Source organism: Canis lupus, chromosome 11, assembly GCF_011100685.1.
Source record: "Canis lupus familiaris isolate Mischka breed German Shepherd chromosome 11, alternate assembly UU_Cfam_GSD_1.0, whole genome shotgun sequence".
Lineage (NCBI taxonomy): Eukaryota > Metazoa > Chordata > Mammalia > Carnivora > Canidae > Canis > Canis lupus.
Window position 1 is genome coordinate 34,509,004 of NC_049232.1, and position 120,517 is coordinate 34,629,520.

Below are 120,517 nucleotides of genomic sequence, written 5' to 3' on the forward strand. Positions count from 1 at the left end.
GCTCTCCCAAAAGATTTACGCTAGCTTTCCTTTTAAATAGCAAACTCATCTAATTCATTTAAAATATGATTTTGTTTTGCAAAATTGATTTACAAGTAACTTTTCAGGAACCCATCTATTGACAAAGGAGAGGTATATCTGTTATGCAAAGCACCATACTTAAGTATGTTAAGGAATAATCCCAGTCCATTATTTCTTAGCATATCTACTGGGTATTTGTGTTTGTTTTATAGCTTTTTTCCCTCTTTGATTTACGTTTACGAGACAATCGAGGAGAGATGATATGAAATGGTTTTTACTTTTATGAGCCAAAGGAACCGCACCAGCCACAAGTAACAGAACACAGCCACAACTGAATTATGTAGGTCTCTTTTGGCGGAATGAAAATTAAAAGAGTATATTGTCCCTACTTTAACTTCTTATGGTGAAGTCATGCCCTAAGGATGTCCACTGGACAATTCCATTATAAATATGAAGTTGTGGTTGCACCTACTGTTGCTCATGTTACCAACAGAATCTGAAACCAATTTAAATGTATTAAACTTCAGTTCAGTTTGGGGGGTTTCATTTGTGGTTATATGCCAACCACCAATATGACCCCAATTAATTAGCCGAATATTGAAGAATGGCCTAATTCACTTCTTTCACGACTTCATGATAATATATCATAAGAGTGTTGAGTTAAAATTTAGATGTGCCCACTCTTCTTAAAATAAAATGAAGATCAAGGTCATATCATATTTGCCTCAGATTACCTACACCTATGCACAAACATGTTGAATTGATTCAGTAAATATAATCCCTTCACTACTGTTGTCCTAAGTCGCCTATTACACACACACACACACACACACACACACACACACCCCAACCTGTATTTCTCAGATGGTACAAACTGGCAGCACATGAGCCAAACCCAGCCCACAAATGAGCCTTGTTTGGTTCATATATTCGAGATCACACCGTTACAAGAGTGTTCGAATTAACATTTGAAAATTGGGAGATGTCACCTAGAAATTCACATTTCTAGCTCTTTAAAAAAAATCTGGCAACACTTGGCAGGAATTCCACACAGCAACAATCGGCTGGAGCTGACATGCAAAATCCTCTATGGGCCCTCTTGGCTTTGCCACAGTCCCCACCATCTTTCATTACATTGCACCCAGTCCGTGTCACACATTTTGCTTCCCTGCCCCTATAGACATTTGGATGTGCAACTCGTGCCCTCCAGTGTTTCCCTCCTCTATGCCCTCTGAAAGCACCTTCTCTTTGAATGTACTAAAAGCTAGACTGCTTCAATCAGAAAACCTCAGGAAACCCGAATCCTATTTTTATTTTTATACTTCTAGAAATTCAAAACGTCATTCCTATATATAACTGGAAGCCTTAAAACACAGGTGTGTGCCACTTTAAAAACACAGACTTTAATCATAAACATATTTGGGCATTTTTGCTTCGATTTAGGTCGTTTCCATCTACCTAATTTGATTTTATTCCAATTGATCAAAAAAGTAACATAATTGTTTAAAATCATTCTCTTTTGGAAACTAACATTGTGGTAGAAAAAGAAACATTGCACAAATAGCTTACCATCTAGTTGAAGAGCGTTGTGCTTTTTAGTGTGTAACAGAAGGCTAAAAAATAGATTGAAAGTATGTAAGAGAACGCCTGTATTAACAATAGTGCTGGTTATGTTTGGGAAATGAAGGCTATTATTTTTAGGAAAAAAAATCAATGTAATCAAATGTTGGGTACAGCCAGTGATGCTAAGGTGCTATAGCTATAGACTCATAGCTATAAAACACTTTGACTATTGAAATTCCTGAACCAAAAATAATAACTTTGTTATTGTGCCTCTGAAATGTATAATCCCCAATCTCATCTTTTCCCATTGAACCAATTGTTCTATGCTGCCTGCTTTCCAGAGAGTTCTCCTATTGTTCCTTGACAAAGCATTACTGTATTGGAGAATATGGTTTGCATCACAAAAATATTATTTTTACTCCAGTTAGGGGTTGTGATATTTTTTACATGGAGATTTCCTTGGTATATTCAAAGTATACCTCATTGAGAAAAAATTATTTTTATGTAACTTTTCAGGTTGTTATGTACTTAGTAAAGTACAGCTGAATGACATAGTGCTTTCTGAGGAGTTCCAAGTCCCCTGGAAACCATCTCCTTTGTTTTCACCAGACATGTGATGAAATGCACTATTATTATCCTATTTTGAATGAAAGAAGTAAGATTCTAAGTCATTTGCTGAGTTCATATGGTTAAATTAGTGAAAGAAAGATTCTCCGGATTGATGACGAAGAATATATCTAGTTCTCGATCTTGATTACCTCCAGATCTAAAACTTTCTGTAAACCATTTTAACATTAATTTGTCCACCAGAAGGGCTATGGTTGTTGATCCCATAGACTATGGTAAAAACACAGGCTTTGAAGATGGATTTGCCTGGAAAGGAATCCAGCTGTGTGATTTAAATCTCCTCAAATCTCAGTATTCTCATCTATAAAGTGGGTGTGATAAACCTTCCTCATTAGTTTTGCCAGGACCTAAATATAAACATATACTTGTTAAATCTCTTTGTTATAGCAGACTAATCTTACCTTAAGTCAGTAGAGTAATTACATACTTATTCAGTAGGTAGTTACCCTAACTAACTCACTAATTTTCAAATGTAAGCATGCATCAGAAACATCTGAAGGGCTTATTAAAATGCAGATTACTAGGTCCCATCCTCAGAGTCTCTGATTCAGTAGTCTTGAAATGAGGCCTGAGAATCTGAATTTCTAACAAGTTCCCAGGTAATGCTGATGCATCCAGGATGCACACTTTGAGACGTACTGCTTTAATACTGTAACTAAATCACTAAATATAATGCCTGGCACAGCTGGCCCTCAAAACAAAATCATCATTATTTCATTATTTATTGAAATCCTATGGGCAATTACAAAATTACTTACAGGTTTTCAGAAGGAATTCTAATAAAAGTAAGGATAAAATAGCAATATCAGATGTACTTTAATTCCTAGTTTATTCAGCAAAACATCGATTTGGCCAAGTAAGAAGTAATTACATGTTCAAAGCAACAGGCCGACTTCACCATTGTTTTCAATTTCTGTTTCTATAGGTAATTCAGTGAGTTCTCAACTCTGGCAATTCAAAGGAACTCATAAAAGATAGGTCCACCTACTTTACTAAAGAGAATCCCTTGACAGAGGTGACTCTTGATTGCTTTTATACCATATGAGTGCGTGAATAACTCTGGCACTCGGAAATGATCATATTCTCCCTTCATTAAAAAGCATTTTAAAAAACCTGCACGTCTAAAGTTAAAGCATGACTAATGCATTGGAGAAATTGTTCAACAACAGTTCATCCTGGTAAAAATATGACTTCTGTAGCTATGCCAAGGTTAGTGTCGGGTTAGGTTATCTGCAATTCAAGTGCCAGATGTGCGTGTGCATGTGTGGGTGCCTGCATGTGGGCATGCACCAACATGAACTGCCCCCTGGAGAGTTAGGGACCCTCCCAGGCAGGACTCTACAGAAAGTTCCAGAAATGGAGAGCTACGTTCAGTTCTCTGGGTAATTTGGGGGTAATTCTGGGCCCTCTGCATTCTCTCCCTGTCTTCTCTTGACACTCTTTGCTGCGTTAGCTACTGTTTTTCTCCAACCCCCTAGGTTTTCAATAAGTTTCCTGTTGTGCGTTGGGATAGCAGCATTCACAGAAAGTGGCTTTGCCTAGGTGATCTGAGCCAGCTCCCTCCCACCTTTTCTTCCCTTTCTTTTCTTTTTAATAATTTAGAGACGAGTAACGAAGTGCTTACGGTGCAAAAATGTACTCCAGAAGACTCCAGACCATTTGCTGACATTTTGCACTTTAATCCCAGCTTCAGTTTCATAACTGGTGCTCAAAGCAGAAGCATGCAGAGGTGTGTGCTTGAAAAGACATTGAGAGCCTTTCGCTTAGAGACTTCAAAAACATTAACCAACAGATGCAAAATGCCCTAAAATTCGTACGGAGAACTAGTACAGTGTGCTCTTCAAAGAACTTGGGGAATTAAAGGCAAGATTGGTTCAAAAAGTACTGGTGACGGTAACCAAGACTGAAATCAGAATTTTTACAGGAGCCTCTTCTTTCTAAGAAAACCTTGAGATTTCTAGTTCTTTCCCCAGCTTCCAGACAGGACTCTATTAGAAAGTACCACTTTTGAAAAATACCTGCTTTGGCCTCTGTGTCAAATTATGTGATCAATGGTGCTTAAGCAAAATGATAAGGATCTTAGCTGGCACATATGCACTATTTTAAGAGCTTTACCTGTGCTAATTCCATAAAATCTCACAGCAAACCTGTGACTTAAGTTCTGTTATCATCCCCACTTTCCAGCTGAGGAAGCAGAAACTCAGAAAGGTTAAGTAACTTGCCCGAGATCACACAGCATGGGAACCAGGATTTGAATACAAGTATCATAGGTTGAGAGACTCTCACAGTGGAAGCCTCTGAAGACAGGAGGGTGAGAACCCCTCCCCCCAAAACCTCCCCAAACTGCATCCTGGGGAAAACAATAATGACATACGCCTAAAATAAGCATAAAGCCCTGTCGTATCCTTTAGTTTGACTGGTGATCAAATTCCTGTCTAGTCTCCCGAGGCGGTTCCTGAGAAGCAGCAATGCCAACCACCCAGAATGGGCTGTGCTTCTTCCAGGAGGCTGGTCAGCCACTGTACCTCACCATCTTAGGGCCTAACTTGAGGCAAGGACCAGAGGCCACCATGCCTCGGGGCCACTGCCCTCACACCCCTGCCCTCTGGATCTCACGACTCCCTGAGGTCCAGGAACACAGAAGAGAAAGCCACCAAGAAGGGGAAAACTTCGAACTTTAGGTCCCTCCAACCCAAACTGCGCGCCCCTAGTAGGACAGCTTCCCTGTAGGGCCTAGAAATTCCACGTAGACGCTTTCAAACACCCGAACATTCCTCCCGGAGTTCAGAAGAACCAGAAAGGTGTTGTTTGGGGAACACAAGGCAAGGGAGAGCGGTGCTGAGGTCCTCGGTGCGTGCCCCCGAGATCATGGGCACAGCTCGGGGTACCAGGGAGCTCGGCGTCCACCTGTGGCACGTGAATCATTCCTGAAGCCACCTGCACCCCTCACGTCCTCCAGACACGTCGGCGGGGCCTAGGCCGGCGGCCCGGGAGGAGCTCCGAGGTTAGACTTCTCCGCGCCTTGCTTTCTCGCGGCCGCCGGCAGCCCTAACTCCCGGGCCTACTCCCCCCAAGGGTGCCACGCAAACTTCGGAGACGTGGAAAATGTGGGAACCAAAGTCTCTGCAAAGCCCCGAGCCTCCGCAAAGCGCTCTTGGCCGCCGCGGGCTGCCCAGGCCGCGCTCCCGCCTCTCCGCTCTTCCCCCAGCACTTTCACACTTTTTTTTCTGGAGTCAACCCAAGCTCGGCAGAATTTCCAGATCCGGGGAAGTGCAGCATGCGAGCAGCCCATTTCCTGACAATGCCGCAAAGCTTCGGGGAACACATTTTGTTATTTCCACGTTTATGAGTCGAGCCGGGCCCGGAGCCTGACTCCTGACCGCGTGACCCCACCTGGGAGCCCCGCAGGGCGGGGGCGGGGCGGGGCGGGGCGGGGCGGGGCGGGGCGGCCAGGGCCGGAGCATGCGCAGAGAGGTTAGCGCAGAGAGGCTGTCCCAGGGCTGCCCCGACGGCCGCGCGGGCGTCCCGGGGCGGGGGCGGGGCCCCAACGGGGCCCCAACGGGGCCTGAGGCGTGAAGGTGGTTTTCTGAGCCCTATTCGGGTCGCGTCCCGCGATAACGTTCTGGCACTGGTGCAAAGAAAGCAAAGTTTTGAGAAACGTGGTTCTAACTGAATGGCACGTTCTCTAAATGAACTCTTTCTTTCTTCAAGCAACCTGGAAAACGAGGCAAAGAAACGCCCCGGTATTCCAACGCTAATAAAACGGCTCGGCACTCACATCCCCATCGTGCCCGGCACCGAGAACGGCGCAAATGCAAATGTAATCAGGGAACAAATTATTTCTGAACAAACGCAAGGCGTCAGACGTTGTGTTAGCTACCAGCCATGCAAGGACAGATAAGACATGGCTCCAGCCCTCTGAGGAATTTTTAATCTGGTTTTAGAGAAATCAGAGAAGGAGGAAAGTTGGCCGTGTTGACGGATGGTATTTAAGAATCGGGAGTTCTTTGATCTACTCTTTTTTTTTTTTTTTTTTTTTTCTGGTTTCTGGAGAAATATTGTTGACTGGTTGAAGTGGCTTGTCAAGGAGAGAAAATGTCTTTCTGTTGACAAGATAATTAAGAAGGAAGGAGCCCCCTCCAGTTCTAAACTGTAACAAAAAAACCTTTGAACAGAAGGGGACAAATGTTAAAAGGTGAGTCAAAAGCAAAACTGGAACTGGCAAGGGTACTAGTTTCTGTTGAACTTGGCTGTGACTGTATGGCGGGTGTTGTCAGTATGGCTGATGCTGCCATATCCGTGGAGGGTGGTACTTATTATCTGTATGTGCGTGTGATGTCAAGTAGGGCTTTACCTATTGCCCTGAGATTGCTGAGCACCTGGGAGTAAAATTCCATACATTCTAGGAATTATGGGCCATTTACTTCCTCATGACTTACTGAGAAGCACCAGAGCAGAGCCAGCTCTACAGACAATACCTCTTTCTCCTTCTACTACAGTCCCTATGAAAAGAAAACTGAGAGGGGAGAGGAAGTGGCATCTGGGGGAGGGCAGCATTGATGAGCACAGATTAGTTCCTCCCTTTTCATTGCAAAAGGGTTGTACAGTGCTTCTTCCTCATGGGAGAAGGATCCCTTGCAGGAAGCTGTTAGGCAGTGCATTGTTGGGGCAAAATCTGATATGATGTGGGAGGAAGAGAAGCTGGAATCACAGCTGGAAAGCTTCTGAAGGTCCTCTAAAGAGCTCAACCCACCAGAGCAGGAACATTTGGATATCTGCAACACAGAGAAATCATTGATGGGTGCCACAATCTACAGGTCTCACCAGAGAGATGTCTGCCTTCCCCTCCCACCTCCCCACTCTGACAATAGATGGGCAGGACAGAGAAGAGGGATAGGTAGGGTGATCTTATAATTTGTTATGCAAGCCAAGACAAATCTGAGAATTAAGTAAGTTGCTATTTACTACCCTAGAACAACAGGTACAAGCTGGAAATACTCCCAAAACTGAGATGTTTGATCACCATGATGGGAGCAAGGGGTATATAAAGAGCAACCTTGGTGTCCCTCCATCTCCTGCCATTCCTGCTACAACTTCATCCACTTCACTATAAGTGGGCTTCATCTGTTCTGGGGGGACAGGAGAGTAACAGTTTCGAAACAAGTTTGAGACTGAAGTTTACCAGTTTAGAGACCTGAGCCTCAGGTATCAGAATGAGATTTTTGCTAATGATGAAAGTGGCTGAAACTAATAGGATCTGTCCAAGATGGTGCTCAGGACCTACCACCCATGGGGAAAGGGGATTTTCAACACAAAACCATTGGAAAACGGGAAAAAAAATCACTTTTAGGTTTATACCAAGAAGCTGGGACTTCAGTAAATCAGTTTCAAGTATATAGCAAAGCACAGAAAGTACTTATTGGCCAAAGAGGACAGTAAATCTAGTGTAAAGGTATATAAATGTACACAGATAAATACAAGGACACCATTTAATGAGAAGCAAACAGCAACATGTGCAAATGTATTCCTTGAAAAATGAACAAGGCATAAATACACAAAACACAGTATAAGTATCTAAGCCAGCACATGCCGTTCAAACTCTGGCCTTCTCTGTTTCTCACTGAGGATCTTCACGAGAAAGATTTAACACACTGAGTTTCCATTTCCACATCTGTAAAATGAAAATCATAAAATTGCCTCCAAGAGTTGTGAAGTTATATAAAAGCATTTAGAAAGATGCTTGACAGCAAGGGCTAATTGTGGTGTATTCAACAGAGGCTAGTCTTTGGCTTCCTTTTTCCTACTTTACCATAATAATACCCCAACGTTCTTTGGAGAGAAAATGGAATAATTACTTTAAGGTATCTAGCACAGCACCCAGCACAACAACTATAGATTCCCTTCCTACCCAGATTGCTGAGCTACCATGCAGCTGGACTCTTGACGGCATCAAACTATGTGCCATTTCATGTACTCCTACATGGTCTAAGACCTTTGAACAAAAATCACGAACATGTGTGCGGGCTTTGGAATGGAAGGAAGAGAAAGTTTCAGGCCCTCAGAAATTATTCCTCCTTAATGCTCACATACTGCCATCAACCCAAAAAAGAAAACAGGTGAAAAGGATTCATTCTGAGGAAGAAAAAGAATCAGCTCTGTAGGACTCAAGGAAAAGGAAATTAATATATGCTTTCTTCTCCCAACAAAATCCCACACACAGGCAAAACTGGTTCAATTAGAATCAGTTTGAGTATATGAAGGGAAAGTAAGATCAAACAAAAAGGCAAAGGTACAACATTCACTAGAGAACTGTGTAGAGAAGAGATAAATCTTTCTTGGTATTGGAGATGAGTGTGGGGATGTCTGGATGAATGATACATGAATGAATCTGAACTCTTTTTGCTCTTGCGTTTACTTGGGCATCCTTTGTACGTTCCCCAGTAGAATATATTTGATATTGAGCAGTAGTCATTCATCTAGTCATCCAATAACATCTACTGAACAACTACAGTGTGCCAGACATTGTGCCAGACATTGTGCCAGTTATTACACAGACTTGGCACATTCCAATACAGATATGACTCTGTAGGGCAGAAGAGAGGAAATGGTTCTGTCAAGGTAGGACTCAAAGTAGAAGCAACTCCTAAAGGAAAGATCAATTAAAAGGCAACAGAGCTTAGACTCATTTCTAAACATTTTATCAGAAAATGGCACTGCCTGATTCACATGTTCATTTTTATTTTAAGGATATTATGAGTATTACCTAGTTAAAGTATAGTACTGTATAAAACATTTTGATGACCCAAACTAGGCAACATCATTTGCCTCTATATGCGTTTATGTATCTGTGGTAGGAGTGGGGAATAGTGATAGGTCATCATAAGATGCTTCAGAGAATCCCACCTGAGTCTTAAGTAATTCTTGTTCAGATGGAGAGATTGATAAAAGTAGAGAGGTCTTTTAGTCATCAAAACTGAACTTGAGGGCAGCCCAGGTGAGCTCAGCGGGTTAGCGCCGCCTTCAGCCCAGGGTGTGATCCTGGAGTCCTGGACCGAATCCCAAGTCCGGTTCCCTGCATGGAGCCTGCTTCTCCCTCTGCTTGTGTCTCTGCCTCTCTCTCTCTCTCTCTCTCTCTCTCTCTCTGTCTCTCATAAATAAATAAATAAAATCTTAAAAAAAAAAACAACTGGGGATCCCTGGATGGCTCAGCGGTTTAGTGCCTGCCTTCGGCCCAGGGCATGGTCCTGGAGTCCCAGGATCGAGTCCCTCATCAGGCTCCCTGCATGGAGCCTGCTTCTCCTTCTACCTGTGTCTCTGCTTCTCTGTGTGTGTCTTTCATGAATAAATAAATAAAATCTTTTAAAAAAAATGAACTGGAGATCGATGGAACAGGATAGAGAGCCCAGAAATAAACCCACACTTATATGGCCCATTCATCTGCGATAAAGGAGGCAAGAATATACAGTGAGGAAGAAACAGTCTCTTCAATAAATGGTGCTGGGAAAACTGGACAGCTCCATGCAAAAGAATTAAACTGGACCATAAAAATACACAATGTACACCACACACAAAAATAAACCCAAATGGATTAAAGACCAAAATGTGAGACATGAAATCATAAAAGTCCTAGAAGAGTGGCACCTGGATAGCTCAGTTGGTTAAACATCTGCCTTTAGCTCAGGTCATGATCCCAGGGGCCTGAGATAGAGCCCTCTGTTGGGTTCCCTGCTCAGTGGGGAATCTGCTTCTCCCTCTCCTTCTGCCTTTACCCACACTCATGCTCTCTCACTTTCAAATAAACAAATAAAATCTTTAAAAAAAAAAAAAAAAAAACAGAAGAAAACAGGCAGTAATATCTTGGACATTGGCCTTAGCAACATATTTATGGATATGTCACCTGAGGCAAGGAAAACAAAAACAAAAATAAACTTTTGAGACCACATCAAAATAAAAAGCTTCTGCAAAGCAAGGGAAATCATCAACAAAACAAAAAGGCAACTTAATAAATGGGAGAATATATTTGCAAATGATATATCCAACAAATGTTAATATCCAAAATATATAAAGAACTTCTACAACTCAATGCCAAAGAATCAAACAAACATAAAAACCCAAATAATCCAATTTAAAAATTGGGCAAATACCCTGAATAGATGTATTTTTCAAAGAAAACATGCAGACGGCCAATAGACACATGAAAAGATGTTCAACATCACTAACCACCAGGGAAATGCACATCCAAAACACAATGCTATAACACCTCACATATATAAAAGTGGCTTGTATCAAAAAGAAATAACAAGTGTTTCTGAGGATGTGGAAAAGAAGAATTTTAGTGCACTGTTGGTAGAAATGTAAATTGCTACAACCACTGTGGAAAACAATATGGAGTTTCCTCAAAAAATTAAAAATGGAAATACTATAGTGATCCGTTTCTGGGTATTTACCCAAAGAAAATGAAAACATTAATTTGAAAAGATATATGAACCCCTGTATTCATTATTTATAATAGCCAAGATATGAAAGCAACCTAAGTATCCATCAATAAATGAAAGGATAGAAAAGATGTGGTTTATATATATGTATGTATGTATATGTTTGTATAGACAGCTAGACCAAGGTATTTGTCTTTCTTGGTCTGACTTATTTCACTCAGTGTAATATCCTCTAGGTCCGTCCATGCTGTTGTGAATAGCAAGATCTCACTCTTTTTATGGCTGAGTAATATTCCATTGTGTGGGGCAGCCCCGGTGGCACAGCGGTTTGGTGCTGCTTGCAGCCCGGGGTGTGATCCTGGAGACCCAGGATCAAGTCCCATGTCGGGCTCCCTGCGTGGAGCCTGCTTCTCCCTCTGCCTCTCTCTCTCTCTCTGTCTCTCTGTCTATGAATAAATAAATAAAATCTTAAAAAAAAATTCCATTGTGTGTGTATCACATATATATGTGTATATATGTATATATAGTGTATATATAGTAATAATATATGCATACTGTATATACAGTATATATACTATACACATATTATCTGTGGTAAATATGTTATATGTTATCATGAATAGCAAGATCTCATTCTTTTTTATGTTGGAGTAATATTCCAGTTTGTCTGTGTCTGTGTGTACATACTACATATGTATGTGTATATATATATTTATATATGTATATATAGTGTATATATGTGGTATGTGGTTTAATTTAGATAATAATATACACATACCATATACACATATATACATATATATGTGTATGTGTAAGTATGTGTATATATATGTGGTGTGTGTGTGTGTGTGTGTGTGTGTGTGTACACAATGGAATATTACTTGGCCATGAGGGAGAATGAGATTTGACATTTGGGACAACATGGATGGGCCTAGAAGATATTACAGTAAGTGAAATAAGTCAGGCAAAGAAAGACAAATGCTACATGATTTCACTTATATGTGGAATCAAAAAAAAAAAAATGAGCAAACAAGAAACAGAAACAGACTCATAAATACAGAGAACAAACTAGCAGTTTCCAGAGGACAGTAGGATAAGGGACTGAGTAAAATAAACGAAGAGGACTAAGAGATACAAACTTCCAATTTTAGGATAAATAAGTCAGGAAAATGAAAAGTACAGCATAGGGGGTGCCTGGGTGGCTTAGCCCATTAAGCAGCTGCCTTTGACTCAGGTCATGATCTCATCAGGGTCCTGGGATAGAGCTACATCACATTGGGCTCCTTGCTGAGTGGGAAGTCTCCTCCTCCCTCCCCCTCTGCTCCTACCCCCTACTGTGCACTGTCTCTCAAATAAATTTTAAAAATCTTTAAAAAAAAGAGAAAAAAGCACAGCGTAGGAAATATAATCAATATTATTTAACAACTTTGTGTGGTGACAGGTGGCAACTATACTTATAGTGGTGAGCATTACGAAATGTATAGAAATGTTAAATCATTATGTTGGGCACCTGAAACTAATATAACATTGCATATTAAGTATACTTTAATCATAATTTTTTTAAAAGAGGAACTTGGGATTACTACTGGCATTTAGCAGGCCAGGGCCAAGAAGGTCAAAAGTCATGCAAATCACAGAACTGTCTCAAAGAAAGGAAGGTTGAGGGAGAAAAAGAAGACCTCTTAAATACTTATTTTAATACCAACCATATACCAGATGCTACAGTTGGAACTCAATGTATATATTCTAATTGATTCTTTTTTTTTTTTAATTTATTCTTTAAAACAAGCTATGGACTCTTCTATCAGATATAGCAACAACTCCCCCACCAACAGTCCTCAGAGTCTAAATCAAGGCCCATACCAGATTCTTTCCAATGGACTAGGCATGTGTCTCAAATTGGTGCCTAAAATTGACTGAGAAAGGACTTCACAGGCCATTTAGACTTTTTTTTAAGTATGTAAGGGGAATCATCTGCTTTCACCATCATTTCAAAATTTCATAAAACAAGAAACACTGAAACATCAAACGAACAACATAATCTCAGACTAAACGATGTCAGTATTGGATGTTTAGTGCTATGAAAAGCTCACCAGGTTATTCGTTTTTCTCGCTACAACCCAACACACTGACAAGCTCATCATGGTCCGTGTTCCATCTGCGGATCAGCATTCAGTCGGTGACCGCTGACCTAAACATCTTGGGCAATTTGATCTTGGCAAGACTACTTCTTAAAGAATGAGGTAAGAAGTCAAAGACTAATTCATAGTTCAGAGAATGCAGAAAGGTCCCAAACCAGTGACCCTGAGGGAGTGGGTGGGAATAACAAAAGGCAGAAAGCAAGTAGCCATCTTTGAAAAAAAGGATAGCTAGGGTTCCCTGGAGCTTTCGTCTACTTTTTAATAGGATTATTAGAATTAGAAACTTATCCTCTGGAAAATTCACGCCTTAGGAGTACTGTTTTCTTCTTTCTCCACTTTGTCAAAAGCTTAAAGGCTTTTCTCTGACTGGCCCTCTTTTGTGATTTCCATTGGGCTTTCCTTCTTTCTTTCCGCTCTTTTGTTCTTCTCTCCTCCCCTCCACATAATAGCAATGTTTTCTTGGTCATCTTGTAGTAGTCTCTGGCACACCAGTGGCTTCTTAGAACTAAGTGCAGGTTAGTGAAAACAGCCAGTCAAGGCTGCCTACCGGCAGCAGCAGTAGAATATACTAGCAGCAGGACATAGAGGCCGTGGGTTTCAGGGTAAGTAGGGGGTAAGTGGGGGAATCCTGATTTTGAATCGCAGCCAGAGCACCTTGAGGTGGCCATTACCTTACCTCGTTGTGCCTCAGCTTCCTTATCTGCAAGATGTGTTTAGCATCTTCTGACTCACTGGGATGAAGATGAACTAACTGTATAGATCTTGCCTAGGTTGCTTTTAAGAAATACTTGTTTCTTCATCTCCCCTCTCCCTCCCTTTAGGATTTGTCGAGGGTACTCTGCTATTTGCCTATCTGGGAGGTCTTTCCAAGGTTTTAATTTTTTCATGTCCTGTCACTATATGCTCACTGGGACAGAAGATAGGCAGATAGGCTACAGTCTAGACAATCAACCAAGAATTACTGGTTTGCATAAATCATTTTTCAAGCACAGCTACCAACTCACAGCCTGCTTCTTCGTGCTTTTCAGATAGTTTCCCAGGTGAAAGAACCTCAGCTTTGCCTCAGCATCCTAAATAAACAATTTTTAAGGGCTCATCTAACCAGAAAAAAAGACCAAACTGAGGAGAATTCAATATGATTTTATCTGGATTGATATGATTTGGGACTTTTCTGTTTGTTGGGATTGGATGCTGCTTTTGTTTTTTGTGTTTTGGGTCTTTTGGTGAGTTTTTTGGTTTGTCTTTTGGGGGGGATATTGGATAAAAACCTATTTAAAAGAAGAACTCATTAATTCAGTGTAAAGGAACTAATTCTTTTCTTTCTGCTTGTATTTTTTCCTAATGAGGAACAGTGTATCGATACCCACCTTGGCAGCAAGCCAGACTGTTTGGGTTTAAATGACAGCTCTGCTACTGACTATGTGACTGTTAAAACTATTCGATTACCCTGTGCCTCGATTTTCTCACCTGTATAATAGGATAATAATATTCACCTAGGAAGTCATTGTCAGGAATCAAAATTCAATATGAGGGAAGTATTTATTTATTTTTTTTTAAAGATTTTATTTATTTATTCATGAGAAACACAGGGAGAGAAAGAGGCAGAGGCACAGCAGAGGGAGAAGCAGGCTCCATGCAGGGAGCCCATCGTGGGACTCAATCCCGGGTCTCCAGGATCACACCCGGGGCTGCAGGCGGCGCTAAACCGCTGCGCCACCAGAGCTGCCCCCTGAGGGAAGTATTTAGGACATTGTTAGGCACCTGGTATGCACTCAGAGATTATGACTATTATTAGGTAGTAGCTTTTCAGCAATTGGTGAGCATCTACCAAGTATTAGGCACAGCCTTTGAGACTATGTAAGATTAAAAAGTTTGATTGCCCATCTCTGCTTTCAGAGATATTATATTTAGGGAATAAGGGAACTGTTGGAGACTGTTTCTTAGCTTACAAAGCACTTCCCACAGTCAAGTGGTACAATTATTATTATCCTCATTATTTTGCACATGAATAATGGCAGGCTTACCATTAAGTGTCTTGTCCAATGTTACTTAACTAGAAAACATCAAACCAACTTTCTTTCTAGGATCTGGAACTCCAAAAATTCATGCTGTTTCACTGCCAACACATGTGGCTCACAAAATGTCTCAGAAAATATCTCACTTTCCTTTACCTTTTTAAGAATTTAGTTGGTGCCCAATAATCCAAGCAAAGCCATAACTGTTATGCAGAGAGGATTTTTATCCCTAGTTGTCTGGGGCCCAGTAGCCCAGGACATTCTTCCATTTCAGGGAGGAGTCCCTGGCAACGGAGACATTGCCTTGTCTGGAACCACTGTGAAAAGCCCTCCTTGCCCACATGAGTCTGAAACTGCAATCAGCTCTCTAAAGGAGCATTAAAAGCTTTGGATCGATATTGAGATTGAATAATTGAGCTTTTAAATGGTTCCTGTCTATGGGAACAAATGTATTTATTGATGATAGCAGAAGAAAACACCATGACAAAAGAGGCAAGAAACATGTGCTATTTCTTTTAGTATCTCCAACTAATGCCTTCACCATCATAACAACCCTAGTGACTAGCACAGTGCCTGGTACATAGTAGGTGCTCAATAAATATTTGTTGGATGAATGACTGACTCTACCCTATACAAACTATGGAAAATGTCCTGAAAGTCAGTTTTTGATGTTTATTAAAATGAGAAACATGGTCAGCTTCCAAGAATACTTTGTAGCATTGGGGTGCCTGGTTGGTGCAGTCAGTTGAGTGGACAACTTTTGGTTCCAGCTCAGGTCATGATCTAAGGGTCCTGGGACTGAGCTCTGTGTTTGGCTCCATGCTCAGGGCAGAGTCTGCTTGGAACTCTTTCTCCCTCTAACTCTGCTGCTCTCCACTGCTCATGCTCTCTCTCTCTCAAATAAAATAAATAAAATCTTTTTAAAAATACTTTATAGAATTGCAATGGTTAATGCTAATCTTCTTTCCTTTTTTTTTAAACTGTGAAGAAGGAAGTAGCATGGCACAACTTAAAGCACTGGAGGAAGTATTGGCAAGCCTGGGTTTCAATCCAAACCTTATGACTGGGTTGTTTTGTGACATGGAATGCATTAACACATCCTCTTCAGATCTTGGTTTTCTATTTTGTCAAGTGCAAGGACTGGACTAGGTTAGTTCAGCTCTCACTGTGTGTGCATTTAAGTATAACTCTTATATTTACATGTCCTGAAAATTAGGATGAAAAAAATGTCTGATGAAGGTGAGATAGGCAAATATTGCCCTATGCACCTCTGCCCCTCATAGGTGACCTCTCTCTGGAGCTTGCTCTATCCTGACTGAGGCCTTTGCCCATTAAAATCTGCCCTCAAAAAAGGTGTTCATTTTGGGGCACCTGGGTGACTCAGTCGGTTAAGCATTCAACTCTTAATTTTGGCTCAGGTCATGATCTCAGGGTTGCGGGATTGAGCCCCTCATCGGGCTCCATGATCAGCACAGAGTCTGCTTGTGCTTTTCCTTCTGCTCTTCCCCTGGTTGCTCCCTCTCTCTGTCTCTCTCAAATAAAAAATAATAAAATCTTTTTTAAAAGTTTTAGTTTTATATTAGTTATCAATTGTAGCATAACAAATTACCCCAAAAATTAATGGCTCAAAACAACAAATACTTAGAGTCTCATAATTTCTGTAGATCTAGAATCTGGGCATCAGCTTAGCTGAGTGCCTCTGGCTCAGGGTGTCTCATGAGATTGCAGTCAAGCTGTTGGCTACGGCCACAGTCACATCAAACTCAATGGAGACTGAAGAATCTGCTTCCAAACTCACTCATTTGGCTGTTTCCAGGCTTCACTTCTTGCTCTGTGGACCTCTGCCTAGGCTGAGTGTCCTCATGACATAGCAGCTGGTGGTTCAAAAAGGGAGAGCCAGAGACTATCCAAGACAGAAGCCATGGTCATTTGATAACCTTGAAAATGACATACCATCACTTCTGCCACATTCTAAGTGTTAGAATCAAGTCAACAAGTACAGCTCACATTCTAGGGCTGGGGATTACACAAAAGTGTAAATACCAGGAGGCAAAACCATTGGTGGCCATCTTAGAGACTGCCTAGCATAGCTATCATTTACACAGTAGTGTAAAATTTAGATGTTTGTGTTAATCAGGGCATCATAATCTGTTCAGGCTGCTATAACAAAATACCACACGCTAGGTAACTTATAAACAGCAGAGATTTATTTCTCAAGGTTCTGAAGGCTAGAAGTTCAAGGTCAGGGTGCCAGCATTGTTAGGCAAGAGCCCCTCGGTTGCAGACTTTCCATTGCATCCTCACATAGTAGAAGGGCAAGGGAGCTCTCTCAGGCCTCTTTAATAAGGGTATTATTCTCATTCATCAACGGCTTCCAAATGGCCCCACCTCCTACTACTAATACCCTGATATTAGGATTTCAATATATGAATTTAGGGGGAACACAAATATTCAGACCATAGCACAGGCAATACTTATTTTAATTGTGGGATACCAGCCTCTGTCCACTCTACAAGGAATTTAAGCATATTTTTTGAATGCAGGGCACAAGTTAGGGAATAATGTGGAAATGGGGACAGAGAGATATGGTTCCCATTAAAAGTGAAACCATAGCCATATTTATGAGTCCTACCATATGCTAATCACCATGATGGGCACCAAGCAGATATGATTATATAAAATTTAGTCACCTTCCTAAGGTACAATGTATTTGCTCTTGGCTTCCTCCTCCACACCTCCACAACCCCACAGAGAGAATTAACTGACAAAAATTTCTCATCCTATTTGAAGACTAGAAGCAGAATATTATAATGAATGGAACACAGATCTCATGCACCATCTCAGTCATGAGTACATTTAAACTCTATAAGATTCTTCATCTGAATAAAAACAATGATACAGTGGTATCATGTCATGAATAAATAAATAAAATCTTTTTTAAAAAAATAAATAAAGCACCAGGGTTGTCTGTCCAGCTCAGTCAGTGGAGCATGCCACTTTTGATCTCGGGGTTGTGAGTTTGACTCCCTCACCCCTATTCAGTATAGACATTACTTAAAAATAAAATCTTTTTTTAATTTTATTTTTTTAAAGATTTTATTTATTTCATGAGAGACACAGAGAGAGAGGCAGAGACACAAGCAGAGGGAGAAGCAGGCTCCATGCAGGGAACCCAACACGAGACTCAATCCTGGGACTCCAGGATCACGCCCTGGGCCATAGCCAGATGCTAAACTGCTAAGCCACCCAGGGATCCCCCCAAATAAAATCTTTTTAAATAATTAAGGCACCACTCACATTCAAGAATATATTATAATTATACAATTTTTTTTGGTCACAGTGAGAAAAGCAACTCTTGACAGCTCCCCATTTTTCAACAGATGTGTGCCAACTTAGTCCTTGGACATCTACAGAAACATGTCATTCTTACTGAAATGTGTGAGACCATCAACAGGGCTCCACTAGTCAGGATCGCCTAACTTGTACTGTGGTAACAACCCCCAAATCAGTATGGTTTAAAACCAGAAAGCATTATTCTCCTCTCACACTCTATGTTCCTCCCGGGCTGACTGATGTTCTGCTCTGCGTCATATCAATTGGATGGGTCTTGGACTAATGAAGCAGCTATAGATCTGTGCAGCAGAGAGAGGGAAGAACAGAAACACTGGTTCTTCAGTGGCCCAAAGTGACACATACCATTTCCCCTTTCACTGTATTGTCCAAGATGAGTCCTGTGATGGTCAAGACTGGCTTCAGAAACTAGAGAACTGATTGATCTTCCCCTGTGCCCAGGAAGGGAGGTTCATCGTGAGCATCAGGAAGGAGCATTGTCTTCCACACTGCCTTCTGAGAAAATAGAGAGCTGGTCTTTTCAAGCTGCAAGAGACAATTAACCTGTGACAGAGTTCTAATTTGTAAGCAAAGCCTCTTATTTATGAATCATCTAAGATTACTTTTTCTGCAAAATGAGTGATTATACCAAACTATTTTTTATTTACAAAAACACAGGCTTTATTAGGCAATCTTACCATCAACACTTCCTGTAATAAGTCTCCATCTCCTGTTTTCACAGAGACGTGGTACTATGTGCGCATGTGTGCATGCCTGTGTATTTTCCTGGGATGCTGGGAAATGGAAAGACGTGACTGGCTTAATGTCAAGTCTAGTCAATGCTTATAAGTTTCTGTTTGCAAGGTTAATGACGTAGCACCTTCTAATTTAGCAGCACTGGAACTTGTTATAAGTGTTAGTTCAGTCACATCTAGTTCATATCGGCCTTCAAATCACAAACTACTCACACTCCCTCCCCAAGCTTCCTCCCTTTTGGATTTTTACCACCATGCTCATCTATGTGAACACCAAGCGGAGCCTCCATTAGTTCTGGCTTCTAGGCCCAGTTCCGCTATTCACTGACTGCACTGCTTTGGGAGAGCTCTTCTACCTCTCCAGGGCTGGTCTCTAAAATGAAGGAGCTGGCTGGCCGAATTCCTCCCAGCTACAACTGCTTCTGGTTCTAAGTCAGTGGTGCAGCCAGAGAGAGAGCCTCTGTACGTTTCCTCCTTTCCACGAGTTGATCAGCAACCAGAGGAGCTCTCTCAGTAAAGGCAGGGCCTCCTAACATACAACAGAATGCCTTTGAAGATGACTCATGTTTCAGCACCTCTCAATCTATTATTTCCTGGGCTCCCTTCTTGTCAGCTTTGTGGTCCAGAACCTCGACAGTCAAGTATAATTTACAGGCATGGTACTTTTAATACCTTGCTCCCGACTCCAAAAAGAAAATACACAGAAGTTGAAAACTATTCTTCCGATTATACCAGCAGCACAGTCTTAAAAGAGGTTTTGCTGTAGTGGTGATATTGCTGATCTTATTTATTTATTTTTTTTTATTTTTTTTTTTTAAATTTTTATTTATTTATGATAGTCACAGAGAGAGAGAGAGAGAGAGAGAGGCAGAGACACAGGCAGAGGGAGAAGCAGGCTCCATGCACCGGGAGCCTGACGTGGGATTCGATCCCGGGTCTCCAGGATCGCGCCCTGGGCCAAAGGCAGGCGCGAAACCGCTGCGCCACCCAGGGATCCCGATATTGCTGATCTTAAACACAGGTTAGGAAAGTCATTATTATGACTTTTAATTGTTTGTTCTTCTAAATACTTTTTCCAGCCACATGTGGCATATTGATGGATTCAAACATTTTGGAGCATTTTTCTACAAGAATACAGTCTTATTCATAGGGTTTTGTTGATGTGAGTTCATGGGAGAAATTATTTTTATAGAAGAAAATGTTTTTGGGGTGCTCAGTGATAAATAGCTTTCAAAAAATGGCTTCAGGGACAAGTTCATGTTTTGTTTGGAAATGTCCTTAATACTTTGAAAATGGTTGCTCTCAGATGCAGTCTTGCCTGAATTAAGTCTAAATATTTTGGAATCGTGTCCATTTTGATCAGAGCCCTAGTAGACCAAATATTCTTTTTTTAAAAAAGATTTTATTTATTTATTCATGACAGACACACAGAGAGAGAGAAGAGAGACAGACACAGGCAGAAGGAGAAGCAGGCTCCATGCAGGGATTCCGACATGGGACTCGATCCCGGGTGTCCAGGATCATACCCTGGGCCAAAGGCAGCGCTAAACCGTTGGGCCACTGGGGTTGCCCTAGACCAAATATTCTTGAACAAGTCACATTGACTCTAGGAGCCTCAGTTTCTTTGTCAACAAAACAGAAAGAATACCTACCTAACAAATGTTTGCAAATAGTAAAGAAATGAGCATAAGTAAAGCCCAGAGTATAGAGATCATACATGACAGATGACCAACATCTTCATTCACACAAAACTGTCAGAATAAGATGTGTAGCATGAGGTGAGGTTTGCGATGTTGCACCTGCAACCTATCCCAAGCATGAATCACAAAATTAAGTCAGACATTTAGAGAGCAGGAAAGAAAAAAATGTCCTTTGATTTAGGCAACTAATATCTTATGAGTTAAGACAATTGTGATTTTGTCACAATTTAACTAGAGGGTTTGAGCTCCCTATTGATCACTGTGTGAGTAATATTCATTTCTGTTTTACTTTTATTCTCTGACTTATTGGTTCCATAGTGTACACATTGCTATAGCATATGGCTAGACTGGAGACAGAAGGGATGTGAGGCATCTATATTTTCAATGTTCCTCAACCTTTGCTGGCCAGCACGAAAAAGAATGCACACATACCTCTTTTTATACATTTTATAAAAAGCTTGAGCAGTTTATTCTCAAGGAGCAAACATTTCACAACATCATTCAAATGATAACTCTGAGAAATGTCCTTCCAATATATCTGAATTAGACCATACATCACAGTGAACTTTCAGTGTTTTTAAACAGAAATCCCAAGACATTGAAAAGTCTTCACACTAGTGACGTTCTGTCTATATTTCAATTTAGGATCCAAAAGATATTCTTTCCTAATCTCCATTGGTCAATTTTGAAATTCATTTTTATTTTTGTACCACACCTTCAGTTCTTTCCTTACATACGTTTTTAACTTTTCCCACCATTTTCTGGGGCAAGGAACTGAACCTACCTCTCCTGATTTTTTGTCTATTGAAAAAGCTCAACTCAGAGCTTAATTTCCAGCTCTCTCTTCATTCTCATCCTAAAATTTCTTACTTCAATACAGTCATCCCTCCTGCTTGCATTCTTTTTGTTTCTCTTCCCAAATTCAGTTTTGTTATCTCAGGCTCCAGCCACAGAATCTTTGTGCCAGAAGAGATCTCGCCTATTTTATAGCTTTCTCTCTAGGCATGGGGAAACCAACGCCCTGAGAAATGACATGAACTGTACTTTCTAGTTCCCCATCTTTTGTAGTAGGAACCAAGCTTGACCCCTCTTCTTTCTGGCAACATGGAAAAAGTCGGGGAAAAAATCACTTGCTTTAACTAGAGCAGTTAATTTGGGGGTCTTTAAATTATTTCCTCAGGCATGAAATTTGGGTGTTTGAGTTGGTGGGCAGTATTGGGGGGGATCAGGGAAAATTAGATATTATGGGATATAAATTCATTTGCAAGTTAAAGATCTACAGTTTGTATCTAATGTCATCATTGAATCCATCTAACAGGAAGGGGAGATATCAGACAGGCTTCTTTCCTTCTCTCCAAGTGCCACCTTCCAGCTGTGGTCTTGTGGTAACGTGGCTGGTACAATTAGAAACCAAAATTAGAAACCAAGCAACCACAAGAGGAAAAGCCTCTGAAACAACTCTAGGCCTTGACCCAGAATTTCTAGCCAAGGACACTGCAGGAGACTGTGCTTTGCTGCACATATGGTCTCCAGCCTGCAGCTGACTCTCTGAACAGTGGGCAATCTCCGCATACCTCACATGCATACCTGGAAACCTTCATGCTCATTTAACTGAGACTTTTCAACAAATCTCAGAGAAAAAGAAAACTAGATAACCAGTTACTTAACTAAGGGCCATAACTCAACTCATCTTTGGGTGTCATCAACAATTCTACCACTCGATACTCTGTAAGAGAAATACTCGAGTGTTTTTCATCAGAACCACTGATACGAGCTTCCCTGACATTGAGCTATGGCCTTTATTGTTATTTTAAAGAAAAATTATTGTCAAACATATGAATTTTGAGACATCTGTTTTTGTTCTGAATTCCTTTTTCCCAACCAAGTTTCACCAGTGAGAAGTCCTGTCAAAGACCCAGGAATTTGAAAATATTCACAAACTCGTACCCCAAAAATAAACGAGTTGTCAAAGTCACAGATTTGGGGGTGGAAAAGAGGAAATTGCCAACCAGTCCCACTAGTGATCTGGCCTTAGGATAGTCAAAGGTGAAAAAGGATCCAGGTGTCCTTTCTTTTTCTCTTTTTCTCTTTCTGCCCAGGTGTGCAGTGACAGAAGGATAAATTCTAAGAATCTCTACCGGTTTAAAATTATTTCATTATGACTCTAGGTTGTCTGAGATATACACCATTATCATCTCCCAGGGAGTCACAGTGATCAGAGGAACATTTCAGAACCCCGGAGTTCTGAACTCCAGCCTCTCACCCACCAATGACACTCAGCTGAGTCAATAATACTTGCTTTCTAAAATAATATGGGAATGTGATATTACTCCTTTATTCACACAGCCTTTTGAGCTGCTCTGTTTATGTGAATTAAAAAAACAACAACAACATTGTGTTGGTGAATTATGTTACAATTAGTGAAATTTCAGGAAGGAAAGCATTCAGGGCTCCGATTTTATAGCCATGTCACACCCAGGCTATTCTTGTTAGCGTCTGATTTATCAACAATCTGCTAGAGGATGATATTTTTCTTCTGTATTTTTAGGAGAACTGGGGGGAAAACTAAAACAGTTATTACATGGCCAGAGACTGATTTATATTTTTATTATATTGCTTCCCATTGTGGTCAAATAATCTTGAGTAAAAAGAGGGGGGGAGATGGGTAATGGTAATGGTACAACCTCGCTATAAAATGTAGAGCCTTTTCTTTACACAGTTTCTCAATATGAAGTTCCACGGGGCATTTAATATTGTGACTGGACTTTCAAGTCAGCTGAAATCACAATTGCCATGCTATTACAAAAGGTACATCGTGTGAGTTGCAAACCACAACATAATGACAGAACAGAGGGCCACGGATACCTGGGGGGACAGAGACCTATGAAATCCTTGTGTTTTTTTCATTAGGGCTAACAAGCAAAATAAGCACCACCCCTGGCGCCCATGGTTTTGACTCAAACACTGGTAACATGTGGGTTCGAAGGATACCACTGAAATCCAGCTCGGGCCTGTTGTTAATCATGTGTCTCTGCTGGTGTTTTGGAAGCATAGAGCTCCATGACCAGGGACAAGCTTAACTAAACCTACACTGTGGTTTGGAAGAACATGCCTTCCAGGATCCTAATGAACTTATAGAAGCCAGGGCTGGGTTGAGAGTGTCATTCGGTATCCTTGTAAGGATAGGAGGCAAAGGCTATTTTAAGAACAATATGGTTTTGGGGGATCTCTGTGAAGTTTATGAGTAGTCGGAGAAGAGAACATAAAACTGGCTCTCCACATGTAATTAAAATACAGGGTAACTAAATTCATGTGTAAGTAATAGGAGAGCAGAGTGGAGCCAGGGGATCATAATAAGCATCCTGGTTGAAGTGAAAAGCAATTTGTGGTAGGGCTTTCAAATTCCTCCGTTAGTGGACAGATTTGGAAGGCTCACCGATAGTCTTCCTGGCTGGCTAGGTTTACTTTCATAGCCCTTTCATTAAAAAAAAAAAAAAAAAAAAAAGTCTCTAAAAATAGCAGTTGGATTTGGGTTTGTTTTTTGTTTTTTGTTGTTGTTGTTGTTGTTGTTGTTGTTGTTCTGCAGGAGAAATCACAGCTTTACGAATGAGTCGGGTTTTTGGGAGCATACAGCAGAGTTCGCCAGTCATCAGCATTGCTCCCCTCTGTCCACGGTGGGGCAGGGAAGTTACCAGGCCTTCAACTGCACCAACTCCCACGTGTCCACCGGGCCTAGCAAGTTCCACAGCCTATTCTAAATTCAGATGTATGAAATGAAGACAATGGAGTGGGGAGGGGACTTTACAAAAAGAAAAGAAAGAAAAAAAAAAAGAAAAGAAAAAAGAAAAGAAAAGAAAAGAAAAGAAAAGAAAAGAAAAGAAAAGAAAAAGAAAAAAAAGATGTCACTCATACTCCTAAAGTTTGCAGTCGTGTGGACCAATTATCCATAAGATGAATTGAATTATTCCCTTTGTCCTGGGGCAGTGTGGTGTCAGGAACCACCCACTCCTTCCATCCAGACATTAGCAGTTGGGCTGGCACCATCGTGAGCAGTGTGATGTGCTACTGCCAAGTGGTAGGATGCCTACATGGGCAAGACTTGCTCCACACAGAGGTGTTTGCCCATTGTTTCTAAAAAGTCCTCTTAAAACAGACCCCAAAAAGCCACAGACCAAATTTATAAAGCACCAGGGCTTGGGTGTGGAGGGGTGGTGGACAGTAGGATGCGAACAGATTATGAAAGAACCGAAGATCCTCCACATGGTTTTATACTCTAAATGATCTGTAAAAAAGAATAATCATGCAAAAAAAATCCAAGTCAGGGGCCGTGGCCTCCAGAATATCAATGTCTAAACCATACATGCATATTTGAAGAGAACAATCTCCCTTCTTCTCAAATGAACCATTAGCTAAGACCATAAACTGTACCAAATAGCAAAACGTAAGAGTGCAAAGGGTCTTAGGCTTTATCCTGACTTAACCGCATCATTTCCCCTCCTGGGGAAAAACATCTAAAGACACAGAGCAGACAACTTTCAAAACTACAGACCAATCCTCTGTGCTGGAAGTAAGAGTATCATGATTAAAAGAAGAGCGGGAGTTCTGGATCAGAAAGATCTGGTGTCAGACTCCAGATCTGTCACTTCCTGTCACCTAACCTCTTACAGTCTCCATCCCTGTACCTGTTGGGTCAGGATAACAAGATCGAAGTCAGCAAGGGCTGCTCAGCCATAAATGTGGTACCAGCCCCTGTCAAACAGCATTAATAGTAACTAATGTGTTTGAATTGGGTAAAATGAGAGGATTCAAGGGAAAAAAATAATAACTTTTAGTGGATTGGCAGAAAACGAAAAAAAATCAAATATGCTGCTGTTGAAATTTCCCCCCAGAGCCCTGGGGTTTCTCAAGCCTGGTCTTCCAAGACCACAGGGGCAAAGAGAAGCCGGGAGGGCGGGCTTCCAGGACCTCCCACCCCACACCTACTCCCTCCAGGGCCAGAGAGACTTTGCAGCTTTCCCTTTTACATACTGGGCTTCTGGCTTACACCCTCCTGGAGAAGATACAGAGCTAGAAGCACATCATCCTCCCCCGCTCTGCGCCCATTGTTTCTGGAGGGTACAGCACACACATGGCTGTGTGGGCAGCCTCAGACAAGCCAAGTGCCACTGTGGCATCTCACTCTACGATGAAAGGTTTGGCCCAACCACCCCTAGCTTCCCTCTCGAGTCTAACAGCCTCACCTCTTCCCCGATTGCAGAGCCCCCTGCATAATGGGAACAAGTGTTTCCCAATGGGAGAAGCTATTGTGTGCCCCCCAACAACCCCTCCCCCCCCCCCCCCCCCCCCCCAGTTAATGGAAGACACTTAGGCACAGTTGCCCATCACTCAGTCCTCCAAGCCCTGTGAAGTTTCTCACGCAGCCTCTCCTTCCCCCGAGGGCTGTGAAGACAGGGAGGGAGGGAGGCAAGTGTCTCTCCTCGTTCTAACCCACGCAAGGGCCCCAATGCCATCCTGGCAAGGCCGGCAGAGGTGCGGCTCCCTCCGAGTGTGGGGGAGGCAAAGCGGCTTTGAGCCATCCTGGGGACAGTTGCCATGAAGCGCCAGCTGCCCGTGTTTGTTGAACTCAGACTTGAATAATATTGTGCACTTTATCTTTATAGCCTCTTTTATGCTAACAGGCCTAGGGGTAGCAAAAAAGGGCAATGTACTGTGGTCTGCTAAAAGCCTTGCCGTTTGATTGCTTCATAATTCCTCCATTCATCTAATTTGGAGTGCGCATTCGAGCAACAAACCTGTCTGTCACCCTTAACAAGCTCTTTGGGACAGAGTGGAACAATCTCCCATAATGTAAACAGCCTTCTCCTTCGGCAGAGAAAGAAAGCACACAACACGTTTTTAACACTCACAGATGTAATTGCTTTGGATTTTCCACTCGAGGTATTGGATTCCGCAATTCCCTGGACTCCTCATCAACGGGCATCTTTTAAAACATGCTTTCCCCTCTTTTTCTTCAGAGCCGTCTTGTGCATATTTTCTTAACACCTTCTCCAAACAAGCCACCACACCAGAGGAGGCAGGAGATGGGACCCTCTGTGAGATTTGGACTTTGCTTCTTGGAAAAGGAGCCACTGTACTAAGGAGTAAGACTAGTGTGGTTTTGACCTTGGCTCTTCCACTGGGAGGTTATGTGACCTTGGCGAGTTAATCATCCTCTTCCATCTAAGTTTTGTCATTTGTAAAATGGGGTCCCAATATGAACCGCTAGACATTGTGGAGATTGAAAAACATATGTCTGCTCACCCATCCACCTACCACCACTCCTCTTTCTATCCAGCCATTCTTCATAAACATGAAAACACAGACACACCCAGGGGAAAAAGAGAGTGAGGGAGAGGAAGAGGGAATGAGAGGAATTTCCTATCGAGTAAATATGGACTTTATTTCAGTTCTTCAACCGCTTCCCAGAAGATCAAGACCCTTCCTCTGTAATGGAATGCCCTAATTTGCACGATGTGATAGCTGACACAATCGAGGAAAGAAAGGATACAGAGTAGACCATGCACCATTTCAATCAACCTGTGTAAATGGTCAAATGTCTATAAGAACAGAATGGCTTAAAATGAAGACAATTCTCAAGAAGAGATCTATCAAGTCACATGGGGGAAATTCAAAGAATGCCAAATCGAACACAACAATGCTAATTATGTCCTACAGTTGAAAGGCAATTTGATCAATTGGTTTCACTGCTTTGACAAGATCGACCATTTGTTTTGATGTCTTAAAAAAGCAAATGCTGTATTGCCAATATCATGAGGGTCATAGGACCATTTCTTGACAGCCACCAAAAGTGAGTAAACAAGGGATGTGCCTCCTTTTTGAATGAGTGAGTGAAGAAGTTGATGACAGATTAACACCAAAAACATAGGATCCTGAAGAGCTTCTTTACTTTATGGAAACAGTCGAGGGTGGTGAAATAATGAGTGACATAATGAAATCTGAAATAGATAAATAACTGTAGAAGGACAGAGAATGACCAAAGGATCATTAAGAAACTTCATGCATTCTACTTGCCTAAGCCTAGAGCTACATATTTGGTGGTATTGGTGGGGGTGGCTAAGAAGCTAACAGAGGTAAAAGGGGGTTTGCTTGTTTGGGTGTTTTGTTTTGTTCTGGTTTAGACCTGTTTGAGACCACAATTGTAAAAGTGTGTCTATCACACTTACCAAACCAAGTCATTCTGGAGGGCTAGGATCTACTATAGTGTCCTGGGGTCCAGAGCCAGGCCCAGCTTACAGGAAGCATTTAATAATGATGATGCCAAAGACTATGATGACAGCAATAGGAAGAATAATAGTTACTACAACTGAAATAACAGTATTTAATATTTATTCAGCTCTTATGTGTTCCAGACACATTTCTAAGAATTAGATGTAATATATATGCTTATACACACAAACACACACACACACACACACACACACACACACACTTGGATTTAATACTTACAGGCTCCCTCAGTAGAAACAGTACTAGTTTTCTGACATCTGCAGAATTTAATTTAATACCTTTTTGTTCCTGAGAATAGCTAATTCCTCATCAGTCCATTCTTCTACTACCAAGAGCCATGGCTATCTGAGATCATAGCAAGTCTCCCATGGCAGAGACAAAGGACCCCAGCAGCAAAAAGGCAGCAGTGCCAGAAGGGATGAGGTCAACCTTCACTGCCCTGAAGACTGAAAAGCCAAAATCTTAATGGGGGCTGTCCCTGAACAGAGGGATTACAAGTAAATTTTACCTTTTCTTTTGTGTGTGATATTCTAAATAGCAAACAATGAATGTGTATCACTTCTAAAACACATCAAGAAAAACATTGAAGAACCATTTTCTAAGAAAGAAAGATGTTGTAGTCCATGACATGAATTTGATTCAACAGTAAAATATATGATGCCAGGACATATTGCAATCAGTGTCACAAAGGAAAGACAGGAAGTAATGTCATTACAAATGCTAGCCGGGACTTACTTGATTTTTCTGTCCAGTTTGAGGCCTGACTTCTCTGAGACCTGAAAATGGCAATAAAAATGATTTTGGGGAAGAAAAACAGGACCTCTCCAGGAAGGTTAAGAAAGCTGGGATGAAGGAAAATAAGAGAGACAACTTATCAACTGAATTCAAGTGTATGAAAATTGTCATAAAAATGACATTGGCCAGCTGTTCACCATCCCCATTTGGGACAGCACAAGGAAAAATATCTCACGTTGCAGTGAGAGTTGGTGTTCAACAAGATGACCTTCTTGAAGATAAATGTGATAGACACCGAATGTTCTTAGCTCTCTATCCCTGGAAATACTTAAAACTAATATAAACAGGCAATTCTCTTGGTCTGCATGTGATAGTTTTGCATGGAGCCTGACATGCTACAATCTTGCAATTCTAACCTAGCTCTGATGGACTTAATCTACCGCATTTGCATTGGAGCTAGGATGGGAGAGCTTCATGTGGTGCTGTAAGCAAAACAAAATTTCTCCCTGATGTGCTTAAGAGTTAACTCAATTGTAACCACATTACCGTCTCACTTATGAAACAGTTGAACCAAACAATCTCCTCCAAAATGTTCCCTCTGAAAGCAACTTTGCAATAGAAACTATTTTAGAATAATATTGGACCTCTGCTCATGATTTCTCTCTTGCTAAACTGTATTGAAAACTGGAATTATAATTGGACATGGTGGAGTCATTCAACTGGAACCCATTAAATTGATGTTGCCAAAACCATGGTATTCTGGTTTCCTTTTTAGGGGTAAATTAAAAGAATATCCATGTTCCTGCACAAATAAACTCAATAGATCTAGTTTCCCATGTTTCATGTTTATTTAGTATTTAATCAACAAATGTTCATTAAACATATTACAACAGGCCAAATATTTATATGATATTTTACAATATTTAAAGAATGTCCCTGTGTATAATCTTATCAGATCCTTACAACAGTATTGCTAAGCAAGCCCAGAATATTATCTTTTTAATGATTCTGAAAGTAAGGTTCAGAAAAGTTAAATGACTTACTTATGTCTACCCAGCTCATAAGTATTTAAGACTGAAACTGGGGCCGTAAGACTAATTCACATCTATATGTATTTCACCATTCTGTCCTACATTCTCCATCCTTTAAGGGTTTTACGAAATATTTTGCAACATATAGTTGGAAAGGTGAAGAGTATTAAGATTAAATAACTCCATAAAGCAATGCAATGTCACAGGACCCCATACAATCAAATGACTAAAGAGTGGTGTAAATCACAAAGGCTGCTAGGAATTTAGAAAGCTAAGAAATCATGGAGGCCAGAAGTGTCAAGAGGTGATGAAGGAAATGAGACTCAATATCCTGAAATATGGATAAAGTTTTGTAGACTAAGAAATGAAGTGGGGGGTGGGGAGGATGTTTCATGTAAAGAAAATGGCAGAAACACTCAGCGGGAACATCATTGGGGTTTCAGAGGACCATGAGGAGATTAGCAGGAGTGTAGTGTTCACATGGTCACTGGTACCCGGGAGAATTTTGAATGGAGGAAGAATTCATATGGACTGAATGTCTTACTTGAGCCACATTATTTTCAATTTTTTTACATAAGCTCCATGTCCAGCACAGAGCCCAATGCAGGTCCTGAACTCATGACGCTGAGATTGACCCTCAGGTCAATCAAGACCTAAGCTGAGGATCAACAGTCAAGCACCTTACCCAACTGAGCCATCCAGGTGCCTTGAGGCACTTTAAAAGGCACTTACACCTCAAAGTACCCTAGAGATGATTATGATTATATTGCCTATTTTCTGAATGGGGAAACTGAGGTTTCAACCATGTGAAATGGTTTGTTAAAGATCACAGGGATGTTATGGTCAATTGCAAAAGAAAATGACCACAAATTCCTGCTATCCTGGAAAGCATTCCCCATTTCAGTATGTCTTTGCCTCTCTTTCCAAAAAGAAATGTGGTCTATTTCTTCATCCTCTGAATCAGGACTGGATTTGTGACAGAAATATGGCAAAAGTGATATTACATGACTCCCAAGGCTAGGTCTTAAGAGACCTTGCCACTTTGGTTTTTGTCCATAGAAACGTTACCCTAAGAGGACAATATAAGGTAGCTGGCCTAGCCTCCTGGAGGATGAGATGCCACATGGAGCAGAGCTGAGGCATCATAGCCTATATAGACAGTACATCTTCCCAGATATAAGTGGGCACATCTGGGACTTTCCAGTCCAGCCATCCCTCCAGCTGAATGCACTGTACAGGTGAGCCTAGGTGAATCTAGCAGAGGAACCACTCACCCAACATGCAAGACCATGAGAAGTAATAATTATTGGATTTGGGTTTTTTTTTGTTTTAGGGGTGGTTTCTAAGCCAAATTCTTCCTGTCATACAATGCTACTTCCTGAAATTTCAGGCTAGTGAGATTGGACTTTATCCAGTTATTAATTAAGAATTATTGAAGCACTTGAGCTCTGGAATGAAATGAAGAGAGTATTCTCTAAAAAAAAAAAAAAAAAAAAAAAAAAAATAGGTTGGCATTCTAAACTTCCGGAGAAGAAAGTAGAGGCACTTCATAAGTGATTGTAATAATCTAAGGTCTCATTCATAAGTACTATAGAGGTAGTTTGGACTGAGAATGCTAATTGCCTACCTCATTTTCCATTCTCTCCTTTCTTAATAGAAACCCCCAAATGTTCTGATGCCATGGCCATCCATTTCTAAACCTCCCTTGTGTATAGTTATGTACATCAGACTAAGTTCTGATCGTTCAACTACAGCAGAAGTGTTACATGGGAGCTTCCTTTGCTCCCCTTTTCCTTGCTTTTTCATAGTACTGTCAGCCTAAAGCACAGATATGCAGACTCACACTCAGCCACCACCTTGGATCATGAAGACAAGGGCCATGCATTGGATATAGTAGAGCTGAGAGAGACCTGCAGCCCCATGGTGCCACAATCCCACCCTTCCTACCACTGCTTAATTCTTATGTCAGAAAAAGTGCCCTATTATCTCAGTTAAACTATCATTCCTTTGGAGTTTTGTCACATGCAAGTCAGCAGCTATCCTAAGAAATTAGTACAGGGAAGATGTAGGGAAGGAAGCACTAGAGAACCCTGATGTCTCCCAAAGTAGAGGAGACCAAGATGATGTCCATAAACTTAAAAAGTTTTGAGTTTGGGTGATGAAAGCCACTACGGCATTTTCTCTCTTTTATCTATTCAGTTCGTACTCCACAATCAACACACCAGGGAGTTATTTGATCGAGGGGATTCGGGCAGTCAGCCTTCTCATTCTGTGGTCTGAGTCCCATAAGGACAAGTTTAGAATCGTTGCCATTCACAAATGAGCAACGTAGGAAAAGTTCATGGTATGCATAGGATGGTCATAAGAGAAGGCTGGCCAAGGTCAACATTCCAGTTCCTCTCTTACCAGAAATAGAGTTGCTCTCATCTCAGATACACTATAAACCTATACTGTTGCATTAAAAAAAAATGTTATTTAGGGTAGAAAGAAATGGGGCTGAAGGTGACTGGGACACATCAGTCAACAAAAGAAACAAAGGATCCGCCTTCATGGAGCTTACATTCTGGAAGAGAAAGGCCAACAAAGAACAATACATGTGATCAGAAAAGTCAATGATACTGTACATTAGTGATACATACTCTGTAAAAGAGGGGGAAAGGAGCAGGTGGGATCAGCAGTGTCCTCAATGGGACTGGGCAGGGGAGCAATATTCATTCAGCAGGACCCATACTTTGCTAGAAGGCACATTTTCTAGAGTATATGGAACTTTCTGGAAAAGAAGTTTGTAAACATCCCAAAAAAATTGTGTATTAACTCTTGATTAATTTGTAGGAACAATAATCAATGCCTTTACTCTCTTTGGGTCAAAGAGATGACCTGAGCAGTTGATCTAAACGTGTAAGAACTTCCTAGTTTAGAAAAATAAAAAGCACAATAGAATTAACATTACCAAAGATACTGCTTAATAATTAATATCATATAATAACTACAATCATTTAAATATAGCTCAATTTTTTGAGCTCCTACTGTGCTAATTGCTTAACAGAGATGAACTCTCAGGGGAGATGGTACTGGGGTAGCAAGACACTGAAGCGGTCTTTAAGAACAGAATCAGAAATGTGTTCTTAACTTCCACAAAAATGTGTGTGTGACTTCGTGTGTGCGTGTGTGTGTGTGTGTGTGTGTGTGTGTATACCAGCCCTGTAAATACTGGGGTATGCTTGCCTTGGGCACCTGAAGAGCTTGGTAAATATTTAGATGTCAGCTGGTTAAAATTGCATTAACTGAAACCTTTTTGAATAGGCTCTGGGATGGGGGATGGGTTATGGTATAAATTTATTGGCTGCTATTTAAATGAAAAGAATTACAATGCACCATAATGTTCATTCTAATCAAGTGATGCTCAAAGATTGAATTTCAGATTGTAAATGTGGTGTGCACATTTGTCTCTGAATGGGACTTTGCGTCCCAGCTGTTGAAACATTTGTGGGAAGGTGAAAGTTTTGTGGACTAATAGATTCCTGCGGCAGGGCATAAACTCCGTGCAACAAAAGCTGTTTTCACTGAAAAGACAAATCATCTCATTCTTCGTATGCATACAATCATTCTGGGTCCACTCAGGCAGAACTTATTGTCCCAAGATGGGTCTTGGACAGTGGAGAAGATATATCTAGGAAGGAAGAGCAGTTTCTCCTTCTGGAACAGGGGGTCACTCAGAAAAGGAGAATCTTGGGCAACCCTCAAGATATTAGCCGAGAGAACATCAAGTCTTTTTCAGCAGTTACTTAGTCATCCTGAGATACTCTTTTTATTTGTGGCAGAAGGAAGCAAAGACAGACAAATGAGGTCGTTGACAAAGTACTTCCTTATCTCTTCGGAAACAATGCTGAGTTAACTCCACCCCAAATCTTTGTAAAATAAAGCCAAACCAAAGCTTTAAGTAGCTCATCAAAAAGTCCACAAATTCGTTAGTGCTGGATTTAGGATTTGGGCCCAGGGCATCCGATTCCAAAGCCAGTGTGTTGGGCCAGCAGCCTTACCAACACAGACACACACATAGGCTCACACACATACACACGTACATGCACACATTATGGAACTGACTGACCACATTACTATTTTTCCCCTTTCAACATCTAAGCCTCCTGCCCTGCAATGGATAACTTTTGGACTGTTGTTTAGACAAACAGCCTCTGTTCCCTCTTTCTTTAGCAAGGGTACCCAGATCTTTCTCCTAGAAACCCCCTTCTCCTGGATGAACTTCAGGCTCCTTGTACTCCAGCCTTGAGAACATGATCACTTCAGCCTTGGTCTCACCACTCCTCTGGCCACAGAGCTGGTCCATGGCCGTGCATGTGAACCAGTCTAAACTGGGCCTGGGGAGACATTTTCTGGAGCTACTAGGGGAACACCAGTTTCTCCTTCCATGCAGACATGACATTGGAAGCAACTAATTTGGTCACCAGGCCAACATGGAGTGTTTGAGAAAGAAGGCAGACTTAGAAAAAAGTTGAGATGTGCCAAAGATGGAAATGGGCCAGGTCTTGAGGATCTTTGAGTCACTCGGTTCCATCATGACCAAAGCCAGCCCTGTCCCCACACTTTGATGTGAACTTATAAGACACCTTGTTACACAAGCCAACTGAGACTGGGTTTTCCACTGCTTCCAAGAGTGAAAGCTCCAAGGATTGCAGTTCTCCCTTCCAGGAGGGACGGAATAGGAGAGGGACAGGCCCACTTTAGCCAACAGAGCAGGGCTCAGAATCTTTAAAAAAAAAGGGGGGCAGTGGTGGATAGGACAGAAACTGTGCATTCAAGGGCCAAGAAAGCTGCAAATAAGTCATTCTTGAACCTGCCTCCCCCCAGCTGTAGGGTGAGATGTGAGCTCAGTCCTCTCTACACCATCCCTGTCTTTAGGTTCCTGGAGTTTCAGCAAAAGGCAGGGAGCTCAAATATTCTTATTGAGAAGATAAGTTGCATAATCAAGTGGCAAAAGTTTTGTTTGGCCGTGCGGCACTTGTCTCTTTTCCCTTCTCTTCTCTCTGTCTCTGTCTCTCTCTCTCTCTCTCTCTCTCTCTCTCTCTGTCTCTGTCTCCTGCACACACACACACACACACACACACACACACACACACAACCATGCAAACCCCAGCCCCCACTATAAAGGAACTTGGAGAGGAGACACCACACCTTTTCCTGTTTCTCTCCTCTATCTCCAAACGGTGCAGAAAAAAACATCCCGGCATCGCGACGGCTGTAACACAATCCAGGCTCAATGCCGAAATTGCAAAACTGAGGCTGAAATCGACACCACATCCTTAACTCAATCTCCCTGAATCTCTTTTAAAACAAAATAAGAAAGGCAAGGACAAAGACAAATCGGACTGGGGGGAACGGTCGCCTAAGTCAACCATCGAGTTTGGTCGGTCTGTCTTTTGTCAGCGCGGGCCCAGCCTCTGCTGCACCGGCCGTGCACTTTCGTTGAGAATTATCACTGGCTGCAAAAACAAGGCATATCTTTTCGTGGCAGCAATAACACACACACACACACACACACACACACACACACGCACACATGCACACGCTACTGCTTTCTGGCTTGTCCTATCGCTCTGTCGCAGACAGCCACGGAAAGGTTGGGAGGTCTGAGTGACTTAAAGGGGAAATGGTGTATTTCCTAAATTGAGGGCAGCGTGCTGCGTCTTCTCCCTTCACCGTTAGTCCCCAAGGCCTTGAACACAATCCGAGGCAAACAAAAGCCAGGGAAGCCGGGACAACTGCCCTGCAAGGGTTAAAACCAGATCAAAATCAAATGCCACGCTTCACCACGTCTTCTGCATGACTGATACTGCAATCGATCTGCAGCGGTTCATTTTCTCCCTGGAATCTCTGCCCACTGAGAACAAACCCAAACACAGGTGGGACCAATAGGAAGCAGACGAAGGGCTTTAAGAGTTCTGCACCAACCTGTGTCAGAGAGCTCTCACTTAGCAGATGGGGCAATTAATAAAGGAGTCAAGCGGTATGACTCTGTCAAGGTGCCTTTAAGTGCTAACAATCCTCTTTTGTCTTCCTCCTGTCGAGTACAGATGGATTCTGCTTCAGCATAAGAAGTGTATTGTGCCCCGGGTTGACTCTCGGACGGTGTCCCAGTAATAACAGAGGGCCAGGTGTCCTCTGTCTCCCGTGTTAAAGACAAACATGATACTGATTCGTTCCCCCTGCTAGCATTTTAAGTGCTGACGTGACCACTAATCGGGGGGAAATTCAACTTTCTAAGTAAATTGGCCTTTCAAAAGTAACTGAAAAGGAAGGACTTGCCATCAAAGCATTGCCACCTCGCGCACGCACCTTACTACCCATTGACGCTAATCACAAGTGTGTAACTCTGGCCCTTCAGACGACAGCTAGGGTTTATTAAATCAGTGAAGACTGAGCCTCTAGCAGGTGCTACTTTACTTTTTAAGATGTAGAAATTGAAGTGTCACAGTCACAAGTGGTCACCGGAGGTCATGTGGTTCTTTTTGCCAATGTGAGTCCTGGCGTTCTAGTGAATTTTCAACATAGCTGGTTGCCTTCCCCCTCAGTCCCTCACTCTTGTCATTGGCTCCTGAAGCCACTGCTATTGTAGATGATAACCACTGTTCTTCCTTTGTGAACCAGGCCCAGAAATGTGTCTGTCGCTCCCAACGCAGTCGCATGAAACTGAGAATGTGCTCTGCTGTCCAAACTAAATGCCAACCCAGAGAGATCTGGCTTGCTTCTAGGTGAAATGCCTATCTCTCATAATTCTTGTCCTATAGACATCAGAATACCATGAGGAAAAGAGCACATTAGATGTTCCATTAGGTACTCCTTATCTCTAAACCTTTGTGACATATGAGATAGACTCCAGGTGGCCATTGGCTGTCCATGGGCCTTCTCTTGGTTCATCATTCAGAGAAACAGGCATCTGGAACAGGCAGATAAAAATAAAACTCATCTCCTCAGACAGCAGAGTAGAGATCTTAGAACACTCAGTAGGCTATTGCTTGTTGTTGCTCCTCTTTTGATGTTAGGGGGTGGGCTTCCCATGTGGGCTGAGGGTCAAGCAATGATTTACTTAGCTAAAATTAAAAACAAAAATTTAATTAAATTCAACAAACATTTCTTGAGCTCCAACTCTGGTTCCAATCTTCAGTTTTAATGTCTATTCAAATGGAAGTCCATTTCTAAATGGAAAGGAACCATCCGGTTTACTTTGTCTAACAACCTAATTTAGAGTTGAATGCCAGAGAAACCAAACAATTTGGGAAAAATCATAAATCTAGAGGCAGAGCCAGGGCAAGGCCATGCTCAGACCTCTTGACCGGACCTAAAAGACTCTAGCTTTCTCTGTTTCACACTACCTCATCTCCATCTCTTAGACATTCTACTTTTTTTAAAATGCACTAAGTCTCATCCTTCATGAGACTTACCCTCCCCCTGACCCTGTGCTTTGGAGGAATAGGAAGTAGGAAACTGCTCTGTTACTTCTTCTTTCCAAGAAAAGTTGAGAACAACTCATTCACAGTTGTTCTGACAGAGCAATATCCATTTTTTACCTCAGATAAGGAGTAGTAGGGAACAGAAACATCAACTATACTCAGACAAGAGATCACAACTGCTATAAAAGGTACCATGACAAAACAGCATTTCCACATGAAGATGAATATAGTTGTTTGGCATACCTCACAATAAAATTCTCTCTGGCAGATTATTTGCTATCCAACTCCTTCCATATGTAATGGCCCTCCATAGTTTTCAGAAGAAAGTTCTAAAACCTCACCTTAGCACTCTATTTATACATGAAATAATTTCTGCTTCCCGCCCTTGCCTCCATACCTATACGGAAAGCTTTGCCCCTAAAACTTGTTCTTTCTTTCTTCTATAGCATTGAGGGGAGGCTTTTAGTTAGAAACCTTACATTTTCCTGCATCCCTGATAGCTAGGTATGACCCATGACTAAGTCTTCCTGATGCAAGAAGAAAGGGTATGTGAAGCCCAGGTTTGAGCTTTAAAGCAACACACATGTGTTCTCCCACACTCCTTTTCCCATCCCTGTGGCCTGGAACATAGGCTTCAACCAACTAAATGAAGCAACAGTCAAAGGAGTGATGAAACAATGAATAGAAGGAAACTGAGTCCTTGTATAATCACACGAAGCAGAGTTGCTTGCCACGCAAGACCATCCAGACTCTTACATTGGAGAGATATAACATTCTTCCTTACTGAAGCTATTTTATGTTTAGCTTTCTTTGATAGAATAGCATAACCTTTACCCTAACACATACCCATTCGTCATAGGTTGGGTTTCCTATGAATCAGATTCTGAGCCTCTGATATCTATCTATCTCTCTATCCATCCTCTGATATCTATCCATCCATCCATCCACAGGAGGTTTATTGGGAAGGACACTCAATATTAAGATGGGTAAAGGCAGCAGGATTTTGCAGAGGAAAATTTGAACTATATGCAGTGGTAACAGAAGCCATAGGAACTTGTAGAGGAAGCCCTGAATTTGAAGTGGTTCTTCTTGTTGAGGCAAAAAGATAAGACATTTAGACCTCCGTATTGACCAATCATTACCTACAAGTTGCTCCTGGGGAAGAAAAGGAAACATGAGTGAGCGTCCTGTCTTTGGCTAAGGAAAATACCTAATTCTGGGTTCAGTCAGCAGCCTAGAGCCACCAACATGTCCAGGAATTGAGGATGAGCACCTAAGCCTTGGAGACAGATCTGGGAAACACATCACAGCAGCAGCCACTTCAGTTCACCCCCAGCTTCTCTCAGACCCTCTTGCTTCTATAATAACTTCTTAGAACAGCAAATCCTAGATTCTGGTTGGTCTCTTCCCTTGAGGAAACTTACCCCAAAAAATACACAAACTTCAGCCCCAACTACTGCATCTAGTTTTTAGCATCCCCTCTTCTGTCATCTTTTCTAAATCCCCTCATTCTCAGGTAACACCTCTGCTGATCTAGATTGCTTAATGATTCAGAACTTCATCCCTAAAAGGTATGAGTTTCTGGTTTGCAGGCTTTTGTTGGGCTTTTGCCATAGCACTTGTCCCTTGGGCAAGGGAGTACTATGAGATATTCCATGGGTCACCTGGTAAAACATATGGTTCCCTGCATTTCTAACATAACAATGTCCCTGCCTCCACCTGATAATCAGGGTCAACTACTCCTGGCAGGATGGTGATTCCATTCTTTTGTCTGTCACTTGACACAAGGAACCCTGGTGATCAAATGATAACAATAGACTAAAGTTTAATTGGACATTTGCTGTGTCTCCTGTTGGAAGTGTTTCTCCCTTGAAAACCAGGAATCCTCAATACACAGATCCATGTTATACAGAGAAAAAGTGCAAATCTCCCAAGAGGGTCCCTAGAAGTGATGAGAAAAGAATCCACCCCTACTTCCACTCATATATTCCTAGATTCATGTATTCTTCCTGTTGTAATTTTATTTATTGTAATTGATTACAACAGGAAGAATACATGAATTTTATTTATTGTAATTGACTACAACAGGAAGAATACATGAATCTAGGAATTTGATCATCATGGATACAGAGTGGATAGCACATCCTAAAGGATGAGGCTCTAGTCTTACTGGGTATCATCTCTAAACTACTGCTTTACTTGAGGTAGACCAATGCATGATTCTGTCAAGCTGGAAGTTTCTGGGTATGGTGAGTGACAGAACCAGTGTATTCCATGGTCATATCCTACCACACATCCCTTCGCTGAAAGGTGCTCCTTGGTCTTACATGATATTGTATGAGATTCCTTGTTGGTGTCTGTATATCGTAATGATGACTAAGTCAAACTCACATATAAATATGTGACAATTCCAGTCAAGGTAAATGACGTCCCTTCAGGATAGTAGGATTCCAATGCAACAAACTTGCTACCACACATACCTGCTGTCCCGGAAGGACTCTGTTATGTCAGCAGCTGAGCATTGCTCTATGTTGCTGACACAGTAGAATTTAACCAGCAATAGCTAGGTCAGCCTTGGTGAGTTGGGGTCCATGCAATTAGGTCCATGAAAAGCCTCGTCCATTCTAATATAATTATTTATTAACACATCTACTGTGTTGAGAGAGTTAATATCAGCTGGTGAAGCCCTTCTTTCTAGTTACTTCTTTACAGCTTCTTCCTGGTGGATGCTTTCTGGAGGCTTTAACATGTGCCACAAGGGTATTTATTCTTTGTACTCCATCCCATAGGTCTGTACACAGGCCTTTTCACCAGATCATCTGCACTACATTTTCTAACATTTCTCTTTTCATGCCCTTTACCAACCAACCAACCAACCAACCAACCCATTCACTACTACCCATGAGCTTGTATATATTTTTATTTCATGCTACCACTATTCCCACAGAAAATAGGTGACCAGGTACACCATTAGAAGCTCTGCTTTTTGGAAGGGGAAGGGTTTCTTCTCACTATGGCCCCATTAAGTTCCCTCCTGAATGGGGCTATAATGCAGCCACAGTAATTTGCATTCCCATGTTGAGCTGACCCAAACATAAGCCAAGATTGAGTTTTTCCTCCTCTTTAGGTTCCTGCTGTATACTCAGCATTTCTCTCAGGGCTCCAGGTCCAAAATCTGTCTCAGGTCTGGAGGCGAGGCAAGGTAGTTGGCTGCACTCAACCTTCTGATCATCCATCTTTGATTTCTTTTGACTGTGTAGATTAAGCAATACTCTTGTTGGGCTTTCCATCTGTTTTGGCCCTTGGGCCACTATATTCTATCAACCATCTCCATAGCTTCCTGACCAAGCTGACATTCCAATCTTATGACTCATTATAGAAATATCACTGCCCCCAATATCAAATGTCATCCTTGACCTCTATTACTTGGAATTCTACTATGCTCAGTGCTATCAGTTAACCCGGTTTTCTAACAATATCCCCTGAGTTTCTCAGTGATGCTGGAGCCTGTCTCACCAGCATATTCCTCATCAGATAAGTAAATGGGGTTTCTACCAGGCCCTCCTGGTAACTATAGTTAGCTGACACGTTCTCCAGCCTTACATTTCCACTCAAACATACCCACTTCTCTGAACTTTTTGATCGCTTCTTGTTCCATTTCCCAGAAGACACCAGCTGTGAGAAGTGTGCTAAGCAAGATTAGATAGAGAAATTGAACTACAGTGCAGTTGTAGCAGAGGCTTCAGAAGATCTTATTGGGAGCTTTTGAAATGAGTTAAATATTCAGAGTTTGTCTACCATGAAGTAAGGAGAACTAGTCTATATACCATGATATCTTGGGTACATACTGTCTTAGGGGAAGGGATATAAACTTGGACAAAGCAGCTCCCGCTGGTTGAGGGCAATTCCCAAAAAGGTTCAGCTGAGAGCTTAGAGCCATCACCCCTTCCAGCACCCAGCAGAACATATGTTTAAATCCTGAAGGGGGGAGGGTATGAGCTGTATATAGCAGCACCGACTATACCAATATTCACTACACTGTACTCAAAGCTTGTCTCTAGCATCATGCCAAAACCATTTGCTCCTGACTTTGCCCATGTTGCTTTCCCATCTCAGCTCCTTCCATATAGCTATCTCCTACTTAGCCTTCAAAATCACTCAAGTATCTTCTGTCTTCTCTGACCTCCCTTGGGCTACTCTGCTTCATGGCTTCTCCCTTTGTGCTCCCATTGTCACTTTTATCATAATTTCACCATATTATATTGGGGTAATGACTCAAACCCACATTAAATTGCAAACTCCTTGAGGGAAGGGACAATGTCTTATTTTCCCTTATACCCCGATGCTGACATGCTGCCGACATGTAATAGGCACTCATCCAATGTGATTTATTAAAAGTGGGAATGAGTAAATGAATGAGTTAATAACTTAATGAATGTTCACATACGTTCTCACTTTATTTCCAAAAAGAATTTGAGGCAGCCAAGTTCCAAAAACCCAACATACTGCAGCTGATGGAGTAGTAGCTTGAAATATGCAAAATCTGGCAGAAATGCATGTCTCACTCTATGGAATGGTGCACTATTGGGGTATAAATATGAGTCTTGGAAAAACCCCCATTTCAATGCTACGGATACCCAGATTGGTGACAGCAGGGTGTCTTCTCACAAGGACAAGAGTTCCCAGCCAATAGCACTTTCAAGAATGTGCAAGCAAAGAGTTAACAGTCTCACAGCTGCCTTTCACTGGAGGTGTTAATGAGGTGACAGGGGGGAAAGATTTTAAAATGAAATTGCCTTCACTCATTCCAGTTAAATTCCAGTACATTGGAAAGACTTGAACCTCTCTCCACATAGCCTCTCTCCCTGCCCCCATTCTAACGGGGTCTGACCTTAGCTCTGTGGTTGCATGCCTTGAAACAGTCCACTAAGAACTTGGAACTGCCCACTTGGTTTCCAAACCTCGGGTTGCCTTGGGGAAGTTACCAAAATTTGGTTACCAGAGATACTTACTTGGGTTAGGAAAATGATTCAAAAAATAATGTGTGGTGAGACAGAGCCGGGATGTCATCTGTGCAAGCAATCAGAAACTTGGGCATGAAGTCATTCCAATGTACTTTCTGATGTTTATTTAGAAATTCTCTGTTTCTGTGGCATGAATCAGAAGTAAAGGACAATATTTGAGAAGGCAAGGATCCCTACAATACTGTCCTGACAGAGTCTTTGAAAAAGGTCCCCAACGTGGCCAAAAGACAAGAGGGAGTCATGCCAGCTTCTCACAGTACCCCCACCACCAAAAAGTCAGAGATAAAAAGATGCTGTAGTGGGACACATTGCAGGGCATACCGATGATTTAAATTTCTGAGGAGACTATTTCTTCAAGGAAGACGAGGGTGAACACCAATATGACAGAGAGAAGGCCATGGTCTAGGGTGTCTGAAAAATACGTTCATTTGAAATGAGCCAACAATTCACCACAGCGAGTCTCAAGTTTCGTATCTGTAAGTAGAACTAATGATCCCACCCCAGCAAGTCACTGCAAAGCTTAAATGTGAGAAGCTACAGGAAATATTTGACATAAAGTATAAGATGATGATGTGTATTATTATTATTTAAGAGGAGGAGCATTTGCCTAGGTATTCTCTATTCATACATTTTCTTTTCACAGAATGCACATCCCATTTGTGTGCATATAATAGGAAATTACTCACTATACTCTGAGTAGAAGAGGCTACTTGATTTTCTCAGGACTAGCTAAAAGCAAATGTGACAAGAAATCCTAGGTGTTCAACCAAGATGCTTCATTCTATTTAGAAATTACTTAATCTCTCTGAGCCTTAGTTTCCTTATCAATAAAATGGAGCTCATAAGATACAGCTCATAGAGTTTCTGTGCCATTCAGATGAGTTAGCAAATATAAAGCAACTAATGCAGTACCTGGATCATAGTAAAGAGTTTTATTGTGACTATACTGGCTTTTTAAATCACTCCCTAGTAATCTCAATGGTCTTTATGTCAGGATACTACTGAAGAAGTCCCTGCTTAGGAGAAAAGAAAAAAAAAAAAAAAGATTACTCCAATCAGTTATTTGACTCCTTTGACTCATTTGCTAATTATTTGTTCCAATAACAAATAGCCTTCAATCTGACCCTATTTTCTAATGAACAGATTCACATTTCTTGAACAATGTATATTCCTGCTTTTTACCATATCATAATAAATGAAATTTTCTCATGGTCATCAAAAATGCTCTAGAGGTTAGGAATAGACCAGGGCAACCGCTATGTAAATAACCTTTAAGCACACTTTACACAGTGAATAGAGATTGCTAAGAGGGAAGATAACAGGCCTCTAGGCCAGCCATTTACTTTTCCACTTACACAAAACAAACAGACCAAAAAAAAAAAAAAAAAAAATCCAAGAAAAGTTTAGGCTAGCAAGGAAGAACACTATTTTTTTTTTAATTGTATTTATTTATTGATCAGAGACACACGAGAGACAAACAGGCAGACAGGCAGAGAGGCAAATTGAGACGCAGGCTCCAAGCAGGGCCCAACGTGGGACTGGATCCCGGGGTCTCCAGGACCACGCCCTGGGCTGAAGGCGGCGGCGCTAAGCCGCTGAGCCACCCGGGCTGCCCCAGAACACTATTTTTTTTAAGAATTGATAAATCAGAAAAAGTTTTGTCACATTTCAGCTGAATATTTAGAAGCAGCTCTGTATCTGCTGTTAGATTTTCCTGTGAACCTAAAACTGTTCTAAAAAATTAAGTCTTTTACAAAATAGGAGGAGGAAAACCAGGTCCGTTTAGGCATATTTCATAAGGAAATATAACTTCAAATTTGCCTTAATTTTTAAAAAATGTTTGCAGTATATTTATACTTTACAAAGTTTTTTATTCTTTATTTTGAAATATTACATAAATGCAATTAATGATAAAGAGTACTCTCAAAAATAATAAGAGCATTTGAGAAGGTTAGCATACTAACATTTTATTTTGTCCTCCTAACAATCTTGTGAAAAGGGTAAGGTGAGCTTATCATTCCCCCATCTTTATGCAGCTGGGACCAGGGAGACTAATAATGAGACCAAGATGATAGTAAATTACCAGAGGATTCGGAATTCCCTTCCAAATCTCCTTACAAAGGAGATTTCTCCTTAACAAATCTCCTGACAGAAGGAATATAATCGCCTACAGAGTAGTTGGAAGGGCTGAAGAAACAAAATAAGAGGGGAGCAACACGAGTAGAAAGTGGTGAGTATTCTTGTGGTTAACATTGTTGGAAGGAGAAAAGAAGAATGGAATGAAAGAGAACGAGATGTTCTTAGAGTCTGGTGAGAGATCTTGGTGCCAATTCACCATCCAAATATATGGTTTCTTAAGGAAACTCAATATCCACATCTTGTGACATTTCACCCGGCCTTGTTATTGATTTCCGTGTGTTAGAATAAAAATACAAAAAAAAAAAAAAAAAAAAGGAAAGGAAAAAAAAACACAATAACATAGCAACAGCATGTATTCAAGCTTTAAAGGCATTCTTTAGAAATAAGACCATCCTTGGCCATTTGCTCCTCTGAGCGACCTGTGACAGACCCTAGTGGGGAAGGAGGACCCGGACCCATCAAAGTACTTTGGGAAAGGGGATCTCTGGATGTCCCTTGTTTTGAGGGTCTTCCAGACATGGAAACAATGCACTGTTGGAGGGCTGAAGATTCTTAGTGAACCATAAAGCTGAGGCACAAACACACACAAGTGTTAACCATATACTCAAGCACAGCCGCAAAAATAAAAATTGTAGCCATAGTGTCAAACAATGGGGTTTTGAAGAATTATAATTGATATTTATTGAACTTACTATGTATCAAACCCTTTACTAAGTGCTTTTACATAGAATCTCATGCAATACTCACCAAAACCATGTGTGGTAGTTACTTTTACTATTTCTATTTGCTAAAAATGAGGAAATTGAAGCTAAGAGATTACGTGCATTCCCCAAGGTCACACAACTAACGAATGGAGCTGTGATATGAACCCAGACTGTTTAATAGTAAAAATATGTTCATAACAAGTGCTATTTTCTTCTGTGTCATTGGAAGGATGACTTTTTTTCCGGTTCCTGTTCTAAACCCCTCTGTCCTTCTGAACATACAAAATTCCTCTATTGTTTCACAATTGAAAGTCAAAGGGTATAAGCCACAATTTGCTTCCTGATTACATTATATTCATATACATCCTGTCAATTACAGTTCTTTACACCAAGCAGTGAGTTGCTCTCTTTGTGTATACAGTGTATGGTTTTTCACAAAAAGTACATGGCATCTAGCCGTAACAATTGACTTGTGTAGCAACTAACACTTCGTGTCATTCGTTTTGTTGATGGTTTTTATTTGTCCTGGAAATAAAGCATCCTTACAATGCTGACCTTGAAGTTTGAGTCAGGAAATTAGAAATATCATGTACAAAGGCACCTACTGTCAACTCAGGACTTTATAAAAATACTCTAACATAACCAATCTGGCTCCTCAGGCCAGGCCAGGCCAGCTGCCCTCCCCTCCACAGGCCAACCCACTGCCACCCACCCACCAGGGCACCTGACGTGGGTCTGCTTCCACCCACTGCACACAGGCTCCAAACCCAGGCACCGGGACAAGCCTAGGCTTTCCAGGCCCTATCTGTCCAATGTGCCCCACTCTACAGCCTCCTTTGCAGGTCAGCCTACATAAGAAAAGTATCTTATGCCCCCATTTTATCACGAAGGAATCCTCTATTATGGATCACTGTTACCAGACCCTAAGTGCAGCAGCCACATGAGTGCCTGGAAAACCATCCTGTGGCACTGAGCCTCTGTTCTGTGATAACTTCCCCCAATTTCACTGTCACTTCTGCTTTCAGGTGCCTAAGGAGCTGTTTATGAGAAATTGCCTCTGCAGGCACTGCCATGCAGGTTTTTTGGAAGCAAAATAGCAAAGAGAGTTGAAAATTGTAAAAAAATTAAATTAAAAAATAAAAAAGACAAATATAAAACTAGTGAAAGGATAAAATGACCTGTAAAGCTGAAATTCTAGGCTTCAATTGATTTCAACCAGTCTCACATGGGTTTGTTTTGTTTTGTTTTGGTTTGTTTTTTGGGGGTTTAGGTTTCTTTTTTTTTTTTTTTTTTTTTTTTGGTTTTGCTCTCTCCAGGTATGTCTGTTTGTAGAGTACACCTGAAGTGTAATCCGTTTCCTAATCTTCTGCTAATGCAAGACAATTCCTAATTCCAACCCACCACCATTACAGTGGCCTTTAATATCGTATTATGCCAATGAATCTGTCAGTTACAAATTGTTACATTCTCCAGACACAAATGATGGGCATAAATTTGGAGAAATCCTATCAGGAAAGAAAAGAGAAATTTAGTAATGGGAACATGCCATCTTCCATTTGATATACGGGAGATTTGCCAAAACAAGATAAGTAAGCTCACCAGAATTTCGACACCTTCTAGGTGTCAAGGATTTTCACCTTTCTTACTAATGTGCAAGTCCTCCTCTTTCACCTCCTAAACTCTCGCCAGTGCTGAGACCTACACTGCAGCCACTGGGAAGCTATTATCCTGCCCTGGAAATCACCCTCCTCATAGTGAAGCGTTTGGCACAGCCTTGGATCCGGGAGCACGGAAGGGCTCTGAAAACGTAATATTTTAATCATTGCTTTTTTAAACATATGCTTATATTGCATTTTCCAGCTAAGGAGTGGTCTCAGCTATCATCTTATCCCACTTACAAAGGAAAGTTCTCAGGCCAACTTGGCAGCTTTGAGCGATTTGGTCGATCTGGAAATCTTTCAGCTCTCTAGTTAACATTCTTCGTGTCCCAATCCAGGTGCCAAAACTTTCGCTGAGCGATAGAACTGCCGCTTAACTGCCTCTCTCACCTGCTCCTGTCATGGAGTTATAACTACTACTATGTTTAGAGCTACTGCAGGAAAAGGATTGTCAAGCCATATGTTGCAAAGTGACTGCTATGTGTCCCTTAGCTGCTTCAGTTGGTGCAACCGTGCTATTTCTCACCCAGCGGCAGTGTTGAGCCCCTTAGATGAAGCAGATAAACCAGGAATTAGCTCAGGACTAAGAGCACAGCCAGGTAATCCATGTACCAAGGGCGACCACACACTTGCTTTGCCTGGAACATCCCAGTAGACACCGATTGTCCATGTATAATTAGCCATTGTGCCCACTTCCACTCTCAAATTCATACGAGTTTGGATAACTATATGGTCACCCTGCTGATGCCTCTAAAAGATCAAGGGACTAGGATGAAATATCTTCAGATGAACACCTACACTGGTGACCACAGTTTGCCTTGCCACCCCCTTGGCAGTTGCCAACAATTCCACCGTTAAAGCATCAAACCAAAATGTACCATAGCTCTAGCATTTATCACACAGTCTGACACAAAGGATATAAATCTTATGATTTTGTGAGATGGAAAAAGGCAAATCACAAGGCATATTGCTCATTCACACGATCCATCTATATCTATTGTATCCCTACCATTCACAGACACTGTACTAGGAACCAGGAATCTACATTGAAGCAGGTGAAGGAGACTCTGCCCTTATGGAGACTGTAGTCTCATGGGAATGGTTACTTTAAGATACACTTTGGGTGCTTTAAGTGGTATAAATATCATGTGTGACTGGGGATACAGAAGGGCCAACTAACCCAGCCTTGAGAAGCATCGGGAGACTTCCTGGAACACATGACCTAACTAAAGGGGAAGAAGTGAGATAGAGGAAGGTTCCTTTCTCCATTTTTTGTACAAAGGCACATGAAGGGAACAGGTAGTCTTCAGCACGTTTCCAGGGAATGCAGAGGGACACAGAGAAAGCTGCATGTGTCATTAGGGAGATTGGACTTGATCCTGGGGCAATGGAGAACCAGCACCAGGCCCTTCATAGAAAAGCGACTTGATCAGATTTGATTTTCGAATGATCACTCTGGTTACAACATCATAACTGTATAAAATTAGAAAGTATTTTGTGTTCTCAGAGAGGGCAGGGGACATTATTTTCGTATTTTATTTGAAGGTATTGAATCATCTATGAAGAATGGTCTCCTTGATAAAGTCAACCATGACTCAACAGTGAGGCACTCTGGCTTCAGTTAGTAGTTCCAGGGTTTAATTTTCTGGTGTCCTCAGCCAAACCACACTAGCCTTAGTTGGACCTCAATTTCCTTGTCTATAAAATATGGACTGTTGTATTCACCTTTCACAGAGAGTGATGTGAGGAACCACTAATGAAAAGCAGCCAACTTAGAAAAAAAAAGACAAGTGTTACAAAAATGCTTAATAAGTCCAAATTACAGCCAAGAAAGATGAACTATGTGTGTGTCAAATGCTCAAGTGTGCAGTGGAAAGGTTTCAACTATAAAATTTTATGATCTGGAGACCCATTTTCACTAGGACTATCTGTCCCAGCTAAATCTGAGGCTGGCGTGACAGTCCTGCTCACCAATTAAGAGATGACAATCTGAAATCACCTCTGCTCAAAGGCATGTTCCTGCATCTCGCCTTGGGCTCACTTCCACAAGAAGCCTTCCCTGAATCTGAGGACACCAGCCCACAATTTATAAAATCACATTCTGAAACTAAGCTCTGGAGGAAATTAATCTGTGGTTTAAATGTGTGGTTTTTTGTTTTTATTTTGTTCTGTTTTTTAAGAATTAGATGGGGGAAAAAAGAATTGCATGTAAAAGAGAGAGAGAGACCATTGAGTCTTCCCATCTATATTCTTCAGATATTGCAAAAGACCAAACTCTTTAGATGGAAATAAAAGAGTTATTGTTAATAATAGCCACCACTCATCGAGATCGGGCTATGTGCAAGGTGCTATTCTAAGTATTTTGCAAGCATTAGCTCATTAGTTCCTCTCCCCAGAGAGTTGTAATTATCCCTTAGTATATCTTATTTCTCAAAACTTGAGTTTGGAGAGGCTAGGTCCTGCCCATCTATAAAGCCACAGAGCTTGAATTATATCCTAGGCTGATACAAATTTAGGTTTATGCTCATTGCCTCTGAACTGCTCTATTAAAAGACCTCTTACGCTGCCATCTTCTTGCTGGACTCTTGATTTGTCACCCCCACCCAGCTCTTCTGCTCATATCATCACTGGCATGTGAAGTTGCCATTTCCAAAATGTGAATCAGTCAGGATAGGAAGGTTAATTTATTTTAGTGGATATGTGTCAGTGACACTATTTTTAAAGAGTACATCATGGCGACTTGCACATCACACAAAATCCCTTCATTGGGTCATGCCAATAAAACCCTAAAAAAGGAATGAGTGATCTGTCCCATTGAACTTGTTCCATCAAGCGCACCTGTCAGCAATTGATGGTTCGCATCACATATTCAACAATATGAGAAACATCCAGAAATTTTTCTGAAAAATGGATCCAACAGGAGGGAATAAAAATATCATTAAAATAAACCGCTTTTGGGTATGAATTGCTAAATTCTATAGTTTCTTCTTGCCATACCACACATCAAAAAAAAAATTGGTCGTGATAGTTGTATCAAATCGTACTTTTTACATCAACAGTATGCTGAGTTTTAAAACTGAGTTCCATGCAAGTTCTGCAATTATAGCTCAGAAATTCTGAGCAAAAATATGATTCAAATTCATGTTTAAATATATTTCTTAAATTATTCTAAGACAATTTTAAAACCATATGCATATTCAAATTCACACAGCACACGCACACATCTATGCTGAACTCCAGACTTGTGTATCCAGCTGCCTACTTGACATCGATCTTAACCATAACGTGTGCAAAGTCATAGTCTTTCCTACACTGTCCCCAAACTTGTTCCACCTGCAGGTTCCACAATTCATTAGGTGCAATCCATCCTTCTAGTGGCTTAGTGTCTTTCCTAACTCATCTCTTCCCTCACATTTCACATGCAAATGTACCATCACATGACCAGTTCATATCACCTCCACTGCCCTCACCCTATGTTAGTCACCAGCATCTCTCACTTAGAGCACTGCAACAGCTTCATAATTGGTCTTCTTTCATCCGACCTTTCCCTGTGACCATCTATTCTCAACCCAGCACTCAAATTGATCCCTCTAAAATTAAGTCAGATCACATCTCTGAGATTATTTCTCTCAAAATCTTCCAAAAGGGTATCATCTTATTTTGAGTAAAGCCAAAGCCCCTTTGATGATGTACAGGACTTACTGAACTCATCCTCTATGACTGTCCCCCCCGCCCCTTGTTCACTCCACTCCAGCCAGGCAAGTCCCCTTGCTGTTACTCAAACACCAGTAGGCTGCTGCCTCAGCGCCTTTACACTTGAGGTTTTCGCTTCTTGTTCCTTCCCAGAAAATAAGTCTCTTTCTCATCTGCTTTAGGTCTTTTGTGTGTGTGTGTGTGTGAGGCTTTCTCTAACCACACAATTTATTTTTATTTTATTTTTCTAATCACACAATTTAAAGTTGAAATGTCTCACGTCAACCCCAGTGCTTTGCATTTCTGTTCTCTGCATTATTTTTCTCCACAATACTTACTACTGCCTGGTAGACTATGAATTTAGTATGTATCTGTTCATTGTCTGTCTCCTTAACTAGAATGTAAATTCCATGAGAAATACATTTCTCTTGTTCTGCTGCTCTCTTACCCAAGACATTCTGTAGCATAGATATTTGTATGAAAAAAAGCAGGATAAAGAGATAATGCAACAGCAGTGGGGACATGAGCATGACTATTTCAATGGGGTGTTCAGAAAAGGCTCTTTGAGGACATAGCACTTGAACCTGACTGTTGAGAATAGGCCAGCTATGCAAAGATCAGGTAATAAAATATTCCATGTGTGGAGACTTTAATTCAGGATAGGTTTGAAAACTTTAAAGAATAAAAAGGACCATAGAGGTAAATTATGGAGAAAAAGCAGACACAATTTTTGACAGACCTGCAGCGGTTACTATTTACTGCAGAATTTTTGCTACAGATATAAGAAAAAAGTGTCCCCACATTTTCTGTCTGGTTGTAGCAGCCTAGATTCAATGGAGGACTAGAAGGGAAAAATATGATAATATCAATTCTTAAAAATAGAAAATTTTTGCAATTCATAAATAACCTTGTAAACAGTGAAGACTTGTTTTACTCCAAAAACAAAAAGAGAAAAGAATCTAAAATTTGAGTGTCAAAGTGGTAAAAAGATTAAGGAAGTTGACAGGAGCTGTATCATAGGAATGGTAAGGAAAAGATTGCATTTTATCCTTCTGGTAATAGTGAGTTTTTGAAGCATTTAAGCAGAGGAGTGATGTGATTTGATTTATATGTTTAAAGGATTGTTTTCACTCTCCAAATAATGGATATGGGCCCATAGCAAGAGTAGACTAGGAAAGGAATTAAGAAGTTATCCCCATCTAGGAGAGATATGATGGTGGAGCAGAGTCTGAAAAGTGATAGAGCAGGTACTGCTTAGATTTAAGGAATGTACTGGAGGTGAAACTGCACATAATGGATGCAAATAGTAAAGGGCTTTTATACCAGATACACAAGGATAACCTAATATTTGTAGGTATAGTCCATCATATCAACAGGCTAAAGAAGAGTATCACATAATCATATCAATAGATGCAGAAACACTATTTGACAAAAATCTAACAACTATTTGTGATGAGAATTCTCAGTATATTATAAATAGAGGGAAATTCCCTGAATTTGATAAAGAATAACCACCCCCAAAAAACCCTACAGCTAATTAACATTATACTTACTGATGAGAGACTCAAAGCTTTCCCAATAAGATCAGGACAAGGCAAAGTTGTTTCCTTTCACCAGTGTTTTTCAACATTGTACTGGAATTCCTAGGTAATGCAATAAGAAAAGAAAATATAATAAAAGGTGTGTAGATTGGGAAGGGAGAAATAAAACTATCTTTATGTACAGATGTCATGGTCATCTTTATATACAATCTGAAAAAATCAACAAAAAAGGATTCCTGGAATAAATAATTATAGCAATGTTATAGGACACAGATGCAAAAGTCAGCTTTCTTACATACCAATAGTGAACAAGTGGGACTTGAACTTTGAAATCACAATATCATTTACATTTGCACTAAAAATAAATATATACTTAGATAAAATCTAATAAAATATCTATGATAGCTATAGGAGAAAACTATAAAACATTGACCAAAACTCTGATCAAAATTCTTAACTAAATCAAAGAACTAAATAAATGGAGAGATACTCCATGTTTATAGATAGGAAGACTCAATATTGTCAACCTGTCAGTTCTTCACACTTTGATATATAGATACCATGAAGTCCATTTAAAAATTGCAGCAAGTTACTTTGTGCATATTAACAGACTAATTCCAAAGTTTATATGAAGAGACATAACTAACACAATATTGAAAAAGAACAAAGGTGGGAGACTGATCTTACCCAACTTTAAGATTTACTATAAAACTGCAATAATCAAAACCGTGTAGTATTGATGAAGGAACAGACAAATAGATCAATAGAACAGAATAGAGAGCTCAAAATAGATGTAAATAAGTCATAAGCATAAGCCACTGATCTTTGACAAAAAATCAAAGGCAATACAATAGAGAAAAGATAGTCTTTTCAACAACTGGTGCTGAAACAACTGGACATCCACATGCAAAAAAATGAATCAAAACACAGATCTTATACCCTTCATAAAATTCAAAATTGATAACACACCTAAATATAATATACTAAACTATAAACATCCCAGAAGATAACACAGGAGAAAATCTAGATGATCTTGAGTTTGGTGATGATTTTTTTAAAAGGCATGGTCCATCACAATCCCAGATTTCAAGATATACTGCAAAGCTGTAGCAATCTAAATAGTATGGAAATGGCACAAAAATAGACACATAGGTCAATGGAACAGAATAGAGACCCCAGAAATAAATCCATGCTTTTATGGCCAGTTAATTTATAACAAAGGACACAAGAATATACAATGGGGGGAAAAGAAAGTCTCTTCAATAAATGGTGCTGGAGAAACTGTATAGCTACCTGCAAAAGAATGAAACTGGACCACTTTCTTACATCACACACAAAAATACACCCAAATGGATTAAAGACCTAAATATGAGACCTGAACCAAAAAATTTCTAGAAGAAAATGTAAGCAGTAATTTCTTTGACATAAGCCTTTGCAACATTTTTCTAGATATATCTCCTCAAGCAAGGGAAATAAAAGTAAAAATAAATTATTGGGACTACACCAAAATAAAAAGATTTTGCATAGCAAATGAAACTATCAACAAAAAGGCAATCCACAGAAGGGGGGAAGACATTTTCAAATATATATTCAATAAGGGCTTAATATCCAAAATATATAAAGAACTTATATGACTCAACATCAAAAAACCCAAATAATCTGATTCAAAAATGGGCAGAGGACTTGAACATTTTTCCAAAGATGTACAGATGACCAAGAGATACATGAAAAGATGCTCATCATCACTAATCATGAGGGAAACACAAACCAAAACCATAATATCACCTCACACTTGACATAATGGTAAAATCAAAAACATGAGAAATAACAAGTATTGACAAGTGTGTGAAGAAAATCCTTGTGCACTGTTGAAGGTAATGCAAGCTGGGGTAGCCACAATAGAAAACAGTAGGGAGGTTCCTCAACCACTTAAAAATAGAAGTACCATATGATCCAGTAATTCTACTACTAGGTTATTTACCTAAAGAAAACAAAAACACTAATTTGAAAAAATATATGCACTCCTAGGTTTATTGCAACATTATTAACAATAGCTAAGATATGGAATCAACCTAAGTGTACATTGACAGATGAATGCATAAAGATATGGGATGTGTGTGTGTGTGTGTGTGTGTGTTATGGGATACTATTCAGCCATTAAAAAGGATGAGATCTTGCCATTTGCAACAACATGGATAGAAACAAAAGGCATTATGCTAAGTGAAATAAGTCAGAGAAGGACAAATGCCATGCGATCTCACTTATATGTAGAATCTGAACAACAACAAAAACGAATAAACAAGCAAACAACAAGAGGAGAAAGAAATTCATAAATATAGAAACAAACTAATGGTTGCCAGAGGGGAGGTAAGTTGGGGTATGGGAAGAATGGATGAAGGGAAGTGGGAAATACAGGCTTCTAGTTATAAAATTAATGTCATAGATATAAAAGTATTATAATAGCATTGTATGGTAACACATGGTAGCTATGCTTGTGGTGAACATAGCATAATGTATAAACTTAATAAATCACTACACTGTACACCTGAAACTAATGTAACATGGTACATAAATTATACTTCAATTAAAAAAAACTAAAATGGCACAATCCATGAAACAAAGACCCAATAAACTGGACTTCATTTAAAATTAAAAATTTCTGCTGTGGGAGACACTGTCAAGAGAATGAGACTAGGAACAAAAAACATTTGCAAAAGACATATCGAATAAAGGACTGTTATACAATACAAAGGACTCTTAAAATTCAAAAATAAGTAAACAAACCACCAGATTAAAAAATGCTTCAAAGGCCTTAACAGACCCTACAGCAAAGAAAAACTGCAGACGGCAAAATAAGCACACATGAAAAGATGCTCCACTTCATAGTCATCAGGAAAATGCAAACTAAAACAATGGTGGGCTATCATTATATACCTGTAGGATGGCCAAAATCCAGAACACTGACAATCCCAACTGCTGCGGAAGATATGGAGCTATAGGAACTCTAATTCATGGCTGGTGAAAACACAAAATAGCTCAGCCACTTTGGAAGACAGTTCGGTGGTTTCTTACAAAACTAAGTGTACTCTTAGTATGGTCCAGCAATTGTGCTCCTTGGTATTTACCCAAAGGGATTGAAACTTTTATCCACACAAAAACTGGGACACAAATATTTGTAGCAGCTTCATTCACAAGTACCAAAACTTGGAAGCAACCAAGATGTTGCTCAGTCGGTAAGTGGAGACATGAACTGTGGAAGAGGCAGAGAATGGAATATTATTCAGCACTAAAGAGAAATGATCTAAGCCATGAAAAAACATGGAGGAACCCTAAATGCACGTTATTAAGTGAAAGAAGTCACTCTGAAGAGACTACATACTATATATACAATTCCAACAAAATGACATTCTAAAAAAGTCAAAACTACAGATACAGTAAAAAAAAAAAAAATCAGTGGTTGTCAGGGGTTAGTGTGAAGGGAGGAACGAATTGGCAGAACACAGAGGATTTTTAGGGCAATGAAATTACTCTGAATGATACTGTACTGGTGGCTACATGTCATGAGAAATTTATCGAAACTCCCAGAGTGTACAACATTCTATGGACCCTAAGGAAAACTATGGGATCTGATTGATGATGATGATTCAGTGTAGATCAATTGTAACAAATATACCACTCTTGGGAGGGGGAGTGTTAATAATGGGGACACAGGGGGTATACGGGAAATGTCTGTACCTTCTTCTAAATTTTGCTGTGAACCTAAAACTGTTCTTTTAAAAAGGTGTATTTTTTAAAATGAGGGACAAAGAGAAAGTAAAGGATAAAACCTAGATTTTTTTATCTGAACAACTGGAAAAATGGTGGTGACAATTCTGTACTGGAAACAAAGGAGGAGAGGCAGGTATTTGGGACTGGGGCAAGAGTTCCATTTTGTAAATCGCTCCACAAATGTTAACCCTTTGAAGACCAAGAACATATGTCATAAACATGTGACTGCCAATTTTTCTTTTTTTTTCTAGACTTTAGAAATAAAGACTTCAGACTTTTGAGATAATATTTCTCCTTCTGTCTTTGTGCATATCCTTGCATTGTTCTAAATTCTTTGGCATATCTATGCATACAAAGAAGTACACTCTGATAGAAATCACTTAACTGTCCAAGGTATGCTCACATTTAAAAAAAAAAGTCAGTCTTGGGAAGGTAAAGGACTGTCGGAGGTGGGGTTGCAAGTTCCACACTGGTACGAGTATCTACAAGCCCTGCAGCAAACCCCAAACTAAACCTTGGAAGAGGATAGGTACATAGAAATTCCCCCAAAAAAAAAAGAAATTCCCAGACAGGTTTAAAGCCCAGATAGCAGTGACACTTGTCCTTCTGATTGAAAACCAGATTGCAGAAAGACCCAACTGTCTGTAGCATCCAGGGCAGATGGAACCAGGAAGGTAAGCTACAAATAATCTAGCAGAAGAGCACTGAAATTATGTTGAAGTGGTTACTTCAACAAAATGCTTCCCATAGGCCACAGAAAAACACAACCACAGGACAGAAGAGAGAGGGAGCAAAGGGAAGGAAAGAGGCTGAGACGACTCGGGAGCTGAGCCTAGAGCAGCCATAGTCAGGAATGGACTGGAAGTGAATGACCTGGGTGAGCAACCAAACACCAGTTAGGGAAACCAGTGGGAATGATTGATGATGGGGAACCAGTAGTTCTTCTCCCCACTCTGCCTGGGCACTATTTAAGCATTCAAGAGATACAAACACAACCCCGTGGGAGGAGAGAAGACTTTGCATTACCTGAAATTTGCATAAAGTCTCCTGGAGTAATAGGAGGCTTGAAATACAAAAATAAGTCCAATTAGAAAAAAACAAAATTACATATTTCGCACTCCTGATTATATAGAAAACCTTATACAATATTTAAATGGTATTAGAGTTTTCCAAAAGACCTGAATTGGTTTAGATTGACAAGGAATGTGAGCAGGTCCTCTGCTCAAATTCACTATTCACCTTCAAAACAAAACTTTCCTATTGCTCTTCTTTCAGTCTTATAACTCAGAATATTTGAAACATATCTTGGGAATGCAAGGTGAGTTTTTTAAGTTATAATCTGAAATTATTTACATGTGTGGATCAAGATTTCCTTCATAACGCCAACTAAAAATAAGATGTAGATGCAAACAGGAGGCTGAAAAAGGTATAGGACTGGCACTGATTTAAGTATTTATGTCCATCAAAATAAGTACACGCTGTTTGTCAATTGACTTTTTAATAATTGATGTGTATTTAAACTTATCAAATGCTTTTAATTGTAATGGCATTTGGAATATTATTTTACTTATTTTACAAATTGGAATGGTTTGAAAATGTCATTTGAAAAAGCACTGCTGCTAAAAATATTTACAAGATACTGTCCTATACGATATTAAAATAATTCGTTTTAAATACAAGATTTTGGCAAATATCACCTTTATTATGTGAATGGTTTCTATATGTCATTATACACATTAGCTTAATACTACTAATAGTAATTATTTTCTTTTTGTATTGTAAGAACACTTAACATGAGATCTACCCTCCTAACAAAAGTTAAATATACAGGACAGTATCGTTGACTCTCAGTACAATATTATACAGCAGAATTCTAGGCCTTATTCATCTTACTGAACTGAAATCTATTCCCATTGATTAATAACTTCCTAATCCCCCTCCCACCTAGCCCTTGGTGACCACCATTCCACTCTTTACTTCTATGAATTCGACGGTTTTGGTACCTCATATAAGTGGAATTATGGAATATTTGTTTTTCTGTGTCTTGCTAATGTCACTTAGCAAAATGTCCTCACACTCCATTCATGTTGCCACACTGTAAAGAATTTCCTTCTTGTTTAAAGCGGAATTGTATTTCGTTGTATGACTATACCACCCTTATCCATTCATCCATCGTGGACGTTTGGGTTATTTCCACATCTTAGCTGCTGTCAATAGTGCTGCAAGGAATATGGGAGTGCTAATATCTCTTCAAGATTCTGATTTTTAGTCTTTGAATGAATACCCAAAAGTGGGATTGCTGACTCATATGGTTATTTCTATCCTTAATTTTTTGAGGGACTTTCACAGTGAATAACTATTTCTTGATTGGTGCTCTGTGCAAGGAACAGTGCTAAGAATTTGCTTTTATTTTCATAATCTTCTTCTCAGCTCTTTGAGGCAGATCCTACTGTTACCTCCATTTTAACATTTGAGAAAACACACTTACAACTGGCCCCAGCCAGAGAGGAAAGACTATGTGGAGCTACCTGACTTCAGAGCCTGGACCCACTATAGAGTTTTTTCAATAATCTGTCAAAACTTAATTTAAGAAAGATAAATAGAAAAAAGCCAGTAAGAGAGCTCTAAACACCAAAATAAGTATACAAGACATGTGTTCCTGAGTCACTTTAGAAAACAGGGGAACTTAATTGATAACCATGTGTCATTTTAAGGACATGATTCCTCCTTCACATAGGTCTTCTGGGTTATGATGATCTGAGAGAAGCTGCTGGAAAACAAAAGCTTCCCACACCTGGATGTCAGAGGCATCTAAGTTTCTCTATGGAATAACCATAATGTGAACGCTGAAGTGGTAAAGGATTTTGAGGTACCAAAATAAATGGAGAATCCCCCTTTATGACATTAGTGAGGCTCAAAAGAGCACAGTTGGAAGAGAAACACTAGATATTGGCAAAAACTGGTCGTGCCTCAAAATTTGCCTTCTACACGTGGGGCCCACAGACCTTGGAGCGTCATATCCACAGCATACACTCTGTCAGCGTTCTCGCCAGCAGCTATGTGTCTCCAGGTATAAGCAACAGATCTCAACTTCTTTATGGCAAGGAGCGTTGGCAAACCCTGGCACATCGGGGCGCGTGGCCCAAGAATGGATAGCAGGTAACCCTGTGGCAGATGGTGCCCTCTGGATTCAGATAATCCAGAGTAAATTACTGTGAGTTTTTCTCCCCATTTGTTAACTGAACATAGCATTGTTTGTTACTATGCATATTAAATGACATACAATATGCAATTCTCTTGCTTTTCCTCTATCCCATATCAACCTCAGTATCTCTCTCTGTCTCTCTCTCTCTCTCTCTCACACACACACACACACACACAACTACAGACTCATCTACTTATCTTCCTTGATAAACTGCTTAGATATCTAATAGATATTTCAAACTCAACGTGATTCAAAGTGAACTTCTAGTCTTCTCCCCACATTGCGCTGTATCCATGAGCTTCACCATATCGGTTGATGGAAACTCATGTAGAAAATCCTGGAGTCCATTTTTAACTCTTCTTTTACTCTGACAGCTGGTGCCCTAGCCTATCAGGAAATCCTGTCAGCCTTATTAGCACATCACATCCAGAATCTGACCACTTCTCACATTCCCCTCTTTACTGTCTCACTACCACCTAAGCTGTCATGATCTCTCTCCTGGATTACTACAACAGCCTCCGAACAAGCCTTCCCTACTTCTGCTCTCCCCTCTCTGTCTATTTCAACACACCATTCAGAGTCACACTTTTGAAAACATAGATCACCCATGACCCTCCTTTGCTCAATACCTTGCAATGCTATCCCCATTTCACCCTCAGGGAATGACTGGCAAGTCTCCACATCACCTGCATGGCCCTCTTGCCTCACCTGCTGCCTGCAGCCACACTGGAAGTCCCCAGGTACACTCCCATCTTTGGCCCTTATTCTACTCATAGACTGTGTGGTCGGAAAGCTCTTCCCTCAACAATACTGAGTTAACTTCCTCAAACATCAAACATCACCTTCTCCATGAGGCCCTCCCTGATTGTCCTATCTAATCTATTAAATTTATCTGCCCTCTACACTCCTAATCTGAATTACCTTGTTCTACTTTTTTTGTTTTTGCATACTTACCCCTTTTAACTTAGGCATTTATCAAATTTTTCTTATGGCCATATTCTCCTGTGAAAAAAGTAAGTTCCTAGAGGTCAAGAGTCTAGGTCTGCATTGTTTCTAATAAATCTCAAGCATGAAGAGCAAGAGCCCAGAGTACGTACGTATTCAATAAATATTAACTGAATAATAAAACAAAATGGATAACACAGCTTGACACAGAATAAATGTTAACTTTCTCTCTCTTCATTGTCTCATGAATGTCGGGTCATTTGCTACAGGGAGCACTGAGGAATTCTTAAATCTCTCTGAGTAGCTCAAAGAGCAGAATCTAGAAGTCTCTTGATTCCTGAGGAAGACTTTGGAACAACTCAGATAACTTCAATATCTTTAAAAAACATTTAACAGAACAGCTGGGGGTGGCTCAGTGGTTGAGCGCCTGCCTTGGGATTAAGGCATGATCTTGCAGTCCTGAGATGGAGTCCTAGGATCGAGTCCCACATCAGGCTCTTGGCAGGGAGCCTGCTTCTCCTTCTGCCTGTGCCTTTCATGAATAAATAAATAAAACCTCTAAAAAACATTTTGCATTTTAGTAAAATAAAATGTTTGATAATGTGACAAGTGGTTGGGGGAAACAAGCATTCTCATGCATTTCTTGAAAGAGCAATAACTAGTTCATCTTTAAAAGGCTATTTCTGGGACACCTGGGTGGCTCAGTGGTTGGGTGTCTGCCTTTGGCTCAGGATGTGATCCCGGGGTCCTGGGATCAAGTCCCATATCAGGCTCCCTTGCGTGGAGCCTGCTTCTCACTCTGCCTATGTCACTGCCTATCTCTCTGTGTGTCTCTCATGAATAAATAAATAAAATCTTAAAAATAAATAAGTAAATCAAAGGCTATTTCTAATACTCCTCAAAATTATAAATACACAGTCTTTGATTCATCAGTTGTACATCTAGGAATTTCTCCTACACAGATAGTCACATATGTATCAAGAAGAATATATGAGAATATATTTTCCTTTCAACATTGTTTTAACAGCCAAAGACAAGAAACAATCTAAATATCCACTGGTAGGAGACTGGTTCAATAAGTTTGAGGACAATTATAATGGAATATTCTGTAGCCATGAAAGAGAACAAGGTAGATGTATGCATACACAGTCTAAGGAAAAAGCAAATCCCAAAGCACTAGGCATCACAAACTTCTATTTGTATAAAAAAAAGTAGATACCCATAGAATATCTCTGAAGAAATAACTAAAAACACAGTAATGACTGTTACATTAGGGGAAGAGAATTGGGCTCTGGTAAACAGTGCTGTAATGGAGGCCTTTGCGCTGTATACCCTTCCCCACTGTTGGAATCTTTAGCCAAATGGAAATGCCATTTATTTTAAATCAATCGAGTTTAAAATTCACCTCTCCCTTGAATACAATGGTTTTGGAGAGTTACTATTCCTCAAAGTTTCTTTAAGTCACTATTTGCTTTTTAAAATTTATCTTTTTAATTTCTCCAAAACTAGTCCTATTGTGGTTTATTGCTCTTACCATAAACTAGGTGTTATTGGAATGGAAGCAGTTTATCATTTTCTCCTTCACTCTTTTTGGTGTGCAAATATGATGATTGACACTGATGATTCCAGTACTAATAATAACCTTGACAATTAGAATCTAGTCTCCATCACATGGGACAGGTCAGGAGTCCTTTGGGGACAGAAATGCTAGCTCTGTTTCTAGTCTCTCTTCCTGCTCCTGTATGGGGTGGGGGGTGGGGATCAAAACACAGCATGTTAGGACACCATTCTTCAGAGGCATGGAAATTGCTTAGGGAGTTGAGATGTAGTGGATTCTGATCTTTATTTCCGGGCCTTTGGTGATCTCACTCAAAACTCTCCTAACTCTGCCTGGGCCCCTGTTTTCCTGTTTGCGAAGTAAAAAGTTTATACCTCCTAAGTTCACACAAACACTGTAAGGTAATGAGCATAATTGCCAAATATAATACACGCCACTGTTTCTCAATCCAACAACAAATGTGCCAAAACAGTGGCAGGAAACCATGTCTTAGAAAACAAAGCTGAAAAAAAAAACCCTTAAAGGTCAAGGATTACAGCATTGACTCCCACTCACTTTAGCCTTTGCTTTCTCAAAGGATGATGTCACTGAAAAACCGTGGACTTGGAATCTGACAAATCAGAGTATAGACCGTTCGACTGAGAGTCCCTCTCAGCCAGGGGCTGGGTATCATTTCTGTGATGCCGTCAGTGCTCCCAACAGAACCTGCAATCTGAGATCACTCAGAAGGCTCCCCGGACCACCCTCTCCATTCTCATGACTTTCATAACTACCCATTCATAGATTCTCATGCTTTTCTATCTCAGACCTCTCATTTACACCCCAAGGCAGGGGCGCCTGGGCGGCTAAGTCAGTTGAGCATCCAACTCTTGGTTTCTGCTCAAGTTATGATCTCAGGACCCTGTGCTCAGCCTGAAGTCTGCTTTTCCCTGCTTTTCCCTCTCCCTCTGCCCACCCCGCCCCCCGCCACCGCTCTCTCTCTCTCTCTCATACACACAAATAAATAAAATCTTTTTTAAAATAAATAAATAAATAAACCCCAGGCATATTTATGCAAATTAACATCCCATCCTACATAGCTAAATGATATCTTAACAATACATTCAAAGCCATTGTTATAAATGTCCCCCTTAAACCTGATCATCTTCCAAGTTCCCAGAGCAAAGAATGGCCCTCTCGTCCAGCAAGCTTTGTAGGCAGAAATTTTAGAACCATCTGTGTCACCTGCCTCTTCCTCATCCCCATGTCCAAGCCATCAGCAAGTCCTCTCGGTTGGACCACCTAACTAGCTCTTTAGCCCGTCACTGTTCTCCACTGACCTTCAGTGCCATCCCTGCGCTAGGCCAACTGTTTTCTCTATCACCAGACCTATTAGAGTAGTTTCCTGCATGGTTTATATTCTTCTCCTGCTTTCCACATTGCAACCAGAGTAATCATGTCAGGCTCATGCCTGAAAGTCCTGAAGGCAGGCACTGTTTTCAGGATAAAGACAAAGACAGGCAGAAAGACATGTATTTCTAGCTTCACATCTCATCTGTCTCTTTTCTTTCTCTTTCCTCCTCTCTCTCTCTCTCTCTCTCTCTCTCTGTCTTCCTCTTCTTCCACCCTCCCCCCAACCCATACACACACATATACAGCTACTCCAGTCACACTGGAATCTCCCCATCTTTCTTACTTGACGTACCTCGTACCTCTGTCTGCCACAAGGCCTTTGCACTTGCAGGTGCCTCTTGGGATATATTCTTTCTTCCCTCTCCATTTTGTCTCTTACTCATCCTACACATTCAGTCCAGGTATCATTTCAACGAAAAAAATCTTCCTTTCCTTCTCTGAGCTGGTTAAACATTCTATCATTCATTTTCCCTCTAACAGGGATCTCTCTATCCTAACATTTCACCGAGTTGCACTTTTACATTTATTTAAGTCATTGTGTGGTTTGTGTGTATTTTTCCACTTCCTGAAGTACCCTGAAAACAGGAACTGGGCAGGTTTTCGCTCGTCATTACACTACTGCCTGGCTCATGAAGGCACTCAGTGAACACGGGGTTGTGGGGGGATAAAAAGATAAGCAAGCTCTAACATTCACTCTGTGCGATCCCAAGCAAAAGCTCAAAACTTCTAAGTGAAGTATCTTTATCTGTAAAACTAATATCAAACATAATGGATATACCAGATTTGAGAAAGGATTACATAAAAGTGTATCATGCAATTTTGAGCCCTGTGCCTAGTAATATATATCGACTCACTTCTCCATAACCCCTCATCTAGTAGACTGCATAATTAAAATGATATTTTCAATAAACAAATAATTTATTAAAGACATGATTTGCTTAGATAATGCAGGGGTTCAAACAGTTGGAGTAAACAAAATATGAAAGACCAATTTTCAGGCTCTTTTGGAGGTTAGAAGTGGTAGAAAATACAGAGTAGAAAAATAAAATGATAATGTGAGTTACACAAGAATATCATCCAACAAATCAAACTTTTTCACAAACCCACGCAGGATTAATTGCCAAATAAGCTAAAAGTACTGTGAGTTCAGGGAAGACGGAGATCATTCAAAGTGGAGGTGGGGAGGACTTGGGTGCGGTCTCATAGAACACAGAGGAGAGGTGGGTGAACAACTGCCAGTGTGTGTGAGTAGGGGGTTGGTCAGCTCTGGTAAGAGGAGAACAAAGGGAACAAGATTACTCAAGAACAATGGGGAGACCAGGATGCCTGGGGCAGGGAGTCAGAGTAGATAAGGCTGGGAGCAGAATTAAGAACCAGGTATATGAAGTTTTGAATGCCAAGGTAGAGAATTTTGACTTTCTTCTCTGAACGGAAATAGTGAGAATATAAACTTGTACAAGTCTAGGGGCACGTGGGTAGCTCAGTAGTTGAACATCTGCCTTCGGCTCAGGTCGTGACCCCGGGGTCCCAGGATCGAGTCCTGCATCAGGTTCCTCGCAGGAAGCCTGCTTCTCCCTCTGCCTGTGTCTCTGCCTCTCTCTGTGTGTGTCTCATGAATGAATAAGTAAAATCTTTAAAATAAATAAACTGTAAAAATCTACATGTATCATAACCATTTTGAAATTAAAACAATACAATATGGCTTCCTCAATTCCATCCCTGAGCTTCTCCAAAATCGCACTTCAAAAGAAGAAAGGGAAGGAAGGAAGGAAGGAAGGAAGGAAGGAAGGAAGGAAGGAAGGAAGGAAGGAAGGAAGGAAGGAAGGAGAGAAAGAGAGAAAGAGGGAGGGAGGGAGGGAGGGAGGGAGGGAGGGAGGGAGGGAGGGAGGAGAAGGAAAGGGAACAGACATCTGGCAAACAGCCTATGCCTCATAAAGGTTTCACGTTGCGTATAAATGTGTGGTTGAATCGTATCTCCGTGACTCCCTAAAGTCTGCAGATAAAGAGCATGTTGGCTTTTAGTGTCTTGGGGGACGTCATCTGTGCTCCAGTGTCTGCCTCTGGCACTCTCTTCACTGGATCTGTCCAAATCACAAGTTACTTGCAAGGCCCACACACACAGCCAAGGGACACCAGGCCCCAGATGGGATGTTCATGTGCAGGACAACAGTCCATGAAATCTTTTGTGAATTAGCCCAAAGTATTCTGATTCATGGGCTGGGTCTGGGTGACCTATTTTGCCAGCTTCACTGCCTCCTCCGCCACGCCTGCCACCGTCCATTGACCCTCAAACCTCAGCATCCCAAGAAACACCTAAAACAAAGAACAAGTAGTCTTCTACGGAGTTAAGGGGACAAGTTCAGTGCGAAGAAAATGATGTGTGGGGTGTGTGAGTGTCTATATGTGTATGTGCATATGCATGTGTGTTCAGGTACGTATATATCATGAAGGCCATCTTCTTTGTATAGACATGGGGAATTTCCAGGTAAATGCAACTTAAAAAAAAAAAACATTAATTTCATCATCAGCCTTCAATGCTCTACTGTTCTGACTGGGTATGCGAGAATATGAACTGTGCACCTTTCTGTGTTTAATCGCTTGGCCTTTCTGAGATTCTAGCATGTGAGCAAAGTCCACAAAATCAAGCACTGTCTTATGAGACTGCCATCCATCTACTCCCTGGTGGAAGAGGAATTCCCTTCACCCCTTGCCTCCTATGAACAACAGCCATACATCTTCCCTTCAGAGGCCCCCTGGCCACCTGACCTCAGGAACTCTTTCAGATTGATTGAACTCCTTTCTCTGAAAGTGCACTTTTGACTGCCAGCACTACCCGTTAGTTCCCCTGACCAGCTCAGGTCCACCCAAAGTATAGCCCCCTAAACTTTTATTCATGGCGTTTATCATCATTCAAGATTGTATATTCTGTTTGTTGTATTTGTAATGTTTGTGTTCCTCGGTGGGCCATAGCTCCATAGGAACACTGTATCCTCAGTGTCCATCCCAACAACCAAACACTTAAGTGATACTCAATAAATCTTTATGGAAGAAAGAAGGAGAGAAGAAAGAAAGAGAAAGATAGAAAGAAAGAAAGAAAGAAAGAAAGAGAGAGAGCGATAGAGAGCGCGAACAGAAAACGCAAAACGAAATCCCCCTAACTAAATACTAACCGACCTCCGCCCACCCCCTCCGAACGACAACCACAATCCCGTACGCCCTACAGAAAGAAAGAAAGAAAGAAAGAAAGAAAGAGTTGGCCAACACTTCCTTCCTTCCCAACTGGCTCCTTTAATACGTATTCTTTCTTCTTATATCAGTTCATGAAATCCCTGGCTAAAAACTACTGGCTAAAAACAAACACCTATTCTTGGTGATTCTTAAAAATAGACAGATCTAGAACGGAGGATTAAAGCCTAATATTTACCTAAGTGGGGCATCATCAAGCTATCAAAAGCCAAGACTGAATTTAAATTTATTGTGTGTGTTACACATGGATTAGTAAGAACCAGGGATATGCAGCTTTGAAATGACATGCGCTGATTATAACAAAGGTAGACACAAGTTGCTGTGAGACTAAGGTGCCAGAAAGGTGGGGTCATACCTGGGGAGTGAGGGAAGCCAGGACACATGAGCTCTTAGAAGTCTCTGGCATTTGTTCTGGGCTTTGAAGACTGGGTGGTGGGATGAAAAATTCAGGGTAGCAGAGGCAACAACAAGGAGAGACCCGGAGATAGGAAAAGCTGATGAGCCAGACAGCCAGGAAAGGTTTGGGGGGACTGGGAAGGGAGGCATAACCCCGGACGCTGTAGGACCCTGAGCTAGAGAGATAAATTCTCTTCGTGATCCCCCAGGGAAGAAGCAGAGAAAGAAGACAGCAGGACCTGGGCAGGTTTAGGGAGGAAACACAATGAAGGACCCCGCAGGGCTGGGGATCCAAAGGACAGGCGCTTTAATACCTGTTATTCCGGGTACCTGGTGGCTCAGACAGTTACGAATCTGCCTTCAGCTCAGGTCATGATCCCAGGGTCCTGCTCGGTGGGGAACCTGCTTCTCTCTCTCTCCCCCTGCTTGTGTGCTCTCTTGCACATGCGCTCAAATGAATAAATAAGATTTAAAAAATATATACCAATTGTTCCATGGTCTGCCTTTGTCATGTTGAACAAGGTTATTCAACCTCTTGGAGCCTCAATATCATCATCTGAAACAAGTAATTTAATACCCACTTCAATATAAAGGCCCACAATAAGACCAAAAGCAAAACACTATGCCCAATCCCAGCCCATAGCTGGGCTTTAAAACACTGTGTTTTCTCTTCCTTGGGAGTTTCATTTCACTTCCTTGAACTCCCCCCCAGTCTCGGTCTAGTCAGCAGCACCAGCCTCACCCTGGTCCCCCATCGCCCCCCCCCCCCAAGGGACCAATGTCAGCTACTAGGTCATAATGGCTGTGGATGACTCTTTTGGCACTGTCTGAATCCAGCCGTCATCCCCGATCTCTGCCTACCTACATGTTTCTCTTCCTCAAATGGGAACATTATCAAAAGGTTTCAGTTCTCTGTTTGTAATTGCTGGGTTAAGGACTAGGTTCCTTTCACCTCCTGCCCAGCCCACATCCTCCCCAGCCCTCACCACAACCGACACTCAAACATCCACGCCAGCAGATGGGAAAAGGAATGTGTGACGTTCCCTGGGAGCCTGGCTATTGTTTGCGGGGAACTGGAAGCCACCAAGCTCAGTGTCCCTCCTCCCTCCTCCCCGCACACCCTGCTTCCTGTCAATCATCCTGGAACACCGAGTGCCGGGCAGACAATTTTGTCCACAGGATGTTTGTTTGCAGGCACTGCCTTCCAAGTCTCAAAGCTCAAGACTTCCGCTGCCAATCCAAACACCAAAATGGGAAAGGGGGGAAAACCCTTGGGCAGTTCTTTTAATGCCTAATACAGTCTATTTACATTCAAAAATAGCAACAGGTTATCTCAGCTTGCAGAAACTGAAGAGGTGAGGAAGCCTGTTCCTTAAAATCCGGAGCCCCTGGGAAGTTGAAATGTAGGTTTCCGAGTGTGGACACCAAACGCATGTCCTTAGAGCACCCTCAGCATACTCCATGGTCAGCTTCCATAAATGATCAACCCCTGTTTTTATGGGCACTGCTTAGAAGGTAAATGCCTTGCTACAAAGGGGCAAAGCAAAGGAATTTGGAAGACGCATGTGCGTAGAAATTCAAGGTGTTCAATCAAAGCTGTGGGATAAATTCAATAGCCCGAGGTCACTGCGTAAATTTCTGCAATCCTCCCAGAGTTTGTAGACACTGGAAGAAATGTTATGTTTGAGACTCTAATGATTACATATGAAGCAATTAAGTTTGAAAAATGACTTTAAAACACTGTGATATATGTTCTTCAGGGAGCCAGGGAACAGTTTTCTTGCATGCTTATAATGAAAGATCACCCAATCGTCTTCCTGAGTCACTCAGTAAGTAGTTTACCTGAGAGCCTTGACATGTCTATTCCTACAGCTTCTATATAATTGCTAAACAGGAATTTGAACCTCTGCATTTACCAGCTACCACTTCTAACCTTTTTATCTGTGGGGAGTTGACCTAATCTCTCTGAGGTTATTTTTGCCTATGAAAATCAGTCATTCTACAAAATTCCATTGGATGGTAGTGAAGCTTAAATGAAACCAGGTGTGAAAGGTACCTGACATGCAATAGGTGCTCCATAAATGGTGACCTAGAGGATAGAAAAGCAAGGGGGAATTTGAGAGGCATTCCCAGGAAAGGCTCCAACTACCACTTTCAGCCTCTCGACAAAGTATTAAGGATGACCTGGCAATAATCTTGGTACAGTAAAGAAAATCCCAAAGGTCTTCAGTTTTGACACAAGACAGGTAAAGATGAGAGGTGCCTGGCTCAGTCGGTTAAGCATCTGCCTTTGGCTCAGGTCATGATCTCAAGGTACTGGGATGGAGCCCCACATTGGGCTCCCTGCTCATTGGAGACTCTGCTTCTCCCTTTCCCTCTGCCCCTCCCCCTGCTCATTTTCTCACTCTCTGTCTCTCAAATAAATAAATAAAACCTTTTTTTTTTTTTAAAAGTAAAGATGATCCAAAAACGCATTATCTAAAGCCTCCTAAGTTCAAGAATTGTTTATCAAATAGGTTACAAGTTCATGAGCAGAATCCAGAACAAAAAGCAGTATGCCCCAGTCTCTCTGGACCATTAACACACACTTGTGGAGGAACGCTACCACAAATGCAAGACTTTCAGGAGAGACCAGTTTGTGCTGAGCATACTGGGTAGATTCTGAGTTAGACCAACTTGGGAGGTTTAAGATCTCCTCCGTGTTGGTACCACTTGTTCAAGTTCTGGACAGATTTCCATACAGTCCTCAGTTCCTCTAATAGAAAGTTAATTCCTAGGTTGTTACAGCAACAGGGGTAGTCTGAGAGGTTTCAAAAGAAATGTCTAGTATACCCAATGTGATTTGGGGGAAAGCTTACTAAACCAAGTCATGAAAAGCTCAAAATTAGTGGACTCCATACAAGAGAAAAAAATATATGTTGGTTCAATGATTAAAATGATGCTGATTAACATTAATTTTAGCATTTTATATATTTGAACAAAGATTTTAAAAATAACCACCAACCACCAGAGTACTGAATAATGTAAGGATGAGATTGATACAAACTCAGCCAAGAGCAATGATAATAAAATACTGTGTAGACTTTCCAAACCCCTGTGCAAACATGTAGCAAGATTGTAAAAATAGGTTCATAGTTTTTGACCTAGTAATGCCAATTACTGGAATATCTGTCCTAACGAAGCAAATAGAAATACGGCCGAAGTTCCATATGCACTTATTTATCACACTGCTATTTATAATGACAGTTCCATTAAAAATGGAAATGCCCTGAATATTCTATAATAAGGAAGTAGTCATATATATCAAGATATTGTCATAAATTATGGAGCCACCAGAAATCATGTTTTCAAAGAATCCAGTAGACACTGAAAAATAATACTGATGTAAGAAAACTTGGAAATCCAAGTACACTCTGCACATTGTCTTGAATGCACCCCTCCGTGTTTTCCAAAATTTCTTCGGTGGCTGTAGCTTCCTTTAACAGTTAGAAAACAAGTGATACACATCAATATCAACAAAAATCTCAGCACTCACTAACAGGCTACTTAAATAACCTGTAGCAATATCACCCCGGACAGTATTTTTGAGAGCAAATGACACTGTCCATTCAATTGCAGTTAATTGAAATATCAAGTTAGAGGCCGAAAGGATCTTGGTAGGGAGGAAAAAATGATTGCCTTTTAAATTTTTTTGTTGGGGGCGGGGGGGTCCATATTGCTTTATCTAAGCAAACTGAAAAGTGCCCTGAGAGCCATATGGGAGCTGTACTTCTTCACAGCTGCAACGGAAACATTTGCAGAGCAGAAAACACCCGAAATCACAATATATTCTTAGAGTAGACTGGAAAGTGCATGAAACATTTAAAGCATGGAGTTAAGATTTCATTTTTAAAGATTTCAATTGCCAGCACAGCACCATTGTATTTCCTCCAGAGCTGGGTAGATGAGGGGCAACAGGGGACGGGTGGGGGGAGGATGGAGGACAAAACAGCAGTCATTAGAGGTGAAAACAACCCCTCACAAAAGGCAACGAGAAATGAAGGGTTTTCTTTAGCCCGATTGTGTTTTGTTTCTTGCATCAGTTTTGGTGCCATAAAACGCGGCACGTTTTATACTGCGTGTGCTCTCAGAAAAGCCAAACAGAAACCAGTCATCATGGTTTCGAGAGAGAGCAGGGCCTCCCCTTTCTCATGTTTCAACGACACAGTCTCCACTTGGGCTGGGGAGCGTATCATATATCATAAATCACTCTCTGATAGATATTTGGCAGGCACTCAGCCCCCCAGGCTCTATAACAACGTACAGTATGGAAAATTTTTAAGGTGGAATCTTGATTTTGTAACTTAAAGACTTAATAGCACCTCAAAACATTTTACTACTTCCTGGTACACACGCACAAAAAGCCAAGAAAGCAGAATTCTCCATATGGTTTTGGGTTTTATAGGATATATACACAATAAGCCATACAACTGTAAACCTGGCGGCGTTCTCTTGCGGTGGTTAATACCACTCCGGTGAAAAGGAAAAAATAAAATAAAATAAAACAAAATTAGAGAGTTTGAGCCGAACTTAGCCTCCCGAAAGAGTCAAGTCACCGAGAACTTCTAGAATCTGCTTTTTAACTCTCCGTGCCCCCCAACAGTTAACCATTCGACACCTTTTTAGAAACTGGGGGAGCAGCAGGACCAGCGGGTTGGGGACAGGTTTTATTGTAAGATAATAACATGCTGTCAAAGGCACTGTCAGGGATTTCAACAGGAAGGCTTAAAAGTTGATGAGGATCGGAGAAACCCCAATAGAGCCTTTCTCCTGACTCCGGGCCCTGAGCGTGCACTCCCACCTTCTCGGATGTTGCACACCATTTCAGACTCGCATGTTCTTGTTCAGGGAGCCTCTTTCGACAAATCAGGAATTTTGGGGTTTTTTTTTCTTTTCTTTTTTTTTGAAATTGCAAACTGCGATTAACCCCTAAGCCACATCAGCACAGCAGGTACCAGGGGCCTGGCCCAGCCACTTCGGCCAAGCCTGGAGAGCCCCTCTGTGCATGGAGGGGTTAACTCCACAGCGCAGGGACGTGCTCGAATGTTCTCAGTGTTCTCTGGGTTGAGTAATTCTTAGAAGGGCTAAACAGAATCGGGGGAAATGCGGACTGTGCGGTGTGGCCTGGAGCTCTCGGCCGGCTGGGGGGAAAACAATGCATGGAAAAACAAAAGAAAGAAACTGAATAAACCCTTTCTCGAGTTTAAAATAAACGCTGCTTTTGTCAGTGGTGGCGTTCACCAATTAGCCAGAGTTCGCCAGGCTAAATATAAAACTTTCAGCGCAGTTTATTTAGTCTTTCTGTCCAATCCCAATCCATCTGAAGAAGAAAATTAAAGCAAAATGTAGACAAAGGGGTGGGGAGGAGGTACATGTGTATGCTAATTAGAAAACAACTTATACTTTGAGTAAACTGTCCGTTTCCATCCACCCTCCCCCCCGTTATGGCCAATCAGTTCATTCTGGAGATCTGCAGCTTCCCACCAGCAAGGCCTCGAGCCTGGTGCTGGTGAACTCAGTGGCTCCCTGCTCCCCCACACTCACTGGAGAACCAGCCATCAAGGTCAACACTTGACCTCCTAACCACTTCTAGAAGGAAAAAAAAAAAAAAAACATTTGGAAAGGAAGCCCTGGGGAACAGTCCTGCCCAAGCCTGACACATCCAATGTCCCTCAGCCACCTCTGTGTCCCCACCTCTTAGATTAGTGGTTCTCTGGCTGGGCTGCAAATTAGAATCCCCTGGGAAGCATTTAAAAATTTCCAAAGCCCAGGCTACATCCCAGACCAATTATATCAGAGTCTCTGTGGGTGGAACAGAGTCATCAGTATGTTTTAAAGCTTCCCAGGAGATTCCAGGTGAAGCCAGAGTGAAAACCACCATGCTGACTGTGGTTGCTGTGTCCAGTCTTGCTCTCCTCCAAGCAACGGTCTCATTTAAGATGGGAGTGAGGTTTCTAAAGTTACACACCTGGTCAGGTTTTCTCCCTAAGAGGCTTTAAGGGTTCCTTAATGCCCACAGGAAACTATCCAAATACCTTAGCAGGACAATCAAGTCTTCCTAGCCCCGGTTTCCTTCTCTAGCTGCGCTTCCTGTCAACCCCTGCCTCCTCGCTCACCAACCCCACCCAACAGAGCCACTGAACCCTCATGTACACACACATCCTAGCCTCACAACATGCCGCTTTGTCGGGCTGGAAGAGTCTCTTGCTCCCTGCCCAGGACCTTCTCAAATCTAACTTCTCATGCACCTTTGGATTCAGGTCTGGTGTTTTTCCTTAGGAAGTCCCACACTGCAGGCACCTCAGTGGTTCAGTGGTTGAGCGTCTGCCTTTGGCTCAGGGCGTGATCACAGGGTCCTAGGATCGAGTCCCACATCGGGCTCCTTGCAGGGAGCCTGCTTCTCTCTCTGCCTCTCTCTCTGGGTCTCTTAGGAATAAATAAAATCTTTAAAAAAAAAGAAAAAAAAAAAAGGAAGTCCCACACTGGGATAGCTGTTTGCCACCATTGGCATGTGCCCAAATCCTAGCTTTATCTGGAATATAGGTAAAGAACATGCCTATCACCACTAGTATTCTCTCCACACCCTGTGTTTAATTCTCGTCCTGGTAGAAAGATGGCCCATGTACTTGCTTTCTCTTCCATTGGCTTGTAAACCTTTGGAAGTAAAGTAGATCATGTACTTGGTGGGATGAGTGGTCCCACTCGGCGCTACCCAGGAAACTTCACTTTCCCATTCAATGTTACACTATCCCTAGCTGAGACTATCTCCCAGGATACTAGAATCGTTTCAATAATATCCAACCTAGTTTCCCTACGGTGCATACCAATGGCCAATGTTCAGCAGCTCCACTGAACCGATGCTGAGGCAGCTGTGAGAGGACAGCAGTTAGCTCTAGTGACAGGAGTCAAAGGGTCTCGAGGGCCACCTCCTAGGAAGGTAAAGGTCTCTGCTGCATTGGTCAAGACTCAGATAATTTTTGTGACTCCCAAGACTTCTGACCCAGCTTTTATTTGATGGATTCTCATTAAAGAAGATAGAAAAATGCCACCAGATGTCGTGGGGCATGGGAAAAGATTTAGACTATCAAATCCTTCTCTGCCTTTGTGACAGCCTGGGGTGCAGCATCGAGGGAGGAGCGCAAAGGTAAATGAAGGCTTGTCATTAATTCTGAAAGCCAGGCTGCTTGCCCCAGCACCAGGGGAAGGATGGAGAGCTCACCAAACAGGACGCCCCTGGTGACTTCCTGAAAGCATCAGGGTGGGAGATGGCTCTGCACACCAGGAAGACAGGGAGAGGCAGACACAGAGAGGAGGAAAGGAAACCAGGAGGGAAAAACGAACAGGTTCACCTACCTTCTCTCCAGGAGCCGCGCAGCACCGTCGGGCTCCATCCCAGCCAAGCCTGCAGACCGAAATGAAAGCATTTGAAGATGAGATGAGGAGAGGACAGGGTAAGAGAGGGGAGGGAGCCCACAGGTAAGGAATCTGCTCCCATCCTCTAGCGAGCGTCTTACCGTCATTTTACAGATCAGGAAAATGCAACGAGGGCAGTTCGACAGTTGCAGGAATGGGTGCATCCGCGAAAAGACGGGAATACAAAGAGGAAAGAAAAGCAGATCCAGAGGAGTGGAGAAGTGGAAGGATGTGCAGGAGTTGGGGGGCAGGCGGAAGAGACCAAGAAAGTCCTGGAAGAGCTGCAGCGTCGCAGGGAAGGCCCCTGACCTTCTGCGTCTGGCCCCTCCCGGGCGTGTGGACCCTCCTGGGCGCCGGCCCAGGCCGCCCCCCCCCCCCGCAACCCGGCCGCGTGGGATCGTTACTTTACGAAATTTCAGGAACGGCTTCGGGGTCGAATTCTGCATCAGGGGCTCCTGGCTAGCCCTTCGGTGGACCCTGGAGGGTGGACGAAGCTAGAACCTGTTCTCTTCGCCCCAGGCTCCGACCCAGAGAAAGGGCGGCCAGGCCCGGGGCCCCAGGCGGGCTCACAGAGGAGGGGTCTTTCTAAGCCCACGCCCACACCCCAATACGCACTGCTGGGCTGGCCCTGCACCCCGTTTCCTGGAAATCCAAGACCCTGTGAAATCAGCTTTGCCATCTGGACTTTTTTTTTTTAAGGTTTTATTTATTCGTGAGAGAGGCAGAGACAGAGGCAGAGGGAGAGCAGGCTCCCTGCAGGAGCCCCATGCGGGACTCGATCCCAGGACCCCGGGATCTTGCCCTGAGAGGAAGGCAGACGCTCAACCGCTGGGCCTCGCAGGTGCCCCATGACTTTGGACTTTTTTGGGGTTATGTTTGTAGGTTCTGAATTCTAATTTGAGTTTGAAGAAGAGTTTGAAGACTTTCTTGTCTTCTTTTTTTACCTGTTGACACCGAAGGGTCACAGCTTCAGGGAAAATCTGCCCGGCGGGGTGGGAAGGATGAATTCTGGCTGGAGGTGAGCAGCCCACAAATTTCTCACATTCCTCTTTTCGGTTATCAGCCCTCACTTTTCAACAGGTTCACATAATGTGCCAGCCTGACCGCACAGGGCTCCTGAACTATAGCTCTCTGCTATGGGAATGTTACTAAAACAACGAAAACAAGTCGGAACCAAGTACCCAGTTATAGCAGGCATTGTGAGGCTAATAATACCAACTGTAACAATAATAACAAATTTTATGTAGCACTCAACATTTCACAGATGGCTTCCACAAGTGTTATTTAATTTCATTGTCATTAGCAATCTTAAGTGGTAGGTGGGGCAAATATTTTTCCCCATGCCTAGATAAACAACCTGAGGTCCAGACAGGTTAAGACATTTGCCCAAGTTCACATGGTTATTCAGGGCATGAAATGGAAACATCAGCCTTCAGTTCCCTGATCTTTCCACCAAATTACAGACTTTGATACATTTATCTCTCTGTAGAGACAAAATATCTCACTGTAATTCCCCCTGAGTGGTACTATTTCTGATTCCTAGAGTTTAATAGGGGAAATACACACACACACATACACACGCACACACAAAACAGTTTCATATTTGTTTTTGTTTTGCTTCTAGAATAGAATCTGAAGAGGCTATTATCTGGTTTGCAAGACATATCTTCTTGGAGCTAAATATCAGCATTTCCTCCAAGCAGGAACATCTGAAGAGGTGAACAAACAGATATGAAGGAAAGGCCCTAAGACCTCCTCATCCCAGGAGCCCTAATATCAACTTCCTAAAATGAACTGATCCTATTTTAAACAATCCAAAGGCTACTCATCAGCCCTATTCCTTTCAAATCTTGGAGGGAGGGGAGTAAATTGTTCTTTTTCTTTTTCTTTCTTTTTTTTTTTTTTTTTTAGTGTTTATCTTTTGTTGTTTTTATTCTCATCATTGAGTATTTGGTGACCACATGTGCTTGGCTGATTTTTAAAATTGTGTTTATAATTCTTGAAAAAAGCCTGTCCCCCAGGAGTGCGTCATCTGCTACAGCAGGTGGATTTTGTTGGTGTGCATTTTGTTGATGCGTAGTGTATTTTCATTGTAATCGCTTCACTGTAAGTTCTGCTTAAAATAGCATTTCTATGTTGCAAAGAACTACCTGGGTTTCCTCCTCAAAACTGGAAAAGAGTAAATAAGCAAGGCACAGAAGTCTGCATGTCAGTGAATTATGGCAAGGACACCATTTCTTCAGTATGCCATCATTTAGTGAATCCCCATTATTTAGTGAATAACCATTTAGTTATCCAAATAAAGCCTGTATGATGAAGCCAAGCAGCCCTGAATTCCAACCCAACTATGTCACTTACTAGGTTTGCTCTTGGTTAAGTTATGGGACCTGTCTGGAACTCAGTTTCCTCATCTGGGGCATCAGCTTTGCAGAGATATCATGAAAACCGTGTAAAATAATGAATGTAAGAAATCTGGCACAGAGGAAGCACTGAATAAATATTAGCTCCTTGCCCCATTATTCATCGTAGGAATTCCACAAGGCTACACTCAATTTCTTCTTTGCTAATGTTCTATATCAAATCCCTGCTTTGAATTTTTTTATCTTAATTTATGAAAAGAAAAAAATGATAGAAAAATAAAACCAGAGGGTATTAAATACAATAAGAGAACGTAAGATGGGAACTGGGAGCAGAGAGCAGCACATGGCACATGTTTGCCCAACTTTAAGCTCATCTTAAGATTCTAGATACAGGGAGTGGATTGTTATCATCTTGGGTGCTTTTTTTTCTTTGGTCTTATAAAATGGAAGTTATAAAGCATAACTCAAATGAATGACATCAGCTGACCTCATGACTCAGAGCTCTTCATGCCCTGAGTATCTCCTTTTACACAGATCCATTATATAATTAGCACCAAATATTTAAGACAAAATGTTTCAGATTATTTTTGTCACGGCGTGTTTAAAGTAGCGAAAAATTAGAAACAACATAAATGTCCAAACATAGGAGAATGACTATATAAATTATAATGACTCATACAATGGAATATTGTGGCTGTTATGAGGCAGATCTGTATTTACTGACCCGGAAAAATGGTCATAATGGTAAATGAAAACCACAGGTTACAACCACACCCATACACATAAAATGAACACTTTTTAAATGTATTTATCAGTTTTTTTGCACAAAAGTTCTGGCAGATTATACAAATGATTTTCCTCTGGGTGATGGATTTAGGGTGAATTAACTCATTTTTTTCTGTTATTTCTTAGTATTTTCTACTTTATCAATAATAGTCATTGTTTCTGTGATTGAAAAAAGAGGGATGAGGTGCACAATTCTTTTTAAGTAATTAAATATTTGTCTATGGCTTCTCATTCCTGATGGTCATGCTTTGAGATAAGGCAGCCTGAATCATCTGAAGGACTCTATTTTGGTCACTGGCATTTCATTCTATCTCCTAAATAGACATTTGAAATTTTATATTAGATTTGTAAGAGAAAAAAAAATGATTCTTGCCAAACATGAAACATGATCAAAATTTTGAGCTTTTAGTTGTAGTTATTTGCAGTGAATCTGCTTTCTGTGAAATAATGGATATAGAAGTGCTAAGGTCATAGTGTGCTATTCACAGATATATAGTAGCTAGTGAATCAGCAAGCCTTAGCAGCATTTACATATTAAAACATAAAAATTCAAAACCAACCAAATGTGTTTAAATATAGTGCCTTAAAATGTAATCATAATTACAAGAGAAATAAAATCTATCTCTAAAGTTCAAGTTAGCCCAGGCAAAGTAATGGGTAAGGACAACCTAGCTTTCAAAGGATAGATAATCCCTATATTGTATAAATGCTTACAGAGCATATAAAAAGATGGAAAGCTTCCCAGCTCACTACAAAAATCTAGCATAACACTTATGTCAAAATGTGTAAGGGCATTTATGGGAATGTATAGAGGAAGACTTGGAAGGATATATACTTCGACTAGGTCAATCTCATTTAGGTGCATAGGGTAAAAAAATCTTAATGTATAAGAAAATCCAATCCAGCTTTGATAGCAGTATGATAGCAATCACAGTGAAATAAGATTTTCTCAGAAATACAAGGATAGTTCAACATCAGGAAGTCTATTACTATAATGCCATGAAATTGATAGATTAAAGGAGAAATTTTTAAGTTATCTAAGAAATGGATAAAAATTATTTAATTTAGGAAAATGGGATTTTTAAAATCTTTTTTTACTCTTTTTTTTAAAGATTTTATTTATTTATCCATGAGAGGCACACACACAGAGAGAGAAAGAGAGGCAAAGACACAGGTAGAGGGAGAAGCAGGCTCCATGCAGAGAACCTCAAATGGGACTGGATCCCGGGACTCCAGGATCATGCCCTGGGCCAAAGGTGGCGCTAAACCGTTGAGCCACCCAGGCTGCCCGGAATTTTTTTTAATCTCAAGAAGAAAATATACATAATTAGAACTGCATTATAGAAATGACATCACCAAGGTGGCCACATAGATCATTCCTGATTTTATTCCTCCTCACCAGAAGAACAACCAACATCTATTCAAGATTAAGACACCATTGAAAGAATCCTAGCACCTGGGGTGAGGCTAAGGCATCCCTCTGCACCTCAGAGGCAAGATAGATTGCATTAGAATGATCAGAAGAGTGGCTATACATTGACCATATTATCTTTCCCCTAGGACAATACAACACCCCAGGACAGGTCTCTCCCAAGATGCCAAATCTTCCAGTAAGGGAAAAAAGATCCCAGAGGACAATCAGCCTCTCCCAGCATTGTGGATTGTTTTGTGGGAGCCCCTTACTCTGATAGCACAATAAAGGGATTACAGGAGAATCTGCAGGGTGGAGCCACTAGGAACTGCCTGTGACAGAGAAGGGAGGAGAAGCTTGCAACAATCATCTCATGGATTTTGGCAGACCAAGTTCATACTTGCAGTACCCAAACAGTAATATCACCCTGTGGCATTACTCATCTGCAGAATCAAATCTAGGAAATCTAACCAAAGCACATGGGAGGCTGATAGCCCATCAGTCCTACGTACAGTAGCACTGGGACAGAGAGTATAGCCCAGGCTTCCCCCATCTGCAGAGCAAAACCTTAGAGTATAAGGTGGCCTCACCTGACTAAGAAATTCAGAGCACTCTCAAGCTTAATTCAGGCTCTCAAACAATGAATTATACAGACTCTTCACCCTGACCTGATGCCTTGCAAAGTCAGAGAGGCTAATTATTATCCCTGTCTATGCTAAAAAACTACCCTATCCTGACCATCCAGTAAGAATGACCAGAGAATTCAGAAAACTATAGTCTATCCTACTATCTCACTTGAGTAAGGAACAAAGCCAGTAGTCCTATTCGACTGCTCTCACCAAGCAAGCAGTACATCCCAATCCCCATCCTCAGAGTTCAAACAGGTGCCCCACCTAAAAATAGACCATAATAGCATACCCCGTCTGCTCAAAGACATTATCAGCACACACACACACAGAAACCCAAACTGAGCAGACTGGTGAAGAGCTATCTGTCAAAGCAAAACTGTTGTATGGGAAAAGAGCCCCATTACTCAAATGTGCATATACCAAAATAAGGAATCAAGGATCATAAAAAATCAGGCAAATATGACACCACCAAAGGAAACTAAGAAAACTCCAACTGATCCTAAAGAAAAGGAGGTGTATAAACTGTCAGATAAAGAATTCAGAAACTTCCCTAAAGAAGTTTAGGAACTATTAGAAAACAAAGACAGGGGCACTTGGGTGGCTTAGTGGTTGAGCTTCTGCCTTTGGCTCAGGTTGTGATCCTAGGGTCCTGAGATCAAGTCCCATATCAGGCTCCCTGCATGGAGCCTGCTTCTCCCTCTGCCTATGTCTCTGTCTCTCTCTCTGTCTCTCATAAATAAATGAATAAAATCTTAAATAAACAAACAAAACAAAGACAAGTTTGACAAGGAAATAGCAAGCATCAATCAATAAATAAATTCTAGCTTTGAAAAATATAATTACTGAACTAAAGAATCCAGTGGAGAGTTTCAAAAGTAGACTCAACCATGCCAAAGGAAAAAAAAATCAGCAACTTGGAGAATGATGCATTGGAAAATACACAGAAGAACAAAAAAAAAAAAAAAAAAAAAAAAAGAGTGATTCCTAAGGGAATCCTAGAACACAATAAAAAGAAAGACAATTTGCACTGTAAGAATTCCAGAAGAAGAAGAGGAAGGGACAGAAAGTGTATTTGAAGCAATAATGGTTGAAAACTTCCAAACCTAGAAACAGAAATGAATATCCAGATCCATGAGACCCAAAGGATTCCAAAGAAGTTGAACCTGAATAAGGTTACATCAAGACACATTATAATTAAATTGTCAAAAGTCAAAGACAAAGAATTTTAAAAGCAGCAATAGAAAAGAGAAGTTGCATACAAGGGAAACCCCATAAAACCAAGTGGATTTCTCAACAGAAATTTCCAGGCTAGGAGAGAATGGGATGAATACTCAAAATACTGAAGGAAAATAACTCTCAACCAAGAATTCTATACCTTACAAAGCTGTTCTTCAGAAACAAAGAGGGATAAAAACATTTTCAAACAAACAAGAGCTGAAGGAGTTCACTACAATAGACCTGCCTCACAAGACATGGGTAGAAGTGAAAGAACACCAATTAACATCACAAAAATTCACAAAAGTAATATAAATATTACAGATAAGGTAAATATATATTCATAGATCTGCAATATGGTAATAGTGGTGCACAACTCACAATTCTAGCTTAAAAGTGAACAAAATCTTATGCAACAAAAATTACCATAAATGCAGTAGTCTTTTATTAGTTCCAAATATTTTTTTAAAAAACATGTAAATTGTAACAGCAATCATCTAAAATGTCAGAGGGATAGGGTACCTGGGTGGCTCAGTTGTTGAGTGTCTGCCTTTGGCTCAGGGTGTGATCCTAGGGTCCTGGGATTGAGTTCTGCATCAGGCTGCCTGCAGGGAGCCTGATTCTTCCTCTGCCTATGTCTCTGACTCTCTGTGTCTCTCATAAATGAATAAATAAAATCTTTAAAAAATAAAATAAAATAATAAAATGTGAAGAGAAGAAGTATGCAAATTCTATTCAAGTTAATCTGTTATCAGATTAAAACAAAGTGTTATAGGTTTCAGATTTCTTATAGAAGCATCCTAGTAACCACAAGGGAAAATCTTATAGCAATTACACAAGAGAACACAATAAAGATATCAAAGAATACTAGTGCCAAAAGGCATAAAAAGCAAACAAACAAAAAGATTACAGGATAAGAAACAAGGAACAATGGATCCACAAAACTACCAGAAAGCAATTAACAAAAATGGCAATAGCACATACCTATCAATAATTACTTTAAACATAAATGGACAAATACTCCAATCAAGAAACAAAATAAAAATTTTATCTGAATGGATAAAAAAATAAAATAAAATAAAACAAAATTCAACAATATGCTGCCTTCAAGAGACCTTACTTTAGCCTAAAAGCCTAATAGTCTGAGAGTGAAAGGATAGGAAAAGACATTTCAAGGAAATGATAACCAAAAAAGAAAAAGAAGAAGAAAAGAAAAGAAAAGTAGGAGTAGCTATACTTACATCAGACAAAATGGACTTTAAGTTAAAAGTGGTAAAAAGACGGGCACCTGGATGGCTCAGTAAGTTGAACATCCCACTCTTGGTTTCAGCTCAGGTCATAATCTCAAGGTCATGAGATTGAGCCCCACATGGGGCTCTGCACTCAGCAAGGAGTCTGCTTGAGAGTCTCTTCCTCTGCCCCCTCCACCTCAAATACATAAATAATCTTTAAAAAAAATAAAAGAAGTAAAAGGAGACAAAGAAGACCTTTATATAATGATAAAGAGGTTAATAATTCAAAAAGATATAACAATTATAAGTATCTATGCACCAATATCAAGCATCTAATTATATAAAGCAAAAACTAACAGAGCTAAAAGAGGAAATAAACACTTATGCAATAATTAATGGGGATTTTAATACCCCACTCTCAATAAAGGATATATCATTTAGACAAGACAGAATCAATATGGAAACATTAATTTGAGCAACACTATAGAACAAATGAACCTAACAGACATGTATAAAACATTCTATCCAATAATAACAGAATACACATACTCCTCAAACACACATGGAATATCTCCTAGGATAGATTACATGCTGGGTCACAAGGTAAATTTTAGAAAATTCAAAAAAGATTGAAATCATAGTAAGTATCTTCTCTGACCACAATGACATGAAACTAGAAAACAAAAACAAGAGAAAAATAAAAATTCACAAACACATGGAAATTAAACAACACTGTCTTGAACTACCGATGGCTCAAAGAAGAAATTGAAGAGAAAATAAAAATTACTTAAGACAAATGAAGATGAGAAGACTACATACCAGAACTTAATGAAATGCAGCAAAAGCAGTACTAAGAAGGAAGTTCATAAAAAGAAGCACCCACCTTAAGAAGCAAGAAAGATCCCAAATAAACAATCTAAATTAGTATCTTAAGGCACTAGAAAAAAGAACAAGCTGAGGCCAAAGTTAACAGACAGAAAGAAATAAATGATTAGAGCAAAAATAAATGAAATAGAGAACAGAAAAATAGAAAAGATTAATGAAGCCAAGCTGGTTCTTTTAAGATAAGCAAAAATGACAAACCCTTAGTTAGACTAATCAAGAAAAACAGAGAAAGAACCCAAATCAACAAAAATTATGAATGAAAAAGGAGATATTACAGCTAATACACCACAGAAATTCAAAGAATCATAAGAGGCTACCATAAACAAATATACACCAAAAGAAATAGAATATTCTAGAAACATACAACATAATAAGAGTGGACCAAAAAGAAATAGAAAATCTGAATAGATTTATTACCAATAAGGATATTGAAAGAGTAATGAAAACTCTCCCAATGAAGAAAAGCCCATGACCAGATGGCTTCATGGGTGAATTTTACTAAATGTTTAAAGAATTAACACCAATCCTTCTCAAAGTCTTCCCAAAAAATTGAAGAAGAGAGAACTCTCAAACTCATTCTATAAGGCCAGCATTATCCAGATACCAAAACCAGAAAAGGGTGCTAGAAAATAAAACTACAGGCCAATATCCCTCATGAATATAAATGTAAAAGTTCTCAGTAAAACTCTAGCAAACTGAATCAGCAGCATATTAAAAGTATCATTTACCATGATCAACTGGGATTTATCTCTGGGATACAATGATGTTTCAAAATACACTAATTAATGTGATACACAACATTAGTAGAGTGAAAGAAAAGAATCATGCAATCATCTCAATAGATGCAGAAAAACTATTTCACAAAATTCAACATTCATTCATGATAAAATCTCTCAACAAAACAAGTATAGTGGGAACATACCTCAACCTGACAAAGGCCATATATGACAAGCACACAGCTAGCTAGCATCATATCAAATGATGAAAAGCTGAAAACTTTTCTTCTAAGATCAAGAACAAGACAAGGGTGCCCATTCTCATCATTCCTATTCAACATACTACTGGAAGTCTTAGCTAAAGAAATCAGGCAAGAAAAAAAAAAAAGATACCAGAATTGGAAAGGAAAAAGTAAAATTGAGATGCCTGGGTGGCTCAGTGGTTGAGCGTCTGCCTTAGGTTCAGGTCCTAATCCCATCCAGGATCAAGTCCCACATTGGGCTCCTTGCAGGGAGCCTGCTTCTCCCTCTGCCTATGTCTCTGCCTCTCTCTGTGTGTCTGTTATGAATAAATAAATAAAACATAAAAAAAAAGAAAAAGTAAAATTTTTCTATTGGCAGATAGCGTGATTTTATTTTATTTTATTTTTGACAGCGTGATTTTATATACTGAAAATCCTAGACTCAACCAAAAACTGTTATATCGAATCAATGAATTCAGCAAAGTTGCAGAGTACAAAATTAATATACAAAAATCTATACACTAACAATAAAATTTCTGAAAAAGAGGACAGCCCGGGTGGCTCAGAGGTTTAGCGCCGTCTTCAGCTCAGGGCGTGATCTTGGACACCCGGGATCGAGTCCCATGTCGGGCTCCCTGCATGGAGCCTGCTTCTCCCTCTGCCTGTCTCTCTCTCTCTCTCTCTCTCTCTCTACTCTCTGTGTCTCTCATGAATAAATAAACAAAAACTTTTAAAAAAATTCTGAAAAAGAAATAAAGAAATCTCATTTATGATAACATCAGAAAAGATAAAATAGGTACACCTGAGTGGCTCAGCTGTTGAGACTAGGCCTTCCGCTCAGGGCGTGACCCCCAAAATCCTGGGATCGAGTCCCACATCAGGCTCCCTGCATGGAGCCTACTTCTCCCTCTGCCTATGTCTCTGCCTCTCTCTCTCTCTCTCTCTCTCTCTCTGTCTCTCATGAATAAATAAATAAAATCTTTTTTTAAAAAAAATAATAAAATACTTAATAATAAATTTAACTAAAAAGGTGAAAGATCTCTACACTGAAAACTGGAACACGTTGATGTAAGAAATCAGAGAAAACACAAAGATAATCTCTTATGTTACTCATAAAAATGAACCCAAAATGGATTAAAGACTTAAATATAAGACCTGAAACCATGACTCCTAGAAGGAAACATAGGAACAAGCTCCCTGAATGGGTCTTAATAATGAATTTTGGATATGACACCTAAAGCATAAGCAACAAAAATAAAAAATAAGTGGGACTACATCAAGCTAAAATGATGCTATATAGCAAAAGAAACCATCAACAAACTGAAAGGACAATCTATGGAAGAGGAAAAAATATTCGCAAACCAGATGCCTAATAAGGAGTTAATATCCAAATATATAAAGAATCATGCAACTCATTAGCGAAAAAAAGAGCAGGAGAGAGAGAGAGAGATAATAATAATAATAATAATAATAATAACAACAATTTTTAAAATGGGGCAAAGACCATGAATAAACATTTCTCCAAGGAAGATATATAAAAGGGCAACAGCTACATAAAATGATGTTCAACATAACTAGCCAATAGGGAAAGGCACATTAAAACCACAATAAGATATCATCTCATACCTGTTAGAACTGCAATTTTCAAAAAAAAAAAAAAAAAAGCAGAAGATAACAAAACCTGGCATGGATGTGGAAAAAAGGGAACCCTTGTGCACGGTTGGTGGGATCATAAATTGATGTAGCTACTATGGAAAACAGTATGGAGGATTCTCAAAAAATTAAAAATAGGACTACCACATGATCCAGCAATTCTACTTCTTGGAAATATCCAAAGGTAACAAAAATACTAGTTTGAAAAGAGATTTGCATTGCCATGTTCATATCTGTGTTATATGACAGGGAAGCCAAGACAGGGAAACAACCTAGTTGTCCATTGACAGATGAATGAATTAAAAAAATTTGATATATATATATATATATATATATATATATGAATATTATTCAGCCATAAAAAATAAGAGGAAATCCTATCATTTGCAGCAACCCCTTGAAAGTTAAGTGAAATAAGTCAGAGAAAGTTATGCTGTATGGTCTCACTTGTGTATGGAATCTAACAAATAAAAAATAAAACAAACAAAACCAAAATAAAAAACACAAACTCATAGAAAAAAACATCAGCCTTGTAGTTACCACAGGCCATTACATGATGGCTATACTAGCACTGCTGTATGGTGCATAGGAAAGTTGTAAAGAGAATAAATCCTAAGAGTTCTCACCACAAGGAGAAAAAATATTTTCCTTTAATCTATTCTCTCTTTTCTTTGTATTGTATCATATGAAAAGATAGATGTTAACTGAGCCTACTGTGGTAATCATTTCACAATATATGTGAATCAAACCATCATGCTGTTCGCCTTAACATTATACAATGATCCATGTCAATTATTTCTCAATAAAACTGGGAAAAAAAGCCTTCTAATGTAAGATTGCACAATTAAATTAATGAAATGAATAGAGAGTTCTAGAGGTAGACTCATGTCAATGGAAATTTATTTATTTATTTATTTATTTATTTATTTATTTATTTATTTTTTTTTTTGGAAATTTAATATACAAAATGCTATATTCCACAACAATGGAAAGAACTAAATCATTAAACAAAATCATGTTGAAATAATTTGCTATTTACTGGCCACCTATTTAGGGAAAAAATTAAGTTATACTCTTAATTCCTATTATACTCAAAAATAAATTCCAGATGACTTAAAAAAAAGCACATACAAAAACCAAAAACTCTTAACAAAACAATAAAAGTATTAGAAAAGCACATTGGAAAACATTTTATAGGCATCATAAAGAAAAAAATAATGAAAAACCAAAACTTCTAATGAAAAATGATATTAATAAATTAAAATGTATCTAATAGACTGGAAAAATATTTGCAACATATTTAAAGGACAATGGATAAAGATCTATAAAATACAGGGATGTCACAAATCAAATCAATAAGAGATAAATTAATCCAAAAATGGATGAGGTATATAAAGAAGCAATTCACAGAAAAAAGAAATGAAAGGATATATATAAAAATATGTTCCACTTCCCTGTTAACCAATGAATTATTTTCTCACCCAATAGATTAGCCAAAATTTACATATTGATAATGTGCAGCATTGATGAGGATTTGGGGGAAAGTTCTTTCATGATTTGTTGACTGGGGTGCAATTTGGAAGACCTAAACTCTACCTTTGGAAGGTAATTTAGTAATATGTGCCTAATTACATGTAAGAACTATTTGCTTGATCAATTACTTTCTTAGAAATAACTTTTCTAAAAATACTCCTGCATAATTACACAGAACCCAAAACAAGTTAACTGTCAATAAATTTAAATACCTTTGATAACACCAATGGCATTTCTATTGTGTGGAATAATATGCAACAATTAAAAAGAATAAAATAGGTTTTTATTTACTGTTCTTTAATGATCTGTAAGGCACGCTGTTATGTTTTTTTAAAAAGCAAGTTTCAGAACACAAAGTATAATATAAGTATTTCTTAAAAATCCCCAAGTAATTGTGTAAATATATGGAGAAAAATTTAAATGTGCTCCAAATTCTTTTCCAGTGGGGGTAGTTTGGGGTGAAAGGGTGAAGGTCACTTCAGCCACCAACCTGACCCTGTCACATAGCTCAAGATGTTGAAACAGTGATTGATTAACAGAAATAATTTAATTCTTGCCTCCAATTCCATGTTATTGGCTCAGATCACATTAGTAGACTTCTTTAGAGTGTACTTACAAAGACTTCAATAATAACTCTTCATGACTGTCAAATACTGTACAGTTTACAAAGTACTTTCTTATTTGTGATTGCCTTTGGTCAGGAAAACAGAGCATGTGCTAATGCCTTCATTTTCCAGGTGAGGGAGGATTAAATGGATTGTCTAAAATCTCACAATTGGAAGAGCACGGAATCCATGCTCCCTGACCGTACCTCCATTATGTATCATCCACCAGCATGAAGCTCACTGAATGGAGATACTGTGGTTAATCGACTGTACATACTATAAGATGAGTCCATCTTAGACCTAGCTGTAGGAATAGTTACTAAAGAACCCAAATTATGAAGATCACAATAGTGTGTGTTCTACTTTTATCAAAGAGCCCAAGAATTTAAGTGACTTGCTCAGTACCACGTAACTAATTAATAGCAGAGTCATATCTAGACTCCAGCTCTCCTGAGCCTTATCCAGATCCTTCCACCACTCTGCTTTCACCTCTCTACAGCATTTCTACAGCACACTTCATCTTTATGTTTTGTACCTGAGTCATTGCAGATGTAGAATATATGATCAGGAATGGATGCTATGCAAAATTTCAGTTTCCTTTTCTTCCCAAGAACCTCAGTCCCATGGTATAGGTACAGAGACACTTAAAAGAAGCCTGGGGCATGGGATCCCTGGGTGGCGCAGCGGTTTGGCGCCTGCCTTTGGCCCAGGGCGTGATCCTGGAGACCCGGGATCGAATCCCACGTCGGGCTCCCGGTGCATGGAGCTTGCTTCTCCCTCTGCCTTTGTCTCTGCCTCTCTCCCTTTCTCTCTCTGTGTGACTATCATAAATTAAAAAAAAAAAAAAAAGCCTGGGGCAGAAAAGGGCAGGAGAAAATGGATTCCAATAGATTTAATTTTTTTTTAAGATTTTTATTATTTATTTGAGAGAGAGAGAGAGAGAGAGAGAGAGAGAAAGCATAAGTCAGGGGAGAGACAGAGGGAGAGGGAGAAGTATACGCCCCACTGAGCAAGGAGCCTTATGCAGGACTCAATCCTAGGACCCTGAGATCATGACCAGCGCTGAAGGCAGAGGCTTAAGCCACTGAGCCACCCAGGTGCCCTCAGGTTTATTTTTCAGATGAAGGAATGAATGGAAGCCTAAGGAGGTGAAGTGATTTTTTCCATACTCACTCAGGAAGTGTCATAGACAGTTGCAGAGTGCTGTTCCCCTCCCATTTCCCCATCCTGTCTCACAGATTAGAGGATTGCACCAAACATAGGAAATTCCAGAAGGAGCTGAGAGTTGAGAGGATGTTCTCTTGAAAATTAGGAAGAAAGGGAGTCCAGGTTTGCAAAGCTATGACAAAAGGATGAGAAAGCAGAATTAATGAGATGAAACTGATGTTTTTAAATGCAATCTCACATATTTTCTTTTATTGCTGGAGTTCCATCCACTTATTCAGGTTTGAATCTGTTGTCTAACTCTTCATTTTCTTTTTTCTGCCTATTCTATATTTTTTTCTTCAGTCCTTCTTACCTTTTTTTTGGATTAAATATTTTATTAAGCATTTTTCCCTTTATTAGTTTTTTGGTTTTGTATTCTTCTACTCTTTTTAAAGTGGTTATCTTATAGACTACATGCCCTGTATTTACAGCATCCAGAATAAATTAATATTTTTGACCTTTTCCAAGCAATGGAAACACTTTCACCAAATTTGCCCTCCTTGCAGTTTTTTGTTATTGTGCTCATGTGGTTTCACTCTTCACAAAGTTTAAATCCCAAAGACATTCACCCATATTTTATAAAATTTACATAAAAAAAAGTTTACTCAGGTATTTACCCTTTCTGTTGCTCTTCTTTACTTCCTGTATCTCCATTTTTCCATGTGGGAATATATGTCCTCTCACTGAAAAACTACTTCTAGTATTTCCTACAGCATGGGACTACTAGCAAAAGATTTTTAAAATTTTTGTCAGGAAATTTCTTTATTTTACCTTTACTCTTGAAGAAAAAAATATTTGCTAGGTGTATAGCATCCTAGGTAGAAAGCTATTTTCTTCCAGCACTTCAAAGATGTATTGTCTTTTGGCTTTCATCCATGTCAGACTTGTTCCTTTGCAGAGAATGTGTCTTTTTATTGGCTGCCTACAGGATTTTTCCCTGTGTCTTTGGGTCTCATTAGTTTTACTAGGATGTGACTTAATGGATTTTTTTTTTTTTTTTTTTTTTTTTTGCATTTATCTGCTTGGGGTAAAAAAATGCCTTTTGGATTTTGAGTTTAGTATCTTTCATCAGCTTTGGAAAAGTCTGGATACCTTTTAATAAAAATGGGTTACATCCAATCTGCTGTTAAATCTGTCTTCCAAGTTCATTGCAGTTGCTGTGATTTCACTTCCAGAACTTCTATTTTATTTCTTCTATAGATTTTACTGTTGAAAGTATTCATAATCTCATCTAATTTTTTAATATGCTTATTGTAGCTACTTTAAAGCCCATAACTGTAGGTTCATTTTTACTGGCTGTTTTTGTTTGTTTGGTTGGTTGGTTGGTTGGTTGGTTGGTTGGAGGGGTTTGTTTCACTTGTTTTGTTTTGTTTTGTTTTTGAGAGAGAGAGAATGAGAGCAAAAGTGACCAGGGGTAGGAGGGGCAGAGGGAGAGAGAAAGATCATTTAGCAGATTCCACACTCAGCCCTGAGGCAGGGCTGGATCTCACGACCCTGAGATCAAGACTTGAGCTGAAATCAAGAGTCAGATGCTTAACCCCTTGAACCACCAAGGCACCCCTTTCCTGGCTGTTTTTATTCCTGGTTTCATTTGGACTTGTTTCACGACATATCTGGTGTTGCTTAAATGTCAAAACTTGCATGTTAAAAATTGTACAGGACCTAGATGCATCTTTAATTTTTGTCAAACAGATAGAACAGGGTATACCACCTTTGTCCAATCAAACATGACTAGATTTCTTTATTTGGGGGGCTTCACTTGTTTCCAGTTTGACTTTACTGCCAGGGCGTAGACCTTCCGGTGTCCCAGCTGAAAGCCCTGGGTATTCACCAGTGACCTGTCTTCCTTGGCAGAACCTGAACTTGAATTTTTATTTCTGCATCACCTTAAGACAACTGAGAGTTCTGTTTGATTCCTTGGCAATTCTGTGTTCTGAGGGACTTGGCACTTCGATTCCTGGCTATCTTCATAGCCTTGGATTTCAATTTTTGTCTTACAAGCTACGAGAGGAATGAAGCTCTTATCAACATCTCTCACCCTTAACAGATGCTCCATGTTTGGCTTCCGTGCCTATCAACCCACACCCCTTATAAATCAAGGGGGAAAAGTTGCCTAAAATACCAACCATACCTCAATATGTTTCCCTTCTTTACAGGATTTTGGACTCTCAATTCCTGGCTGTCTTGGTAGTTCATGAGGCCTTAAAACAGATTTGTTTTTAATTTCGTATAGCTTCTCTGGTTGTTCTCACTTGAAAGTTTGATCTGCTATGAGAGATTTAAGTATTATTAGAAGCAGAGCTCCTATAGGAGAAATTGATATGAGAGAAATACTATATTAAGTTTTGTGTAACCCCTAAATACAAATTTGGTTAATCTTTTTATTTTAAGAATACATTTTCATTTCATACATATGATATAATTACCTTGAACACACATGCAAATAAGCACATGAGTAGTGAAATCTGAGTAAGATCTGTGTCTTGGACCAATATCAATCTCCTGGTTTTGACATTGTGCTCTAATACGATGTCAGCATTCGGGGGGCATGCCAAAGAGCCATTTAGCCAAGTTATAAAGCTAATAAAGTGGAAAAGTTAGTATAAAATTCTTCATTAAATTCTCTTTTGCTTTGATAACAAGAATATGATTTGCTTTTTATAATAAAATTGGAACATTGTAGAAGCACATAACATAGGAAGTTAGACTCATTGAAGTATCATCATCCAAAGGAAACCACTGTTAACAATTTGCTGCATATTTATCTGACTTTATGTGACTAGTCATTGTGGTTTGCTGGATAATTTCTAAAGTAACAGTTCTTAATTCTTTTTCTTATGACTTTTTAATAATGTTTTCATTTGTTTCTCTTTTTAGTTTCTTTATAATAGACTCAAGATGTATTTTAAATTTAGAATTCTCAGGGCACATAACTGTTTTATATATTTTCTTTCTGAAATCTTTCTAATCCTTAAATACTGAAGTCCTTCCTTATTTATTAGTTGACTTTCATCAATCATTTATTCTTAAAATGGTCTTCAACTACTACTTCAACTAGATTTAACGTTATGACTTCTATTTTTATGTAACACAATTAAGCATATATTATATGTCACATTTTTAGGTTCCTTGCTCTTGTATGTATTTGTATTTATACCCACTTTTTTGTTGTATCTATAATAGATATGTTAGACAGTCTATGGGAAACCCATATGAAAAATTTGTGTCCTCCTAGATATTTCTTGGCAACTTTCTGTGAGTGTGTACTTATTTCAAAATTAAAACTTAATGGGACACCTGGGTGGTTCAGTGGTTGAGCATCTGCCTTTGGCTCAGGGCATGATTCCCAAGTCCCAGGATGAAGTCCCACATCGGGCTGCCTCAAGGAGCCTGCTTCTCCCTCTGTCTATGTCTCTGCCTCTTTCTCTGTGTTTCTCATGAAAAAATAAATAAAATCTTCTTTTAAACATTTAAAATTTTAAAAATACAATTTCTAAAAATTATCAAAGGAAACTTCAACTTTGAGAATTGCCCCAGTTTTGGTCAAAATGCACCCTTCTTCACCTTATAGGATAAGCTTTTAGACTATTTTCCCAGAAGACATTCACTTTGTGACATTTAAAATGTTCTCCCTCCAGACTTAACAAAGAAGCAATTTTCCTTTGCCTTATAAACAAGTGAAATTGTTCCAAGGGGGCTTAAGTAGGCTATAGGCCCTTTAAGATATATTTTTTAAAGAAAATAGAGTGTGTGAAATCCACTGCTTTCACAGATCAGTCATTTGCAAGCATGCCAATTCAACTGGAGTAATTTCCTTTAGCCCATTAGAGAAAAGTTATAGAGAAGCCCGGTGTAATCTTCTGAATTTATGGTATCATCTGAGAAGGGATATTCTGTGACTATGAAAAGTTATAGTAGTTTGAGGCTAAAGGGAGTGGGGACAAATGGAATGATTAGGCTTTCCTTCACGAATCAATTCCAGATGTTGCCATTAGATTCTTTGAGTGTTGAAGGCAAAAAAAAAAAAAAAAAAGTATTGGTGCTACAGACACCAGAGTTAATCTAGTTGAAGCTTCTCCTTTTACAGAAGAGGAAACTGAGGCCTGGAAACACTAATTGCATGCACAAGTCCTACAGTCAAGTAGGAATGGGTCTAGAACCCAGATTTCTCTGTCTATCCCAATAATATTCCAATTCTTGGGTTCTCATAGACCTTAGCAATCAGGAAGTAGAACACAGACAGCTTTGAGACAAATAGCTTTTATCCCTTTGCAACCAACACATAATATTAATACTATTTTGTGCTATTTCAAAGCCTGTGTTATATAGAAGTCTAAATAAGACAAAATGATAGAATGAGAGTGTGGGAGGCTCATTAGTGGAATAACTGAAAAAGACCTAGGGTCTTTGGTGAGAATACAACATAAATACACCAACTGATTATATTGTACTTTATGTCTTATAAAAAGGTATATCTAAACTTTTACTCTTCGTAACTTTCTCAAATAGCAGAGTATCAAATATGCCTAACGAGATCTGTTACATAAATGGTTTCAGAAAACAATCACTTGAACCATTGTGTTGTCCTTTGTATGTCTAATTAAATTATTTGCCTCCTCTCTCCTAGAATATTAGTATCGTGATATATTGATTCAATGTTTGTTTATTTAGAGACATTTGGAATGGCTTTTCAATCAGACCCTTTAAGAATGATCACTTTACAAATGTTCATCCACCATTGTTCTTTCCTAGAGGCACTAGAGTCCAAGCAGAAATCCTAATACAGCTTGGAAGGCACAATTTGCATCTCATGAAAAACATTGCTGAAGTTCCACATTCTAGCAGAGTGGGCAAGTACCAGGGCGAGGCTAGGATCGTGGAGGAGAAAGATGAGGAGGTGAGATCTCAATATGCAGAACTTCGGTTCATTCCAATTGGGTTACAAATTGCCAACTGATCCTAACCCAAGTTCTAACCTGTGAATTAGATTTGAAAATCTCTACTATCATCTTGTTGTTCACTTCTGAAAAAGTAACTTATTAGAGTATTAATATGAAAAGCAAGTATAGGAATGACTCAATCTACAGTTACATTTTATAATTCTACTTTGCTAAAAGCAAATGGCTTCTGATCTCCAAGCCTCAATTTTCTCACCTGTTAAATGGTGATAGTAATAACCCAGGTCTTTTTAGTTTAAGTTCAGTCAAATTAATGCATAAGAAAGAGCTACTGGAAAATGAGTGGACTATTACGGGTTTGTTGTGTTGTTGTTAATAGTAGCCCCTCATCTTGGAATCACAAAGGACCCATTTTGAAACCATGGTGCTTATTAACATTTTCTCATTAATGTTAATAGGTAGAATCTTCAGTTCTGAACAATAAGAGAGCACAGAAAGAAAACAACATAAGACAACAGCCACAACCATTTTGCAAAACAGACGATGTGCAAATATAAGACTTGAGGCATTCAGAATGCCCAAGGAGGGAGGATTATCTGGATATTAGGCTTTAAAAAGCCTCCTGCAGGAGGGGCGTCTGGATGCCTCAGTCAGTCGAGGGTCTGCCTTGAGTTCAGGTCATGATCCCAGCGGTGTCCCTGTTCCTCTGGGAGTCTGCTGCCCCTCTCCCTCTGCCCCTCTGCCTGGCTTGTGCTCTCTCCCTTGCTCTCTCTCTCTCGTAAATAAAATCTTCTTAAAAAAATAAAAAATAAAAATAAATAAAAGGTGCAGGTGATTGATAGTTCATAAATTAGTATTAATCTAGAATGACCTTGAAACCAAAGAAATCAAATGTTTGTAGCTCAGATGACAATCAAGCATGAGGGGTTTAATACAACTGGATATTACTAGAATCTGCTGTAGAGCTGATTCATTTTGTGGTTCTTGTACATGTTCAATAAATTCAACCTAAGGGATGTTGCAGAGTGTAAGTTCTGTCTTCTCTAAACATCCTTTTATTGGCTTCATAAAATCCAAATGTAAAAATCTGTCTAGATGGTGATAAGAAAGTAGATAGTCGGGCTGGTATCATAACCAAGATGTTATTACCGAGAAACAGCCACACAAAGTACACAGCAGCCCTTACAGAATGGTCCCGATTTCGTGCCATCAAATCCAGTTCTTAAAATTTCAAAATGAATCATACTTCAGTAGGAAATGTGTCAGTAGACACTTTTAAGCACTGGCCAAAAAAAGCTTCATCTAGTAAGTGTTCCTTCCTTCAGGACTTACTCGGAAATAGGTGGCAATGACATTTGCATTTTGAATCCTCTTGGAAACTTTCTCTTCATTTCTCTCCTGAGGCCAGTCTCCAGCAAAGGCTAAGGCAAGTTCAAGTCTATGATCTTCTTGTACTCTAGTGAATGGACAAAGGACTAAGCAGTTCTTACCTGTGAGGAAGTGTGATGACAGAAGGTACCCAAACCCGATGGTGACCTCGATCTCATTTCCATATGCAGCCACTTTAAGACTTAGCAATGCCATTGTCATTTACTCTTACTATTTTTCCTGATAATTAAAGAAGGTTTTACCCAAACTAATTTAATCAGGTTCCAAAGAGTGTAATTTTGGAAACATGCCTTCAAGATTTTTAATCTAGGAAAAAAGATTCCCCAAGCTCCATCGAGTAAAAAATCTCCAAGAGAGAGCTCACTGGGAAAATATATCTTTCTTTTAATTTTTTTTATAGTGCAAATTGGTGAGAACACCCAAAAATCAGACTCTGGCAAAGTAAAGGGGCAAGAAAGTGTGCTTTTAGGAAAAGATTTTAGAAGGAAAAAGCAGACCCAGTATATTTTTTGAGCCTTCATTGCTCAAAGCTGAAAATTTCTCAAGTGGTCTAGAACAAAGTATTGATCCAAACACATGTCCTTTCATACTCATCTATGGTACCACTTAGAAAATGTAATGTGAATGTTATTTTTGAAAAAGCTCTAGGAGTTTGTTAGAGCAGTCTTAAAAATAGCTGGTGGATTCTGCTTGAGGCCTTAAGTGTCAAAGGATCAACCCCAAAATATATAGATTAAATTCCCCTTGTTTGTATCCTTGACTAAACCGGACTTCATTAGACATCAGTTAAGGAATAGCAGAGAAAGACAGCAGACAGGATAGAGTTGAGTTTTCATGCCTCTTCTTGTAACTAAAAGTTTATTTGAGGTAGTTAACCAGTGTGAACCAGAGCTGGATTCATCTCTGACCTGAATGTTCCTCTCAGTGGCAGGGGTCTGGAGTGGTGTGTAATGTTCTCATGCACTCAATTGTAGTTACCCATAGGAGGGGGATTGGACCATCCATTAACATTATCCCATGTATCGATAGTGAAATAAAATCAACTGCAGACCATCAGATGAAATATGTCTTTACCACAAGCGACATAATTGCTAACAGAGTCCTCTGAGACAAACAGAAGAGATGTTTGAAATGATGAAGACTTTGGGACCCTTTTAACAACTATAGATTTCCATTGTAGACCATGTCAGTCAACTCTGCTTTGAAACCTAAAGTGAGTTGTATCATCACTGTATACTTCCTCTCACCTCCCATTATTCTGTCACTTAATATTTTGCTGCTTTTCTTCTTGTATTGGGTCAGTGTCTAAAACATCCATACTCCTTTCTGTGACTGCTCTTCTCTTGTCTGGCTCATCTCAGTTTCGTATTTAGATGAACGCAGTGTTTATCGCCATTTTTCACCAGAGCTTGTTTATTCCCAAATTCTTTAGTTTGACTCATCTTGTTTGGAGTGATTTTCTAGCAAGTGCTTTTTTCAAGAAGGACTGTTGGGTCCTATGTCTACTGACTGTTCATACTTGAGGATGTCTGGACTAATCTTTATATCTGAATGACAACATCTGGCCTGATAAGATTCTTTCCCCCAAGGTCGATAGATGCTTATCCACTGCTTTCAAATTGTCATATTACATGTGACACCAAATTTCTGTTGACAAATGGGATGCTCTTTAGAAGAAATATTCTTTTATTACATTTATAAACACTTTTCTATTTGCCGTGTTCTCAACTTTAGAAACAAGAGACAGCGCTTTGCTGAATTGTCTTCCTTGTCTTCTATGTCTTTCATATCTGCTTTAGTTGTTTTAATCTCTTTATCTTTTTTTTCTCTGAATTCCCTGGAAATCACTCAAGACTTCTCTACAGTATCCAGTTTTTTTAAAAGATTTTATTTATTTATTCATGAGAGGCACAGAGAGAGAAGCAGAGACATAGACAGAGGGAGAAACAAGCTCCCTGTAGGGAGCCCAATATGGGACTCAATCCTGGGACCCAGGGATCATGACCTTACCCAAAGGCAGACGTTCAACCACTGAGCCACCCAGGTGCCTAATAAGTATCCAATTTAATTTTGTATTCAAGTCCTTCTTAAGAACACATGAAGGAATTATTTTAACTTATGCCTTCATAAAAGCAACAGAAAGGACCAATTGACAAAGGCTGATGCCACACTAAAGAACGAAGCATAGCCAGCTAAAATATATGTGTCTCATTATGTGAGAATACTTTACAGTGGAAAATTCACTGAAAATAAATTACACCGCAAACAAGGACAGACTGAAATTTAAAATTATGAAGAGAAGTTTGTCTCAGTTCAGTTAATAATCTGTTAAGTCTTTTTTTAAGCTTTATTTATTTATTTGAGAGAGAGAGACTGAGTGTGGGAGAGAGGCGGCCAGAGAGAGAGAAGGAGAGAGAGAATCCTGAAGCAGACTCTCTGCTGAGCATGGAGCCCCATGTGGGGCTTGATCCTATGACCCCAAGATCACGACCTGAGCCAAAAATCAAGAGTCAGACACCCAACCAACTGAGCTACCCTGGAGCCCCTGCTCTGTTAATTCTTAAAGGATCAACTCTTGGAGTTCCAGAGCATCATTTCTCAACAAAATTGTGTAGTTACTTGCTATAACATCCTTTCCTTCACATTTGACTTTAGTGAAATGATCATAAGGAGAGTCATTTATAGAAAAACATGAAGGAGCTTTATCGATTCTTCTAAGAGCTTCTCTTATCCCTTTGACATTTAAGTAATTGTTTTCCAACATACCTACTATATCACCTCTTTGCTGATTTTCTATTTTCTTCAAATGTTAACTGATCTAAAGCTGTGTGATGCTCAAATGTTGTGATTAGAGTGATTCTTCAACATTACATTCATGACATCCAATACCTACTTGCAAAGTTTTTTATTTAATTTTGCAATCAATTCCTATTGAATTTTGCATGTTATTGCTGGATCATATAAGAGGCAGACTAATCCAGACATTGATGAGAAATATGTTAGTGTTAATGTTTGGCTGGAGGAAAATTTTACACAAGCTGAATCCTGTGAATGCCTTTTACTTTCCATTTCCCTATACAGCTTATAATTCTAAGGAACTAATTAAAAATTCATTCTTCAGATACTCATTAAAGACCATAAGGAAGACTTGCAGGAAAGATTTCAAGAGAAACTACTCCAGTGGGGGTTTGACATGAGGTGTGGTGGTGGGGGGGGAGGATGCTCCACATACAAGGACAAGTGGAGATTGATAGCCAAGGGGCAGGGTGGGGGCAGTGGATAGAAAATTATTAAGAGGAAACACTGAGGCTGGGGGATTCTTGCAAGATCTACTCATCAGGACTCTTGCTAAACGCAGGCAGAGTGATGATAACTATGGTGGGAGATGAGGAATTTCATTAGATACTGATATTTCATCAATGGTAGGAGATTTTCCTTAATGATCTGATCAGGAATCTTCCTAAAACTGGACCAAACAGAGCAAGGACAGAGCCCATTGTCAAGGCCTAGTCCAAAAGACAACTTGGTCTGGGACGCTTGGGTGGCTCAGGAGTTGGGCGCCTGCCTTCAGCTCAGGTTGTGATCCCCGGATCCGGGATCGAGTCTAGCATGGGGCTCCCTGCATGGAGCCTGCTTCTCCCTCTACCTGTGTCTCTGCCTCTCTCAGTCTGTGTCTCTCATGAATAAATAAATAAATCTTAAAAAAAAAAAAAAAAAAGGCAACTCGGTCTGATCCACAAGAGTCTTTGTCAGTGGGCAGGTCTTGTCCCAGTACTGGCCAAGGCTCTCTCCTTTTTTTCATGTTGATAGTTGTACATTGCCCTTTGGTCAACTTTGTGGCAAAGTCTCATACTGGACTCCTCCTTTCTTGAAATAAGGGCTATTAACCAATTTCAGATTTTTACTCCACCCCAACTACAAGGACTGTGATTTCCCCTATTTGCTAATTTGTGAATCTACATCTTGCTAGAATCTCCAAAGGGGCCACTTCATCCAGGGTAAATGGGTTCTTTTACTTCTCTCTGCATTATGCCCCTTTATCCATGCTGCCTGGAGTTTTATAAAACTCTCTGGATTTAAGTAGGGAAAGACTACTTTCAGGTTGATGGCTAACAGGAAGACACCCCCATTTTTCAAAATTCCTTTTCCTGTGGCTGTTTCCTGACTGACTCCCTCTATCAGATATCCCCCTGAAGCAGCTGGAATCAACACTCCTCTGCCTACTGGCTTGCTGAGGATTTCCTTTTTAACTCTTTCATGTCTAAGGATGTGCGGTTAGCTTTGGGTACTTGTAATGGGCAAGAATTGTAAGATACCACAAGCCCTACTTATAATTAGTCAACTGTCAGCAATGGGACATATAATAGCTCTATTACAAATGAGTTCTTCAAAACAAAACAAAACAAAACAAAACAAAACAAATGAGTTCTTCACGTGGAAAATGTGTAAATCGTGGCCAGGTTGGCATAACATGAGCTGTTATTTGGTTTATTTCCATTTCCAGAGCATATTTAATTACGCTATATGCAAGGTCAAGATGCCTGAGGCCTAACAAGACAATGGATCGATGAAGTCTTTTTAGACGTTTACACATAGATTCAAATCTGGGTTCTGTCACTTAGCAGCTTTGGGAATATGACATGTTATCTAACCGATTTGTACCCCAATTACCCCATCTCTAAAGTGGAGGCACAGGGTCTCCTTTGCAAGCCCTCTGGGAGAATCAGGAGTTTACAGGTAAAGGACTTGCACCACCTCTGCTCGAGCAGACTCTTGATAACTGGTAACTATTCTGAATACCAATTTACATGTTATAGGTAATAACCATTTTTTCTATAAAGATGAAAGCCATAAAATCGTCCCTAGAATTTTCATAATCCAAGAGCGCAAAGGAGTTGCTCAGCCCCTGCTCCAGGGACAGTTGTTTTGAGGACACGCTGGAGGGCCCTGACTTTAAGATCTCACCGCCCTCCTTCCAACGGGGATGCAAGCCACCAACCGACCTGCAGCCACAACGGATCCTTGAACTTAGACCTCTTGGGGCCTCCTGGCTCCCCATCCAGTGGGATCCCTCATTTAGGCCCTAGGCGCAGACTTAAAAGAGATTAACATCTCACCTTAAGAGGCCTGTGACAACCAGCTAACAACCCAATGAATCTTCAATCGGGACCCAGCGCTCCCTTCAACTTGACAAAACGTGAAAACAGAAAACAGAGAAAAGATTTTCCCCTGCAAGAATTCCTGCTAGATATACTACCTTGACCTGCACCTTCACAGTTCAAATCACGAAACTGAGAATCTTTTATGGTTACTGGGAAAATTCATAGTTTATCATATTTTGTCGGCGGGAGAGGAAGAAAAGACTTGGCCAGGTTCCTGGGGGAAAGATAGCCTGTCATATTTGCCGAGATTTATTTATGAAAAAGCACTCAGGATGATACTTTTGTGCAACATGCTCCCCTCCTGCTCGGAGCACCATTAAGTGCAAAACGAACAGGAGAGGCTCCCAAGCCGCCCGGAGCTGAAGGTAAAGGGAGGGGACCAAGCTACAGGGAAGGGGGGGACACTCTCAACTGGCATCACTTAAACCCCTTGATTATTTAAACTTCTGCAGAATAATGATTGCATATTTGAAAGTAATACATCTGTTCCTTTCCCTCCCCACCCCCATGTGGTTTTCTAATCCCGAGGTAATTACGTTTTGACAAAAATTTATTGGGACATCTGTTTTTTCCCTTAGATCTGCAGGTCACCGTGTGGCTCTAACAGCAGCCCAGCAGAGAGCTGCACCGGGGAAAGCGAGCACAATTGCTGGGGGGAACCCGGGGTGCGCTGGGTGGTGGGTTTCAGTTAGAGAGGGAAAGGGTGGGCCTCTGGTGCCAGCAGCCCGCACTTGGGAGCCGCCTGGCTGGTGCTCAGCGCGCGATTCTGGCCTCGGAGGGTAAGGGGAGCCTTGATGTGGCGGGGGAGGGGAAGGAGGGGGGCTGGCTGGTAACAGGCTGGCAGTGTGCAGCAAGATTCATGCATTTTCGAGGTTGGCATCCAATATAAAAATAATTCATGGAGGGAAGAAGATGGGGATGCAATGCACAGGCCATATGTTTGGAACCCCTGCCCATAATGGCTGGCTGCGGTTACCAGCGTCTGGTGCCACCAACTAGATTAAATTATGGTACCCGACGGAGGCACAGAAATCAGGAAGAGTCCTCTAACTTGCAGTGTTTGGTAAAGCAGATTAACCCAGGACCTTTACCTATGCTTCAAACCTCTCTTTTAGTTGTTGAAGAGCACAACTTTTACATGGGTCCGCCCTCTTTGGTGTATAGACTGCCAAAACTTGCTACCTTCTATTTTTTTTCCGCGAATCTCAGCTCCCATAGGAAATGCCTACACCAGAGTTCCACAGGGAGTGCCTTTTCTCCTTGTTTTTCTAGCTCTGAGCTCTCATAAGGAAGTTTGTTTTCCTGAGGTGTCCAACCCAATATCTTGACCTAACATTTAAAAAAAGAGTCCGAGTGACCTGCCTCTGTGCCAAGTGAAACTCTGGAACATTGTGAGATGTTTCTGCCATTAAGAACCTAATTAGGAACTTCGATAACTAAATAAAGTTCCATTTCCCTTTCCTCTAGTTTATTGATTAAAAAAATAAAAGTGATTATAACCAAGATATTTCATATAGACACAAAGCAACACTCAACCACTTTCCTCTTCCTGAAGAGGATAAAATATCACTACGATGATTATATATAAATATTCACCCCCTGAACCAAATTCAAGACACTAAGATGCCTCTGGATAGAATAGCACATCTCTTCCATGAGTGGTAGGCTATTTCCGAAATTTCCTTATGGTGTACTGAACGGGAGCAATTTCCCAGTTTTCAGATGGATACACTGAGACAGAGAGAGGCAAGGAATCCAAAAGTCATTAAGAATATTGTCCCTGGGCCATGCTGGGTGTGGAGTTCAGGCTCTGGAGCTCAATTGTAGGCCTCCATTCTTTTCTCAAAGTGTCCAATGATACGTAACCACCCAGTGGACTCTACAGAATCCTGGTTTCCCGCGAGGTAACTGCTAGTCTATGGGGAGGGAAAAATCAGGGTTTTCTTTAGAATGAGTTTGGAAATACAGAGTTTAAAAAGCTTGAATCAGGGAGGGGCCCCTGACTGGCTAAATCAGTGGAGCATGGAACTCTTGATCTCAGGGTTGTGAGTTTGAGCTCTACATTGGGTGTAGAGATTACTTAAAAATAAAATCTGGGCATCCCGGGTGGCTCAGCGGTTTAGTACCTGACATTGGCTCAGGGCATGAGCCTGGAGTCCCCGCATCGAGTCCCACAACGGGCTCCCTCCATGGGGCCTGATTCTCCCTCTGCCTGTGTCTCTGTCTCTCTCTATCTCTGTGTGTGTGTGTGTGTGTGTGTGTGTGTGTGTATCTCATGAATAAAAAAATAAAATCTTTAAAAAATAAAAATAAATAAAAAAAATAAAATCTTAAGAGGCATCTGGGTAGCTCAGTCGGTTGGGCATCCAACTCTTGATTTGGTCTTAGGTCATGATCTTAGGGTCATGAGATTGAGCTCACGCCCAGCACCATGCTCAGGAGGGAGTCTGCTTGTCCCTCTCCCTCTGTCCCTCCTCACTTTCTCTCTCTCTCTCCCTAAAATAAATAAATAAATAAATCTTTAAAAAATAAAATCATTTTTAAAGAAAGATTAAACAGATTCTTTTTTTTTTCTTGTATCTTTCTTTTTTTTTAATTTATTTTTTTATTGGTGTTCAATTTACTAAAAACAGATTCTTTAAGACTAGGAGTCTTTGATTTTCTGTGTTTATGGAGCTCAAAGACAGGAATGGATGACAGGGGGTATCTTAGCTGAGGTTGCCATAACAGGACAACAGTAGGATAGGAGGGGGCTTAAACAACAGAAATTTATTTCTCATAGTTTTGGATGCTAGGAGTCTAAGATCAGGGTTCCAGCATGATTGGATTTTGGTGAGAGCTCTCTTCCTAGCTTGCAACTGGCTGCCATCTTGCTGTGTCCCCACATCAGGGAGAGAGAGACTCTGGTGTCTCTTTCTCTTCTTCTTTAGGACACTAATACCATTATGGGGTCTCCATGCTCATGTTCTCATGAAACCCCATTATCTCCCAAAGGCCTCACCTTCTTATACCATCCCACTGGGGGTTAGGGCTTCAACATGAGTTTCTGGGGGGGACACATTCAGTCTGCAACAGGGTGTTGCCCAAACTTTTTGACTGTAGAATAATGAGGTTTCAGAAATGCCAAACTAGACTCCCCCTCATTATAAGATACAAAATGAATTATCCTCATTGAATCCTGGAACAGGACACGTAGAAATTACTAATTATTTTTGGGATGAATTCATTCGCTCTTCATGATATTTATTTTTGTGCCAGAAGGTAGAAAAGGAATCATGGCAGCAGTACTAATCATGGTCAATAAATTACAGAGTGCAAATGTATGTGTGTGCACAAATGTGTGTGCACACACACGCATGTGCATGTACTCTCACACTCATGGAGGCATTGGAGTGACGATGAGGGTGTCCAGTGTAGTTAGGAGGAAAGCGATGCACATACATAGGGCTACAACACTGGAAAAGCAGCACCTCAAGCTCACCACTGAGTGCGTACTCTAATCTAGGAGCCAGGGGGCTTGCATGCAGCCTCTCCAGGTACCTGGATGTGTGCATGCATGCATGTGTGCATGTGTGTGTTGGTGTGAAGATTAGGCTGAGGGAGGAGGCTCCAGTTCTCTCTTCTCTGTTGGTTTTTTATTTTTTATTTATTTTATTATTATTTTTTTTTTTTCGAGAGAGTGAGAGTGAGAGAATGCACATGCACGGTGTGTGGAGTAGAGGGATGGACAGAAAGAGAGAGAAAGTGAGAAGCTCCAGCAGACTCTATACCCAGTGCAGAGCCAGAGCCGGGGCTCGATCTCATGACCCTGAAATCTTGACCTGAGTGGACATCAAGAGTCAGATGCTTAACCAACTGAGTCTCTCAGGTACTCTTTATCTGTTACTCTTCAAAGAAAGGCTTCATTTGGACAAAAATTATTAGAACTTTTGAATTAAACTTCCTAAAAACCATTGTTCTACTCTTCTATTATTTCACCTAATTTTTTTTATTCTTTCTTTTTTTAAAGTTTATTTATTTATTTATTTATTTATTTATTTATTTGAGAGAGAGACAGAGAAAGAGAGAGAGAGAGAGAGAGAGAGAGAGAGAGAGAAGCAGGCTCCATTCTGGGAGCCTGACGTGGGACTCCATCCGGGGTCTCCAGGATCACACCCAGGGCTGAAAGCGGCGCTAAACCGCTACACCACCGGAGCTGCCCTTTTTTATTCTTTCTTTTCCTCATCCTAATTTTCTCACTTACTTTTTTATTGTTTTCTTGTGTTATTATATTGAAATTGTCTAGTTTATTCACAAATATAGACACAAAACCTATTTTTACTATCGTGGGTCTTATTTCATTTTGTTTGCTTTGCTTCTCCAAAGCAGAGAAATCAAGTTCAATTATATAGAATGAGAAGAAACTTCCAGGATAATAAATTTCAACTTCTTTGGGTTAGATCTTGTAGAAATACTTGGAAAGAAAATAGACTCAGTCTGTTCACTTTAAAAAAAACAACAACAACAACACTCAAATCTTTATTAATGTGGGCTTCCAGAATCCATGACATTCTTCATGCTATTTCTCAACATGAATCCCTGCTCCCTTTCAGCTTCTTCCCATCAATCCTAGCCATTTTCTGAGAAGCAACTTAAACAGCTCTGCGGTCGGCCTTTCCCAGGTCCCCCCGGGGAACCACCTGCTCCCTCTGGTGCTCACAGAGCCGCTGTACCTTCCACCCTATGCCTCACTTTAATCATCCACGAAATGGGAACGATCCTGCCTGGAGGTAAACCTTGTATGTTACCATTTCCTGTGCTACATGTGCTTCCTGCTCCACAACACGCACGGTACCAGGCATGTGCAGGTGTCCAATGAGTGATTGTTTGTGGAGGGCAGCGGAGCACCGAGCTAGGAATTAGGAAAGGGTGCTTGGGCTCCTGTCGCAGCCTCCTGCTCTCCTCTTGATGCTGGGAAGCTCACTACCTCTCGGGCCCTCGTGGGCTCATCGTGGAGATGAAGCAGGCAGGTTGGGTGACCTCCACGTGCAGGTGTCCCCTGACATGGCAGGGCATTCTGCGACCAAAACGCATACATGTGTCCTTCCCAGGGGGCAGGCGGTGCTGCCCCGTTGGACAGCAGCTGGGAGCCCCGAGACCGCTTGGTGTGCGGCCTGTAGCGATGCTCGGGGAAAAATACCAAGGGAAACCTCTCACCCCCAGATGAGAATAATTTGGTCTTCTCCAAACCTATTTTCCCATCACTGACGTACTTGCAATCACTGTTTCAATTTTCCCCTCTCAGAAGTCAGGGAGGCATCTTTCAAGAAACACAGTAGGCACCCAAACCCGGCAGCTGGCCTGGAGCGCAGCCGCTGAGGCCCTCGGCCAAACGCCGTGCCTTTGACTCACCTAAACGCTGACCTTGAAGCATTGCCCTTTATGGATGTGATGAGGTGTGAATTCAATCTCCATCCTCACTTGGGTCTTGTCATTTTCTGCGCCGCGATCGCCAGTTGTGCCAGACAACACCCCCTTGCACAGGGTCGGGAGATTGACAAGGTCCTCCGGGGAAGGCTGACATCAAAAGACCCTGCAAACTCATTTCACTCATGGGCCCCTCTCTTGCCATTATGATTTTTTTTTCTTCTGGCTGCAATCGCACCAGGTTGGTACTGGTTCAGTGACATCACCAGTGCTGCTTAACTATACACCCTCTTTGATTGTGGGGTGAAAGGGGTGCTCATCTGAGATGAGGCTTTGGAAGGTTCTGTTTATTCCCTTTCCTCCTTAAATTCTCCCGCTCATGACCCAAACCAACCCATTGCATACTTATTCTGAATGTTCCAAAAGGCTGAGAGAGGGGAGCATGCATTCTGCAATTTTTCTTATGCTCAAAGAGTCAAATGCAGTCCATTTAACTTCATCAAATCACTGACAACAGACGCTGATACAGAGGATGGAAAGTATGCAAGGCCAGAGAACAGCCCCAATCCTACAGTTTTCTATCAGTATTAAAGCCAGATGTTCCACTGGCTGTTCAAATTTGATAAAACCCACCAACGATAAAGGCTTCTCCCTGGATCGGTGGGTCCCAGGATCCATTCGTCAGCACATGGGTCATGTGGCAGTACACCAGGCTAACGGGTGACAGTTAATGCAACTTCAGGGTTTCTGTGAAGGCGAGACGGGTCCTCCTTTGTCTGTGGGCTTCTATAGGTTGTTGTGGCTTGAACGGATCTGTTTACACTCCACTTGCTATGGCAACGTTTATCTGATATGGACAAAAGGCATTTTGATTCTTGAATTAATAACACTTGAGTCAAGCCTATGATTCAACAAGAGGTATTCAAACAGTCTGAGTGAAGGCAATGTTTTCTTTGGGGCCAATTAATACAGCAACAAACCTTTGGCTGAAGTGACCCAAATGTGCAGCAAGCGAGCGTTGCGGTGCTCTGAAAACCATCAAGCTCTCCTCGCAGTGGGTGAATGGATGGGGGAAAATAAACAAATGCCACCCTGTTGGTATGGACCTCACATCAGAGCCCGGGCAAAGTCACATTTTAAGGAGAACTTGCGGAGGTGGCTTTTGCTCAGTTGGCCAGCCTCTTTGACCACGTTGGAAAGTACGAGGGAGCCCCGAACACGGCAGCGACTGTGACCTCGCCTTCTGGTGCTTCCTCTTGGCCCCCCTGCCAACTGCAGGCTGCATCTGGCCCTGCCCCGCTTCTACCTGCCCCCAAACTGTAGCCCCTAGGAGGGTCAAGGGACTTGATTTCACGGCAAAGCTTTTCTGGGAAGCAGATGGAGCCCCCAGGGGCTCAGGTAAATGGCTCTCCCCCCTTCCTCCCCACAGCTCCCAAACAGAGGTTTCCTTTTCTTTCCTCCATTGAAAAACTGCCAAAACCACTCCATACTGTACAGCTAACCCCAAAACAGGCAGCGGAGAATGATGTTAATTTAAACTTCTGCCTTATTAAGTAACAAAACCCAGAAATAATGTGATCAAAGCCAAAAGACACAAACTTCTGCCATCTTTCTTGAGATAAAAGGAGCAAAACACCCATTAGCCGAAGGAGGCTGGGACACTTAATAAAAAAAGCTAATTAAGTGTTGGAGTAACTTAGCATTTTGCCTCCTGAGCCCTGCAATACTCAAGACTGGCCTGTATCCCCTCTAACCTCCCTCCTTCCTGCTGTGACTCGGGCCATCACATAATTCTTTGTTCATTCCCTTCATGGCGTGCCAGGGGCTGTTGGAGGCGCTGGCGGCAGAGGAGCCAGCAGTAGGCCCGATCCCACTCTGGAGGAACCTCTGCTAGGGGTTGTCGGGGGTGAGCCGTACGGGGCAGGCAGGTGTTAAGTGCCTGGATGAAAATAAATCAGCCAGAGAGGAGTGAAGGGCAGGGAGACAAGACAGAGGCTGCTTGTGGGCCACCACAGCTGGACCCTGAACTGCTCACAGGGATTTCCCCCTTGGAACAATCCCTCCCCTCTTGTGTGTGCCGTTACACACTCGGGTTTTCAGGGGTGTGACTGAATTCCTCGCTTCAACCCAACACGAGTTCTGTCTGCTTTTTACATTTTAATCTGCAAATAGTTTTGAGCACCCATCCTCTACCAAATGTACGAGGAGCAAAAGAGGGCTGGTGTCCACTCAGCCAGAGGCGGTGGTCTGGTTGGGAAGGCAGGTGCGCACATTGGTAACCCCAGTCGGGGTAAAGCTGTCATCCCTCAGCCTTGGGGCCACGGAGCGAGCTGGGGGTGGGGGGGAGTTTAACATGCAGATGCCTGGAATCCAGCCCAGATCTGCCACAAGAAGATCTCTGGAGCAGGAAGGGAGCCACAGCATTTGTGTTTCAATCAACTGCCTCCTTCCTTGAGATTAATTCTAATGCATAACAAAGATTGAGACCTACGGGTGTTGAGAAAAGAACCGTGGGACTCACCAGCGTTAGTCACTACAGCTCTTTAGGGCAGGTCCCGGGCCTTATCGGGTTTGGAATTCCGGGTTTTTAATATAGTACCTAATCCAAGTTCGACTCAATGCAAACATTAATGAGAGAAGATACAAGTTCAAATCAAGGACACACTTGATTTAGGTTCTTCTATAAGGGAGGAAGCAAGATCTCCCCCGATGAGAGCTGTGTAATTTAAAGGAAATAAACTAAGGAAGAGCAACTCTCATGCTGCTTTGCAGGTAATAGATGCTCTGAGATGGTCAGTTTTCACTAGCAGCGGCTTCCCTCTGCAGAACGCATCGTGGTAAATGCTGTTATATAATGAAACATCCTCGGGATGATTTCAGTTGAAGAAACAATTCTACTATTAAAGATCATTGAAAAGCACCGCACTACACCCTTTTGGACTTTTCCTCCCAAGTCATCCTGTTTCTTTTTCACCACTGAGCTTACTGCCATCAGTATCGGCAAACAATACAATGAATTTAGACATTGTGCTTGGGGCCTAATGCTTGCATAATATCTTCCCATCCAAATGTCTTTCTTCCTTAATAATAAGATAAAAACATGATCAGACTTCCACTGAAAATCTGTAAGAGAACAAATGAATCCAATGAGACCCCATGGGCAGGGGATTACAAGAGCTCAGGAGAGTGTGGAAACCAAAGAAAGGCCAATACATGTCTTCTCAAATGTATTGTTGTAGATTGAAGTATGGTTAATTGGTTCTTTATTATTACAAAATATTTTAAATCTGCTTATAATTAGAAGATTAACTAACTTTTCCATTTTCCCCTTATGACTTTTTAACCAAAGAATCAGTGAAAATTCTAGCTAAGATGGTTGTTGTGTCAGAGACTGCTACTTGCCTACCAAACAGACATTCTCTCCCTATGAACAAATACAAATTTTATTAAGGAAGGAAATGGGCCCATTTGAATATGCATCCAACGTCCCTTACAACATCCCTTACAAAGGATATCATGTGAAAGCATTATGATTGTTGGGAAGTGAATGGAAATGACAGAGAGAAACTTCAGAAAATCTCTTAAAACAAGGCTTCCCACACATGTACTGCCCTTTATGCATCTAGTTTTCTCAGTCTGAACTTGGACTCGATGGCTGGCATTCCAGCAGTCATCTTGAGAGCATAAGATCAATAGTTATACCCTAGAGATGGTGGAACACAAAGCCAGAGGGATCCCAAGTCTTTGATGGTACTAGGGAGCTTCCATACCAGGCTGAGTACCCTTCCCCAAATGTATTTTACAAGAGAAAAAAATAAACTCCTGATACCTTCAAGTCACTTCTGTGTTTCACTTTTTCATTTCTGTTACAAGCAACCAAACTGGATTCATAACTAGACAGTAGAAAAGCCAAAGTACTATAAATGAAGCTAAGATTAGGAGTATTTCCTATATAACAGGAAGTATTATTGGCCAGGAGTCTGCCCATGAAAGTGTGTTCAGGTGAGATTTCCTGACTTTTTTTATGTGTTTCCAGACCTGAAAATTTTGGAAAGTGTATATGAACAGTAAAGTACACGGGCTGTTATCCAAAGAGAATCATGTTATGTTTGCCCAGAACTATACAATGAGCAGTGTTAGATATGAGTTGTCAATGATTCTAGAAAGTTAACTGTTAAACCATTTTCAAGAGGGCTTGTTGTATATGAAAAGGCCATTTAGGGTCATTAACTTTGAGATCATTTTCAGACTTGCCATATGATTGTAACATTACATGCCACCCCTACCTACCACTTCTTTGCTGAGCCTTTGTATCAGTTCTATTAAGCAATATGGACTAAAGAGCATGAAAGCACTGGGTCCCCATTAGGCCCCCTCTAAAGCCATGCCAAAGCACAGGAAGTGTGCATTGAACACATTTATATATGTGTCAGGTATAGAAAACAGCAAACTTAAACAGAGCATGTCTTTTGAAGTCCTGAAGTTGACTAATGAGCTGGGTGCAGAATAGCACTGAGAATATTTCCCTCTGGCTTTTGCAAGACAGAGGCAAACACCCAGGCTCAGGAAATCCACTCAGCAAGGCACTGTGCAAAAAAGGAGATCGATTGGGATCTTAGAGGCACTCAGACAAAGCCATCAGCAGACACGGTGGCAAACTGGAGTGCCAAGAGCATGGCCATTAAGTGCTAGAAGCAGCTGACCTCAGAGACTCTCAATAGAGACCCCAAATAGCAACCATCTTGTCCTGTGTGTTTCTCACCAGTTGGGACAAGTGATGCTGAGGGATGCATAGCAGACTGTGATTTACCTGGCAGCGTTCCTAATCCTGTAGGCAGGACAAGCTCTATACATACTTATAGACATCCAAAAAGCCCTATTAGTTAACCAAAGAAAGTGATGCTTAAGGAGATTAAATCAGTTGGCCCACATCACATAGTTTATAAGTAAGTGATGGAGCCAGCGCTCAAATTTGAGGCTGTCTGCCTCCAAAACCCATATTTCTAACCCCCATGATATGTAGGCTCTCTGAGAAGAAGACCTCCCCCCTGAAAGTTGGTGGCCAAAGGTCTCTACTGAGGAGTCATAGCTAAAAGAAGAGTCCTGCTGTCTTGATGAGAAGGTTGGTTTTAATCTTATAGGCAATGCTTAATTTTCTTGAGCTGGTTGAAATATTAAAAATAGTTCATGATTCTTACAAAGAATGTAAAGATTCCAATTTGGAAAACAAGGGACCTGGGGGGTGTGAGGACAGATGGGGTGAGAAGTCACTATCACAGAGACAAGCTTTAATGGTTTGACTGTGCCAAGTGATTTCTTTATTTTTCTAATTATGGTTCCCTCTATTCTCCAGAATCTGTGTTTCCCCATTTCCTGAGTCATAAAGTCTGAATTTCAGTATATAGTCACAACTGCCCTAAGAAAGCAATAAAATAGCTTTATATACCTTGGTTGGAGCCTAAGACTTGCAGGATATCTCCCCATAAACTATCCCCATGTACCTCAGGCATCAACCAGAAAACTCACTGGATAACTCAATCTTCCCAGAACATACTGGTCACACTGGTGTCCAGGACATTGCTACATTCCACTGCTTTGGATCACTTTCTACCATCACCTAAAATGACCTTCCCCTGTTCCCTACCTGGCAAAACAGTATCTGTTGTTTTTAAGATTTGTTTATTAATTCCTGAGAGAGAGAGAGAGAGTGAGAGAGGGAGAGATCATGGGGGCAGGAGAGGTAGAGGGAGAGGGAGAATCTTAAGCAGACTCCTCCCTGAGTGCAGAGCCCTATGCCACGCTTCATCCCACAACCCCAAGATTATGACCCAAGCCAAAATCAAGTCAGACGCCCAACCGACTGAGCCAAACAGGTGCCCTAAAACATTATCCGTTAAAGCCCCACTCAAATACCAACTCCTTCTGAAAGCTTTCCTCAAGCCAGATGTCTTTACCCCTTTATTGCCCAAACTCAACTGGCCCAAGAGAATTTATCACTCTCTGCACTTTATTTAGGTCTCTGTTTGACAACATTGTAATATTGTTTATTCATTTTGCTTATGTATGTCTATGAGCCAAGAACTGTAACTTATTCATATATGAACCTCCAGAATCTTACAAGTACCTGATACATAGTGGGCAGTCAAGACTGAATGCAGAGGTAAATTGTAGTGATGATCTCAATAGAAATCAAGTAAAAAAAAAAAAATCAGATTTTAGCATATTCAGATGTTTTCCTGGATTTGTTAGACCTTCACAAAATAAAATATTTTGCAAAAGTCTAATGATAGAATTCTATTATAAATCAAAAGGGGATTAATTCTACATAATCCAAAAAAAGTTGCATTCATTTTCTTGCTTGCTCTTTTTCCAGTAGTTTCCTCTAAAAGTCTGCAATTCTGGGATGCCTGGATGGCTCAGCAGTTGAGCGCCTGCCTTTGGTTCAGGGAGTGGTCCCCGTCTGGGGATAGAGTCCCAGTTGGTGCTCCCCGCAGGGAGCTTGCTTCTCCCTCTGCCTTTGTCTCTACCTCTCTCTCTGTGTCTCTCATGAATAAATAAATAAAATATTTACAAAAATAAAATAAATAAAAAATAAAAGTCTGCAATTCCTGTGAAGTTTAGTGTCTTCGTTTATGAGAAACCGTCAGGAGCCACCATGGTAGGCTTTTGAATGCCTAAATCACAGATCCATTGTATCTAATATGGGACCATATGTGAACAAGAATTTTGGACAGATTTTCAGATTCCTGTCACACTCTAACATCTCTAATAACCAATATTCATTGAGTGCTCATGTGCGTTGATGCTTTTCTAAGCACTTGTCATATAACTCACCTAAATATCTAGAGGCCAAGACAAGGTTCAACTCTAAGAGAGGGCATTACACAGAGTGAAGAGAAAGGAAGGAGATTATATGGGAATTTCAACTCAAGACACCTAAAGATTCACCAGTAATGTAAGAATATCCAAGTCATTTACTTAAGGCATCACTCTAGGTCATTGGCCAAGAAGTAGCAGAGCCAGGATTTGAAAATGACCTGGGTCTCCCTGGCATGCCTGTGAATGTACTGCTCACAAGCTCCCAGGCCTGCCCGGTTGGGGCAAAAACTATTTGTCCTCACAAAGGGTGAGATGTGAATCACAACCCAACAAAATGCTGACATGAAAGCAGGGCCAGCACATTCAAATAAGACATGTTTGTCTGTCTGTAACTGAGTCCATTATTTAATGAGCTCACATGGAAAATATATCTAATGGGTGGCCCTCCCTGGTATACCAGGTCTGCTAGCTCCCATAATCATTTGGGATCCATCTGGGGGGAATGGTACTGGGCTGGGTCTCTCCCAGTGATTCTCAACTGGTTGCACAGTAGATTCACCTGAGGAGCTTTTAAAACTGGCCAGGCCCATTCCCCCATGAAATTCTGATATGTGGAGAATCACGGGCATTGAAGTAGCATGATGACCTGTGAAAACTGGGGTCACCAGGGGACTTGGGAACCCCCCAGAGATAGAGTCACCAGCCTCAGCAGAGAGCAGCTAGTTCTGCCCATTACCAAAGAAGCTTGGTTCACTGAGCCTCTTGTCCCCTCCCCAGAATGAAACCCTTGTGGGCTCGGGTGACCACAGATGATACATGTCACTTGGTATTGACTCCAACCAGGATGGCAGCATCGCTGCTCCTTGTTTCTTCCTCATCATTCTTTGGCTTCTCTATTTCCCCAGGGGCAGCCTTAGGACACAACCCTCATGGGCACAAGAAGGCAGCTGTGGCTCCCAGCATTGCAGGCCTCCTTAACATGCACCCCTCTCTAGGACTGGTCTTAGGTCTAGACAGCAGCCCCAATAACAGGGATCACATTGATGATACATAAAGTATCTTTCATGTAGCACCAAGGTAGACACTTTACCTCATTTCTAAAATAGATACTATCTTCACTCTGTAGATGGGGATATTAAAGCTCAAAAGGCTTACGCAACTTGACTCAACACATGTGGCTGAGATCCAAACCTATCAGGTTCTGTCTTTCTAGAGCATACTGTGGGTCTCTAGGTCTTGCCCCCTACAGAGTCCTCCTTCCTCTGCCCCTTACTCGTGAAATTAAATGAAGTCTAACCCATGAGAAAACAGCTCTAGGGAAGTAGAGAGGAATGGCAGAGAGAACAGGGACTAGTCAACCATTTCCACTCTAGTGCGGGTAAGTTTGGTAACCCCCACACTACTGCCAGTGGCAAGGAGGAAGGAACAGGAGTGGGGCAGAGGGATCAGCTGGGACACCGTGAGGGCCAGAAGCTCAAGGCACACGCCATCGGAGCAGGAAGGAGAGCGGGAAGAGGGGCAGGGGTGTCCCAAGAGGTCAGATAAGGCCAAGCTAAGTTAACATGTTTAAACTTTACTTTGTTTTTTCCCCCTTAGGACCTGCTCCTTCTTTTGCTCCTGCCAAGCAAAACTCATTTAAGTCTTATCAGATTTAACCAAATCATGGGCAAGTCAGTAAGTAAAAGGCAGTGAAGGGATTTCTGCTTTCAAATGAACGACATCAGAAACCTGGTCAGAATGTCTACGAGGAGGAGCAGGCAGGGAGGAGGAGGGGAGTGTGTCTGGGGGCCAGAGGTGTTTTAGGTAAAGAAAAAAAAAAAAAAAGAAAGAAAGCAGAAGAAACAGAAGTTAAATTTTGCTCCGTGTTGGCCTACGTTACGTTCTTGGTGACCGTGGCTGGAGAAAAGGCCTTGGTCCCGTGACCGAGGGGAGGGCCAGCTCCTGTGGTTCAGGTTAAGCCATAAAGCGAAAAGTCTAACTTTGGGTTTGAGGATGTTCCTTCCTGAGATGGGGCCGGGTCCTGTCCTGCTCTCGTCCTCTTCTCCAGGCGAGGGAGGCTGGCCCCGAGCTGACAGAGGGCCTCCCTGGAGACCAGAGCTGCACACGGATTCTCAGGCTCCTCCTTGGGCCTAATCAGAAGCCAACTGCAGGAAGCCGGCGGTCAGCCGGACTTTCCCACAATACCCGGTTAGCACAACGTCAGGTCAGAGGGGTTCTCTGGGAGCCAGTACAAACAGAGCCAGGCACATTTTCCCGGGAGACCTGACATCCGGATCCCTTTCTCAGCCTGCCTGCGGCCCACACGTCCACGCTTGTGAGCCAGACCCTGGGGCTGGTTTTCAAGTCTTTTTTTCAAGGTAATGACAAGCCTGTCTCAACAGGGACTTAGAATGAGGGCGATCTTGGGAATCAGGGCAGGGGACTCGCCTCCTTCATACACCCACCTGTCCCCTGCTCCTATAGCGGGAGGTGAACAATGCCCGAGGAAGGCCCACAGGAGGAAAAGAGGCTACAGTTGCTGCTAATGAGACGAGAGTCTGAGAGTTTTAAGAAATCAAAGTTCACTTCTCACAGGCTTGGAAATTCATTGTGACCAGCTCGGAGGGGCACTGAGTATGGCCTCAGCCCATGGGGCTGTCCATAAATTCAGGTGTAGAAAGACGGATAGAAGCAAAATAATCAAAACTGGTAACAACTGGCACCCTCTCTGGGCTACTACGTACCTACCATGCATCCTGATGGGCGATGTTCAATCGTGATCTCGTTTAACCCCCCACGACCACCATTTAAGGGTGGTCTCATTGCTCCCATTTTACAGATGGGCATAGTGAGGCTTCGAGAGTTTCAGTCTGGCTCTCTGCCAGGCGCTGGTCGTACCTCACCTCTTTGATTTCAATGAGCTGGCGTTGTTTTCGGAGGCTAGTCAGCCAGGAAATGCTGAAAGGGCATGAGGAGCCCTGTGCCGAGGAAGGAGGAAGACCTGTGGAAGGAGGAAGCCAGTTTTGCTTCCTCTTCTGTTTTCCGTGCAAATCATGGTACTGGCGCACGGTTGTTGCCAATAGTTTTTTAAGAAAATGGAAGTGGTCGTCTTGGCTGCAGCTTCAAGGTGAATTGTCTTCCATGACTCGGAAACCAAGGAGCCTGGAAAACTCATGTCCAAGGATGGAATGCTTATGTAATGTCGTCAATTAAACATAATTAATTCTAAGAGATTAATAAATGTTTCGTAAGCGGATGAATGAATAAAGGAATTTCTCTCTCAAAAGTGCTTCAGAGTGAGGCTGGGCTATATCTTTATGTTCCTTCCTGCCAGATTCCCGAATGTGTTGCCCTGTCTCCATGCCTGTTTAGAAGCTCTTGGCTTGGAAGAATCAGGCCTGAAGACAAAGCTCAGCCACGCGAGATCAGCCACTGAGGACTTCTTGTTCAAGTCACAGTAATGATTTTTTTTTTAATTCCATGATATATTTTACTCTCTCATCTCTATTTCCTCCAGTAACAAAAAAATTTAAACTAATGCAAGAAAGTTTCTGTGATTCTTTTTCCTCTCTGACAGGAAAGACAGTTCTCCAGACATACTTTCTTTAAAAATAAAGGGCATGTAGATTTCCACATTCAAGACTTAAAGAGTTTCCAACTCTGTGGAAGACGCTGGGGATAGATGCATGTTCCATGATCTCGGAGCTTTAGAACTGACGTGTCTGTCCAAGCTCACAGACCAGCCTTTTGTCAGCTTGCGGGGCATCTGCTGTCCGGGGCGGCCATGATGAACCGAGTGGGCAGAGGGAGGCCATGTTTGATCCTCACCCCCACCTGGTTATGCCTCACCGCTGGCTTCCATACCTGCCCTCAGCAATATGCGTTGGCATACTGCTCTGGCATGTGCAGGGCCAAGCACCCCCATCAATGGAGTCCATTGTTCCACAGCACGGCACCTGCGGAGCAAGCTTAAACAATGAGGCCACACCAAGAACCCCTCCTTTCTCCTCAGGGCACCCACTGTGAAAGAAAACTTGTTGAGGCCTGGAAGCCCACTTGCATCATAATTAGACTGCTTGGCCAAGAGTTAACCACCAACGTCTCCAGGTGAATACACGAGGATACTGTCGAGTCTCAGGTAGCTGTGGGCCAGGGCCGGGGCAGCGTGAGCGGCAGAGGCGCACTCCTGGCCTGCGGATGAACGTGAGGTGTAGAGGATGAAAAGCACTGCCGGCTGCTGGGATTCTGGGTGCCTTGGTTTTCACAAGGGCACAAGCACCCCGAGGCCATCCTCAGATCTCTCACATCACTGTGAGTGAGACCCGATAACCTACCTGGACCAGGTTTTAGCCAGAGCCACAAAATAATCCCACGCTTGCAGAAGGGCCTTCCCCGAGGAGGCGTTAGTACTCTTAGAACGATAAAAACGATTCCATTTAAAACTGGTTTACGCTTCTTAACACCTTTTATTTACCTGTTGGGTTATTCAAATTTAAAAGATATAACAAAAAGATAATTAATGATCATGGTGTTTGTCGTTGGGCCTACCTGGGGTTTAAGCTTGGGTCCCCCACATCAAAGCTGCGTGAATCAGGAGTAAATTGCTCAATCTCTGAATCTCTCTTTTTTCATCTGCAAAACGGGGATAATTATAGCCAGACTATTATTGAGAATTAAATTAAATGACGTACCTAAAACATTCAGCATGAACCCTGACCCTCACTCAGTAATGTGTTCTTGATTGAAGTGGCTACCGTTCCATGGGTTTTATTGATAAGCCTAATGGTAAATTAATAAAGAATTTGATGGGAGAATAACTGGTGCCATATTGAGTGTTGAATGTCCACCTTCCTCAAAACTTTATGAGGTTTATAATTTGGAAATTGAAACGGACTGTCAAACTACTAGACCTCTCACAAATCCTACAAAACAGAGAAGGTCAATGGTTGCTTCAACCTCGAGTTCAGCTCTGGAGTTCAGAGGATTCCAAAGTCTTCAAGTTCTGTACTATTCAAAAAAGATAACCCAGTGATTTAAGAGATATGAGAAGCAGCTCAGGGCCGAGGGTCAGATGCTGTTTAAACCCTACTATTTCCCACCATTTGTTGGAACGAGTCACATCATCCCTCGGCACCTGCATTCTCTCACAGGTAAAACAAGAAAGTTATTAGTACTTCCCTCTTGTGAATCTTCTGAGGACTAAACAAAGAGAACAGAATGTAATAGTTAGTCCAGGGCCTGACTTAGTCATCATTCAACAAATGTCAACGCTGTCCGCTCTTGTATTACCGCCACCAAAGGGGTCTCCCTCTTAATTGAGACCTTTCCTGCATTCATATCCCATTTGGTAGCCCTGTCACTGTGATGGGAAAAATCGTGGTACTGGTGGCTTGGTGGGGATTTTTGACACGTGCTATCAATTTGACATTTCTCCACACAAACCTCCAGACTGGATGCAGAACATGCCCTGAGACTTCTCGCCGGAGGGGCAGCCTGCAGGAACGGTGCTCCAGAAACAGAAAACAAGGAGCAGAAAGTGCAGAGTCCGGGCAGCCCAGGCGGATTTCATCAGCACCAGGTGATGGGCTCAGACTTTAACACGTCCTCCCAGTGAGGACGTGAGCTAGAGCACAGCCCGGGTTTGATTCCAGGCTACCCAGGCAAGAGGTCAACGAGGAGGTCCATACGATCTCCTCCAACCCCATGGGTTTGTGTTCTCGAGGAGGTGAGACCATTCCACCACCTAGATTGCGCAGCGGACCTTTTATCGCCAGCCTTAAAAATAATCTGGGCCTTTTCTGCGTAAGGACTGCATTTATATGCAAAGCTTCATAAGGATGTAAAAAGCCAAGTGTAGTTAATATAGTTTATATAGTTTAACTGATCAATTAAAAAATAAGAGTAGAGAAAATCAGAATTTCTCTGAAACACTGAAGATCCATTTATGTTTTATGTTGTGTTTTTTGTTTTTTTCCAGAAAAAGTCATGGACGTTTAGGAGTCATTTCTTTCATCTCTGTTGTACTCCACCTACTCTAATTATAAACACTGTGTTTTTATGTCTTTTTTAAAGATTTTATTTATTTATTCATGAGAGCCACAGAGAGAGAGGCAGAGACACAGGCAGAGGGAGAAGCAGGCTCCATGCAGGGAGCCCGACGTGGGACTTGATCCCAGTCTCCAGGATCATGCCCTGGGCCCAAGGCAGACACTCAACCACTGAGCCACCCAGGTGCTCCATAAAGACCAGTTATAATTCATTGATTATCATGGAGCTGGATCTATAATGTAAACTGATAGGTTTATAATAAACCTGTTTTTGTGGTCTTGATCTTTTCTTATGGCCTATGAGCAATATTTACATTTTGTATTCTTTGGTTTTTCCTAATTCGATATGATTCTTGCTTTTCCCAGGCCATGCCTCATACATTAAAATGTTTAAAATCATTAAAAGTAGTTGATCGCCTTCTGGTTTGTACATGTACTTTCTCCCAAATGAGATAAGCAAAGAAGGTGATTGTTTCCTGTCGTTATCCTTACTGTGTTCAAAAATAAAATATAAAGCAGCATTAATTAGGCTTAACCCTTGACTTCTTAATATGTGTGTTTTTCTCAAAACTTTATCTGCGATGGAAAAGTCTTTATATTCACAAGTAGGGCAGGATATTTTTTTATCTGGGTTACTATCATCTCACCTGGACACTAATTTGGAGCCGATGACTCGATCATGAATTAGCCTCAGCAATATTTCACAAATAAAAGTTCACAGCTAATGAGAAAACCAAAAGTGCGTATTCATTCCCCTTTACTGTGCATTCTTAAAAATCCAGTATACATTTAGTTTTGCATAAAATCTTCTTTACTAGGAATCAACCTTTTCTGGACTAGAAAAATCAATTACTCTTGATCCAGCCAGTGCCATCTATTTAATCAAGAATTTTAAAACTGTTAAGCAATGAGGATGTTTAAGTATTCTGGGTAATTTGGTGTCACAAACACTAGGTTGTTGACATGATTGTGTTTTCACAAATTAGACAAAGAACTGCAGTATAAGTGAATATTGGGCTGAAATTTTATTTGTAGGTATTATAATTTGGATTTCTTATCATGATAAAGCTCCATGCTGTCACTCCTCTTTTATGTGTCCCTAGATTAGGTATAAGGTCACTTAGGGTACCAACAAAGAGAATGTTGATTCCTGAACAGTCGGGAAAATGTGAGAAAGAGCAATGGACATGTGATCAGTACCAGTTGGATCTGACTCAACATTCTAAGTCTTTCTGAGAAGATTCTCTTACCCCTCAACCCCGCTGCAGGGCACTGGCCACTGGTGGCAGTGGTGGGTTGGGATCTGGTGCAGCCCCTAGCCATAAACAACGTGGTTTCCCCCAGGTTCCTCCGTGGTCCTCCCAAGTGGGTGGGGGTGGTGGGGAGGGTGCATCTGCGGGACACAGATGTCCCCCCCAGGCCATCAACACTCCCCTGCCACTCGTTTGTTCACTCTTCTGGCTTAACCCTAACTTAGGCTCCCTTCCCTGCCCTGGGCTATAGCCATTTGTGTTTTTTGACCCTGGCAGTAAAAAACTGCACACCACAGAGGCTTCTGCACTTCATCTACCCCCAGAGGAATCATCTGTCTTAAAAATAACAGTGTCATAACTTCTTGGCCAATACAAGTTCCCCACCTCCACTCTGCCCTCCATCTATCATTCAGCCCTAATGTTGAATTCCTTGGGTCACTTGGAAACCCAGTAGTCCAGACTGTGGAGGGGATGTTTTGTTGACATGGAGGACTGGACCTTTTTTGGAGCGAGAGATATTGTGAGCAGCCTCTGAGGTGCCAACCCTGAGTGGAAAGAACAATTTGGGGCAGCTTGGTGGCCAGGGTTGGAGGGGAGAATGCACAAGAGAGGATTTCAGAAAGGGGAGGGGGAGGAAAGAGCATTTTTGCTGCCTTTCCCATGGGAGCAGCTGGTGTGTCCCGTAAAGACTTTGTGGGCTCCTTTGCATGAAGTTTGGAAAGCAGCCCATCTCAGGCTTATCCAGCTTCTCTCAGTCCATCCCAGATCTCACATCCTCATCCAGTGCCCACCTTAAGAGCAAAGAATGCAGTGTTGTGTTGAGAGGCACAGGTGGCAACTGTCAGGTTGTCAGAGGGGGAAAGCAGTCAGTTGCCCCACTCTCGCCTTGGCCTTCCTCTTCACTCAACGTCCTCAGTTCAGTTCTCGAGACTTTCTGCTACTTGAGAAAACTTCTATTCCTTGCGAATTCGAGTCTCTCCTATAAAATAAAGCTCCCAAGAGAATTAACACAGTCAAGGAACCAGTGCTTTTCTTTCCTCAGAGAGAAAGGGAAATCACCTGGAGGAAACTTCTGGAAGCTAAGGTCAGATCGTGTATAGGCTTGTAGTTTCCACTCAGGGAATGGTCTCTCGGAAGGAATCTGCTGGAATATCCATCAGGAGAGGCTGGCTGCCACAGCATTAAAATCAAATGGGAAAGGAAGCCATGATCTCTGACGGGCAGCATCTCAATTATTATTTTTTTTTTTTAAATTTTATCTATG

General features: G+C 41.0%; 2 long non-coding RNA genes across 3 annotated transcripts; one reads left to right on the top strand and one right to left on the bottom strand.

The window, feature by feature from the left end:
• Window positions 1-5,765: 5,765 nt before the first annotated feature.
• LOC119876802 lies at window positions 5,766-25,900 on the top strand. The gene is made up of 3 exons (XR_005366771.1): window positions 5,766-6,406; window positions 12,783-12,889; window positions 24,174-25,900. It is a non-coding gene; the product is annotated as an uncharacterized LOC119876802 (long non-coding RNA).
• Window positions 6,210-66,751, bottom strand: LOC102153458. Of its 2 annotated transcripts, none has more exons than XR_005366765.1 (4): window positions 66,690-66,751; window positions 51,878-51,967; window positions 18,499-18,678; window positions 6,210-6,986 (listed from the first exon to the last, which is right to left on the bottom strand). It is a non-coding gene; the product is annotated as an uncharacterized LOC102153458 (long non-coding RNA). The 2 variants fall into 2 exon arrangements; XR_005366764.1 differs by lacking the exon at window positions 66,690-66,751 and adding an exon at window positions 63,026-63,257.
• Between the last annotated feature and the right edge of the window lie 53,766 nt (window positions 66,752-120,517).